The sequence below is a fragment of the Misgurnus anguillicaudatus genome, chromosome 4 (genome assembly GCF_027580225.2).
Source record: "Misgurnus anguillicaudatus chromosome 4, ASM2758022v2, whole genome shotgun sequence".
Classification (NCBI taxonomy): Eukaryota; Metazoa; Chordata; class Actinopteri; order Cypriniformes; family Cobitidae; genus Misgurnus; species Misgurnus anguillicaudatus.
Genome location: NC_073340.2, coordinates 18,641,050 through 18,785,228, shown reverse-complemented (window position 1 = coordinate 18,785,228; position 144,179 = coordinate 18,641,050). Strand labels below are relative to the sequence as shown.

General features: G+C 37.5%; 1 protein-coding gene across 1 annotated transcript; it reads right to left on the bottom strand.

Moving 5' to 3' along the window:
- Positions 1-31,360: 31,360 nt before the first annotated feature.
- Positions 31,361-99,726, bottom strand: LOC141363654 (uncharacterized). The gene is made up of 4 exons (XM_073866504.1): positions 99,384-99,726; positions 35,465-35,691; positions 32,370-35,408; positions 31,361-32,260 (listed from the first exon to the last, which is right to left on the bottom strand). The coding sequence occupies exons 1-4, from the start codon at positions 99,724-99,726 to the stop codon at positions 31,361-31,363; spliced, it is 4,509 nt and encodes a 1,502-aa protein (XP_073722605.1).
- Positions 99,727-144,179: the final 44,453 nt, after the last annotated feature.

The following is a 144,179-nucleotide window of genomic DNA, read 5'->3' as shown; positions in this document are numbered from 1 at the left end:
CTTACCCTGTGATCAGACCTACAGTATGGCTTTTGTATTATTTACACACCTAAAGGCAGTTATACCTATATTCACAGCATCATTAGTAAACAAGATGCAACACGTACAACAGCAGAATATCCCCATTGCCATTATTAAACAAACAGCAGAACAGTACATAAAGTAAATGACTTAATTTTGTATACTATCTAACTAGCTACAGTATATGTGCAGTATCTTTACTTAACAGCATGGCTGTAAAAGGCTGAATGGCAACTAGGGAGAACTTAATCTATAAAGGAATACTTTTATACAGTAATACAGCATTGCAAGATGACTGCAAGAACATTTTTCGCTGAGGTGAAAAGCTGTCTTGTGATATCAGGGTAAAGTTGAGTTTGTGGCAATAATATATATATATATCCACAGAAAGCCTAAAATGTCTACTTTTAAAAAACTAATTATAAACAAAAACAAATATTGCCTGTTTATATAATTTGTATTGAAGTATAGAGAGTACCTTTATTCCTGGCTGACCTCATTATCTGTAATAAGGTCACTCTCACAGGCGGTACCCGCTATTCATTTTGGAAATTAATAGGCGAATAGTTCCAACATTTGACAAAAAAGCATAAAGTTTTATCCGATTTAAAGACATTTTATTGCGTGTTTGGATGATAAACATTACAGTATATACATACGTGATTAAGATCTTCAGTTATTTCTGGACAATAAGGAAGAGTAAAGAAGCGTTCAACTTTACCTCAAAAGGACAATAAAACTCATCCTGCATCAAGACCGACTGAATGATGATATTATTCCTCACAAGTAATGTGAGTCATTTATTCTCATTTATATTTGCTATCATGTAATATGCTTATGCTTGCGCCATTGAGCCTGCATATGCGACCTCTGCAGACTGCAGTCTTCCGATTGAGAAAGCGTTGTTTACCAACGAGGACACATGTACTCGCGTGGTGTGTAGTTCTCTACATGTTGTTCAGTTTAGACAAAGTAATTCCCTGTTACATTTATTATCATCCTTCATGGCAACTTTCAGTAAGGCTGTGCTATAGTAAATTTTAAGTGTGTGCTGTAATATGATTCCATACATTGCGGTATTCACCCTCGCTCTGATTTTACATAATTTAATGTCTCTATGTTCTTGTTCAAGAATTACAGTGGCTGCATTATTTCAATTGTAAAGAAGTGGACAAATATTAAATATTAAGTGGATTTAAATGTTGTTTGCCAAAAGTAAGCGTGTTCTTAATGTATATTAAAAGTAAAATAACAACCGCCTGGCCATTGCAGGCATTTGTTATAATACATAATGTTGGTTTTTATTACACACATTTGAAATGAGCTATATGTAGGTTTTTAACTGTACTAAATAAAAAAAATGCTGTTATTCTCTATTTGAAATGTGCCTGCCATGTCGGAATGTCTGCTTTTGTTCTGTGTGATCCTGCCCACTGCCAATTTACCCAATATTTCGACAGCTTGGTCACCAATTATCACAGTTGCTTAAATGAGACCGCAATGGCCCATAAACCTGACCTCAGGTAGATGCAACATCCGAAATGAGCCGCAGATTGAGTTATAAAAATCCACACAAGCAGGTTTGTAATTTCAAACAAAAACATTCCAAATGTAAAAATGAGCAGATAAACGTATGCTTTTCATGTCTGGCAACTGATGGTGTCTGGCTATCCAAGAGTGTAATCCAAGAGGGTGCCTCCTGGGTAATAAGAAGCCTTTATAGGCCATCAATTAGGACTGATATGAGCAAGGTTTCTCTCTCAACACTGACAGATTTCAGGTTATTATGACTCAACTTGTATACTTAAATGTTCTGATATCTTTGTATGAATTCAATATTTGGTTTGATGGCCGTCTGGTGGAAATGATAAACATTTCTTGTGAACCTAATCTCATGTCTCATCTAATAAATACAAAATATTATTACAGTATCGATGTTTTGGTCATACAGTAAACAATATGTTACAGTATACAGTACATTACAGTATCACAGAAGTGTTCTGCATTAGCTCTATAAATGTTTTAATATACTGTAAACTTTTTAATATTACAAACAGTGCTTAAATCAATTCAACCTTGGCTCTTATTGCTGATCCCCTAATGTCATCATGTACAAAATGTGACGCCACTAACATCAGTTTGAGGTAAAGACTGGCACAGTTTGTTTAATTTGTATTGTATGACAAATGCAGAGTTGAAAGATATACCAAAAATAGCACAATTAAATTTTTTTAAATTATGATAATGTTCTCCCAAGAGCCCTTGCTAAATAAGGTCACCTTATTTGTCCCTTCAATTATGTCTTCTAGTCTAAAATGATAATTAATGGGATAATAGTATATATATGTAATAAATAAAGAAAGCAATTGCAATTGTAGCTTTAATTGTCTCTTGATTTAAGGCTTAGAATAGATGTGGAGTAAATATTACTGTGATCCAAATAAAAATAGCTGTTTTTAATAACACATTAAACAGATCTCGGTTTAATTATTATTATTTTAATAGGGGAATAAAATCAGAACGAGCTGCTGCTAAGATGGTGATGTGCTCAGTGGTCACTTTGCTGTCCAAAAAAACCAAACTTATGTCACTGCATGATGCTTGCATACAGAACGAACTTGATCCTCAGCCTCCTTTCTGCAGTCTTTTCCAAACCTAAAATCCCTCCAGAAGACTGTAAGTGGACAGAGCCTACCATAAACAGGCACAAAACCACTTTCCTGAATTTTCACAATCACTAAACCTCAATGGTGGAATGCCCTTCCCGGCTGTATCAAAACAGCCAAATCCCTTTCTAACTTCAAAAAAGCACGTCTTGTTGTACTAGATGAATCACTTTGTTGCAGTAATCCTCATTTGTAAGTCACTTTGGATAAAAGCATCTGCTAAATGAAAAATGTAAATGTTTACACAATAATTGTGCCTGTTTTATTTGAACCATTTTTGAACATTTAGTTTGAACTGGTAAAGTTTAAAACATGCATAAATGTTTAACAATAAATTAAACACATATCTGATAAAAAGAAAATAAAGGTGGACACTGCATGTCTTGGGTATCATACTTTCCTCAAGATGATGGAATATCATACATCTCCGAAATTATTTTGGCTAGAAGTACGTTGGACTATATCGGGTCTATAGTTAACCTAGTGAAATTCGCTTCAAAGCTATATTACTTTAATTAGCTTTCATAACCTTTTTAAAACTCTAATTATCCCTAATTACTTTTGGATTCAACTCTTTGGGTTTGGGTTTCAGCCATAATGCTGTGTGATGTAAAAAGAACCAGATTAAATATGGTGTTGTTTCATGCCAACAGCTTCCTTGAGAAGGCTGAACAGTAGCTTACAGCGCCAGCAGTTCTGTCCACTTAAACAAACAGAGACAGAGAGAAAACGCCGAACTGGAGAGAAGCCAGGAAACGCTTTGATATCAGAGTCCAGACTGCTCTGCTGGTCTCTTTCCTCCTGAGCTCTCGACTGTCTGTCTAACAAAACATTTCAGTTCCTCACGGTGCCCCAATTGAAAATCCATTATGCAAACCATGCCAACTTGATTCACTCAAAGTAAAGGGTCAGAAAATATCTGATTCCAAGAGGAATCAATGAGAAACCAAGTCTGTCTGGTGCAATTGATATCATTCTCATGAAATTGTAATTCAGACACTCACAAAGGAGAAATGTCTTTGCGACATAAACAGTTGTTGAGCACACGTACAGTGACTGGAAATGAGTGAGGGGTGTTTCTGAGTTATGAAGTTTTGCATTAAAACGTTGCTTTCCATTGCATCACTGCTTCTGCTTCGTGTAATAATGTTGAATTGATTTCCATACGGCATCTATGGTGAATCCTGGATCTTGCCTCAGAATGAACTGGTGTGGTTTCATAAACTATGTCACATAGTCTCTCCAGTAAGATCCAGTAGGAACCATATTCATTGTCAAGAAGTCAATCATACATGCCCAGGAGAGTTCTTATCATAGGTTTACACCTTTTTAAATCTCAGGGCTTTTGAAGTCTCCACCAACATGGAAGTATAAATTTGAAATGACATGAAGTTATAGGTTTCTGGAAAAGTGGAAATATGTAGTCATGCATCACACAACATCATCTGCACAGCATGATTTCATATGCTGTAAACTTTAAGGGTCAAGTGTGGCTATAGTAATATGCTACCTATTTTACCCCTATCCACCTGTTTCTTGACGTAAATGTGGGCGCCGCCATCTTTGAACTTTCCTGTTTATGACTTCGGTGAGCCACTAAAGCTAATGGTTGTCTATTGCGAAGGACACAAGTGTGCCATTTTGACTGGCTGTTCAATGTTTATTATGAAATCCAGGAAGACCGACATAGTTTGTGCAGTTAGGGGTTGCTATAATAGCTTATTCAAACAGTAAATCTATGTTTTCACCATAAACCATGCACAAGAACTGAATGTGTATATGGCGCACATGCAATCATGATCTGTATTTACAAATCCATCCAGTAAAACCTTTCATAGAAACTGCCAGTAAACAATAAATACAATAATTGTTCAAAAACAACTAATATTATGCTGATAAAAATATGCTGATCTAGCTGATTTATATATTCTGCTACTATATATTATTACAAAAATGAGATTACAGTATAGAATATATACAATATATTCTGCTTAGTTAATGTTTGAAGCGATGTAATAATATTTTCATAAAACAAAAACAATACTCAATAGATGGAGTAGTTTAATATGTTTATTATGGTTTGTTCAAATAACTTACAATGTGTTGAATGAGAAAAATACTGTGTTGACTGTGTCGGACCGCGTGACGCTTGACGTGTCGCCATAAACAAGTCCATTAAAAATTGCCGTTTAAAAAACCTCACACCAGAGGGACAGTTGTGACATTTTTAACCAACCCCTGAAAAGTTAAAAACACAAAGTCTTGGTAAATTCTATTCCTAATCATTATTAATAATAATTTAGTAGAATGGTTGCTTACAACCAGTAGAGTAAATGTAACTCAATTTTTATGAGTAATTAGTTATGAGAAATATTAGGTAGGCCTTACCTATTTTTTTCGTCATGGTTGTTTAATTCAGGTACTCTTCAATCAAATATATAGGATAAAATCTACCCAAACAAAGTGAGTGCAAATTGCTAATATGATTATGTTGAGTAGATTCTATAGGTTGTTTTTTTTACAGTGCAGCTGTTCCTCATAAAATTCATCCCAATGCATATTTCCCAGCGATCTAAATTGGATGATAGATGTGTTTGGCTGTGATAACTGCAGATGTCGTTTATTTGAGGAAGTGTGACTGATTTTTCAAGATGAAGGGCGAGTTACATGCAAAACACTTTATTCTTATTCTCAAGTTGAAAAAAGAGAAAACAAGTATAGCCTAAATTCTCACAAAACAGCACTTATCATTCATTTGCCACTTTTGTTTGCAGATTTGGATCACTAACTAACTAGTAATGGTTATCCAATTAGCAGAAAACATAGCTTGATTAAAAAAGCCAGAGGGAATTGCTTGTAACATCTTGCTGTCATGCAAACGAGAAGGATGTTTTGTTTTTAATCTCTTTATACATTTCAGACACAGACAACGGTTTTGATATTCATACCGACACTTCAAAGTGTCTTCTAATTTGTATCTGAACACAATGAACACAAGGCAAGTTGACCACCTTCATATCAGGCAAGTACACTCGCATCTGTTCCTCGCTCATCCATATTTAGCTACACGAGACAATTTTCATCCTGTCATTCTCGTGCCATTATCTAGATATTGCTCTTTTCCTAATGCTTTTTTGACAGGTTGCCATGGTAACAGTGCTGATTACATACTCCTTGATTACCTCACAATGCCGAGTGGTCTTCTGCTCTTAAAATCCTGGCTAAAACCATTTGTTTCCCTGTAACATCAAACAGAGAATAATCTCCAATACACAATGGTAAAACCGGCAATTCTTGATGTTATTTGTGCAATTTATATTTAGTTCTCTTTAAAGAGTAGTTCATGAATAAAAAAGTAAATCAACATCAAGGGTAAATGTACAGTATGTAAATGTGAAAGTGTTTAGTTTACAGATGTTGTGTCTGAAAGAAGGTTTTTGACTACCGCTAGTTAAATTTTAAAGAGATTATGATGTGATAATCTCAACTCCATTGAAAACAGTAAGAATATTTAATGTGATATTTCACATTTCATGTCATAAACACATCATGTGTAATAATTATGATTAGCGTAAATGTTTTTGTTGAGGTTTTAGATCAGTTTGTCTCACCACAGGGCAACAATGTTGAGATTTATATCAATCCAAACCATAAAATTATGATGGATACAACCTCTTACATTTTCTGAAACAAAGCAAACAAAGATCAATTTAAAATGCATTTTTCAAGAAGCAGCTGTACTACTCATGTTTTGCTGGGTTTAATTATCAGTGTGAATTAGATAACCTTGAAGAAGAGAAGATGTAATGTAGGCATGTGAATGAATACTTAGAATTCTAGACTATATGGCGTCTGTAGGAAAGCTCTAATACAGCACAGATTTCATTCATTTATGAAGATTTCTTTTAAGACCATGAACGCACAGATAATTAGCTTTCAAAAAGTAAATCTTCATATTACATTGAAGAGTAACAACCTTCACAATCTTTGCACATACAGTACTGTGACTGAAGCATTGTTCAATACTTGTCATGGAATGTGTCCATAAAATTGCAAATGAAAATGAATCACATTGAACAATATAGCAGATAATATTTTTTTAATTATAACTATAAACAGTTATTTGCAATACACATGTTACTTTCAATAAAGAATTAAACCTTTCAATAAAGCATCTTCTGAATGTATATATTTACTAACCTATCCTCCAACCGATGACTGAAGTATTGGGAACTCGCTTAGAGAGACCTATCTGCTTCAAGAAACTTGCAAAGAGCCAATGAATGTTGCTGGCATGCACTATTTGCATCTTCCGGTGCTGCCCCGACACGCTATAATAGAGGGTATGCAAATGACATCACCGTCGGCGAGAGGGACTGCGGTTACGCCCACTGAGTGGCAAAAGACAGAGCGGCAGCATTTTAGTACAGCGTGACATCGGCGAAAACACAGTGAAAACGCGTCGAAATGGGAAAAAGCTTTTGTGAGATAGACTGTACTAACAGATTAACAAGAATTTTGAGCAATCGTTTTACAGACTGACAAAAAACACTGAAAGGAGGAGTAAATTGATCGTTCATGCCAACGTCCACAGACCACAGATGGGTTGATAAGTTGCTAGGGTCACTATCAAGCAGAGGCTTTACTTTCTACTTAAAAGTATTTTACAAGTATTTGTATTTCATTCGTGTTTTTTTTGGAAAACATACATTCCAAAGCATATTATCATAATTTTTATTCTATTACATTTCATAAATACGCATTTTTGTTTTACATTTAATATTTAAGTACACTAACATACTTTTACTCAAGTAAAAGTACAAAATTTTAATGTAATTAGGTATTAAATAAATTTTAATATGCAATATTAAAGAATACACAGTATGATTATATGCTTTAGAATGTGGTGAAGTAAAATTTTCCCAATGCAAACACCCTAATAAAGCACGGATGCTTGGAAAATGTAACTAATGTTACAAAGTATTGTCCACCTCTGCTATCAAGTCCAACTAAATTTAATTTAAGCTGAAAATAGTCCGTTTTACTGGCATTTTCGCAGCAGCCCCTATGAAAACCAGCCATTTTGTTGCACGTTTTGCCACTCAACCAGGCGAGCTATCGCGTGGTCACGTGGAAAAGTGACATCAATGCATACCCTCTATTGAAAGGCAGGTGCAATGCATTAATCAGCTATTTTCGCTGAGAAAGCCAAGCATTTAGTGCCCGGCCAACTCAACAATGGTACAGCAAACCGTAACAACGGGATGTGACATCTCTGTTCCCTTCCTTCAGGGAACGAGGATTACACACGTAACCAAGACATTCCTTTTTAATCAGTCTCTTTGACATCACGTTGGTGACCCGCATATTGGAAATCCCTTTCAAAGGGCCATGGGTGCTGTCCCTTCCAGTGCCCTGCATAAACCTTCATGGCCAAACAGTGACGTGACTGCCCTAAAAGTACTTTGTACTGCCCCCTTTGCCCCATGAGCATTTACAATGGAACAAATTCAACTGAGTGCTAGAAAGATTTCTCAAAATTTCTGATCGTTTTACATGACAATATCACTCATTTCTGATGTGAATTTGCTTTACCATCACATCCTAAAGGTGTTTTATTGAAGTGAGATCTAGCGACTGTGGAAGACACTAAAATACACTAAACTCATTTTCACATTTTTAAAACCAGCTTGAGATGACGTTCTGTATTGTTTGTGACATTGTCCCGCTGAAAGTAGAAGACAAAGTAGAAAGTAGAATACACTCTGTTTTTTTAAATGTGTCATTTTAAGAAATTATGTGTGATTTTGTGTTGAATTAAATAAAAGGTAACACAAGACACATCTTTGTGTTATTATTGGAACAATAAATTTTGTGTTCCTTTCATCACAATTTGTGTTATCCCTTTTATTAAAAACAGATTGTGTTGTTTCAACACAACTGTTTTTAGAGTGACCATAAAGGGACACCATCTAGCAAAAGTTGAGATATGTCAGATCAGATACCGTTCAAGTTTTGGTGAAAAGGTTATTGCGTGTTTTTGTTTTCTGCACAAACTCTAGAGACTAAAGGCATGAAAGATCCAATAGATCAACAGTTTCTATGACAGTCTCTTTATACCGTCCGTCTGGCACCTACAATCATTCAGCTGTTCAAATCACTTGGCTCACATTTCCTCTTCATTCTGATGTTTGGTTCAAACATCAGCTGAACCTCTTGACCCTGTTTTAAAGTGTCTGCCACATGATTGGCCACTTATACATTTGCACTAACAAGTAAAACAGTAGCAATACGTAAAGATCGGAATTTCTTTCATTTTTAGATCAGCTTTACAGTTGCAATGTTATATGTGCATGCTCAGCTAACAGTGTAAAAAGTGTATTCATTTAAAAAAAAATGGATTTTGTCATTTTCTTTAGACAGGTAACCTTTATGTTTGTAGTACACATGGTATTACGTTGAACTGAGGAACTTAACAATTAGTTTATTACAGCTTACACACAGTAGAAATACATCATTTAGTAAGCCAAGACAGGATGTAAAGACTGATGATTTTAAAACATTGCATTGTTTGTTTGTTATCTGAGTGCATCAGCATGTCCACTTCTGACATACATTAAAGTTTTATATTGTTACAGGTAAATTATGTTATATTGCTCAGGAGGAGCATTTCACTCGTAGAAACTTTAATCTTTATTGAAAGTGCGTCATATTTGTAGTCGAAATGTAACTTTAGAATTTGGTGCCTATTTGACCGAGAAAAGGTGTGTTTGTAGTCTCACCACCTCAACAAAGATATTAGACTTCCTGCTTTCAATGATGCTAATTGATTTTTACATCATTGAAAGAAGGAAGTCCAACACTGAAATCTGTATTTCTCCTGTCTGAGCGGAAACTGAGGAAATGATGCACGACCATTAAAAAACATGACTGGGGTTCTAACTATACAAAGCTTAATGCAAATTGGTGAAGTGTCCCTTTAATGCAATGCACATGGATTTGGCAAAATTTGTAAACTAATTAATCAAATGAATCCTGAATACTGTGCAAACACAATTATATTTAAATTACATTGTATTTGAAATGCCACTAAATATTCCAATAACACATAAACCAAACAGCCATCTATTCTGATAAATGTTCACATTTTCTTAAGGATATTTATTTAGAAGTTTGCCATTTCCAATTGTTTCTTCGTAATGAATCATAACAGAGATGAGATTTTATTCTCTTGGAAGAACCTTTTAAAATGCTTATATTAATTTGCTTGGGTGTTTATTAGTCGAGCTACAGAGAAAAAAAATAAAAATGTTAGGTCGGGTGTGACGATCACTCAGCCGAATCATTCCAGTTTGTACATGGGGTACTAATATTATCAATTGCATGTGATGAAAACAATTTGATTGTTTGGGTCTCTCCAAAAAGTAATTTACAGGGGGCACACATGCTCGGTTGTTGTTTTTACTAAACAATAAAATAAAATATGATTGCATCAGAAGGTCTTGTTTTAATTTCTATGTACAAATGGATATGAACATTTAAAGGGATAGTCCCCCCCAAAATAAGAAAATATCCTTCCTTATTCATTTACTCCCCTGTCGTGTTATTTCAAAATCAGGTGACTTTTTTTGTTTTGTGGAGAAAACTGGGTAACACTTTACTTTAAGGGGTGTTCATAAGACTGACATGGTAACACCTTCATAATCATGACAAGACCTGTATCATAAACATGAAGGAGGTTTTTATGCACATTTATGACTGCTGTCATTAAGTCTCATTTGTTTAATTATGTGAATTTTAATGCAAAGATGACATTGTTTGAAATGTTTTTGTTATGACAACTTGACATAAACAAATACATCATAAAATCTGTCATAAACATGACATAGCAAAATAATTATAAAACATAAGAAACTATTTAGCATTTTGGGTTAAGATTACATTAAACTGTCATTTAAATACTATATCAAATAATTTGAAATACCTTAAGAAAATGCAATAGAAATGTCAAAAGATTATACTTAACTTTAAGTATGTGCACAATACGTAAAAAACTGACAACTAACAAAACTTGTTCTTCCTCACACAGAAGGTTCAGAAATTTTCTGACGTAGAAGAAAAAAAACGAACAAAACATTTAATCAATTTAATTTAATGCAATTAACTGTTTTTTTCAGCGATGTAGACCCAACGCTGCATGGCTTATTACTGTACTTTTTTCATTTAATTGTAGGTGAATCGGACTCCAAATGCAATAAAATATAATATTTCTTAAACTCATGGAGGAAACTTAAAAACATTATGAACTGAAGAATATTCATGACGCTGTAATAAAACTATTTGAAAGAGTATCAACACTTAATGACATTTTAATGACAAATTTTATTTGTACCATTGTAGTTGAGGTCAAGAAAAATATTAATGATGATGTTATAAAACTATATGACAGAGAATTAATACTTAATAATATTTTAATGACAAATTCAATTTTTATCACTGATAAAAATGGTCATTTTGTCTTGCTAATGTCAAGTTGTCATAACAAATACATCTCAAACAATTAAGCATTAAAAATGACATAATTGAACAAATGACACTTAATGACAGTTGTCATAAACGTGCATAAAATCTCCTTCTTGTTCATGGCACATGTCATATCATGATTATGAAGGTGTCATGTCAGTCTTATGAACATCCCTTCAAGTAGAGTGTTACTGAAAAATGTTAGCAACTAACAAACATATTCGCCATTTACTTTTATTTATTTGATGAAAGAGAAACTGTATCTTTCAAAATTTCTATTTTTTTATTTTTGAATGAACCCCATTAAATTCAGTCTCAGATGCGGTTTAGTTTAAGTAACTATACATAGTTTAAGCTTTGTCAGATTACAGAAACAAAGTATGTTTCATTTAAATTGTCTTTTTTTATGCATTTTAGTTCAACATCAACAGTGTTTAACATGCTACTAACATCAAAGTTTCTTTGTCCTTTTGTGTTCAATAGAATCGCATTACCAGCATCCGTCCATAACAGCTTTTAAAACACATTCACAAATCCCCATAAAGCTTACCATGATTGCTTCATAAAATATGAGGTGACAGAAGTAAACGCTTATACATATGTATGAGGTCATTTTGGTCGGTCCATTACATGTAGGGTGTCTGTAACAGCATGGTGGGCTGAATCTTAACAGAATCAAAGACAGAGATGGTGTGAAATTATGGCATTTTATTCATATGACAATCCACTGTGCGTGTCATGTACATAAAGGTGGTGCACCGCATTGTAGCCCAGAGATGCATTACTCGTGTTCTTTCAGTATTTATCAACAAAAACATTTTAGGTGCACTCAGATACCAGGACAAAAGTGGATGGATGCCAAATACTCCACAAACCCTAAAGGTTTACAGAAAGAGAGTCCTAAATGATAACATGAGTGGACAACTACAGAACACAATAATAAAACAACTAAAATGCATTGTGCTGCTAGTTCTTTTTTTACAGGCAGGCCTTAATAAAATACATTTTAAAATCCAAAACCAAATCCAAAATTGCAACCCTATAAATTATTTTTTATACATCATCTACAAGCAATTCAGGCAACGTATGCATAGTTAAAGGCTATTACTAGTCAAGAAATCTTTAGCACATCCTGCAGAGTACAGTGCCTGCCTCATGAGCATAATAACATGCATGCAACCCCCCAAACAACACGACATTCACCAGACATACAACAGGCTGTGTTTTCAACATTCAGACATTCTTCATGAAGTAATTAAACTATGTAATGGATGATGACAGTTCTCACTGAGTATTTTTCCAGCACTGATAGCACTAATGATGATTTATGATGTTAAACCTTTAATGAACATAAAATGATTTATTATTACAAGAAAGCTGCAAGCTTGTACTTACAAATTGCGAGACTCATATTTCAATTCATAATATAGCATATTAGTTTTTGTTTCAAAATATGTTTGCTTATATACCATTAAGTTTCCACTTTCCAAGCACACAGTTATGTTAATAAATTATTTATAAATATCATCTAGCTTTTTATCTTTCTTATCAAGTTTCTTATAGGGAAATTAATGTACGCATTATCTAAAACTATGCCTATGCATTGTAAATAATTTGTTTTTCAGAAAAAAAACATAAACATACATTTTTTATTTATTTAAAAATTATTTTCATAGTATGCAATATGCATGTGTATTGATACTGTTTCAATTAATGTGAGATTATGCTGTTTTAAAGTTCATGAAAATTCTGTCATCATTTACTCACCCTCATAATGTTACAAACCTGTATGCATTCCTTTGTTTTGCTTAACACAAAGGAAGATATTTTGAGCAATGTTTGTAGCCAATTAGTTTTGGAGCACCATTTACTTTTTCTACTATGGACGTCAATGGTGCTCCTGCTTCCTGCTTGATTACAAATATCTTCCTTTGTGTTCAGCAGCACAAAAAAAATGTATTCAGAATTGGAACTTGAGGTTGTGTAAATGACAGAATTTGTATTTTGGGGTGAAATATCCCTTTAATGTCAAAATACTGCAAAAGCATAAATGCATTTCTCGACTGAGAGACATTTTTGTCAAACATGATAAAACAACAGAGACCTGCACATGATAAAACAAAAAACCTGCATGCTTCCTCTACTCTCCAACAACAAAAAGTCATGAAAATGACATTCTTAGAAATATGACTTCAGGTGATATTCCAACAACAAGTGAAAACAATAAAACCTTGCTTGAGATTTCTTGTCTCAGATCCCAGTAGAGCATAGTATGTTTTTCGATACTGAATACAGTGTCTCTAAGACAGTATTGTCAAATAAAACATAATTTAATACAAACAGCATAAGAAACACTAAAAAGAAATGTAAACATGTTTATTTAGTAAATGAGAGCAGGGGTGAAAGTACCATTTTCAGAAAAGCTTAATTTGAAAAGCTAATGTTTTAGACAGAGATATATTTTTGCTGTGGTCAATAACTCACACGTGTGGTCTATCAATACCAGTTGTAATTTTGACAACATGATCTCACAAAGTTCCGTGGGATAGTCACGGAATTTTGTGCTAATTTTTCCGTGGCATTCTCACGGATCTCCGCATTTTTCTGTGGCCCTGCTACAGACTGTCTTTTTCCGTGGAATTCTCACGGATTGGTTACTCAACTGCTTTTTCCTATTTTCAAACCATTTTCACTTCGGTTTAGGGTTAGATTTGGTGTTTGCGTTAGTATGTCACTTTAAGTATTGGTTTATACTATTTTTTCTGATTTATTCTTTTATATTTTCTAAACTTTAAACAATTGTCGCCTGGCGTTAGGGTTAGAGTTGGGTTTGGGTAGGGATGTCATTTCATTTAAATCTAACCCTAAACCGAAGCGAAAATGGTAAGAAAATAGGACAAAACAGTTGAGTCCGTAGCAGGGCCACGGAAAAATGCGGAGATCCGTGAGAATGCCACAGAAAAATTAGCACAAAATTCCGTGACTATGCCACGGAAATTCGTGAGATCAGGTTGAATTTTGAACAAAATAATGTAAAATGATTTAGTATAATTTTACTTTGAACAGGAAGTGCATTGTTACTTTTGACTCCGTCAGTTGGAACGACAGTAACACACAGGTGGGTCAAAAGTAACACAACAGAACAAGATAGATTTTTGTGTTACACTTAAATATAAAATATACATGACATGTTACTTAATATGTAACTGCAAACATATTTTGTAATTTATCTTTGTAAAAAAAATTACATTTAAAATTTCAGTTTAATTAAATGTTTCAAAAGTACGGCCCCCTCAGGGGACATAATAATAAAAATTAAATAAAATTTAGTTTTGCGTACGCACGTGAAACTATCGCCTTTAGTTTCACGTGCGCACATGAATCTATTGCGTGCGCACATGAATCTTTTGCGTGCGCACGTGAAACTTTAGCTTTCATGTGTGCACGTGAAAAAGCAACCTGACTGTAAGAAATTAAATTGTTGAAAATACAAATTTTCAACAGTTTGAACACTATAAAATTAAATTAAATCAAATTAGAATAATATACATTTTCAAAAACACAACAGTATTAGCAGCGGGACAAAAGTAACAAGTGTCCCGACAGGATCTCCTCACATTTAAACACGATTTACTTTTATTTTGAAAACCTCTGAGAAGTCAAACTTCAGGATGTGTTAGAGCACTAAATAACCTGTAGATTGATCAGTATTTTAACACATTAAACCAGAAACACAACGCGTCATAAGAAAAAAATGACCGCTTCAGGAGTTTACTTATCATGGTTGAAAACACCTTTCTGGATCTCCACACAGAAAACGGTGAGTAAATAAAGCAATATTTGTCAGCTCTGTCAAGGGTTTGCGTGCTAAAGATGCTGTCATAGTCTGGGATGTAAATGTTATCAGGGCTCGGAGAAAATCGTTTTGTTACTTTCGCCCTGCGTTGCTTTCGCCCCGGTTCTCCCCTACTTTAAACATAACCAACAATTATTTAGATCCACCCTGATAACATAATTAAATATGTTGCGGATTGCCCTAAGACTTAATACTTTAATAGTCTTAGGGCAATCCCCAAACACAATGCACATATCCACAGAGAGGACCTTTAAAAATGCAAAACACATATACTGTGTGAAGCCAGAAATAGCTTATGAGTTTATATGGCATTCTTTTAAATTCCTTTTCTGTTTTTATGGACTTGTTACAAGAGCCCTTGAGGTAAAACTCTGCAGAGAGAGAGAGAGAGAGTGAGAAAGAGAGAGAGATATGGAGTTTTGATTAAAACATTTCACCCCACCTATATTGTGGAGAGAATTACAGCATAACGCATTTTGTATTCGGATTGCAAAATGTAACAAACATATCTCATGTATGCCCCCACCAGCATTGTCGATGTGGAAGGACCTGACAGTCCCAAAGCAGAGGTGAAGTAAAAAAAATCTGGCTGTGATGGAAACGTCCTCTTTCTTCAAAGGAACCTGCTGTGTATCTGTCAGAATGGGCGGAGCAGAACTGGCAGCCGTCTCTGTTCTCAGCCTGAGCAGATGTTACACAGGAGTGTCAAGAGATTTACACTAAAGTGAATGTTTTTTATTAGATTTTTGCTTTATTCTTTTCTTGCAATTTTGCTTGTTTATTCTTTATCGGTTAGTTAAAATGAAGATCAATGCACTGCCACTGGATGAACATGGTCTGGATTGTCTATGTAAGAATACATCCAATGAACTTTAAGTTAACATGAAAGATTTGATAGAGAGACAAGGATAGAGAAAAGTTTGTTTTAATGTTTTTAGTGATATTTATCTGATTTCAATAAGTCAATGTTATCTCAAAAACTACAAGGCTTAAATTGATCACCTCTGCCATACACCTATAATATGACTGAGAGATCTTGGGGTTTCAGTCAAACACTATAAACATTCACTCTTATCACCCCTAGAGCAATACAATCATGCACAACTTAAATGTCAATCTACGAGGGTAACTGTCCAAGGGTACAGTCCATCAAGTAGGGTAATTCCTATTATGCACAATGACATTCAGTCATACTAAATGCTCCATGGTGAACTTACAACAAATGTCAAACTAATGCTGGCTACTCACATTGAGGCAATCCATTATATCCTCAGTTATAATGATAGGATAGAATGTGGCATGAGGTCGACCGAGGCACAATTCTTATATACAGATTAAACAGTGCCATGGCTACGACAGTAGGGGAGTTAATGGTTGAATATGTTAATCGGATGTGTAAGGTAATTTCCTTGTCAGAGAAGTGCAATAATGGCTAAAGGGTGTGGATGTTTTTCCACCCACTGTGCTAGGCAGCGGTCTGAGAAATACACATAAATGTTACAGTGAAAACCCATTTATGAGAGTTTCTTACAAAGATAAGCTAAGTGCATGGAGTAGGGTTGCCAACCGTTCCGTATAATACGGAATCGTCCCGTATTTGACACATAAAATTCTTGTTCCGTATTGAACTGATACGGAACGCAGTTTGTTCCGTATTTTATGAAAATTAATTCAGTGCGAATATATGACAGACACATAGCTTCTAATATGTCAGCCATGAACGAAGACCGCGTCATTTGTATAAGAAAACCCTGACGGTGCGGTCATTTCTCCCTCAGTTTGTCTATGATCAGCGCAGCGTTTTTAACATCTTGCAGCCCCATCAGGGAATGCCCTTTTAATTGGTCGTTTCAGTCATTGTGATGTCACGTATCATAGCAACGATGACGACAAGTGTCAACAGCGGGAAATGTAAAAATGACTGCATCCGAGCAGCCGGCGAAAAAGAAACGATCACAAAAATATAAAATTGAATGGGAAAATGATTACCTGTGGCTGGAATGCGTGAGGGGCAATGAATACAAGGCCAATTGTACCATATGCCGTCGCGTTTTTTCTGTTTGTCACGGCGGAGTGTGTGATATAAAGCAGCACGCATGAGGAGATAATCACAAGAGGAGTGAGAGGCTGCGGGCACAGGATGGAGCAATGTCAAGGTTCATTGTCCGTCAGTCGTCTCCAGAGGCTCATATGGTATGTAATTATGTGGATTTTTAAAACTCAAATATAGTTGATAAGAAAGTGATAGGCTAAACCTGTACTATCTCTCCAGTGCTTTCCCTCTTTCCTGTGTCCCGCTCCCCCTCGTCTCATAATGTGTCAATCATTTCTGATGGGTTTCTTATTAAATAATTATGGATTTAGATAGCTCAAGGTTTAAAAAGTGGTGGGGTCTTTGAAGAGGGCGTATTATAAACTTAACAAAAAAATGGTTCATTGTTGGCAAAATGATCATGATAGTCTTGATATTTCACATCTATGTGGTTCAGTCTTGTATACTTATTAGGCATACGTTGCTATTCATTAAATATTTAGGCCTAAGAAGTTGTATGAAATATATGTATCTAAATTTATTAATTAGTTTCCACTATTTTCACCAGAAGTCTTCATTTAAGGTTTTTTTTTCCAAACCCAACCCCCCCCCCCCCCCCGGCGTTCCTTATTTCCATTTCAGAAAGTTGGCAACCCTAGCATGGAGAGTTATGACTGATCATTTTACAACATTTGGGGAGTTGAGCCATAGATTGCTAATCTACAATATTTATAAGACCACTTACAAAAAGACACAGATGTTGCTATACCATTTCAATAATAATTGCTCTATTAAAGGATTAGTCAATAAAAAAAAAAAAATCCAGATAATTTACTCACCACCATGTCATTTAAAATGTTGATGTCTTTGTTTGTTCAGTCAAGAAGAAATTATGTTTTTTGAGGAAAACATTCCAGGATTTTTCTCATTTTAATGGACTTTAATGGACCCCAACACTTAACAGTTTTAATGCAGTTTAAAATTGCAGTTTCAAAGGACTCTAAACGATCTCAAACGAGGGAAAAGGGTCTTATCTATCAAAATGATTTTTGGCAAGAAAAATAAAAAATATGCACTTTTAAACCACAACTTCTTGTCTTCCTCCGGCTGTGTGACGAGGCAGCGCGACCTCACGTAATTGCGTAATGCCATGGAAAGGTCCGTGTTACATATATGAAACGCACATTTGCGGACCATTTTAAACAATAAACTGACACAAATACATTAATTAGTATCATTTCACATACAACAACGTCGGAACGGTCCTCTTTCTCCACACTTGTAAACACTGGGGCGTAGTTTTGATACGTAATCCGTAACCTCTTGACATGATGACGTATTACGTGAGGTCGCGCTGGCGGGTCACAGGCCTGGAAGAAAAAGAGAAGTTGTGGATTAAAACTGCATATCTTTTATTTTTCTTGCCAAAAATGACAATTGTTTCGCTAGATAAGACCCTTATGCCTCATTTGAGATCGTTTAGAGTCCTTTGAAACTGCAATTTTAAACTGCATTAAAACTGTTAAGTGTTGGGGTCCATTAAAGTCCATTAAAATGAGAAAAATCCTGAAATGTTTTGCTCAAAAAACATAATTTCTTCTCGACTGAACAAAGAAAGACATCATGGTGACATGGAATGACATGGTGGTGAGTAAATTATCTGGATTTTTTAAAGAAAATTGACTAATCCTTTAAGTACATTCATGAAGTAACTTTTTCACAGTTGATTACCCACTGACTTCCATAGTAGGAATAACAAATATAATGGAGTCAATGGGTACCGTCAAGTGTGTGCTTACCATTGTTTATCAAAATATCTTTTTTTTGTGTTCTACAAACTAAAGAAACTCTTTCAGGTTTAAAACAACATGAAGGTGAGTAAATGATGACAAAGTTTTCATTTTTGGGTGAACTATACCTTTAACACCATTCCAGCATCTATGGATATATTTAAAGGGAGAACCAGTTAATCTAATAAATGTCTTTGGACATTGGGAAGAACTCGGAGTACCCATAGTAAACATTCACTGACACATGCAAACTCCACACCTGCTGAAAAACCTCATGACCTGAAAAACCTCCTGACCCAGCCCGGGCTCAACCCGGGGACTTTCTTGCTGCAAGGCAATTATGCTACTCACAGAGCCGAAATTCTCATATAATTTGCTCCCTAAGATAAATCTTATTTTCATCACCTTTGTAAGTCGCTTTGGATAAAAGCATCAAAAAGCCACAAAACCCATACTAAACATGTTTTCATAAGGCTTAAAGAACTCAATCTTAGAATTTTTTCTTTAAAAAAAAGTAAAAATCATCCTGCCTACTCATTCACATAAAACAAAATATTGATTTAGAATTTCTAAAACGCTATTGGTTTAAAAAGGCCATATGCAAAGAGACGTGAATGGTCTTGAATAATCTGTGATTGACATCTTGATTGATAAACGCTTCAGACAGGAATGTGAGAGGGAACTACAAGCAAGAAATGTACCTGTTTTGTTTGTGGTTAATTTTAAAATCTGGCTAAAATATAATCCAAACAAATAAGGGGCTATCACCCTTCCACCCATGTATTTTTTGTTTGTTAAATAAATTTAAGTAAAGTAACATTAACCCTATCACAAGTGAACAAGCCTATTTCATGCACCCGCGCGCCAATTTGAGCTTTAAAGGAGTAAAATGGGAACAACACAGAACTGGCACTTGTCTGCTCAGGTCAGTCATGCGTTGTCACAAATGACCATTTCACATGCTTTTAGACATTGTAAATTTAAACATTTAAGCACAAGAAGCCACAAAACAGATTTACTCGCATGCTGTTTGAAAATGTTTGAACACTTAATCAAAACATGGTCAGGTCAAATTGTCTAAATAATATGTGGTCAGTTTTACTGACCACTGTAAAATTTGTTGGGTATAATATGTCACAGTTTACTTTATTTTGCTTTACTATATACATATACACTCACCTAAAGGATTATTAGGAACACCATACTAATACTGTGTTTGACCCCCTTTGCCTTCAGAACTGCTTTAATTCTACGTGGCATTGACTCAACAAGGTGCTGAAAGCATTCTTTAAAAATGTTGGCCTATATTGATAGGATAGCATCTTGCAGTTGATGGAGATTTGTGGGATGCACATCCAGGGCACGAATCTCCCGTTCCACCACATCACAAAGATGCTCTATTGGGTTGAGATCTGGTGACTGTGGGGGCCATCTTAGTACAGTGAACTCATTGTCATGTTCAAGAAACCAATTTGAATAGATTCGAGCTTTGTGACGCGCTGCGTTATCCTGCTGGAAGTAGCCATCAGAAGATGGCTACATGGTGGCCATAAAAGGATGGACATGGTCAGAAACAATGCTCAGGTAGGGCGTGGCATTTAAACGAGGCACAATTGGCACTAAAGGGCCTAAAGTGTGCCTAGAAAACATCCCCCTCACCATTACACCATTGCATTAATGAGAAATTGAACATGTGTTCCTAATGATCCTTTAGGTGAGTGTATACATGTTCCTGTCCTATTTACTTTTAAGGTGCCAGCTACGAATATACAAGTTTTTAGGTGTCCCGTTTGCAATCGCATCATTTATAAGAATAGCACAAAGCACATCAAGTGTGTTTGCGAAGGCGTGTGGCCATCGCATTGTACTGTTTGAAAGAAGCACAAAGAAATGTCTGCAGCTGTGCTTGTAATGATCAGTGAGGCTTGCAGTGAGGAGATAGATGCAAGTAAATAAGGCTTTAGATGTCCGGATTGCTGCACTCAGAATCAGTGACACACGGCACTGAATGCAGAAACTGAATGAGGCATTGACTGTCCCTTTGCTGCAGGACGTGTGCTATGCATATGGATCGTCTGAGCTTTTTTACCGGTCAATGGTGCGGTGGTGTGGCGATCTCAGCTAATTTCAGGTACTATAATGAAGTAACAAGAGAAAAACGGTACCTCTCCTTCTTCTTATTCGATTTCACTACATCTTTTAAAAGTAGACATTCCAAGCATTATGTATCTTTTGTTTATCTGACAAGTATTCCCACTAATTCATTTTGTTTGTTTTTTAAACTTTACAAAAAGCTCTACATTTTGCTTTTATTGGGAGTGGATACAAAAAATTGGTACTTTAACATTTTGAATGATGTTTAAATCATAGCTGTATGCTTAAAATTAACATAGTATTTTGAGTCTCTTTTGCACTGATAAAAAAGCGTGTCATTACCGCCCGTCATAACATCGAACCCTGGGTGTCAAAAAAAAAAAGAAATAAACATGAATTTTTATACTTTGGTGACATATTAGAATTTGTGATTACTGCAATTATCTGAAAATAATTTTCCTTAAAAATTTGAAGCCAGAACATTGTATATAGATCCTACACTCTAAAAAGTTCATTTTAACCTAGCATTGGTTTAAAAGGGGATTATCCCAGGACTCTGGGTTGTAATTTAACCTACTGAGTTCAACAACCTACTGGGTTGTTTTAACCAATTTTTGGGTCAAATATAAACATTTTCTGGGTTAATTCAATCTAATGTCTGGGCTCTTACCTTTTTGACCCTTTAGACGTTAAAAATAGCTCAGCATTTTTAGTGTGTAAATAAAACTGGGTGACATCAACATACTGTAGAGCATAGGATGCAGAACATCATTTCATAACTAGACCATTTGACTCTAAAACAAATGAGACTTATCAAGTGCTTTTCAGTTTATTGGTGGAGCATAATGTTCTTTCAATGACATCTGGCCAAGACCAGCTCATGAAAAGCATTTGCACTGCTGTACTGAATTATTTATGACAGTGCATTCACTCATTCCTCCCATGACAGTGATCATGTCCATCAGAAAAGAGCTGTAATGTCATATGGGGGCTCTGCTGTGTCTTCAGAGATCCAGAGAGTGGACATAATATTATAATGTTATGGAAAAATATGGATTTTTTTCACGGCAGCATATAGTGAGTAATTAGTTGATTTAATTTTACATCCAGTGTACATTACATCCAAGTGCTTCAGTCTTAGATACAAAAATCTAAACAGCTGAGTTGATTCCTGCAATTGCTCATCAAATCAGTGCCACAAAAAGATTTATTTAGTATTTTAAACTTATGGTATTAAAAGTCATTATTAAACATAATTTTCTGCCTCATATTGTATAATACTCAACAGTCGTGTACAAAGAAATAACACTTTTACATCACTCCTTATTTATTTACATAAACTTGCAGAGTACAGCAGTGATGATAAGTATTATTTAATTAGCAATGGGTCATTAGGTAAATTAGTATCTGTACCATGTTATTTAACTTCACCGACACTTTACATGTCACATTTAACACTAACAAACAAGCTTCTAGTGCCAATGTTGGTAATAGTTCTTGTCTCTGTTCCATTAGCATTGCAAATCTGCCACCAGAGTTCCCGCATGGCCACTGTTGTGGCTTCTAATGGTAAAGTATCGAATCACTGTAGCTCTTGGGATGTACGCACTTACCATCATAAGCTTTATTTCCAGAAACTGTTTACTTTGGGTTCCAGCTCAGGGGAGCTTACTGTCAGGGGAGAGCGGTTATCTGTGATAGGAGGGCTACATGGGAGATCTGTGTTTGGCCTTCACTTACTGCAAACTGTCATTGCAATGCTGTCATTCAGTGCAATGTTGCGGTTTTATAATTTACTAAGGCGGTTACAGTACAATTTGTCATAATAACTAATTAAATTAAATACCCTTTTACTGTTTGTACACAATGATGACGTGGCAACGTATGTGCGTGCATTTTGGCAATGGAAGTATGGCAAGAATCAACAATGAAGCTACAGACAGAGTAAGTTCTTTTAAAAAGTTGACTTTATCAACTTTTTCAACACAGCTACTAGATCTGTGTACTATAGTGGAGTGGATAGAAGACGTTAGCAGATGGCCAAATATAAAGTGGCCAGATACATATATACATATACATATACATATACATATACATATATATATATATATATATATATATATATATATATATATATATATATATATATATATATATATATATATATATATATATATATATAACCAAAGGCAACAACCAGACATTTTGATGCTGGGAAACCTTTTTTGATAAGTTAACACTGTAATAGGGTCTATAGGTGTGCAATAGTGGAAAATAAAAGATATCTTGTTTTTTTACTGGTAGAGACAAACATACAATATTTTGCATCCATCCTTGTGTTTGTACACTGTAAAAAAGGCCATTCAAAAAAGTCAAAAGTCTACCTACTTTTTAAAAGTTTTAACTTGTGATAAGTTGACATAACTTAAAGTAACAAAAAATATATGTTGATTTGATATTATTTTTTACAGTGTACAACAACACTTAAAACATCTTAATACAATATTGATTGTTAATATTATAAATGGAAACAAAAAAGATCTTTATTGTTTAAAACTGAAGAATTTAAGTAAACTTTACAAAACACTGCTTTGCATATGGTTAATATTTTAGATTATAATTTTGGTTAAATGTATTGCTCTTTTCTTTGCCAAAGTTTTAAAACAAATTTGACTGGCTACAGGGCCAGCCCAAGCCTTTATTGGGCCCTAGGCAGAATTTGATTTGGGGGCTCCTGTGTAAAAATTATTAATGTCAATGCTTGATCATTTATACACCATACTCTAATGCTGCGTTCACACCAGCCACGGTAGAGGCGTTAAGCATGAATGATTTCAATGTTAGGTCAATGTGAAGACGCGTTGATGCGTGTCGGGAGGTCTCGTGGTGCGAATGAGGCAGTTAGCACTGCGGAGTAGACGCGATTCCACCTCATTCGCGTGTCTAGTTCATGCAAATTCCGCGAATTGAGTTTTGCCGCGGCAAACGCAAGAGTTAAAAAATTTGGACTGTGACGGAAAACCGTGCCGCGTTAACCAATCAGGAGCTTGCTTTTGTAGTGACGTAATTACAGGAAGCAAGCAGAGTCGCAGAAGCCCCTCCCATGACGCGAATTTCCACGTGAATGCCTCGATGACTAGAATTTCACGCGTGAATGAAGCGAGGAAATTCAAAATGTTCAATCAAGAGGCAAACTAGAAGTGGTAGACGCAAATTTGATGCCTCAAATGCGGCTGGTGTGAACCTACGGTTAATCTAACCATTTAATTAGTTGTAGCTGCAATTGAGATTAAAGAATGTCTTTTAAAAAAATAAACAAGCACAAAAAACTTGCATTACAAGTGTATTGTAATTGTCATAACATGTGATAACATAATTTCATTACTTTCAATTTTGGATGAACTGTCCCTTTACATTTTGAGCACAGACCACACAGACTACACAGTTTAATGTTTTAGTAAAAGTCTGATGATGATTTAATGATTTGTTTTTTATGTTTGGCCAGTGTATACTTAATAACAATTCAATTTATTCACATACAAACATTTATTCCTAATCCTATCCCTAATAAAATGTGGAAAAGGCCTCCGTTACTGTTTATTGTGAATTACAGAATCAACAATGACATATCTTCCATCTGAAACAGCGTATACTGTAGTTTAAGGGCCAATCCCATTTCTCTGTCTTACCCCTTCCCCTTACCCCTACCCCTTAAGTTTTGCACGTTCACGTGAGAGTAAGGGCTATCCCAATTCTCGTTTTGATCAAGGGGTAGGGCTAAGGGCAAGTGGTAGATACCCCTTAAAACCAAGAATTTCCGCGAGCTTACTTGAAACCAAGGGGTACCCAGAATACACTGCGCAACCGGCAAAAATGGCGGCCAGAGTGTCCAGAGAGTCCCATAAATGTAAGTATTTTCGGCTTAATAATTAATTTAAAAATTACTAACGTCTTGTTTTGTGCTCTACACAGTCCTGTTCATATATATTTGAATTATGTTCTTAATTTAAATGTTTTAAAATTTCGCTAGTTTGCTACCCTAACATTACGTTGCTGATTTGCACAACATTCCCGTATTTGCTGATTTGCACAACATTCCCATATTTCTCTAACTAGCCATGAATGGACTGCATGCTTGTCTACAGTTTTAACTAAATTCCATTAACGTTAGCAGCGAATTTCGTTTGATATCAGTGCATAACACTACTTGCTTTGGAGACATCGGTACGTGCTTTACGTATACCGTCCTGTATCACACAGGGACGCCAGAAGAAACTCGGCGGCTGATTCAGTTTCGCTTACACTTGCACTCGGCATCTTGGAAGTTTGTGATCAACATTTGTCGCGTCTGGTGATGTTGCAGCCAGCAAACGACGATGTATGATGACGTAACCGTAACCAAGCGGTGTCTCATTTCATAGGGCTATGTTTTCACCCCTAGAGCTTAACACTTGGTTTTGAGGGACAAGGGCTAGGGGTAAGACGAAGTGGTAGGGGAAGGGGTAAGACCAATGGGATTGGCCCTAAATCATTGGATTATACTGTTGGTTCTTTAACATTTCTATCACTAAACATTTGTCAAATATTGAATGTTTAGACACCTGGTCTTGCACTTTCTTTCAACTTGAAGCATCTTGCTGAAGACGTAAACAGTAACTCAACCATTTCTTTAATTTGATTGGTCACAAATCAGCTCTGTAAACAGTAACTCCCACCTTCTTTTGTTTGATGTCCCGCCTCACTTATTTTGACCTTGGTGTTTTGCAGCATCAAAATATAATTAGGTTTTTAACAGAGTTAACTGCGTAAAACTGTTAAATGCGTGAGAGTTGGCAGCCCTCCATTGTAAAAAATATGCAGCATTTTTGTCAAATCAACACATATGTTATGCTACTTTAACTTGAAAAATAAGTTTTTATATATGTCAACTATTCATATGTCAAAACTTAAAATAGTAGGTTGGCTTAAAGCCCAATCATTCTGACATCCAAGTTTTAGATTGCATCTTTGAAGCCAAGTCCACTTAAAATTATTCTTCCAGACTAAATTGTATTCATCAGGAAAACATTGCATCTCTTAGTTACTTTGCTTCACCTGTCGCTGTCCTCTGTGCATGTGAGTCCTGCTTTAAACACAGAGATGACAGATACAGCGTGATTTTCTAAAGTATAAAAAATGAATATGACATTCAAGTTGTACACACACAGCAATCAAATGTGCTAGTACTTCACGCTCTGAATGCACATGCACACTTGACTGCAGAACACAGTCAATTGGCACTGAATGCTGTTTATTGAGAAGTGAGTGACATACTCAATGTTATGTTTTTGCATATTGATAAAAGAACAAAGATATTATTGCACACCCCTAATTCCATGGGATTCTATGTTTAAGGAAAACTGCTCAGACAGTACTGAACACTTACTATGAATACTAAACACATCACGTTTGTAATTAAAACTAATTATTTAAATTAATTGCAAGGACCTGCAGGCAGTTTAAACAGGTCATGCCATGGGGTAGAAACGTTAAACATTACTCAAACTGCATAACCTAGGGAAAAGGACTTTTTCTGACATATCACACATTTAAAATATAGATGCTATAAAGAGAACTTTAAAGAACCTTTAGTCTGTCTGGGTTCTTGAAAGAATCATCTTTTATTTATATTTATATATTTATGCATAATTACACATACCACACGCACACATAAATTGTGTAAACACTAACATTTTTTGGACTGCCCTAATATATGCTCCTAAATATACTTGAACAGCACATAAAGGATGCATTATTATATTTGGGAATTTAAAGATTCACTGGATAACAAAAGCAATGTTGACTGCTGGAAGTGAAAGTTAGCTGTGCAGGCTAAAATTTGCATGAAAAAGCTACTCTAATGACAAATTACCTAACTATTCACATAACTATGTTGAACATTAATCCTGAATATTGTTGGATTTAAATAACATGCTGATTGTGTTGGAAAAATGGAAGATCATAACCAACAAATCAATGTAAAAAGAGAACCGCTGGAGAATATGAAAAATTGACATGAGACATGGCAATGTCTAACACATAATTTTATGCTCTAAAGCTCAATGCTTATTCAAAACAAATATTTTTTCTTGACGCCTGCAAATGTAGTTTTGATTCATGCTGTGGATTTCCAGGCAAAAGCAGGAGTGCACACACCTGCACAGATACATACACATTAAAGTTATGGGTTGGATTTTTTGCCAGGTCAGCAAACCCTTCACCTTTAGAGCTTGGTGATAAATGACCACCCATCCAACCAAAATGAAAACTTTCATGAAAGAAATAAAGAGAAAGATACAACCTATGTGGCACATGGTGAATATTTTACATAAACATACAGGATATATTTTATTTATAATATAATTCATTTATTAAATATGTTTACACTGAAAAAAATTATTCATTCATTTTATTATTTTTTTTTTAAGGTAAGTGGTTGCAATCAATTTATTTAAGCTACATTTAAACAAACGTTTTTATTTTATTTTACTTTACTAATATTTTTTGTTTAAATGTATCTTAAATAAATTGATTGCAACCACTACCTTAAAAAAATTAGTAAATTGAATGAATCATTTTTTTCAGTGTATGGAAGTGTACCACATTTTCACCTTACAAAAATATACTGTAAGTAAAAAAAAGATGACCTTTAATCCAATCAATTTCTTCAATCCCAAAGGCAGATTTCTGATAGCATACAAAATAAGAGCACAATTGTCATGCCAGCTGTCAACCTACTTAGTTACAGTAACTTAGAGTTGTGCCTGTATGTATGTATATGTGTGTATTGTGCGTGCGTGCGTGCGTGCGTGCGTGCGTGTGTGTGTGTGTGTGTATAATATTGCCTGGAGGCATTGCAAGCATGGCACTACTTTCTAAAGGGGCTTTGGTCAAATATGGACAATTTCTGGTTTATCCAACCAACATATTTTACCCATATTTTACCCAACTATGGTTTAAAACATAACATACAGCATAAAGCATACAGGTTAAAGAAAGCCTGAGTTAAACCTCATTACAATTTATCCTGCACAATATATCATCACACCACAGTTTATCACTGCAGACATATGAAGTTTCGGGAGCAGATCTCCTAGACTGTGGCCCCAGGATTCCCCATACTTTGTCTCTACAACATGCCAACCCCTGACAAATGGCCTCCAGACGAAGACAGGCCAAGGAAAGCTGTGCACAGTGGGGATTTAACAAATAGGTCCACATGGACAATGCAAATAGTAATGCTGAATGCCAACAGGAGAATCAAATTATGGAAGTAAATTGCTTCTGTTTTTATCCCCTTTCTTAATTACTTTTAATTTGTGCATTTGATTTGTTCATTAATCATCCTGTTTTTGGAGGCGCTTTGAAGGAAGCCATTAGCAGACGATGATGATGTGCGATCCCCTCGAGAAGGCCCGTCAAAAGTCTCAGCTCAGCGCACATATTAAAGCTCACTATTTCTGATGGTATGTCCTGTTGGAGACAGTGGATGATGGAAAACATCTTGAAGTCATTTGCTGCTAAAAGGTGCCACCACTGCGTTTTAAGTACTGCCTTAAAAATGAGAGATGACAGCGAGTCGAGATGTTATAAGCACTGAGCAGGTGTTCTTCTTTTTCTATTAATGTCATTGTCTAATAAAATATTTTATAGCTCATGTACATCTGTCATTTTCAAGATGCTGTGAACTTCAATTTTTTTTGTTTGTAAGGGTCAGAATATTATATCTTAATATTATACCTGAAGTTAAACATTATGTGCACGCTTGGCTGGAGTACATGAAACGGCACATTGAAAACCATAACCTGCCAAACATTTATTTAATGAGGCCATAATGTGGTTGCTCCAATGCCGGACCTATGAAATAGGACCATTATTAGAGACCCTCCTTACAAGTGATGAATACATTGTGCAGTTGGCTTTTTTACAATCACTTCAGTGGTTACAGAATTCAGATTCAGTTGTATACAGTTTTTCACATATTGTGTATCCTGAGGTGCCGGTGTATTGAAAAATTAGCATGGCAATGGGAAAGTGCTCTTAATGCAGTGCATTTTTTAAGGCTAATGGTGCCCTTGCAGGTTTCAAACAATTCCATTATCATTATTTCTCATTATGACAGTTGTCATAGGGCTGTCATTATATATGATTACTAATAGTAAATGTAGTATTGTTGGGTGAAAGTACTCTATTGCAAAGCTCATATTGATTCTCATACCGAGACTTTTAGGCAACTTAGGGACTGTCAATTTTAAGCTAGATTTTTTGAAGGGAACACTTTATAAGCTTTTTATGCACAAGTGGAGTTTTGGTTCCTTGCCATTCTTGCTGGGAGACTGCTGACTCTAGCTTATCTTGTAAATTCTGTTAATATAGCTTTCCTTGCAATGGTCTAACCACAATCTTAAATCTGTCACTGTTTCAGTTTTGTACTATAGGTGTGTGGTGCTGCGGTGTGCTTAATGACGCTAATACAATTTCAATATGCCTTAATGATGCTTTAATCATGTTGTTACAATTTCACTGCAAATTCCTTATGTAATGTCAAACTCCAGCTCTTAAATCATTTTTTTCTTTGAGGCCATTGCTGTGTAAGATGGAAAGGCATGTCCAGTAAATTATTTATCATGTTAATTGACTACATCCTTGATAGTCAGTGAAAAAAGTGTATGAAGAGTTAGGTTCCAAAGCAAGATAAAAATCTTGTTTTTTGATTGTGCATTCCAATTAGTACTGTATCAATCAAACTGCAGTTGGTTTATTTTGATGTAAGCATTTATATTAAAAAAAAAAACAGCTACTGTAAGTAGCACAATAAAAACATGATAACCTTATAATAAACATTAGACATAAAGTTATCTCGTTTTAGAACCAAATTCTTCATATACTTTATATACAAAAACTATATAAGAAATATATAATTTCATTAGATTGTAATCTATTTATATGGACATAATACTATATATATTATACTCTATTTTCTGTTACAAACGTTCAAATACTGTAGCATCTTTAGGTTAAAATACGATTTAAAATTCAAATCCATAATTTGATTTTCAAAGATTTATTATAAAAACATTATCCACAAAATGCAATAAATCCATGACAATTTTTTTAAATGCTTTAAATCTATTGAATCAATATATAAATGTGAATTCATCTTGCCATGTTAAATTAATTTAGTTGACTAGTGGTATACACTGATTAAAAAAATAAACATTAATGGCATTAATAAAAAAATTTACTTTGTCATATTAAGAACACTGCTGGATCAAGAATTAAGAATCATTGCTGGAGTCGTCCTTGGGACGTCATCGCTGAACTTTTTTGACAGCGTTCAGCCAAATGTTTTGGTCCTGGGCGATTTTCATTGACTAAAATATTGGAAAGTTTTTATAAGATCCCCTGGTGTCAATGTGTTAGTGTGATAAAGCGAACACCACCAGTTCGCTTTGAGACGTGGGTATGTCTCAAAATACCACAATAACGATGGCTCAAACCGTAAGAGTACTTTCGTACAAGGTGAAGTTTATTTACAGTGTATGAGAAGATAACCAAATGTGATATATTTATATTTACAAGTGCAGACAAAAAAAAAACAAAGTACCAAATAAATAAACAAAAAGGCAAAATAATGATGAAAACGTATACACAAGCAAATATCAACAATATATCAGACAACTTCCTCCACTACCACTCACTTTGGTCGACTTGGTAAACAAGTACCTTCTGTGAGTCTGGCCTCTCTCTTTATAGGCCAGACTCCTCCCCTAAATCAGGAGCTTAACTCTCAGGTAAGTATAAATTAATTAAAACCCTCCTTCACCTTTAAGAATTTAAATACACTTATTAAACCAAACACATAAATAACATTATCTTTTAAAAGATAAATACACATATTAACACATAAATCAAACGCAATAAACACTTAACATTAACATACCCAAAATAACAATACCCCTTTAACAAAAATAAATGGACTCGCCAACCTTCGGATGTACTGCGCCGGCGCGGCGCACTTTGATGACGTCATAAGCGCGCGCCGCTCGATCACTCGGGTTTGCCGGCACAGCGTGTCAATCCGAAGACAGCTAACCAAAACAAACAAACAAACAAAACAGCGGGTGTGCAAAGACAATGTGTGTGTATGAAGGGTCCGGGTTATGGATGCTAACAGAGGGGAAGAGTGGTATGTAAACATGTCCATGTGCCATCAGAGTGTGCGTGCACTCACAGCTTCGACAGCCGGGGAAAACGGGATGGATTATGAAAGGTAAGTGATGTGTGTATGTGTGTGTGTGTGTGTGTGGTTGCCAGTAATGATTACCCAGCGGGGAGGCTAGGTCTCCTCCGTCACATTATCCCCCCCCTCTCTAAGCCGCGCACTGGCCGGGAACCGAGACAGGTAGTCGGCGACCACGTTCTGCTTTCCAGGACGATGCCACACCTTGAAATTATAGGGCTGTAGGCTGAGGTACCATCTTGTGACCCTGGAGTTTCGGTCCTTCATGGAGTGGATCCATGATAATGCCCTGTGGTCTGTCTCCAAGTCAAACTCCCGTCCCAAGAGGTAATATCGGAGACTTTCTTGGGCCCACTTGATGGCGAGGCATTCCTTCTCCACTGCAGAGTAACGTGTGTCTCGTGGCAGCAGTTTCCGGCTGAGGTAGGTGACAGGCCTTTCTTCTCCTGTTGCTCCCTGTAACAGAACTGCTCCCAGGCCTGTCGCCGAGGCATCCACCTGTACGAGGAACCGCTGGGTAAAGTCTGGACTTTGCAGCACAGGATCAGCACATATCCTCTTCTTCAACTTGACGAAGGCATTTTCGCAGTCCTCCGTCCAAGGTATTGGATTCTTGATCCCTTTTGCAAGCAGGTTTGTGAGTGGCACTGCTAGAGTGGCGAAGTCTGATACAAATCTTCGGTACCAGCCGATCAGTCCCAAGAAAGACCTCACCTCCTTTTTTGTCGTTGGTCTGGGGCTCCTCCGAATGGCTTCCACCTTGTCCACCTGAGGACGCAACTGTCCATTTCCCAGGTGGTATCCCAGGTACCTCGCCTCCTGCCTTGCCCACTCACACTTGTCCACATTTAGGGTCAATCCTGCATTCTGGATCTTCTGTAAGGTGCTCTTTAAGTGTTGCAGATGCTCACCCCAGGAGTTGCTGTAGATGACCACATCATCCAAATAAGCAGCAGACCAACCTTCACAGCCTTGTAGCACTCGGTCCATCAGCCTCTGAAAGGTCGCTGGCGCCCCATGCAGGCCAAATGGTAAAACCGTGAATTGGTGGCCCAAGTGGTGTCCTGAATGCGGTGTATGGTCGTGATGCTGGGTCTAGGGGTACCTGCCAGTATCCCTTGCAGAGATCCAAGGTTGTAATGTATTTCGCCTTCCCGATCCTCTCTAGCAGATCATCAATCCGAGGCATCGGGTAAGCATCAAATTGAGACTGTGCATTCAGCCTCCTAAAGTCTATACAGATTCTCAGTGTTCCATCCTTCTTCGGGACGATGACCACTGGACTGCACCATTCACTGGTCGAGGGCTCAATCACACCAAGCTCCATCATCAGCTCCACCTCCTTCTTCAGTGGGTCCACAAGCCGTTCAGGTACCCGGTAAGGCCGTTGTCTTGATGGTGTCGGGTTACTCAGATGGATGTAATGTTGAGCCAACTCAGTCCGCCCAGGCCTCTGGCGGAAGAGAGGAGGGAACTGATCTAGGAGGTACTGCAGGTCTTTACGCTGGAGGTCCTCTAGGTGACTCAGATCCACCACAGACGCTCCTCTCTTGGCTATCGACTCTGCAGGCTCTTCCTCCTCACAGTCCACCTCTTGTACCATCAATGATGTTTCTGGTGCTTCCTTACCCGCTGGCTCTCTCCACTCTTTTAGCAGGTTAACGTGATATGTCTGCTTGGTCTTCCCCTTGTCTGGATGGTGTATCTCATAGGTCACCGGTCCCATTCTTCGGATCACACTGTATGGTCCTTGCCACTTGGTCAACAACTTATTGGCCGATGTCGGCAACAGGAGTAGTACCTTCTGTCCAGGTAGGAACTCTCGTTTTCGTGCATATTTGTCATACCATAATTTCTGCTTCTTCTGTGCCTCTTGTAGGTTCTCCTTCGCCTCCTCTCGGTAGTGCTCAAGCCGATCTCTCATCTCCAGTACGTACTGGACTATCCCCTTCTCCTCAGCTCCACTTGTAGTGCCTTCCCATCCTTTCCTCAGAAGATCTAATGGTCCTTGCACCTGCCAGCCATATAGGAGTTCAAAGGGCGAGAATCCTGTTGATGCTTGGGGAACCTCTCTGTAAGCGAACAGAACAAACGGTAGCCACTTGTCCCAATCTTTACCTGTGTCGTTAACAAACTTCCTCAGCATGTTCTTCAGAGTCTGGTTGAATCTTTCGACCAGTCCGTCGGTTTGTGGATGATATGGGGTTGTTCTGATTGCTTTGATGCCTAGCTGACGATTCAGTTGACCCATCAGCTTCGATGTGAAGTTCGTCCCTTGGTCTGTGAGAATCTCCTCAGGAATACCAACCCTAGAAAACAACTGTACCAGAGCCTGGATGACCTTCGGTGTGGTAATAGACCGAAGAGGGAATGCTTCTGGGTACCTTGTAGCGTAATCGCTGACCACCAAGATGTACTGATTTCCACTGCTGCTCTTCTCCAGGGGGCCTACGATGTCCATCGCTATTCGCCTGAAAGGAGCAGAGATCACAGGGAGAGGTTGCAGGGGTGCTCGACCCCGCTGGGATACAATACTGGTCTTCTGACAGATGGCACATGTATTGCAGTATGTCTGTACATCAGTGTATAATGTGGGCCAGTGAAAACGTGAACAGATGCGTGCATGTGTTTTCTGTTGGCCGAGGTGACCGGACCAGGGGACTGTGTGTGCAAGATGTAATACCATAGGGCGACAACATGTGGGGACAATCAAATGTGTTACATCATTTGTTTGTAAATATAACACATCATTCAACACCACATATTTCTCATTGCACACAGTATCATTTTTCCCACATTCAACCTTTTCAAACAATGGTTTTAATGTTACATCACCCCTTTGCAAAGCAACAATATTCTCTGGGATCTCCCAGCCATCAACACTGAGACCTTCCACTGAAGATTCAGCGACTGGTGTACCCAGGTACTTTTCAAACCGCCGTTGTTGGTGTGACTTTCTGGGGCCCTTGGTTCCACCCTGCAGCAGACTATCATCAAAGTCTGGCAGTGGTTGGAGACCTGCCTTAGCTTGGGCTCTGGTTAACACAGGACATGACAGGTTAACAATGGCATCCTCATAAACATTTACATTCTTGGTTGGTAACAGATCATATATGACAGGTATATCTCTACCAAGAATCATGTCAGCAGGTAAATTCTCAACTATTGCAACAGTCAATAGAAACATTTGATCATAAATACCCACAGTAACTTCAGCTTGAGGATACTGCTTAATATCCCCATGAACACATTGCACAGATGTTGTCATCAGATAATCAACATTATGAACATAACATGGTTTAATTAGGGATATAGAACTCCCAGTGTCCACAAGTGCCTGTAAGGTTTGTCCATTAATAGTCACATCACAACAATTTCTCAGGTTCCCAACAGAGTCTCGTACATTGTCCCCTTCCCTTGGAACGTAACAATAACCAGTCAATTTTGCCTTTCGTGCAGGGCACACAGATGCTTTGTGACCCGACTGCTGGCAATAGAAACAAATCAACCCCTTCCCCAATGATGGGTGTTGTCCCTGGGTGCTCGTATGCTCCACACCACTTCTCTGAGCCACAGCATCAGTATTACTTTGTGTGAAAGTGCGTACAGTACCTTTGGGGGTTTGAGTGCGAGGACCACCACGGTGAGCATTCAGGTACCTTTGTGCCAGCTTCGCCGCCTCCAGTCCTGATCTCGGCTCGTGCTCCTTCACCCACATGCATGCCTCATAGGGCAGAACCCTGAGCAGCTGCTCAAGGATGACGATCTCGCCGATCTCCTCCTTTGTGTGATCCTCCGGCCGCATCCAACGATTGAAGAGGTTCTTCAGCCGGTTATATGACTCTGTGGGCGACTCACCAGCAGGAACTGTAGCCGCCCGGAACCGTTGACGATATGTCTCAGCCGAGACATCAAACTTAGCCAGAAGTGCCTCCCTCAGCTCAGAGTACTGCTCCGCCTGGTCCTCGTCCATGGCCAGATACGCCTCCAACGCCTGCCCTGTCAGCAGCGGTACCAGACGACAACTCCACTCCTCCTGAGGCCACCTCCAGGTCTTAGCAAGACGCTCGAACCGCCGAAGATAACTCTCGATGTCCTCCCCTTGTTGAAAGACAGGTATCTTCGGCTCTGCCCGTTGTAACGGCTGATTGGGAGCAGGGAATCTCGGAAAGCCTACGTCATGATCTGCATCATAATGACCCGTAACTCTCCGTGCTGCTGGGGTTGGTAGATCCATCCGCAGACTTCCCATGTCCATCGATGACTGAGCAGGAAGTGCTTTGGTGATGTACCGGAACGTTCAGTAGGCGATCCCTCGTCCTCCACTGACTCCGCAGCGTTCCAGGTCACATCCTCCTCCACTGCCTTCACCTTAGACCGTACCCGGCCTTTATGCTTACGGGGAGCCATCCCACCGCTGCCACCAACTGTGATAAAGCGAACACCACCAGTTCGCTTTGAGACGTGGGTATGTCTCAAAATACCACAATAACGATGGCTCAAACCGTAAGAGTACTTTCGTACAAGGTGAAGTTTATTTACAGTGTATGAGAAGATAACCAAATGTGATATATTTATATTTACAAGTGCAGACAAAAAAAACCAAAGTACCAAATAAATAAACAAAAAGGCAAAATAATGATGAAAACGTATACACAAGCAAATATCAACAATATATCAGACAACTTCCTCCACTACCACTCACTTTGGTCGACTTGGTAAACAAGTACCTTCTGTGAGTCTGGCCTCTCTCTTTATAGGCCAGACTCCTCCCCTAAATCTTAACTCTCAGGTAAGTATAAATTAATTAAAACCCTCCTTCACCTTTAAGAATTTAAATACACTTATTAAACCAAACACATAAATAACATTATCTTTTAAAAGATAAATACACATATTAATACATAAATCAAACGCAATAAACACTTAACCTTAACATACACAAAATAACAATACCCCTTTAACAAAAATAAATGGACTCGCCAACCTTCGGATGTACTGCGCCGGCGCGGCGCACTTTGATGACGTCATAAGCGCGCGCCGCTCGATCACTCGGGTTTGCCGGCACAGCGTGTCAATCCGAAGGCAGCTAACCAAAACAAACAAACAACCAAAACAGCGGGTGTGCAAAGCAATGTGTGTGTATGAAGGGTCCGGGTTATGGATGCTAACAGAGGGGAAGAGTGGTATGTAAACATGTCCATGTGCCATCAGAGTGTGCGTGCACTCACAGCTTCGACAGCCGGGGAAAACGGGATGGATTATGAAAGGTAAGTGAATGCGATGTGTGTATGTGTGTATGTGTGTGTGTGTGTGGTTGCCAGTAATGATTACCCAGCGGGGAGGCTAGGTCTCCTCCGTCACAGTTAGCATGACAGAAGCTTGATGCTGTCGTGTGAGAACAAGCAACAGCTGGCATTTTTCTTTTGCCTGAATACCTCTCTCGTAAATTATTCTTAATCTGATGCTACGTTTCTTTTCCCGCCACAGTAAACCACCACAGGTTTATTACAATTTTTCTCAGTCGCTTTGAAACATTACTCAGATTGAAATTCTCAAAACTACCTGTTCAGTTCTTACATCATTGTGTCACTTGTACATATCAAAAAAGCAGTTTTTCATTTCTTTGAAGAAGATGCAAATGCTTTGGTGTATCCATGCAAATGATTATGTACAATTCTCTGCTTTTTTCTACATTATCAATTGCTTATGTCATGTTGATCAAAATATATTAGAATTTAGGCATGTTGAAATGATGGCTAACTATAGACCCAATATAGTCCGGCTATGAGTAACCCACTTTTACCCTAAATAACCTTGAATTTGGTTACATGCCATTTTTGCCAAAATAACTTGAAGATGTATGATATTCCAACATGTAACCAAAGTTACAGGTGTTTAATGTGTTTGCTTTCATTTCTTTTACATGTTCTAAAAGTATACGCATTGTCAATTCTTGTGCTATGGTTAGACGTTTATTAGACTTTCGCTGGCAGCCCAAATTTAGCCTTGTTTTAGCCAAAAATGCTTGCTGGGTCAGGAGGTATAGGAAGACTTCAATGTAATTCCTACAGCAATGCACGTACAGTTTCCCTAAAGATATGTTCACATTTTTGTTTCCTTTGTGCTATGCAGTGCTGTATTTTCCTCTCTGTATAGCAATGACATAGTCTGTCAACAAATTACAGTACAAACAGTAAAAGCGTAAATGTAAATTTTGTCCAGTGTCTTGCAAACAAACTCCCACATAACTTACAGGTGTAACCTACAATTTACAATAATTGTCATCACAACCTCCAGAGTAAAGTGTTATATAGACAACATGACTAAACAATTTGACTGTCTTATCCGTACAACAATGACACAAGGACTTGTCATTCTGATGCCACTCACATGTTCATTGACACAGATATTTACATTTGAGACATGAACTAAGGATTAAAGAGTAACTAAACCCTTATCCAACTTTTTTTAGTTACTGATGTAAGAATGATGGTTTAGTGCTGTTCATTGATTTTAGTAAGTTTTTTTGACATTTGGATATAAAGTGTTTCAATACTGCAATATATGGTGTAAAAACGTCTTAGTGCTGCCCTCTTCAGGTTGAACGGTGGCTACTGCAGTTGAATTTTCCTATTGGATGTTGGGTCCAAAAAAATGACTCGTGACGTAAGCAGGTTTAAGCTTACCACGCCCTTGTTACGATCTCACCACACACTTGTTACGAGCTTAGTTCGTCCCCTCTATCTCTGTTGGGATCTGCCCACTTTTCTTGCATTTTTCAAATATTGCCAGTGGGTGGAGTCAGGCTCTGACCAGGGGTTTAGTTACGCTTTAAGGAGTAAGAGAGTGGCTTTTGCAGGTTATACATGGTGTTTTGCTATTTGTACAAATTGTTTTGAGAAATGCACTTATTGTTTTGCAAATGTCGAGGATGATTCGAGAAATGTAACAAAGCGACTGAGAAAAACTGTAATGCCATCAAAAGTATTATTTTGTTTTTGTTTGTTTGTTGATCACGAAGTACAAAGAAGATGAGGAAAATTAGGTTTCTGTGTGTATTCAAAGCGCTGCTATTGTTGTTTACAATGCGTGGAATGGTGCCCTATGATTGGTTAATTGGATTTATTGCATTCTGCAGAGAAGTAGGACAAATCAAATTTTTGTTGCATGCCTACTGATTTGCTTAACAATAGCATTTATTAAACTTGCAGTAAGTTCACAACTTATAAAAATACTTTTTTAACCATATTTTTTAAGACATAACAACCTATTTGTATTTATAACAACTAATTTCTATTCAAGATAAATAATAGTAAGTTGAAATGACTTTTAAATCTGAGTTGATTGAACAAAAAAATAAGGCAGCAAACAATTTACATTGCACTTTTAGCTATTCAAAAACATTCAACTGTATGTTGAAATTAAAAGTCCCCATGTGGTGAAAATCAAGTTTTATTGTTGTTCATGTATGTCTCTGTGGTGTTTTAAATATGCTTTAAGACAAACTATGTGCACATTCATCAGTCAACACCACTGCTGAGTATTTTCTCCATAAAATTTAAGTTTTCCAAAGACAGTCTTAAAGGAATAGTCTACTCATTTTCAATATTAAAATATGTTATTACCTTAACTAAGAATTGTTGATACATACCTTTATCATCTGTGTGCGTGCACGGATTTAAAAGAGGAACTATATTTTATGGCGTAATAGCACTTTTGGGAGTACTTCGACTCGCCTGAAAAGTCCGCTCCCCTTCTCACTCTCATAATGGGAGAGGGAGTGTGTTACTGCGCCGAGTCGAAGTACTCCCAAAAGTGCTATTACGCCATAAAATATAGTTCCGCTTAGAAAAGCGCTACGTTTGCTCGTACTTGCACGCACACAGATGATAGAGGGATGTATCAACAATTCTTAGTTAAGGTAATAACATATTTTAATATTGAAAATGAGTAGACTATTCCTTTAAATCCATGGTTTGAAATTGTCTTGGTTTCCTACGTCACAAACATAAAACCAATCACATCATCACAGTTGAAGACAGGGATCAGTAAGTTCCAGCCATAGATATTATGTATGGATGCTGCATATACATAGTGTTCATGCTCTAACCTGTTAACATAAGTGCTAAAAAAAGTTTGTGCTGCAAACGCACAGTTCATGTATGCATTGTGAAACTTAGCAGCTATGTGTCCAAAACTGCCAAATGTATCTATTTATATATCTATGGTCAGAGGTGGTACGAATGAGTGGAGGTGGGGACTAAATCTCATATTTATTTTATGGTCTGAGCTGTGCAGTTGAGTAAAGGCGTGGTCTAATTTGCATCTCCATTGATCCGCATATAGTAAATATGTCAAGAATGTAGATCAGTGTTACTCATTGCGCGGCTCGCGAGCCTCCTGAGGCTCGGCAAGCTTTAAATAATACAGTGATATGATCATGCAGGCAGGCGCTTTTTCTGTCTTTTCTGCTCCGGACGCTAGCTTTGTTAGAAAACCATACCCATTATATCAAGACGCACATTGATAAGCATGTTCAACTGCATGCAGCACTCGCACAGGTATTGTCATATGACATCAAAGAACGAGATCACACTGGAATTAAAGTAATTTTAAGTATTAAAAATTACTGTCAAAAGAAAAAGTTTTACTATTATGATACTATTGAGTTTTTAGGTGATAACATTATCGAGTACAGGGGGACTTTAAGTCACCTGACATTTCCTTCCATAAATCCTTATTTTGCTTTACCATAATACAATACCTTCTTTACATAAAAAATAAATGTATGCTGAAGCTTCCAGAAACAATAAACTTTTGGGCCATTTCCTGTTGTGCAGAGTTGCAGTTTTTGTGAATGCAGTGTCGACCTTGTTTGTGAAAGTGCAATGAAGAATATTATGCAGTGCATGAGTTAGGGACCTGTATGAATACAGTACTGTATACATTATCTGCCGTGGGATAAAGATGAAGATACATCTTAATGCCCTTCTGAGAAAGTAACTTATCATGCAGAGAAACACAGGATCATGCAGGGTCCTCTTTAAGCTTGGCCAAATGTAATTCAGAGTTATCTTTCATGTGTTACTGTTTTGACTTTACACTGGGTTTCATTATTAATCCTGTGTATTTGGATTTCATTAGTCCAAAGTGTGCGTTTGTAAACCTGGTTTAACATTTGTATTTGCATATTATGAGTTCAATTAAACAGACTGGAAATAGCGTTTCTATTTATATATTTATAAGATCAGTAAAAAATATGACGATAGGTAGAGATGGACCAACAACATGTTTTAATAACATTTTGTCCATCTGTGGAAATCATGTCACGTAAGATCAGGCTTGCTGTTTTAAGTCACCTTAGATTAATAACAAATAATCTAACCCCTATAGACTCACAATAACATGATTAAAAGTCTGGTTAAAAAAACTTGTATTCATGAGTTGTCTGGTTACTTATAAAGACCTGAATAATATGAGTACTCAGATAAACACAAAGCAAAAGAGAAACCAGATTTTAAACCAATTTAACAAGGCAATTTTATATTCACTCTGTACACATTTAGATCAATAGTGTTTGTTTTGATAAATTAATAATCCTTAACGGAAAATGGACAGAGAAAATAGCAAATAATTTCTGTGTCCAAAAAGGAATAAATTTAAATTATTTTCATTCAATGTCTAAATTTTTTCTTCCACTAACCTACATGCATGATAACAACAAAGTACTACAGACTCAATATAAAGTGCTCTTGCACATTAACACAAATGAATACAGATAGATTTACATGACTGATTTAAATGACTACAATTGAGTGCCACAACAAATCCTTAATATCTATTTTATCTCAAAAGTTTAATCGTAATAGCATGGTCGTAGGGGAGATGGAACATTTAAATGACATCGGAGCAACCTTTGGATATAACATCATTAAATACACTATATGGATCAGGGGTCTCCAACCTTTTTGTGAGCAAGGGCTACCACCACAATGGATAAAACAGGGGCTGCATGGCTGCTTTTTTGAGATAGTCAAAACATTTTTTTTTTTTTGTTGTTGATTTATTTTATTTTACTTGTGGATATGTTTTATCACTGAAGTGTAAAAAATTATTTGCTGCCTTAAATCTTTGTTGTTGAATTAACTCAGATTTACAAGTCATTTCAACATACTATTATTTATCTTGACTAGAGATAGACAGCAAATATTTTTTACAGTGTATTTAAAAAATGTATATAAAAAATATGTAATAAATAAATAAATAAATATTAAAATTGAAGCTATTAATAGAATGTGCTTTGGTGGGCAACTCATAGACTCCATGCGGGCAATATGTTACCATATTAACATATTACCAATTAACATGTTACCATGTAACATATTACCATCATCCTTGTTTAAACTACAGTATTTTCCAGACTATACGTCGCTCCGGAGTATAAGGGACATCAGTCAAAATTGCGTTTTGAAGAGGAAAAAACATATATAAGTTGCACTGGACTATACTATGCGTTTATTTAGAAAATTATTTTACAAAATCCAAGCCGAAGAACAGACATTTAATCTGGAAAGGCAAGTTATTTAAACAATAGCACAGGACAGCAGGCTGAATAGGTGTCCGTACATGTTAGAGTAACATGAACAGTTATTTACATGATACACAATAGCATACATTCCTGGGAGGCTGAATGAACTCTTGCGGTTGTAGACGGTAATGGTTTATCTTGGTTCATATCAAATAATTTTGACGTACTGTATAAGTCGCACCTGAACTTAAGTTCCAGTACCCACCAAACTTTGAAAAAAATTCTAAAATTTGGATCAGATCTCCATTCATGGCAACATGATAGAACAGGTTGAGAAATTATACCTGACTCACCCTGGACAACAAGCTCACTTTTGACCATCACATAACAGACTTCCATAAACACTCACAACAACGTCTGCATGTTCTATGAAAACTCAGCTCCCTTTACATTGCCCCTCATCTTCTGTTTCTACTATACACAAGCATTATTCAGCCCATTTTGTTATACTGCTCCACTAGTTATTATACCATGCTGTCAGTCACCAACAAAAACAAACTGAATAAAATCACACACATAGCTTCAAAAATAATACACTCCCCTACACCCAACATCTCAGAACTCAATGACAGAGCAAAAGCCCGCCTTGCCCATACTACTGTATAACAACAGACCCAGAACACCCCCTCAACGTCTACTTTACTCTCCTGCCTTCCAGGCGCAGGTATAGGACCCTGACATGGAGAAGGGCTCGTTTCAAAAAGAGCTTTGTACCATCTGTGATTTCAATCCTCAACAGGTTACATAGCTGAACATTCACCATTTTGTGTTTTGTTGTTGTTATTGTTTTTGTGTACATATTTTGCTAGTTGCGTGTACTGTATGACAGTCTGTAAAAAAATCCTGTTACGGGACAATAAACTATCTATCTATCTAGATATATGCATTAACTTGAACTTACTATATTGTTTTAGTTACCATAGCACAATTAAATCAATTAACTCAAATTTCCCATCCAGTAATAGCAATATTGCTTTAACACAATTTATTATAGTCCAAACTTAAATTAGTCAAGTTCACATAGGCTGATTAAAAAATGTGATACACATAAAAACCAAAAAACGATATTGGAATAAATTAAATGAGCAAATTATTAAGTTTTCACACTTTATTTACTTTATAATATACTTTGTAATATTTAAATAAAGTATTCTGAGTTTAAAACTTTTCTCTTGCTGTAAGTTTTATGTACAGCAGTGTCCATACTAAATCTTAATGTTGGTTTAAATGCTTTAAAATCTTTGTTACCCTTGTCATACACGATTATGACTGCAGTATATGCCATACTCATACTTATCTTTGCTTAGTGACAACAACAAAATCATCCTATAAATATAATTAAAGGAGCTAAATGGGGCACAAATTAAACTGCAAGGACCAGTGAAATAAAGATAAAGTCTTCAGAAATGTTTCAGGTCATTAAATGAGTTTCTAAACTTCGAAATTAATGAGACTAGTGGAATGAAACAAAGCTTCGTTCAAGCCACAGGTAATTATTTGTTAATATCTATATCCCTGCTCATCCTCAAATGTAAACATGTAATTACAGATTAGTGATAGCTCTGGCATGCTCGCATTTAGCGTAGACTTTTCCAATGTCATTACACAACGATTTCATTGAATCAGAGCCAGAGTTAATATAACAGAAGGTGCTAAAACCAGTGATGTGTGAATTTTGTTGTGACTACAAAAATCCAAAACAAATCCAAATTCTGTTATAGTTTAACATCTCTAAAGCAGCCATTCATTGCAACTATATTTTTTATATACACTTGCACTGTCAGAAAAAAATATCAAAATATTTAAACCAGCTGGAGTACCCTGTAAAAAGGTCCTAATATGTACCATTAGATGCAGATATGTATACATTTGTTACCAGTCAACCCAGTATCACAAAATTACGTACCTATATTTGTGAGCCTTTTCCGTGACACTGACACGTTTTTCCGCCTGTCACGTCTGTCACGTATTTGTTACTCAACTGTTTTGTCCTATTTTCTTACCATTGTCACTTCGGTTTAGGGTTAGATTTACATGAAATGACATCCTTACCCAAACCCAACTATAATGTCAGGTGACAATGGTTTAAAAATCATAGAATATAAAAAAATCATGAAAAAAAGGTCAAAACAGTTGAGTAACAAATACGTCACAGTGACACGTAAACAGAAATATGTGACATGTTCACGCAAAAGGTCAGTGTCAGTGTCACAGAAAAGAACATGACTATTGGTTCATAATTTCGTGATACAGGGTTGCACCCGTATATGTACTTCTGAGGTACTAATATGAACTTTAAGGGCCAAAGCAGTGTTGTTTTCGTCAACGATGACAATAACGAAATGATTTAGTTGACGCACCTTTTTTTATGATGATAACGCAACGATGACTAGCTAAAATGGCTCTAAGATGAAGAAAACATAACGAGACGCTTTCGAGTTTTCGTTGACGAGACGGAACGAAAATTATTATAAGTCTGACGTTTACAATGCATGTAATTTCTGCCTATTTTGCATGAAATCTGTCTGTTGTAGCTAACAAGTATTCCTATCCTTGTTTTGGGTAAGCCCACCACCCGGCTGCCGCCATGCCGCAGCTATGGCGAGTTCGAAGGACTGTGGCGTGACGCCAATAAACAGAAACGGTGAGATGATTTATAGACATACTTTCAGTATAATCCATCAGAAAGAAAAATGGAATGCATGTTGGGAGACGACGGTAAATGTGGCCACAAAGCTGCTTTTTTTAAAGGTAACTAACAAGTCACGCTGTTAACATATCATATACATTCAATTTTACTCGACAATCAGCTTGTGACACATTTCTACATGTATCTACTTGTCAAACCTAAGCCCATTTCCAATACTTTTTAACCTAAATTAATTTGTTAAAGACTACTTTTTTTACTAAAATTGACTTAAACTTGACTAAAACCTTTTTGTGTTTTCGTCGACTAAAACGTGACTAAGTGACTAAAATGTGACTAAAACTAAAAAGCATTTTCGTCCAAAAGACTAAGAATAAAACTAAAAGAGCTGCCACAAACAAACCCTGGTCCAAAGCTTTACTTTTTGAAAGGGTACCACCCCAGTGCCAGCTGGGCTACATATTTTCACTATATTTTTCTAACAGTGTTGTTTTTATGACCCATCTTCTTGAAGTCCTAGACATTTTAATTTAATGTAATGTAATGATAATAAGAATAACTGTCAGCAAGTTATTTATTTTCAACAACAAACTTCTCATTTGTTTGGTAAAAGTTATAATTTTTTTTAGAACTTTACCTTTTCTTTCAAGTTTCATTTCTGTACCTTCACGGGTATTTAACACATTAAAATATTGTATCTTTTAGGGGCACCATATTTTACCCTAAGGACCTATTGTTTACCTTTAATGCCCAATTTTGTATCATTTAAATGTTAGAAGAACAAAGCATTTAAGTGTACTTTTAAAGGTACACAATACATAATTATCAGCTGACGTCACTCACTTGTCTTCCGCAATTTTGAGTACCTGAAGTGGTCGCAAAAGAACTAGAAGCTTTGCCTTCAATATGTTGTGAGCATCAAAATCGCTATTTTTACAACACTAAGAAGGCTCGACACAACAATCATACTTTGCTCGAAGTATCACCTGTGTCTCTACACCTGAACTCGAGCATTGGGAACATTGTTTGTGTACACAGAGTTTACTAAAAAGAAGGTTTTGAACAGCTGACTTTGGTTGATTTGGCTTCCGCTCGCCGCCATCTTGCCAGTCAAGATGTAGCGATCTCCGAATGCAACGTACGGAGGTAGGATAGTAAAGATGGATAGCTCCTAAAGCATAGTTCCATATAAATGCATGGATAATTCATTGTTTGTCGCAAGTGAAAAACAATATTGACCTTCTAGTTGAAAAAGGAGCCTCATATGAGGTTCATTCATTCGCATTCTGATTATTTACGCCTGGCAAAGATGACGAGCGGAGCCAAAGTCAGTTGTACAAAACCTTTCTTTTTAGTAAACTCTGTGTACACAAATAATGTTCTCAATGCTCGCGTTCATGTGTAGAGATCCAGGTGATACTTCGAGCAATGTTTCATGTTGTGTCGCGCCTTCTTATGTTGTAAAATAGTGGTAGTTCGGTAGCAGCGGACAGCGGCTGGAAGAACGCATCAGGGATCGAGTAGGCATCACAACCAAGATATATATTTTTAAGTAGCTTTTCTTTTCATGACAGTCGAGGTGCGACATTGTCTTTCGTAGCCCTTTACTGTATCCGTAAGAATCATAGACAGTAAAAGATAAGAAATCCGTAAATTGTAGCAAGCTAGCCAATGCTTGTCACTTGTCAGTAGCCTACTGGTACTCGGTAGGGCCTTAAGATGGCGGCATGACGTAAAAGGTCACATGACTGATTTTCATCTATAGGTCCTTAGGGTACACTAAAGTACCCAAAAAGATGCAACACTGTATTATGTTTTGTATACATGTAAAGACTCAAAACTCAACCTTAGTTGCATGTATTATCCAACCCAAATAGCATTTATGTATTTTTGTCATTTTGACAAATATTTGCCCATATGCACTGTATACTTTAGCCAGCTTACTTCATTGGCCAACCACGGTTAAGACCCTAGCTGGCCACCGCTTTCTATTTCATTCACTGTTCTGATGAGTAAATAGGCAATTACTCCTTATCTTGCCTTCTCAGGGACCTGAGATTGAATACATGGATTCTATTCAACATTGTTTCCCGCCACAGCAACGCTGCCCCTTTGCTTTGACTCATTGCCACAGAACAAAGTAAGAGTCAGGATAACATCTTTGTAACCTAATTTATCCACATTCTGGGAATGGGGAGCATTTTGTTATTTAGACAGTTAACATTTGTAAGGTTTACGAAGCACACAACAGCCTGTGGCGTGCAACCGTAACATATCACGCTACTTCGAAGACAGGACATTGACCCAGAGGTGTCTAAAGACACTCGCTGTTATTTTTCCACAATGCCCATTAAGATACGGAACGTTTGGTGGATTGCCGGATGGCCGATGCTGAGCACGCAGTTTCCTCTCTGCCCTTTATTACAAAATACCCAAGCACTCAGCCTGGACGTCAGAATAATCGCTCTTCATTTCTTTCGAGACCTTGAGCTGCCTTGACACACACACAACATACAATACAAAACAGAGACCGACCAGGTTGAGCGTATTGGAGTATGCACTGTATTGGCAGTCGAAGATAAATCACACACTAAGCATTTAAACTAGGTGTAATTCATGATCAGCCATCCAATGTGTTTAACATGAACTATTTCCAGCAGGTAAGAGAGCTAGCTGATATTTTACAGCTAACAATTCAGGCCCAATAGCATACAGAGAGGATGAGGTCAATAAAGGTTAAAGGATGGAAAATAGCCACACAAATGCATTGCGCACAAGATCACGTCCTTCATGATTCACTCTCAATGTGGCCTCACAGCCTTGAGGATATGATTTGAAAACATTGGTTCAAGTGAAAGATCTGAAATAATGTCGGAAATGTTTATACACATACTGTAATAAATCTACCCAGTCTCATATAGATGCGTATAAATAGCACAAAGTGTAAATACTCGTGCAATACATACGCCAAATTCCAATTTGGCGTCCATATGATACGCCAGTACTTCCCGTTCAATTAAAACGGCGCATATTTTTGGTTGTTTTATGTATTGGTTTCTCAATTTTTTCATTTTTTTAACCATTGTCGCTTGGGTTTGGGGTTAGCTTTTGAGGTTTGCTTTAGGATGTTACATTATTTTAATATAAAGGTTTCTCCTAGTTTTTGTCTATTTTTAAGCCATGGTCGCTAGGAGTTGAGATTAGAATTGGGGTTTGTTTTAGGATGTCTTTTTATGTCATAGATATATACACTAGATGTCGCCTTGGGGCTCTGAGCATGCGTCAAAACCGCCGCCATCTTAGAACAGGGGTCTTGTCATAGGAAGTATCTAGGTAAAGCTGCTATCTCCGCCTGTACTTCGAATTCATGAACGATGCCGGACTTTTGTGCTGCGCATGGATGAAAGGGCTACTAGCACTATGCATTACAGTTAGAAAAAGTAAATTTTCATAAAATCAAAACTTTTATTTTTTCCTGTACTAAATGCTAAATACATGTCTGACTGTTGAAACGAACCAAAAGAAAACCAAGAAAATCGCGTTCATGATGATTTATGGTGATTTTATTTCTGTTACACCATTGCCTACAATGACGCTAATGCGGGATTCCCCTGTTTCTAGATGGCGGCTCTGTTTGACGCATTCGGTCCAATGAACTGCAGTAGCCAAGGCGACATCTAGTGTACATATATGTGTTTTTATGTAACAAAAAGTTACATAATACGACAAAACCAATACATAAAACGACAAAAAAAGATGCGCTGTATTAAGTGAACAGGAAGGAATGATGTATCACATGCACGCCAAATTGGAATTTGGCATATGTATTGCACGAGTTTTCACACTTCATGCTATTTACACGCATCTCCATGAGACTGGGTTCAATAAATCTTATCAGTTGAGCTCATGAATATTAATTAGTTGATGCAACATAAGGTACGCCTAACTGATTTGCCGAAAGCAGCAGAGCTAAACAAACAAAACTCTTTAACTATGAACCGGGAGAAGTTTGTCTTCAATTTTACTGAACATGAGTGTCTATCAAATGTAGATGTGTACATCTTGCTAACAATGTCTTGGTTTTAGAGACATGACATTCAAAACCAAATCTCAAGATGAATTTTTCTGCCTCGACTTCATTTATCTGATTAATTTCCTTTCAGTAATGTTTTCCCATTCCGCTTTCAAGTACACAAATTACATTTCAAAATGAAATATAAACAAATGCAAATGCATCAGAACAACAAATCCACATCAACACTGTCAACACTATTTTTGCTTTATCTAACGGTACTACACTGCAAACTTGTTTCTTTACAAATGTGCCCTCACAATAGTGCCAGAAAACATTTTTACATTCACCAGACACTTGATGGTACCATTAATCCATTTGTATGCCCCCTTGTATCCCATGATCTTGATGATGCTAGTGGCCGAGCTGAGCTACAGAAACAAAACGTGAACTACCGACTTAAACAAGACTTGAACTGCAAAAGACCTTGACTCTGCTGTCCTGAGGGCACAGTTGCCTTTGGAAACCTGTAGGGCAAGCAACCCCTGGGGTAGAAGAACAAAGAAATCCCCCCGGGCTCCCATCGGCTGATGGATGACAGAATCATTACAGTTCAATTAAGCTTTACTTGATTCTTCCACCAGCACAACCACAGCTATCATTACACAGTCAATTGCACAGATGATGGCAGTAATATGAAATAAGTGCCAATGAAGAAGATGAGTCCAGGGTGTGCTGTTCTCCTGGAAGTGTCTCCTCCAAAAACCATTTCTTTAATTCTCTTTTTAATCCATCTGATCTCGCTGGCGTTCACAAACAGTTGTGTCTCATGCCTGTGTTTAATGCTCCGAGGAGCACATGCCATAATAAAGATATTTGATACTTTTCCGCTGAACTGTAAGTGAGTGCTGGTGAGATGCATTCTTTGTGGATGTACTTTCTCATTTCTTTGTGAATTATTTCACTAACATTATAGCTTATTATTTGTTACTAATTGAATAATGCAATAAGTAATACTCCAATTTCAAACTCTCTTTGAATCTTGTTCAGAAATTAAGTACATGGAGGTAGTGAAAATTATTTTCTAATAGAATGATGTATTAGACAATAATATAATATAATAACATAATAATAATAGGTGAAGTAGTGCAATCTGTAAGATTGTAATTGGAACATAATAATGAAAGCAGTATTAATATGAAATTACTACGTTAAGCTATGTCAGCAGTCTCTCTGCAAACATTCAAGGGGTAAAAAATTCCTTTGGAGAGACAAAACACCCTGTGAGAGAGCAAGGCTTAGATGAAAGGGACAGTTCTCATCTCACACATTGTTTTTGACAGTACCTATAACTCACACTGCTATTACAGTACATTAAACATTATATATACTGTATATGAAGAGATCTGATGCAAAAGCCGCTAAACATCACCTCCGTCAAAATGAGATAATACAGTAATATTGGCCAAATGTTCTCAGCACGTATTATGTGTTAATCAAATACCTTCGTTGTAAATGTGCTTAAAGGGACACTTTACATATTTGCATTAAGCTTTGTATCGTTAGAACCCCAGTCATGTTTTTGAATGGTTGTGCATCATTTCCTCAGTTGCCGCTGAGACAGGAGAAAAACAGATTTCAGTGTTGGACTTTCTTCTTTCAATGATGTAAAAATCATCATTTTACATCATTGAAAGCAGGAAGTCCAATATCTTTGTTGAGGGGGTGAGACTACAAACACCGCTTTTCTCGGTCAAATAGGCACCAAATTCTAAATGTTTGTTACATTTCGACTACAAATATGACACAGTTTTAATAAAGATTAATGTTTCTACGGGTGAAATGCTCCTTTAATCCCTGCCTCGTGCCCTTAGAAAATGCTTTGTTATAAGAATCCACTTAACGCCACGTCGACTTTGTGCACTTGTCCTTTAAAAGCACACCAAATAAATTAGACGAATGACGACAGGCAAAATGAGCGTGGATCACATTTAAACAGTACTTGGAAAACCAAGAAACCAATTTGAAATGATTCGAGCTTTGTGACATGGTGCATTATCCTGCTGGAAGTAGTCATCAGAGGATGGGTACATGGTGGTCATAAAGGGATGGACATGGTCAGAAACAATACTCAGGTAGACCGTGGCATTTAAACAATGCCCAATTGGCACTAAGGGGCCTAAAGTCTGCCAAGAAAACATCCCCCACACCATTACACCACCAACAACCTGCATAGTGGTAACAAGGCATGATGGATCCATGTTCTCATTCTGTTTACGCCAAATTCTGACTCTACCATCTGAATGTCTCAACAGAAATCAAGACTCATCTGACCAGGCAACATTTTTCCAGTCTTAAACTGTCCAATTTTGGTTAGGCTGTGCAAATTGTAGCCTCTTTTTCCTATTTGTAGTGGAGATGAGTGGTACCCCGTGGGGTCTTCTGCTGTTGTAGCCCATCCACCTCAAGGTTGTGTGTGTTATGGCTTCACAAATGCTTTGTTGCATACCTCGGAAAGTTGCTCTTCTATCAGCTTGAATCAGTCGGCCCATTCTCCTCTGACCTCTAGCATCAACAAGGCATTTTCACCCACAGGACTGCAACATACTGGATGTTTTTCCCTTTTCACGCCATTGTTTGTAAACCCTAGAAATGGTTGTGCGTGAAAATCCCAGTAACTGATCAGATTGTAAAATACTCAAAACGCCTGGCACCAACAACCATGCCATGCTCAAAATTGCTTAAATCACCTTTCTTTCCCATTCTCACATTCAGTTTGGAGTTCAAGAGATTGTCTTGACCAGGACCACACTACTAAATGCATTGAAGCAACTGCCATGTGCTCACACATCTAAAATATCAGAAAATAAATACCACAATAGAGATAATGACCATTTATTTTCCATTGCATCACAATAAGGTACCAAAAAGGGCTGGGTGATACTGACAAAATGTATAAATATGAATATATGATACATATCTCACTTTATTTGACAAAAGGGAAAAAATAATGCAAGTCAAATATGTCACAATCACCTTTATTAAAATTATGAAAATAATGTATGATAAAAAAAATTCAGTGACAGGGTTGAAAAGCTTATGTCTGTCCTCAGTGTACATTTCTGGCAGAGATTCTGTTGCAAAGAAGAAGGGTCATATCATACCATACCAATATGGATGGTATTGTCTCATTTCATATCCTGCTTGAAAAAATACTGATATATTACCAAAACTCACACAGGCCTACTAAATAATAAGATTACTTTCAAATGTAGCATGCAGTCTATAGCTAGACATTGAAAATAAAGCTCCCTTATCTAATACTGTACTGTATGTTTAGTTTATGATAATGTTTCAGGCAATATACTGTACACACAGTGTTGTCAACTGACTCTGCAAAGGCTTTTCATCAATATTAAAACAAAGGTGATGCCAACAAAGATTAAAACTGCTTCAAGGTATAAATTCAGCCTTGTTTAATAATGCAGAGAATGAATAATTAAAATGGACCAAACATGGCAAAAAACAGGGCGAATGTGCAAAAACAATAGCGTTTTTCTGAGTAAACAAACAGATCGTATTTACCCTCAAGGCTTTTTTAAAAGCACTTTGTTGTCGTTGTTATTCTTTAATATTCTTTAAATATGTTTTCATTACATTAAGTCAAAAAGGTGAACACTCTCATTTTAAACAAGTGCTTTATCCACTGTCCCTGGACTAACATAGAAACTAAACTCATATTTTTCTGCTCTCAAGTTATCGGGAAAAAATGTCCTAAAAATAAATTGGGCAAACATTTCGTCTTTCAGCATTTGATAAAGTTGTAACCAATTTGCACACCGCTTGTGTGCGAGTTTTATGATGCACATCTATAATAACCTGCTTGCCAAAGAACGAATTGGTTACCATGGCAATTGGCATCTTCTTGAGCTGCAAAGCTTTGGTTAGTATATATTTAAAGCATTTACCATAAATAATCATTACATATCTGTCGGGGTTGGAAAATAATAAACATATTTATAATTCAGGGAGAAAAATTATGCTTAATTCATTCATAATGTATCGCTCAGGGACCTACTATACCAGTCGTCTATATTTGTTCTATTGTAAGGACAGACCCTAATGACGCATTAGACATTAGAAACATGAGAGATTACTATTCTAAGTGTAGTGTTATTCATGAAGCTAAGGCAGTTTGATAAACATGTATTGAGAAAAAAATTCTTTAGATCAGCATCTCAGCTGGGTGCCTGACTGACCACAAAGCTCTTTATAAGACTCAAGAGCTTTGTCTTTATCTGTACTACACCACTTTGCACTACTGATAATGTTTTCCACAGGGTAAGCTCAAGGACGGCTGTTCTGTTGTATAAGATCACATGAAGCTCATCTTGATATAAAATTACAGGAAATTTACTACTCTGTACATATACAGTCTTGGATAAGATCAATCAAAAACATTATCTATGTAAGTAGCGCTACTACTGTACCACCACAAAACATATTTTTCCTTTACATTAAGTGTAACAGAAATACCTACAGTAGGGTGTGTGTCAATACGCTTACAGATGTGGCCTTTAAAAATGCGCGTCTCTGAGAGCAGAATGCCGCGAGGACTTCCGAAATTCTGCGAGATCCCGCAGAAGGGGGGTTCGGTGGGGGATGCAGGAAATACAAAAACCTGTAGATGGCAGTCGTGTTTCATGTAGGCCATACTGACGACAATTTGTGTGCTTAACTTCATGCTGAGCGTATACTCTATGATATTGAAGTAACATGACACGGATTTTCTGTGTTTAGGAGATACTCTTTGATGCCATACAAATGCAGGCTTTTTTGGCAAACCTTTCGTTGGCGAAGTTTTCTTTGCCAGTTACATAAACAGTGACATATTCTTCATAAAATTTCGACTCAAACGCGCATCATTTGTCTTATTTTTTTCCGTGTACTTACAGTACAGTAGAAGAGACGTGATGTATGATAACTGAGTCTTATAACAAAATAACTCGCGAAGACCTTTGAAGAGACCGAGCGCATTTACGCAATATCATTAACTAATTTATCTAATTTTACATTTAGTTCATTTTTGCATCTGAACGTTTAATAGCTTTAACATGGTTGTGTTGCGCTTTTCTGCATTACTGAACAGTAGGAATATAAGTAGAAATATAAGAAAATATAAGTTAAGCGTGTTGTGTGTATTTCCTAATTATAAGCCTTTGGGAAATTGCACCAAATCTAAACGTGCATAAAAACATGAACATGTCATTTAAATAAGCGAAAAATCTTTTTTATGAGCTCAAAATTTTGAATATAATGTGCTATTGCAAAAAATTGAATAAGAAGTGTGCACATCCAAAAATATTATGAGACAGGTGCTCGATCACAAAAACACTAAATCACGAAAAAACAAAGAACGGCACACTGCTACTATAGCTCTCAATATTTATTATTTAAAAGACAACGTTTTGGTCGAAACGTTGTCTTTTAAATAATAAATATTGAGAGCTATAGTAGCAGTGTGCCGTTCTTTGTTTTTTCGTGATTGCAAAAAATTGCCCATCTCTAAAGGAGAATATTCATCTTTAAAGTTGAAGAAACCAAAAAGTATGTACTGATAAGCATTCGTCAAACATAAATAAATAAATATATATATATTAGGGATGTGCCCGAAGCCGAATACGTTATTCGCAAGGGCACGGATAATGGCTTTAAAACGAATAACGAATTCATCCGAATAGCAGAAAAAATATTCGGCCAGACATAATCAAGTGTTTACAGCTAAATTATAAAGCCCTTAAAGCACGCATAATATGTGTGTTAAGTGAATGAGTGTAATCTATAAAATTACATGAATGAATGACATTTTCTGCGCGTCCCTTATTTAGAAACTCGAGATGTTTTGGAATTAGTTTTAAAACGCTCCTAATATCAAGCTTCTTTTAATCCAACTGTAAAAAATTACCATTTTAGTTTTTTTGTTTTATTTAATTACACAAGACCAGAAAACCTTGATAAAATGCTGCACTCTGATAATAAAATATTCGTTAATAACTCCGTGTCTCCGTGACTTCGGTCACAGATGATCTTTAAATTACTTCAAGTTAAAGCCAGCTTCATTGTCAATCTAGGTGAATATAAAATAAACAAGTAAATAGATAAAAATATGAAAATGTAACATTTTAAAAGCAAAATGTATACTGAAGATTATTATGTCATGAATTGCAATTAACATAAAAAAGTTAGTAAATAACAGCTGAAACATTTGAATTACAACTTTCTAATTACCTTGTTTAAAATAATTTTGCTTGTTTTGAACTAAAACTGACTTTAAATAATAGAGAATACTGTTATTTAAAATTATAAACGAATATCTGATTATTTATTAATTTAGATGAAGATTAATGAGAGAGTTTTTTTTAAACAATTCGTTCTGTTCGCGCAAACGCTGTAGGCTATGGACATATTTAATAATGAGCTTAACAAGTTTTTTGTAATGCTTAATATGCTTTCGTAAATTCTTGCCAAAACAGATTTTTTTACTATCTGTCTGCAGGTACTTGCGTGTCTGTGCGTTGCGTTTCGGATCTGTCAGTCAGCGCGAGTCTTGTTGATCTTAATAACTTTTTAACATAAATCAGTCCCGAACTTTATCTCTCTTAATAACTTTTTAAACATCAAGCAAGTTCCGGATTTTATTTTCAAATTCCTGCATGTTTTTAAACCGAAACCAAGATGTCAGACATGACATGCATCTTAGTAAACCCGTTGGTCTGTGACATCACACTACCGTGAGATCTATTCAAAAGCATGCTGTAGGCCTGCTGTCTCGCGGTGCTAAGATGTCACATGCCGTCCGATCGGTCTGCGTGGCGCCGCAAGATCGTCAAACGAGCGCTGAGCATTGAGTCAAATAAGACAGGCGTCAGAAAATTACCGAGGTCCGGACGGCCATGCCCTTTGTTTTGCCTCAAAATGCAGACAAATAATGTTTTTAGTAAGGCATGTTTGTTAAAACTAATTTTATATTCTATTTAAACTAAGGCTAAGTCCTGGTTTACGCTTATAAAAAACCGTCCTACAGCTCCTGAGGGGGTGCTCTCTCACTATTCACATGTAAATAAAATGGTTAGACACCGGTTTTTCTGGTTCTCATTGCAGGACTGTGCGGGGGGAGGGCATTCCGTGGTCATGTGGAGACACTTAACAAACACATTTGAAATACACCAAGTTCCAGATTACAAGCAACACCAAAACACATCACGTTTGGGAGCAGTGCATGTAGGCCCTACTTATTTGAGTATAATGGTAGAGTATTGTGTTGGACACTATTTCAAATTGTCCTTTTCTCCACACAAATAAAACACTGATGTGCATGTCCATAGATCTTAGAGTCATTGCTATCATTTTCACTTTGTGTTGGGTTAATTCCCTGACCGGACCTCGATCATTTTCTTACGCTCGTCTTATAATTTGACTCAACGCTCAGCGCTCGTGTGGCTTCTTCCTGCACCGCGCAGACCGATCGGCATGTGACGTTTTAGCAGAGGTGGGACAAAGTCATTGTTATGCAAGTCACAAGTTTGCTCTAATCAGACCTCTTGGTGATGTCAAAGTACCGCGAGAGCGATTCAAAGCGGATTTCTCCACGTGATAACTGGAATCGCTCTCGCGGTACTTTGCTGTCACTCGGCTGTGGGTTTTTGTAGCGCCACACCAGTCTGCTCCCCAGTCACTTTCGCGCCGCTATAGTAATTTCATATGCCGATTGGATCGCGCAGTTCGGCAGAAAGTCAAACACACCAAATATATAGCATAATATGTATATGCATTTCAACCCGCTAAAGTAGCAAGTGTAGCATGCTAATGGAGCGGCGCGGCCGTGTGAATTTTTTGTGAAATGGGTCAGTTGCTGCTGATTCTTGCCATAGCTCCGTTGCCCAAATGCGCACGCATACGGTGCCATGTCATCATTGTGTACAAACAGTTAAATGGTCTATTAAGTTTTAAGATGAAGTCAAAATGAAACCGAGATGACCAATAAAATCAAACCAGTCAGACAGAGGTGCAACACAGGTCAGATGCGCAGTTAGTGGCAGTGCAAGAAAGATGTAGCCTAAGTAATCAAACGCTGACTATTATATACAGCAGTTTAATGACGAGAAATGTGAAACCGCAGTGACTGTCAAGGTGACAGGACAAGAAACATTACTGCAGTTGAGCACATATGGGTGTCCAGATTTAATGCGCTGCTCTTACTCCCTTCAGTAATTCACTTTCCGTTATTCAGCGTGTTTATTAACAAAATTCAACGCCACCCTTTAATTCTTGAAGATATGTTTTTTTACTGTATAATGATTAGATTCACTGTGTTGTGCTGCTAAGCTTGAACTTGAAAACGATGCCTCACGTGCGCGGTACAACGCTTCATCCACCCGTAGTGCGCGTGCACGGAGTTTAAATGTTCATATTTTTGCTTGAACATTTTATTGCATTTAGTCCTAAGGCCTACCTGTTAAAGTCATTAAAGTTAATTAAATAACAAAAGAAGAGAAAGTGTGCAGCAGTGTGCCCAGGATGGTAAAATAATTATTACAATGTATTCCTAATGACCAACAAAAGTTTTCTGCATACTAATATGGTTTGAAATCTATAGGTATTTGATACTTTGGTTTTCTGATTTATTAAAATTCATATATGTAGAGCAGGGAAATAAGAAGTTTTTTTCCTGGGGTGCATGCCCTAGAAAATACTTATATGGACCTCGGTATTTATAAAATCATGCAACGCGGCGTGTTTGTCTTTATACACATGTTATGAAATTTATTATTTTAAACACACATTTCACAAAGTATATATTGTAAGTGTAAATATTCATAAACTCAACCCTTCCGAGGCGTTTTTCTAAAAAATAATGTTTAAACTTTATTGGTGGTGGTTGAGAATAATTCCTCTTTCCATATGTAACGCATTTTAGCGCAATGTAAATGTATCATATTGTTATTCTTAATATATAAGAATACTAATATATTTTTTTACAACATTTATAACATATATATATAGATGCTTAGTACAATAGCTTTGCTTCATAGAAGTTTCTGTAATAAATCATTAAATCAATCACATAACGTGTTGACAGTGGCAAATAAAATTCTTGTTAATTTAAACAAGGCAGAAAGGTGTATAAAACCGCTTTAATTAACAATATCTGAACTGTGCTCTTTTGCACACTTCTAATTTTCTCATGTCATAATTTATAATTATTCATTAGATTTAATATAAATACGTTTTGAAAAGTGTTGAATGCGAACGTGTAAGATATCTGAAAGGCGACGCAGCGTGTTTGTCTCTACAGCCACATGTTATAAAATTATTACACACACATTTCACAAAGTACATATTGTAAGTGTAAATATTCATAAACTCAATATTTCTGAGGTGTTTTTCGTCCGCAAAAGGCACAGTTTCTCTGTTCGCTATTTTATTAGATGTAGCCTACGTCTTAATAATAACATAAAAATATCTGTTATGAGAAGAATTCCTCTTTCCATATGTAAAGCATTTTAGCGGAGTATAAATGTATCATATTGTCATTCTTAAAATATAAGAATACTACTATATTTTTTACAACGTTTTAAACTTTAAAACATGTCTTTTTTTATACCACATTAATCTCTTTAAAATATTGATACTTTTTTGAAAAACTGACAATTATAAATATTATGAACAAACAATGAAACGGTGTCAAAATTCGACAACACAAATAATTAAGATATTCATTGTAAATAGCAACCCTATATCACGAGTCGCGTTTATTAGGCTCACACTAAATTATCTGTTGCACTTACTATAAATGCGCATTGCACGTACAGTCATCTTAATATTTGTATGCGCTGTTATGCTGGCAAGAAGGGGTTGACATATCACTTCAAAAACAGCAATTCAATGTAAAATATTCAGCAATGCCCTTATTAACTTCTGGAAACAACGGCAATGACAATGTTTTTATGCGCCACCTGGTGGATATTCTTTGAAGCGAAACACATTAAGGGAAAGGGAAAAGTAGCCCCCCCCGAAAGCACTTGCAGAATGCTGCAGGACTCTGCGAGACGAATTGGCGAATGCCGCGGGAGAAAACGCGCGTTTTTAAAGGCCACATCTGTAGACAAGAAGTGCCTGCTTACTATATGACTTACCAAAAATGCTATTGTATCTTACATTTCTCAAGTCATAAGAAAGTATAATTTTCTGAAATGTAAATATTATTTACATTTTTTATTTATTCACACAATAATCTTCATTTGTGTATGTTCTGCAATTTAGTACTGTGAGATGCTATTATTTGTATTACATATTTATTTATATTATTTAATTGTGCCTTGCTTTAATTAATCAAATTTTACATTGCACAGGCTCATTGAAATTACAAACCTCTGCCTACATTTCGGCATAACGTAAAATATGTTTCTCCTGGTACACACTTAAAAAATGCTGGTTTATGTTCAACGCGCATTGGGTCAAAAAGGGACGAGCCAAGCCGGGTTGTTATATACCCCTGCTGGGTTGTTTCAACCCAAAATGCTTGGCTGTTTTAACCTATTGTTAGGTCAAATATATAGATTTTCTAGGGTTAATTTCAACCTAAACGCTTGGCTCGTCCCTTTTTGACCCAACACTGGGTTGAAAAAAACAGCATTTTTGTGTATTGCTGCATCTTTCTGTTGAAGTGTCCACTCGAGGCACTAGTTTTGTCTCTGTTTTGATACGGGTTAATTTAAAGGTGCAGTGTGTAATTTTTAGAAGGATCACTTGACAGAAATGCAAAATAATATAGAAAACTATATGATCAGGGGTGTATAAAGACCTTTTATAATGAACCATTATGTTTTTATTACCTTAGAATGAGATGTTTTTATCTACATACTCCAAGGGTCCCCTTAAATGGAAGTCGCCATTTTGTGCCGCCATGTTTCTACAGAAGCCCTTAACAGACAAACTTTTTTACTAAGTTGTCTCCGATGATGACATTTTTTCTGGTGGTGGCTACCGTAGCTTCTCTATGCGTTTTAAAAGCAAGGGGTGAGCAGTGGACTAAGCCGTTGGTTGCAATTCGCAACCTCACCACTAGATGCTGCTAAAATTTACACACTGCACCTTTAAGGTTACAAAGCAGACAATACTGAAAACAGCATATATTTTTTTGTTTATTCTGATTGTGGTGGATAAACATTAGATTTCATTACTTTCATGTTAGATTGTATTCGGCGGAGGTAGGCTATGTCAAGAACTTGTTGTTTACGGGAACATAGTGGCAACCAGTGGCGGCGTGGCAATCGGAATATCTGTATGTTTTAGGTGGTGTGTTTTATTCAAATTAAACCGCAAGGGCTTTGAAGTCGCTTACGCATGGCGCATGTTTATGCGCATATGACTATAAATAAGTACCAAACGGCACAAATCTACCTGACTTAGATGAGCTGGTTTTAATTTGTGTATGTCTCTGCATTGTAACTTTTAAAAATACAGTGTCAAAATGGGCAAAAACTAAAAGCCTCTAGTGGACATTCTATCGAAAGATGCAGCGATATGTACTTGCGGTATTTTAGGTTATGTAAAAATGTAGGCAGAGTTGCGAGTGAGCCTGGTTTGCCATCACGTGTAAAAAAAATTAAATAGAAGACAAGCGCAAAATTATATAATGGCGCTGTACTTTTTTGCTATACAGCTATAATAACGATGCACATAGCATTCTATATAATGATGATGTTGATAATTCCCAGCTCTATTTTAATCTGAAACCTCATAATTGTACAGCTGGTAATTGACTCATCAGTGTCCCCGTGTTTAGTGGATCCCGACTAATGTCTGAATGTGTTAACAATACACTGATTCAAGTCACAGGAGCATAATGAGATGTAACACTGAACGCCCTCCAGGGCCTGGAATGAGCTAGAAAGTGCTCTACATGGTAAACGTTCATTGATGCTTAAGCATCCTGAAGAGATAACAGTCTGTTGTCCAAATAAACATCTCATTACCTCCGCTGGTAATCTGAAAGGTTTCATTACTGATGATCTAATCTGCAGATGTACATTGATGTAACATGCTGAGTAAGCACTTTCGTCACTACATCCATCAACAGATGTGATTTATTAGGCTATAACCATGTGGTTGTACTGCAGTCTGGGCTTTTTTATATCAAGAGTCATGAAATGTTTGACAGGTTGCTTCAAAGCTCATGCCCAAAGCTTGCTAACAGGAAGCCTGAGGCTACATTGGCGCAAAAAAAGATAATCTTCAATGGAGAAGTGCACTTATGTTGAATTTCTGAACTTTTGATTTGTTTTGGTATAGGAATTTGCAATAAGGCTATGTTACGTATACAACAATCAGTATACAGTGACAGGGTCAACATCTTAGTGCATCAGCCGAGTGTTGAAGAAGTTTGTAATACTGTACTTCAGTTCAGACATTTTATTTGGTCTAAATCAATGAAATGTGTTAGTGATGAATCAGTACGAAAAAGCAAAAAAACCTAAAGCCATGTTTGTTTATTTTGCTCATCTGCAAACAGACAACGGTCTGCTATTTTAACCTGAACATAAATGTGTCAACCATTTTCTGTGAAATTCTCTCTAATGTCATCGCTGTTAAAAGCTCAAACAATCTCTTTCTCCAGTGAACCACACTTTACAAAAAAAAAAAGTTTTAAAGCGGTGTCTCTTTGATCTGATGTTACATCCTCTTATAACAGGAATAGAAATCAAGCGACAATAATCTTGTTTTGCAAGACTCTTTGGTCCGGAATTACACAGTCATTTTTGACAAGTAACCTTCAGGATGTTTTCAGGCCAAATCCAGGCTGATATAACAGCTGTGAAATAAACAATTCGCTCTTGCACAAATACGATTTTTAAAATGAACCTTAACCAAAGATACTGAATATAACAAGATTAAGCACTGCTGCTACTTTGTATGGTGAAGAATGCAATGCTCAATATTGCTGCTCTGGCGACTGAAGTCCCGCCTTCCAGTTAACCAATCATCAATTAAAAAAGACTGACAATTCTTTGGGAGAGGGGCTTTATACAAAGCTGCTTGAGGCATTTGCCAATCTGAGAGCATGTGCAGTTGCTAAAACAACCATGACCAAATTGCTACATTTTAAGCTAAATTTGAGCTTAACTGTTTCCCCACCATTGACAAGTTAACTCATCAATTAAGAGAAAATTCTTCCCTGCCAATGACGAGTTTTTTCGGCAATCCGTAGAACGCTCTTCCGCAACTTATAAAACCCGGAAGTATTGCCCTAAGGCAAACAGCTGTATGTCCGTGTATGTTCTGAGGATCGCTTTGAATCTGATCTCTGTCAAAAGTCCTTCACAAAAATGGAGGTGCTGGTGCTGGCTGGCAACTTTTTTTTAAAACGCTGGCAGGGAAAGAGTTAGGGGGGGTCTAAAGCTCCAGGGTTGGAGCAGAGATGTGCATGTGTGTTTGTTTAATGCTGGATTTCGTTGAAATGGGGTGGTCCCAACCATGAGTCACAGGTGGTAGGTAAAACTGCATTCTAATGTCTGTTTTGTGTTGGCAATCGGGACGTGCATATATTGTAAATGACACGAACATGCGAGTTATCCAGAGATAGTGGGATAATGTTTTGTGTGTGTTGCTTGCTCGTGACTCCCTCCACCCGCGGTACCCCTTGAGGGGTCGGGTTTATTCAGAAATAATCGGTAGAGCTGATCTGTCTTTTATAAATCTGATAAAACTAAAGACTCTTTGGATATATAAAGGATGTAATACGACTCTATAGTTACTGAAGATTTAGATGAGATAAGCAGAAACAGTGTGTGTTATGTGAGCTTTAAGAAACAAAAGCTAGAGTACAGTTAATGTCAGGTTTAAATATGTTGTATAAATGATTTTAGCGTGTGATTTTAGAGATATCTGTCTTTCCCCTATCAAGTAGGCCTAGAAAAGACTTTAGTCTTGCATAACTGAAATAACTGCCCCAGAGGAGTTGCAAACATGGCTGTCTAGTGGCACGATTTCCCAATATTTCCTTTGCCTCAATGCAACAAGACACTCAGGACCCTATTTTAACGATCTGAAACGCAAGTGCGAAGCGCAAAGCGCATGTGACTTTGTGGGCGGATCTTGGGCACTGTTGCTATTTTCCCGGCGGAAGAAATAACTCTTACGCCAGGCGCAAATCAATAAGGGGTTGGTCTGAAGTAGGTTCATTATGTATAGGTATGGTTTGGGTGTAATGTCAAATAAACCAATCAGAACGCTATCCAACATTCCCTTTAAACGCAAGGGCGCAAGTTCCATGGCGGGTTGCTATTATTATGACGGATTTACCAGGCGCACGCCAGGAGCGGTTCACAGCTGAGGAGACCCACGTTCTTGTAAGAGCAGTCAAAGACAGAGAAGTTGTTTTGTATGGGGATTGAAAAAACCCGCCCAAATCAGCGTATGTTAAACAGGCGTGAGAGGAAATAGCCACAATTGTCTCATCAGCTGGCATCCCCATCGTTGCGCCAAGCGCTACAATGATATCAGGAGACGGGGGAATCCCAAGCTTGCCAGCATAAATCGGGCATGCCGTGTAACGGAAGGTGGATCTGCCTCTACACATGACCTGACACCAGCAGAGGACATCGCTGCATCCACCCTCACCGCTGAAAGGGTTTGGGGGCTTTGAAATCGGACCCAAGAAACGCAAGCAAGGTCCAACCCCAAAGTACACTTACAAATCAAGTTCATATACATTAAGGTTTCTTATGAAAAATTTGTAATTATTATTTACATAAAATAAACGTAATACAGCCACACAACAAACTTATGAAAATATTTTAATTGTTATTTGCATGAGAATTTTTTAACGCAGCCACACAATAAATAAAAACTATCACCACAATGCTCACCACTATGATTTCCCTTATCTCATGTATTAATATTTTTTATTGTAACAAGTTATGATTTGCAAAAATAACTGTTGCATCTGTGTAGATTAGATAAGCAAAGTGTGTGTGCGTTGTGCACACTATACATTATGGTCAAGCATGCGCCCTTAAAATAGCATAATGAACCACGCGCAACGCACCACTGATTTTAGACTATTTTTTCTGGTCAGAGGCGCAATTGTTTTTTGAAACAGCAAAATAGCATCAGGGATGGTTTGCACCAGAACACGCCTCTTTTTTTGCACTGAACCGCCCAGGGAGCCCAAGTTCATTCCCTAGTTTGCCGACGTGCATCTGTGGAGGGAAAAACCCTGCTGTGCGCCGGTGCAAAATACAAATGATACATGCGTCACTGACAAAGTCAATTGCGCTGGGTGCAAGATAGGGCCCTCAGTTTTTTAAGGACATCCTGAGCAAACAAATGTAATGCTTTTTTATTAATCATCCCGTCATATTGGAATTTTTTTTTTCAAGAATTTGCCTTACAAAGACAGTAGGCAGTAGTTGCAAAGTCCCTAAATCCCTTTTGATTTTTTTCCAACAGAGACACAAAAACACACAACTGATGCCAAACATTATATTAATTACAGCTCATTTCAAAAACTTTTGCACAAATTCTCTTGAGTAAAAAGAGTTAACCAAGTAAACATAAACAAATCCAACCGTAGCTTGGTGTGCCAAAAAACAAATTTATGCAACATTTGAACACGTTTTAATTACACATAAATACTGTATGTTACAATTTTGGCAACTTGGAAACATCACATTCCAGGTGATAAAGAAGATTGATAATTTGTATTTTCTTTTCGTGAACAACAACTCGGATTCAGATTGTGAAGGAAACTCTGATATTTGGGCGTATGATTCAATGATCAGCTCACTCAGAGTACGAGTCTCTCATCTCAGACTGTGGGAGTACTGTGAGTTGATTGGTCCCTTTGAGATTTCCCATTGACATGAAGTGGTGCTAAGAAGCTTCTCTATTCCTTTGCTATAAACCTGCTAATATAGCTAAAGTATGGGGACTTGCCTCAAGCAAGATGGTGAGATGGTGAGAGAGTGGGGAGGGGCTTAAGCTTTTGGCTTATTCAGACTTTCTCTACTGTATATTCCCACCAGTTTTGTTTTGTTCTGCACTAAAATAAGGGCAGAAATATAGCCTGAATTAGTTTATTTAAATGTATTGTTCATCTTTTAAGGGTATCCTAAATCAGCACAGTCGCACAGACAAATCTACAGGATTTAGGATCTTTAAAACACTTCTCCTCAAAACTAAACTCACCAGCATCTGATTTATGAAATATGACATTTCTGAAAAACTGAATGTGCTGTAAAAACAGAATATAACTGGATATTCAACAGGAAATAATGCTGCTGTCAGTTGTTTTTTCTGTCATGATTTGACTGGTTTATGACGGGGTTTAGCTATGTCAAGCTATTTTATTGGTTGACCTCGGTTATATCAGTGAAAAACTCATCATGGGCGGAAAGTCATTAAATCACAATAAAAGATCCTGAAAACAGACTTTCTATTTGAACACAGAATATTAAACTAATGAATCATGCAGAAGGGATATTTATTTATAAGACCAGGGAAATTTATTATGAAAGCAAACGGGGTCAAATTTAATGTCACTTTATTGGTTAGTATGTTAAAAAACGTCAATCTTCTATCCCAGCTTAATACGCAGAAACAATAAACCATTCATGGGCTGATTCTTATTGTTGGATCTTGGGACAAAATGTTTAATGCTTTCCGATTTGTATGTCGCTTTCAATAAAAGCATCTGCTAAATGATTAAATATAAATGCAAATAATTCTTCTAACTACATTTTTTATTTTTTAACTCATTCCCCGCCAGCTTTTTAAAAAAAAAGCTGCACGCCAATACTTTTTTGATTTTCACAAAAGTTTCACAAAATGCCTTCCAGAAAAAAATTATTTAAAAAAATATATAAACATACAAATATATCAAATAAAAGAACAGACCCTCTGCTGTCAAACAAACAAACAAACAAAACGAGAAAAAACTTTTATCCTATCTTTATCTTTTTTCTCTGTTTATAAACTCTTAAATATGGGTATTTTTTTCAAAAATAAATGTTTAACTCATTCCCCGCCAGACTTTTTGTTTAAAGTTTCCTCCCAAAAATTTTTTGTGGTTTTTACAAAAGTTTCACAAAATGCCTTCCAGAAAAAAAATTATTCTAAAAATATAAACATACAAATATATCAAATGAAAAACAGACCCTCTGCTGTCAAACAAACAAACAAAACGGGGGAAACTTTTTTCATCCTATCTCTATTTTTTCTCTGTTTATAAACTCTTATATGGTATAGATTTCTTCAAAAATACAACATTTGAGCAAAAAGTTGAAGTAATTGCATTTTTGTGAAGGAATTGTGTTGGAGATCAGATTCAGTGTTAAATTAACAAATAATGCTTCCGTTTTTTATAAATTGGGTAAGATATCCGCCATCTAGTGGATAATCGCGGTATTACAGATTACCATAAAAACTTAACAGGAACACTTTTTTTTCAGGCAAACTCGTAACTTTTCCTTATTGAAATTTCATTTAAGGATGCAATTGGCATAGAAATTATACATGAACCTGTCTGTAAAATCCAGGCTAAAGTCTCATAATCCAATTATATACTGTAGATTAGGAGCATCACATTTTTATTTTAGTAATTGTTTTAACTTTACATTCAATCTTTGACTTGGCCTGTCAATATTAAAGATATCAAGGTAGCCTGGGTTTTCTTTTCGATGCGAAGTTACTTTTCGATGCAGCCTTAGATAGTGTTCTAAGTAGTTTTGAACGCAAGTTTATTTAAAAAAAATAGCAACTTTTGGCGTTAAACAATTTCATATCCAAGAAGGATGTTTGGATATGGCAAGACATGATAGCCACTTAAGAGTTTTATAGGACCAACCTGCTAGGCATCATCATAGACGAAGTACAATTACCTTACAAATGGTAAGTGGTATTCATTAATATCATATTGTCATTATGCCTATACTGTGGTTGTCACAGTGCCACTAAATTGTATTGCTTTTTAATATCAATATACAGCTACTGGTTTAGTTGCATAGCTTTCAGCTGTGTGCACACGTACGGATAAAAGTTGTTTACGTTTGAATTTATGTCGCTCTTCATACGTCATCTGGTATAACTGAAACGATTGGCTATGAGCTACATACAGACCCATTTGATAAACATTTGTAGTGCCCAATAAATGGCTCTGGGCATTCATAAACCTCGCCTCAAATATGAGAAAATGAGCATATGGTTCCCAGACCACCTCTCATTCTCTATGAGACTGGTCTGGTGTTAGCCAAGCTAATATCAAGGTGATATTTTCACAGAATCATCTTTATATCATGTAGGGTGATTTTATTTAGAAAATCACAAAGAAAGACTTAAGATTGATTTTTACGGACTGTGTCACATGGTAAAGTACTTTCTCCTTTAGATTTCCTTTACATTTCATATGTATAATTTGTCTAATTTAATTACAGGCATTATTATGTATTATCTGTAGGTGTAGATGGTAGACCCCATATTGATAGTGGGTCCAAATTAAGCTCTGACAAGAGATTTGAAATGTTAAGCTATAGAGAACATGCAAAGTGTTTGATAGTTTTTTTTTACTTTCCTCCTCGGTGCCTCACTTATAGTTGCACTGAAGTGTAATGAACCAAACACTTAGCAGCCAAATCACCGCCAGCAAAGCTCAAGCTAAATCCACTCTACCAGTCTCAGTGTGGGATTGCCTGGCAAATTATCATGCCAGCCGTTAGTTATCCACTGATGGCTGTCAGTACAGTGATGGATGTGTTTTATTTACTTCTGAGGGATGAAGAAAAATAGCATCAGGGTTGATTTCGGGGTTGTGATTGAATGCTCCAGCAACTGTAACCTTGTCATTTGCTTATGGCATGAATGTCTATATTCCCTCCTCTCAATAAATTCGTGAAGGCCTAAATGCTCCATCTGGACCGTGATGACTTGTTTGATGTAAAATTCAACTTAATGGTGAAAATAAAAAATGTGACATTATTATCAGGTTTTGGTTAATGGGGGGGGTTAACGTTTGCATTTACGGTTTTATTAACGATATAATGAAGCAATATTACATGAGCAGAAATGACTGGAGTAACATGGTGACCGGACGAGCTGGAGAGAGAAAGAGAGAGTGAGAAAAAGAGAAGGGAGGGGATTACCTAAATGGGTATAAAATCGATAATTTTGTCATCGTATTGTGGCAAAATTTTACATTAAAGCTGTTCTGGTCCAAAATTAGCACTATTGGTATGCCTTTCATCCAATCACATTCAAGGACAGGCACCTGCTGTTGTATAAATGAATAAAAGCAAACATATCTGCATTTTTACCCATTTGATTTGTGCACATTGGCCTGCAGAAGGATATACAGAGTCAGTTTATTAGGAATGATGGGAAGCAAATCTCCATTATGGAACTAAATATAACAAATGATGTTTGAATGAGGCTACTGGGCTGATCATAGCCAGATTGTCAATGTGCATTTAGAGGAAGTTCAGTCCCCTGCTGAAACTAATTCAGATGTTATTGAGAAGAATGCTTCGTACAGAAAGGGGCCGGCTACGTTCGGCTGCGATTTATTTGCTTCTCGTTGTACGTTGAGATGGTTGAAACAATGCGTCACTTCTAGGGTTGTGCCAATAGACGATAGTATCGTGTATCAATGATCGTCAGACATATCGCCAAGCTTTCATGACGATAGTTGGCGATGGTTATTATTATTATTATCAGCATAGCTTCACATTAACATGCGCGTTGGGTGCTTTTCCTTGCATGAGAGGGTTTGTGGGCTTCACTTTGCACGAGAGAGCTTGTAACCCACGCGGATTCCTTCTCGCGTGTCTTGGACTCTTGCTCGGACCTGAATGCACACGGCATGGACTCCTACTAGCACCTGAACTTGTAATGCGTATTCAGACTCTTTCTCGCACATGAGCTCGTAATACTCGTGGCTCTGACATTTCCTTGTACTACAGAGGTTGGCACACAGGGGTTTAAAACCAACGAGTGTTTTGTTCCCGCTCCCTGGCGCACAGAAAATTTTAGAGCGCCTGGGCGCCAGCGTGACCTAACGTAAATGCGTAGTCACGTAGGGAGGTCACGTGTTACACATTTGTGGACCATTGTAAGCAATAAACTGACACAAAGACATTAATTAGTATCAGTTGACATACAACAACGTCGGAATGGTTCTCTTTCAACACATTTGTAAACACTGGGGCGGAGTTTCGCATTCGTCTTCTCTGATCTCTTGACGTCATGACGTATTGCGTGGGGTCACGCTGGCGCATCACGACCGGATCTAGACGAGAAGTTGTGCTTTAAAAGTGTATATTTGTTATTTTTCTTTTCAAAAATGGCAATCGTTTCGCTAGATAAGACCCTTATGCCTCATTTGGGATTTTTTATAGTCCTTTGAAACTCTGTTGAAAGAAACTGTTACGTGTTGAGTTAAGTGTTAATTGTTGGTGTCTATTAAAGTCCATTAAAATGAGAAAAATCCTGCAATGTTTTCCTCAAAAAACATAATTTCTTCTCGACTAAAACGAAGAAAGACATCAACATTTTGGATGAAAATTATCTGGTAAATTATCTGGATTTTTCTTTTAAGAAAATGGAATATTCCTTTAACATGAACATTACACAACAGCACATTTATTGATTTTTTCCAGCTACAGACTGTAGTTTAAACCTTGATTAACTCTTTAAAATCCCAAAACGAAGGCTTTCTTACCTCATAACTTCTCATTTCACTGTGGAAAGCAGCTTTAGATACGTAGCTGGACTCAGGGAATGACTTTAAGCTGAGGCTGGTTTCTGACCAGGCTGAGGCATTCTTCAATGTCACTGTGAAACAAACCAGATTGTTGTGAAAGTGGATTACATTGCAGCTCCAGAAATGATATATTTTCTTTTGTAATAGCCTTTCCGAATCCGGCAGGTTACGTCGGCAGGTAGGGCTGATCGTTTTGGACGTAACTTCCCACAGAGCCGAAAGTGGATTTTTACAGAACGTTCTCACTCTTAGTCATAGCTGAGCAAAAAGGGTTGTTTTCGAGCATGAACTCTGAAACTTTGCCTTAAAATTCTTTACAATTCTAGAATGATACTAGAAAACAAGGCAGTGGTTATTAATTTTTTTTCAGGACATACTGAACTTAACCTGGAATAATACATGATGGTTGCAAAAAAAATGTGGATTATGTCGAGTAACAAAAATCACCGTAATGCATGCTTTCAACTGTGGCTACTAAACAACAAAATGTTTTTGAGTTCTTCATCCACCAGGTTTCTTTGTAAAAGATGTTTGATGCACCACTCATTTATTGAAGAGCAACAGCATAGGGACACTGTGCTCACGCTCCGGTCACCATCTCATGTTGTGCATACACCAGTGAGAGAATCGGACAGGAAAGAAGTTGTTGTTCAAGAATGAGTGATCTAAAGCTTAGGTGAAGCCAGATGGCAGAAGACCATGAGTTATTCAAACAAAAACCCCTGGTCACATTGCTTAAGGCACAGGTGCTCTTAGCAGAAGGGCCAGCTAGGTTACCTGAGGCGCTGTTTATTATTCAGTACCAGTGAGTCTGGCCTGGCCTACGCAATTCATCTTTCCACCCTGTCGACAGAGGGAAAACTTATATTGAGTCCCTGGTAACTTGATAAATAGCAGATGATCAGTTTCAATGTCATGCCTACCCTCTCTGCCTCCCAACAATGTATAATGCGCTCTCTGTCTCTTTCTCTCTCTAATATTCAGCAGTCAGTCTGTCCCATCTTCATCCTTCCAAACCTTTTCTGATTGGCTGACTTAACAACTCCCTCAGGGCTGTCATGACCACATAATCAGGTCTGGCAATATTTCTTCAGCTTTACAAGGGAAGGGGATTTGTATGGGAAATGTCAACTGTGTTTTAGCGTCTCCTTGCTTTCTCCGGTGATCTACTGCTGCGGTCATCATATCAAAACAGAAGCAAAACATGCTTAAAGAGAAGGATATGCATTTTCACTGGGATATATTTGTTAATGATACATTTTTGTATTTTTTGAGCAAAAAGAGGTCTGCATTCATTGTGTCAAAAATGTATGGCTTGACAATGACCAACCTCCCAATTCCACTGACTGGCAGCCTTCCACTGACGTCTGAAGTCCTGGGCAAGACATGACCCACAGTCACAGCAATTGAAATCTGTCCATACAGGTATATAGAAAACTGAAAAGTGCTATAACTTTTTAATCGAAGTATAAGTGACGAATTATGCATAAATAAGAATAAATGGCATATTTAAAGGTGCAATGTGTAAAATTTAGGAAGATCTATTGACAGAAATTGAATATAAGATACATAACTATGGTGTCAGGGGTGTGTAAAGACCTTACATAATAAACAGATACGTTTTTATTACCTTAAAATTTGTGTTTTTATCTACATACACCCTTAAAGGACAACACCACCGTTTTTCAAAATTTTACTATGTTCTTATCTCAAATTGGACGAACTGATACATACCTAAAGATACCCCAACCCAGGGCCGGCGTCAGGGGGGGGGGCATTTGCAGACCGTGCCCCCCCCAAACAGGTTGTTGTGCCCCCGCTACAACGTTTTTTATTAATTTAATATATATCAGGAATAATTAAAATAAATTAAACATTGAATGTTTCATGATTTTTAATGTAATCAAATGAGGAAAATATAGTGGATATATGTTTCTTTTAATTAAAATAGACCAGTTTCTCTGATTGGTTGTATTGCGGTGTCTCATGCGTCTTTACGTCTTTAGCATATTTGTGACTTGATACTAGCAACGTGTTTTTTCTCTGCATTTTATGGATCGTGTAAAATATGGATATTAGAACATTTAGAATGAACCAGCACCGCCTGTTCCATCTGACTTCATGCAAACACTGACTTGCTCAAACTCAAACACTGACTTACGGTAAAGCAGCTTTTAGGATGCGCTGTGTGCTGCGCTATGAAACCCATTCATTTCAATGGCTTGCGCCGCGCGAGGGCGGTTTGTTCTTGTGTCGAGCAAAGCGTGAGCGCAGCATCTTGCGCTCACGCCGCGGTCGAAGTTCAAAATAGTTTTGCACATAGTTTGTGATCTTTTGCACTTTATACGGGAAATGAGCTGACAGTCTGTACCAGTTGTATGAGTGTGTGCTTGCACTGTATTTGTGGTTTTAATGCCTTGTTTTTGCAAGTTATTGTTGCTATTGCATGCCCCCCGTTGGAAGCCACGTCCCCCCTGTTAGTTATGGTCTGGCGCCGGCTCTGCCCCAACCTACCCTTAAAGGTACAGTGTGTTAACTTTTGTGACATCTAGTGGTGACGTTGCACATTGCAACCAACAGCTCAGTCCACTGCTCACCCCTCGCTTTTGAAACGCATAGAGAAGCTACGTTAGCCGCCACCGGAAAAACATGTCATCGTCGGAGACAACTTAGTAAAAAAAGTTTGTCCGTTAAGGGTTTCTGTAAAAAACATGGCGGCACAAAATGGCGACTTCCATGTAAGGAGACCTTCGGTGTATGTAGATAAAAACTTCTCATTCTAAGGTAATAAAAACATAACGGTTCATTATGAAAGGTCTTTAAACACCCCTGATCATATAGTTTTGTATAATATTTGCATTTATGTCAAGAGATCCTTCTAAAAATTACACAATGCACCTTTAACTCAAACCCAACCTAATTTTTAAACCCTCAAATGAGTGTGAAATAATAGTTTGAGGAGTATTTCTTAAAACCCCCTAACCCAATCCTAAATCTAAATCTAACATACACACTAATCCTAATCCTGCAATCTGATTGGTTAATAAAAATGTTGATCCGGGACCAACAATGGTGTTGATCCAGGATCACATCTTACTTGAGGAAATCACGTTTACCCTTTTTTCCATGCATGCACTGGATCTTACAGCGCGTCAGGAATGTGTTAGCATTTAGCCTAGCCCCATTCATTCCTTAGGATCCAAACAGGGTGGAATTTAGAAGCCACCAAACACTTTCACGTTTTCCCTATTTAAGGATTGTTACATGAGTAGTTAGACGAGTAAGTATGGAGGCACAAAATAAACGTGGCGATTTTTTAAGCAGATAAAAAACTAAAAACTATATTATATGGCGAAAGAGCACTTAGTTTGCAGCACGTGCCCAGTAATATTGACAGATGTTAGAGCAAGAGGGGGAGTAGTCAGGAGTGATGATGTTACTGCGCCCGAGGTCGAAGTGCTGCAAACTAAATTGCTCTTCCGCCATACAATATAGTTCTCATTTTTATCTGTTTTATTTTGTGCCACCACACTTACTCATGTAACTACTCATGTAACAGTCTTTAAATAGGGAAAACATGGAAGTGTTTGGTGGCTTCTAAATTCATCCCTGTTTGGATCCTATGGAATGAATGGGGCTAGGCTAAATGCTAACACATTCACAACGCGCTGTACAAAGATTAAGTGCACGCATTGTAAAAAGATAGGTATGTATTAATTTGTCTAAGTTGAGGTAAGAACACAGTAAAAATTTTGAAAAACTGTGGTGTTTTCCTTTAACGGACAAACTGCTCTATAGAGCGTGTTAACTTTAATAATGGTCATATTATTAAAACAAACTAATACAGTGACTTCAACATTTATTTGTTAGGACTACACCACTGCAAAAAACTAATCTGAAAACCCAATGATGATAGATAATTCAACATTTACACGCGATCAGACTGGAAGTAGCATTCAGTAGCTCTTTGCTATCAACACTAACATATTGCACATCAGTGCTCAGTGTGAGCTTAAGATAAGGAGCTAAATCCTCAGCAAAAACATGCATTCGTAACCAGCTTCAGTAAAGCCACGTCAGCAAAGCTGTTTTTCCACTGGGTCATTCATTACATGGGTTCTGCTAAGAAAAAAATGTGGTTGCAAATGATTTCCAGCAAAGGTTTGCTATGATTGTGACCCCCCCCCCCAAAAAAAAAAAAAAAAATTGGACGATTTTGCAACTAATATTTAAGGGAATGATTGGTATTAGGTGTCATGTATTGTGGCAATACAGATTGCTTCTGATGTTTTCAGACAATTCAAGATGTGAAATGACTGTAGAAAATTGAAGCTGAGAACATGTGAGATGCAATGAGAAGACTGCCACAGCATTTCTTTGTTTCGCAGAAACATACAGTACATGCGTGAGGGTTTGGCTGGACTTTTTATCTGTGACTGCAGGCAGAATATTTGGTATGTGAAACACACAGCAGACAATGTTGCATCTGCTCAGCTTTCCCCTCGCATCGCTTCACAATGCCAGTTTCATATGCAAGAAACTATGGAAGGCAAAGATATACCTCAACAAACTACAGCTCAATTAATGTCGTATTCAAACAAACACCTTGTAAAACACACACACAAAAACTAAACAACTACGCACCTTTTTTCTGAAAATACACTGTGCGGTAAAGGAGCTTGTGTAGGAAGAGAAGAACCAGATTCTGTGAAGGTCCACAGGGAATGAAAAGATAAAGCAATAGAAGGTGATATGATGCCAGCAGCTGACTGCTTTTAAGATACAGTAAAGCATATATTGGTGTAGCAAACAAATAAACCTTTGCTTCATTCCACATGTTAGCAGCCAAAAACATGCACAGAAAAAACCTCAATGACCTCATGAAAAGTACTGTATTTTAAACATATAAAGGTAAAATCCAATCATGCTTTGTACAATTAATTAATTACAAGTCAAATAGAGTATCTCTAAATAAACCTCCTTTGCTCTTTTCACATTTTATTATGTTAGAGAGGGGAGCAGTTGTGCATTTAAGTAATTATCACAGTTTTACTGCACCTGATGCTGGCATTTTTGCCTGTTGTGCTTGGCACAAATGCTCAAGCTCAATTAAATTGAATGGAAACCATTTAAAACTGACATTTTTGGTCATTATGCAAATGTTCAATTGGGCCAAGTTCAGGACTTTCACCAGGCCATATTATGACAATGGGTCTCATTCATTAAGCATGCGAACGCACAAATTTGTGCGTGAGATGTGTGTACGGATGTGTTCATGAACAAATCGTGATTCAACAAGAACTTTCGTATCAACATTTCTTCTAAATGTACGCAAAAATTCAAGAAAACCTAAAACTACTCGTATACAATAATCACATACACTATAATCAAATACTAGGCTATAATTATAATGTGTATAATAATGTTGATATATAAAATGTATTATAATATTTTCTGTATTATTTATTATTATACATGATCTATATTATTTGTATATACAATATATTATACATTATTATAGCCTACTTATTTTTTCTACACATAGAAAGAAGATGCATGTAATGACAAATCTTCACGCTTTCCTTCCTCACATTTTAAATCTCTATACAAGCGTCTGCTTAATGCTTAATACGTTATGTAAATGTAATGAGAAGTCCAAACGTCAATCACTTGATCTCCTGTCTGTTTTATTTTAGATACAGATGATCTGTCATATTAATTAAATGTCATATTTGTTAACGCATCCAATACTTCTTTAACGTTACTCCAGTCGGTGGACAACACTGACATCCTCCAGCGACAGCAAAACCTCCCAAATAAAAAAATACAATGACAAATGCATTCTGTGGTCCAGCACTGCGCTGCAGAAAGCCTTTATCTGGTTTGGGCGTGTTTTATGCAAATTACCAACCATGTGCACGTGGCCGCTCATGAAGAACACTCCAAATTAACTAACGTAAGAACAAGTATAAGAACAAACTCATGTGCGTACGCACGAAAAACGATAAAAATACGCAATTATTAGTGAATGAGACCCATTGTTATTTAAGTCAATTAAGTGTGACTTCTGGACAGTGACATATGTGCCCCTGTATAGAGCATTGAGGTAGCATGGTTCAAACACAGAATACTGATAAAAATGTATACCTTGTAATGCATTGTACTAGTCGCTTTGGATAAAAGCATCTGTCAAATGCATAAATGTAAATGTATATATAATTTGCTGTCCTGTTTGGAAGATAAATCATCTTTATAAATGGCTCTTATGAGAGTCGCGACTAATCGTTTGCAGAATAAAAGTTTTTGTTTACATAACATAGGCTATGTGTGTGTACCATGTATGATAATTATGTATATATAAATACACAAACATACATGTATAATTTTAAGAAAAATTTATTTGTATAATAAATATTTATATATAATTTAAATTATATATAAATATAAACATGTATATACACATGCAAATGTTCTTAAAACAGAGTACACCCACATTTATTTTGTAAACAAAAACTTTTATTCCGCAAATGATTAGTCACGACCCAAGTTAAAATATTAATTACAATATTTAAATTTTATATTTTAAATATAAAAAATCAAAACTAAAGGCATCATTACGGTTCCACACAGGCAGAACCCATTTACCTCTCAGCACCTTTATAAGTCTTAAATATACTATTCATGTACTCTATAGGTGTAATGTGAAGAACATTCAGTACTCAGTAAAATCTTAGTTTTTGTAAAAACTTTAAAAACTAACTATCAATGGTTCTTTCAATAACCACATCATAAGGCTTTGAGGCACTCACATGTAAAGTTCTCTAAAGTGTGGGAACCCTGCAGTAATCTTTTTTTTTTCTCAACAAAACCCTAATTTTGGTCTCATCATATTAATAAACTGTTAAATCGTCTAATCTCTAATCTTTGATATAATTTTCTCTGAATAGAGTCTTTCTTCTTACCATACTTTCAAACAAGCCAGATGTAAAAGCGTGTGAACTATTGTAGTGTTGTCTTATCCACAGCTTCTCCCATCTCCATTATGGAGAACTGTAATGTTTTTACTGCTGCCTCGGGGCTCTTGGTGGCCACTGATTCTCCTTACTTGGACACTTATACTTGATGGATGAACACATTTCCAATTTTTTCAATTTTAATATTCGGTGTCTTTAGAAAGTTTTCTTTTGCCCTTTTGCTGACTGGTATTTTTCAAAGAACCTGTTAAGATTTGAGTGGAATGGCCATAGTCCAGTTTTCTGGGAAATGCACAAAGCAGGTACAGTACATACTGGGTGATGCTGTGTTTATTCTGAAAACCTATATGTACCCATAACATCTACTGAAATCATGTGGAGTACATAAGAAGCAAATTAAAGAAATACTTGATGCTGATAGGGGGGTTAAGCCACTGTACTTTAAAGGGGCCATGGCATGAAAATCTGACTTTTTCCAAGTTTAAGTGTTATGATTGGGTCCCTAGTGCTTCTATCAACCTAGAAAATGTGAAAAAGATCAACCCAGTAACTTAGTTTTGGTAAACCATTTTCTACAAGCACATGAAAAAATAGGTTGTTGAAATTTGGCTCTCCTTATGATGTCATAAGGAGCTCTTATTATAATAATACCACCCCTTAATCTGCACTATCCAACCACAGCACTGCCATTTAGTGCAGAGAAAAGCACTATTGAGTTTTAATTGCAACAAACCACCATCATTGTGATCAGTGTTTGAATTTCATCAGCTCATTTGCATTTTAAAGGACACCCAAAACGGCACATTTTTGCACACACCTACAAAGTGGCAATTTTAACATGTTATAATAAATTAATTATTTATTTATGGTATTTTGAGCTAAAACTTCACATATGTGCTCTGGGGACACCAAAGATGACATCTTTGACATCTTAAAAAAGTCTTGTGACATGGCCCCTTTAACATGACCTCAGACCATTTACAGCATTGTTACAGAGTATGGCCCATATAACTGTGCTGGACAAACCTGCCTAGATGTATTTAACGGCTTTTTAAATCTGAGATTACTTTTGAAAAAGTTTTTATTACGCATTTATTTGTAAGAATTTGATATATGATATATATGATATTTGTAATATGTGACTTTCACAATCAAATTATGAGATTATGAAAATAAAGTTGATTTCACATTGATTCACAAAAACTTATTTAGTCAATATAAAGATCTTAAGGTATCAGGAATGTCAATTAGGAATATCAGATTTTATGTAAATCACAAAAATGACTTTAGCTAGATTTTCACAGACTGGTCACATTGAATTCTTACTATTTTGTTATGTCTTCATTTGACTTTAACGACATGAAGCATTCAAGTTGGCATGAACGTTTGGCAAAATTTGACAAACAGCTTCAACAGAAGCAAAGAAATGTGAGAAATGTATTTGTTTGTAGAAATATGGCCATTTAATGATTTGTAAACTAGTGCTGAATCTTTCCTATTTGATTAATTTCCGTTTTTTACAATCCCAAATCTTTCTGTTTACTTCCATCTGTTTCAAAAGTAGATTTGGAAATCCAGATCTCTAAAGTGGCCCAGACTTTCAACACCCCACTGTTTGTCTGTGTGTTGTAACCCGAGGCTTAGTCTGTGGCAAATCTCAACCGGACAAAGGACTGAGCCCAGAGACAGATTACATGACTGGCATGCCATCTATTCACTTTGAGCCATATCCATCATGCCTTGGGCTTCCACACAGCCTCTCCCTGTCAATACTAAAAGCGTGCTGTATCGCGCCAGCACAGCGGCTACGTCTCCACCCGCAAGCTCGAAGATCAGTTTGATGCCAAGTCAAGGGCCGTGCTGAAAACTGGTGAGAAGGCTTAGTAAGTCATTTAACTCACCCTGTGCGGTGTGTCTTGCGAAATAAAGCGCGCTCGACCAAGATAAAGACGAATAAAGGAGTGAGGAAATAGGACACGATTCACAGCATTCTGCCTATTGTGCTCCACTAGAAGAAGTCTAATAGCACAAACTACAAGTGTTGGGTGGAAGGGAACTGGAGGTAGGATAAAAAAAATTATTTCAGGCTATGACAAGCATGCTGAAGCTAGGAGAGGCTGATGGAGACTTCCAGTGAGGGTTCACATCCAGTATAAAGCGTCCAGTTTTCAACACAATGAATTTTGCCAACTCTTTGTACAAACACTAGGATCACTGTACATATGAGATGGCTATTGATCTTCTTATCGAAGGGATAATAAATGGCTACCTATACATTATCCCTTACATAACAACTTGTTATTGGAAAAATAAGCCCAGATAATGTGATCAAGAGGGTCTTGTGATGCAAGTGGTCAGCCCTTCACACTAAAGGGGCTTATTTTGCGATAAAAACTGGCTGCCTGTACATTAACCTGCTTGTTACACTCCTATTTACCTCATAAATAAGGTAAAGACAATTAAATATTGATTTGAAATATTTGATTTGCTCAATTTGATAGAATGCCGACCTTTTAAGATAAGACAAGACGTTCAAATGTCACAAACCAGTCCAGTCTCACGAAATGTCGTTGACGTTATTTCTTGACTCATTTTTCGTGATATTATCATGAATTTCTGCGTTTTTTTCGTGATTGTATAACGAATTCCTGTTTTTGTGTGATTATCACGTATTGGTTACTTAACTGTTTTGTCCAATTTTCTTACCATTGTCGCTTCGGTTTAGGGTTAGATTTACATAAAATGACATCCCTACCCAAACCCAACTCTAACCCTAACGCCAGGCAACATATAAAAAAAGTAAATCAGAAAAAATTGTATAAACCAATATATAAAGTGACATACAAATGCAAGCACCAAATCTAACCTTAAACTGAAGCGACAATCGGTTTAAAAATAGGAAAAAGCAGTTGAGTAACCAATACGTGATAATCACACGAAAACAGGAATTCGTTATACGATCACAAAAAAACTCGGAAATTTGTGATAATATCACAAAAAAAGAATAAAAAAATTGCGTGACTATATCATGAAACCTTGTGAGACTGGGTAGCACAAACACACTATTTGGTTCAGTCATTAGGGTTTCGAGCACGAAGTGCTGAAAACCTATTGTATTTGTCTGTTTTATTAGGGTTTCGAGCACGAAGTGCTGAAAACCTATTGTATTTGTCTGTTTTATTAGGGTTTCGAGCACGAAGTGCTGAAAACCTATTGTATTTGTCTGTTTTATTATTAGGGTTTCGAGCACGAAGTGCTGAAAACCTATTGTATTTGTCTGTTTTTAGGGTTTCGAGCACGAAGTGCTGAAAACCTATTGTATTTGTCTGTTTTATTATTATTATTATTATTTATTATTTTTCCGCCATAAAACGCGTCGCCCAGCACAAACCGTAAGTCGTAGAAACTTGCCACTTGGTCAACTGGTTGTATATCAGCTCGCTACTCAGATACAGTGAATCAGCCAAATCGGCCCATAGGTGGCGCTATAGCAATGCCCGACGCGTTTGGGCTCATAACTCCTAAACCGGACATCATACACTCAAGTGTTTGGTATCATTGTAATCTCTGGCTCCAAACTTAAAAAATGTATATCTCCGATTTCATTTCCGGTATGCAAATTTTTTCGCTAAATTGCATAATATGCATTTCAAGCCAAAATGAACTAGTCCTAGGTTTTTCGCCCGATCGGAATCGTTCCAACGCAGGAGAAATCTGTGGAGTGAGTAGGTAAATAATTATCGAACAGAATTTGAAATTCCGCTTCAGGGTCACTAAGGGGCGCCAAAACTCCATATAGGAAGTAGCCTATCGTCACTGAAATGGCTATAACTCGTGAACGGTTTGAGATATCTTAACGAGGTTTGGTACACATATGTACCAGCTCAGTCCGGAGTCACAGTAAAAAAGATGCGGATTTTGGGAACTAGGTGGCGCTATAACAGGCTTGAGCTCGGGAATGGCTATTAATACACAACCGTTAGCCCGATACACTTAATATTTGGTATGGTGCGTCTTTGTGCAATGTACCATGAGGGTCTAGAAGGACATTGGCGTATCTTCAAAAACATGGCCGTCGTCGGCCAATGAAGGTTGAGGACTGATTTGACAGGGTTAACGGAGGTCGATCGGAACGAAACGCATTGTGCTTCTTCGTGTACTGCTCCTGAAGGCCTGTAAGAATTATGGTGTCATTTGGCCACTAGGGGGCGTAATACCGTATTTCGGTGCCTGTATCACGTGACGTTTGACGTACACAAACAAACATGACATCATATGATAGATCGGCTCATGACGAAAAACTTTGCCTCTGGAAGCGTTGCTGTCAATCAAACGGTTCGTGAGTTATTGGGGATAACGTTCAAACCTACTTTTGCGAACTAGTCCTTGGTTTTTCGCCCGATCTGAACCTAACCAAGGCTGATAGATTCCGTGGAGTGTGACTATAAATAATTATCAAAAAAAATTGAAATTTACATTCAATCACGCAAGGAGTGGCCAAAAACCGAACTGGGCGGAGCTTAAAACATTAAAACGGCCATAACTCGAGAGTCGTTTGAGATATCATCACGGGGCTTGAATCATATTTGTAGGCCATCGGTCTAAGGCCGTGATATAAAAAGCTCGCCGATCGGACACTAGATGGCGCTATAACGGGGAAAATGGCACTAAATACTGTGATTATGCAATGGTTACAACTTTCACGCCTATAATTTTATCTGTGGGTAAGAGATTTTCATGGGAGTTGTTTTTTTTATCATCCTGAATTGTTTCCAAGTCCTACGATACCAAACATACCAGGTTTTGCCTTATGGTTAGTCCTGCACTGCAAAAACTGTGCTTACAAAACATGCGTGAATAACTCAGCGAGGGTTATTCCGATCGACTCGAAAACACCATAGGAAGAAATTAACTTTACCTTCTGAACAAAAAACTCTATTGGCGTTATGTTAAAATTTCCGTCAGAAATGGCCGAAAATTGCAAAAAACGAAAAATTACATTCATTTTTTGTGTTTTCTACACATAAATGCTTATAACTCTGCAACGAAATGACATTTTTTCACCAAATTTGATACGCTGATGTCTGAGCAGAGTCTGAGGCAATACAAAAAAAATGGTATGCCTGCACCACTAGTTGGCCTCATAATTGAACAAAACCTTTGACATTGAGTAAGCCCAATGGTCATACAACTGTTGACTGGTGACAACTGTACTAAACTAAAGTGAATAGCCGTGATTCTAGCTACAAGTAACACAGTCATGACCTGAGGTTGCATGCACGAGTCTGTCATAGCGCCACCTAGTGGTTATTTGTTTTTTTCACTTAAAAATACTGCAAAATTACATCTAAAATCATGAGTCATCATGGATTATGTCTTTCATGGCTTTGAGTATAATCATTGGTGGATTGCAATTCACTCCCTAGCAACCGATGAGAATACCCTAGCAACCATTTACAAGAGCTGTATCTCTGTATCAGAACATCGTAGAGACATGGGGTTCGGCTCTTTTGACTCATTAACACTATTTTAACATTTTGTGACCCAAGTTTTGCCACTGCAAGCACCACTTTCACTGAATGATAACACCTTTTTTGCTGACAACTTAGAACACGTGTGTCTGGTAGCTGCGAATGACTTCACATTAAGGACGTGACATGTTTGTCCTATAGGTGCATGTGTGTTTAAGCATACATAGTCTGTACCGTTTCTGACCACCTCTTTTGTTTTTGTGGATGCTGGATCAGCCTGGTCGACGATGTCTGACGTATTTGACGTGCTTTAATGCTCGAAACCCGGTAAATGCTGCTTGCAGCTTTAATATTATTATTATTTTTCCACGGTAAAACGCGTTGCCCAGCCCAAACCGTAAGTCGTAGAAACTTGCCACTTGGTCAACTGGTTGTATATTAGCAGGCTACTCAGATACAGTGAATCAGCCAAATCGGCCCATAGGTGGCGCTATAGCAATGCCCGACGCGTTGGTGCTCATAACTCCTAAACCGGACATCAGACAGTCAAGTGTTTGGTATCATTGTAATCCCTGGTTCCAAACTTAAAAAATGTATATCTCCGATTTTATTTTCGTCATAAATTTTTTTCTGTATTTTCGATTTTGTCGAAAAAAATAAAAACGAACTAGTCCTAGGTTTTTCGCTCGATCAGAATCGTTCCAGTGCTAAAATGTTCCTTGGAGTTCGAATATCAATAATTATTAAAAAAAAGTTGAACTTTCGACTCACGGTCGATATGCCAAGCCCAAACGTCTGAAGTGTGCGCAGCCAATTGGACTTTTTTTTGGCTATAACTGGGGACAGAAATGAAGTATCAACACGACACTTGGTATTTGTGATGACAGTCATGGCCTGAGGTTGCGTGCCTCGTTTCGTCACAGCGCCACCTAGTGGTCAGACGAATCATGTAAATGCTTATAACTTAGGCTGAGTTTGACGTATTTTCATGGGACTTTTTTACTAAGAGTTTTGAGTTGTTGCCGAGTCCAACGATACCAAACATGCCAGGTTTCGCCTTACGGTTAGCCCTGCACAGCAAAATAGCGTTTAAAAAACATGCGCAAATAACTCAGCGAGGGTTATTCCGATCGACTCGAAATAACCATAGGAAGAAATTAACTTGAACTTCTGAACAAAAAGTTCTATTGGTGTTATGTTAAAATTTCCATCAGAAATGGCCGAAAATTGCAAAAAACGAAAAATTACATTCATTTTTTGTGTTTTTTAGATATAAATGCTTATAACTCTGGAACGAAATGACATTTTTTCACCAAATTTGATACGCTGATATCTGAGCAGAGTCTGAGGCAATACAAAAAAAAATGGTATGCCTGCACCACTAGTTGGCCTCATAATTGAACAAAACCTTTGACATTGAGTAAGCCCAATGGTCATTCAACTGTTTCTTTACTAAACTAAAGTGAATAGCCGTGATTCTAGCTACAAGTAACACAGTCATGACTTGAGGTTGCATGCACGAGTCTGTCATAGCGCCAGCTAGTGGTTATTTGTTTTTTTCACTTAAAAATACTGCAAAATTACATCTAAAATCATGAGTCATCATGGATTATGTCTTTCATGGCTTTGAGTATAATCATTGGTGGATTGCAATTCACTCCCTAGCAACCGATGAGAATACCCTAGCAACCATTTAACAAGAGCTGTATCTCTGTATCAGAACATTGTAGAGACATGGGGTTCGGCTCTTTTGACTCATTAACACTATTTTAACATTTTGTGACCCAAGTTTTGCCACTGCAAGCATCACAAACATTTCCTTCAGTGTTCTGTTTGTCAATGTTCCGTGAGAAGAGAGGGAGACATTTCACTGAATGATAACACCTTTTTTGCTGACAACTTTGAACACGTGTGTCTGGTAGCTGCGAATGACTTCACATTAAGGACATGACATGTTTGTCTTATAGGCGCACGTGTGTTTAAGCATACAAAGTCTGTGTGAACCGTTTCTGACCACCTCTTTTGTTTTTGTGGATGCTGGATCAGCCTGGTCGGCGATGTCTGACGTCTTTGACGTGCTTTAATGCTCGAAACCCGGTAAATGCTGCTTGCAGCTTTAATTATTATTATTTTTCCGCCTTAAAACGCGTCGCCCAGCCCAAACCGTAAGTCGTAGAAACTTGCCACTTGGTCAACTGGTTGTATATTAGCAGGCTACTCAGATACAGTGAATCAGCCAAATCGGCCCATAGGTGGCGCTATAGCAATGCCCGACGCGTTGGGCCTCATAACTCCTGAACCGGAAATCAGACACTCAAGTGTTTGGTATCATTGTAATCCCTGGCTCCAAACTTAAAAAATGTATATCTCCGATTTCATTTCCGTCATTAAAAATTTTCCGCTATTTCCGATTTTGTCGAAAAAAATAAAAACGAACTAGTCCTAGGTTTTTCGCTCGATCGGAATCGTTCCAGTGCTAAAATGTTCCTTGGACTTTGAATATCAATAATTATTAAAAAAAAGTTGAACTTTCGACTCACGGTCGACATGCCACGCCCAAACGTCTGAAGTGTGCGCAGCCAATTAAACTTTTTTGGCTATAACTGGGGACAGAAATGAAGTATCAACACGACACTTGGTATTTGTGATGAGAGTCATGGCCTGAGGTTGCGTGCCTCGTTTCGTCACCGCGCCACCTAGTGGTCAGACGAATCATTTAAATGCTTATAACTTAGGCTAAGTTTGACGTATTTTCATGGGACTTTTTTACTAAGAGTTTTGAATTGTTGCTGAGTCCAACGATACCAAACATGCCAGGTTTCGCCTTACGGTTAGCCCTGCGCAGCAAAATAGCGCTTAAAAAACATGCGCGAATAACTCCGCGAGGGTTATTCTGATCGACTCGAAACAACCATAGGAAGAAATTAACTTTACCTTCTGAACAAAAAGTTCTATTGGTGTTATGTTAAAATTTCCATCAAAAATGGCAGAAAATTGCAAAAAACGAAAAATTACATTCATTTTTTGTGTTTTTTAGATATAAATGCTTATAACTCTGCAAGGAAATGACATTTTTTCACCAAATTTGATACGCTGATGTCTGAGCAGAGTCTGAGGCAATACAAAAAAAATGGTATGCCTGCACCACTAGTTGGCCTGATAATTTAACAAAACCTTTAACATTGAGTAAGCCCAATGGTCATACAACTGTTGACTGGTGACAACTGTACTAAACTAAAGTGAATAGCCGTGATTCTAGCTACAAGTAACACAGTCATGACCTGAGGTTGCATGCACGAGTCTGTCATAGCGCCACCTAGTGGTTATTTGTTTTTTTCACTTAAAAATACTGCAAAATTACATCTAAAATCATGAGTCATCATGGATTATGTCTTTCATGGCTTTGAGTATAATCATTGGTGGATTGCAATTCACTCCCTAGCAACCGATGAGAATACCCTAGCAACCATTTACAAGAGCTGTATCTCTGTATCAGAACATCGTAGAGACATGGGGTTTGGCTCTTTTGACTCATTAACACTATTTTAACATTTTGTGACCCAAGTTTTGCCACTGCAAGCACCACTTTCACTGAATGATAACACCTTTTTTGCTGACAACTTAGAACACGTGTGTCTGGTAGCTGCGAATGACTTCACATTAAGGACGTGACATGTTTGTCCTATAGGTGCACGTGTGTTTAAGCATACATAGTCTGTATGAACCGTTTCTGACCACCTCTTTTGTTTTTGTGGATGCTGGATCAGCCTGGTCGGCGATGTCTGACGTCTTTGACGTGCTTTAATGCTCGAAACCCGGTAAATGCTGCTTGCAGCTTTAATTATTAGGGTTTCAAGCACGAAGTGCTGAAAACCTATTGTATTTGTCTGTTTTATTAGGGGTTCAAGCCCGTAGGGCTGAAACCCTATTGTATTTGTACTGATTTTTATTTTTATTATTTTTCTTCTGCCGTAAAACGAATCGTGCAGACCAAACCGTAAGGCCTAGAGACTTGAGACTTGGCCAAATGATAGGTCTCACTCGTGCGCGAACTTGACAGAGTATGAACCCAATCGGCCTATGGGGGGCGCTACAGCGATGGCAAACATGTTTATGCTCATAACTCCCACAATTCTTGTCCAAATGTCAAGTGTCTTATATTACTGGATTCCTTGCATCAAGACGAACAAAATGTATATCTCCGATTTCATTTCCGTCATGAAAAATTTTCCGCTATTTTCGATTTTGTCTAAAAAAATAAAAACGAACTAGTCCTAGGTTTTTCGCCCGATCGGAATCATTCCAGTGCTAAAATGTTCCTTGGAGTTTGAATATCAATAATTATTAAAAAAAAGTTGAACTTTCGACTCACGGTCAACATACCACGCCCAAACGTCTGTAGTGTGCGCAGCCATTTGGACTTTATTGGCTATAACTGGGGACAGGAATGAAGTATCAACACGACACTTGGTACTTGTGATGAGAGTCACAGCCTGAGGTTTCATGCATCGTTTCGTCACAGCGCCACCAAGTGGTCAGACGCATCTAATAATGCTTATAACTAAGGCTGAGTTTAACGTATTTTCATGGGACTTTTTTCCTTAGAGTTTTGAATTGTTGCCGAGTCCAACGATACCAAACATGCCAGTTTTCCCCTAACGGTTAGCCCTGCACAGCAAAATAGCGCTTAAAAAACACGCGCGAATAACTCCGCGAGGGTTATTCCGATCGACTCGAAACAACCATAGGAAGAAATTAACTTTACCTTCTGAACAAAAAACTCTATTGGCGTTATGTTAAAATTTCCATCAGAAATGGCCGAAAATTGCAAAAAACGAAAAATTACCTCCAAATTTGGTGTTTTTTACACATAAATGGTTATAACTCTGCAACGAAATGACATTTTTTCACCAAATTTGATACGCTGATGTCTGAGCAGAGTCTGAGGCATTACAAAAAAAATTATATGCCTGCACCACTAGTTGGCCTCATAATTGAACAAAATCTTTGACATTGAGTGAGCCCAATGGTCATACAACTGTTTCTTCACTATACTAAAGTGAATAGCCGTGATACTAGCTACAAGTAACACAGTCATGACCTGAGGTTGCATGCACGAGTTTGTCATAGCGCCACCTAGTGGTTATTTGTTATTTTCACTTAAAAATACTGCAACCTTACATCTAAGATCATGAGTAATCATGGATTATGCCTTTCATGGCTTTGAGTATAATCATTGGTGGATTGCATTTCACTTCCTAGCAACCAATGAGAATACCCTAGCAATCATTTAGCAAGAGCTGTATCTCTGTATCAGAACATCGTAGAGACATGGGGTTCGGCTCTTTTGACTCATTAACAGTATTTTAACGTTTTGTGACCCGAGTTTTGCCACTCCAAGGACCACAAACATTTCCTTCAGTGTTCTGTTTGTCAATGTTCCGTGAGAAGAAAGGGAGACATTTCACTGAATGATAGCAACTTTTTTCCTGATAACTTTGAACACGTGTGTCTGGTAGCTTATTTTTCATCATTTATTTTGTACAATGCAGCAAATATACACATGTATGCCCTTAAAGGTCTTAAGTTCCCAAATTGCTTGAACCCCGGTAAACGCTGCTTGCAGCTTTAATTAGGGTTTCGAGCACGAAGTGCTGAAAACCTATTGTATTTGTCTGTTTTATTATTATTATTTTTCCACGGTAAAACGCGTTGCCCAGCCCAAACCGTAAGTCGTAGAAACTTGCCACTTGGTCAACTGGTTGTATATTAGCAGGCTACTCAGATACAGTGAATCAGCCAAATCGGCCCATAGGTGGCGCTATAGCAATGCCCGACGCGTTGGTGCTCATAACTCCTAAACCGGACATCAGACAGTCAAGTGTTTGGTATCATTGTAATCCCTGGTTCCAAACTTAAAAAATGTATATCTCCAATTTTATTTCCGTCATAAAATTTTTTCTGTATTTTCGATTTTGTCGAAAAAAATAAAAACGAACTAGTCCTAGGTTTTTCGCTCGATCAGAATCGTTCTAGTGCTAAAATGTTCCTTGGAGTTCGAATATCAATAATTATTAAAAAAAAGTTGAACTTTCGACTCACGGTCGATATGCCAAGCCCAAACGTCTGAAGTGTGCGCAGCCAATTGGACTTTTTTGGCTATAACTGGGGACAGAAATGAAGTATCAACACGACACTTGGTATTTGTGATGACAGTCATGGCCTGAGGTTGCGTGCCTTGTTTCGTCACAGCGCCACCTAGTGGTCAGACGAATCATGTAAATGCTTATAACTTAGGCTGAGTTTGACGTATTTTCATGGGACTTTTTTACTAAGAGTTTTGAGTTGTTGCCGAGTCCAACGATACCAAACATGCCAGGTTTCGCCTTACGGTTAGCCCTGCACAGCAAAATAGCGTTTAAAAAACATGCGCAAATAACTCCGCGAGGGTTATTCCGATCGACTCGAAATAACCATAGGAAGAAATTAACTTGACCTTCTGAACAAAAAGTTCTATTGGTGTTATGTTAAAATTTCCATCAGAAATGGCCGAAAATTGCAAAAAACGAAAAATTACATTCATTTTTTGTGTTTTTTAGATATAAATGCTTATAACTCTGCAACGAAATGACATTTTTTCACCAAATTTGATACGCTGATGTCTGAGCAGAGTCTGAGGCAATACAAAAAAAATGGTATGCCTGCACCACTAGTTGGCCTCATAATTGAACAAAACCTTTGACTTTGAGTAAGCCCAATGGTCATACAACTGTTTCTTTACTAAACTAAAGTGAATAGCCGTGATTCTAGCTACAAGTAACACAGTCATGACTTGAGGTTGCATGCACGAGTCTGTCATAGCACCAGCTAGTGGTTATTTGTTTTTTTCACTTAAAAATACTGCAAAATTACATCTAAAATCATGAGTCATCATGGATTATGTCTTTCATGGCTTTGAGTATAATCATTGGTGGATTGCAATTCACTCCCTAACAACCGATGAGAATACCCTAGCAACCATTTAACAAGAGCTGTATCTCTGTATCAGAACATTGTAGAGACATGGGGTTCGGCTCTTTTGACTCATTAACACTATTTTAACATTTTGTGACCCAAGTTTTGCCACTGCAAGCATCACAAACATTTCCTTCAGTGTTCTGTTTGTTCCGTGAGAAGAGAGAGAGACATTTCACTGAATGATAACACCTTTTTTGCTGACAACTTTGAACACGTGTGTCTGGTAGCTGCGAATGACTTCACATTAAGGACGTGACATGTTTGTCTTATAGGCGCACGTGTGTTTAAGCATACATAGTCTGTGTGAACCGTTTCTGACCACCTCTTTTGTTTTTGTGGATGCTGGATCAGCCTGGTCGGCGATGTCTGACGTCTTTGACGTGCTTTAATGCTCGAAACCCGGTAAATGCTGCTTGCAGCTTTAATTATTATTATTTTTCCACGGTAAAACGCGTTGCCCAGCCCAAACCGTAAGTCGTAGAAACTTGCCACTTGGTCAACTGGTTGTATATTAGCAGGCTACTCAGATACAGTGAATCAGCCAAATCGGCCCATAGGTGGCGCTATAGCAATGCCAGACGCGTTGGTGCTCATAACTCCTAAACCGGACATCAGACAGTCAAGTGTTTGGTATCATTGTAATCCCTGGTTCCAAACTTAAAAAATGTATATCTCCGATTTTATTTCCGTCATAAAATTTTTTCTGTATTTTCGATTTTGTCGAAAAAAATAAAAACGAACTAGTCCTAGGTTTTTCGCTCAATCAGAATCGTTCCAGTGCTAAAATGTTCCTTGGAGTTCGAATATCAATAATTATTAAAAAAAGTTGAACTTTCGACTCACGGTCGATATGCCAAGCCCAAACGTCTGAAGTGTGCGCAGCCAATTGGACTTTTTTGGCTATAACTGGGGACAGAAATGAAGTATCAACACGACACTTGGTATTTGTGATGACAGTCATGGATTGAGGTTGCGTGCCTCGTTTCGTCACAGCGCCACCTAGTGGCCAGACAAATCATGTAAATGCTTATAACTTAGGCTGAGTTTGACGTATTTTCATGGGACTTTTTTACTAAGAGTTTTGAATTATTGCCAAGTCCAACGATACCAAACATGCCAGGTTTCGCCTTACGGTTAGCCCTGCACAGCAAAATAGTGCTTAAAAAACATGCGTGAATAACTCCGCGAGGGTTATTCCGATTGACTCGAAATAACCATAGGAAGAAATTAACTTGAACTTCTGAACAAAAAGTTCTATTGGTGTTATGTTAAAATTTCCATCAGAAATGGCCGAAAATTGCAAAAAACGAAAAATTACATTCATTTTTTGTGTTTTTTGGATATAAATGCTTATAACTCTGCAACGAAATGACATTTTTTCACCAAATTTGATACGCTGATGTCTGAGCAGAGTCTGAGGCAATACAAAAAAAATGGTATGCCTGCACCACTAGTTGGCCTCATAATTGAACAAAACCTTTGACATTGAGTAAGCCCAATGGTCATACAACTGTTTCTTTACTAAACTAAAGTGAATAGCCGTGATTCTAGCTACAAGTAACACAGTCATGACCTGAGGTTGCATGCACGAGTCTGTCATAGCGCCACCTAGTGGTTATTTGTTTTTTTCACTTAAAAATACTGCAACCTTACATCTAAAATCATGAGTCATCATGGATAATGTCTTTCATGGCTTTGAGTATAATCATTGGTGGATTGCAATTCAGTCACTAGCAACCAATGAGAATACCCTAGCAACCATTTAACAAGAGCTGTATCTCTGTATCAGAACATTATAGAGACATGGGGTTCGGCTCTTTTGACTCATTAACACTATTTTAACATTTTGTGACCCAAGTTTTACCACTGCAAGCACCACAAACATTTCCTTCAGTGTTCTGTTTGTCAATGTTCCGTGAGAAGAGAGGGAGACATTTCACTGAATGATAACACCTTTTTTGCTGACAACTTTGAACACGTGTGTCTGGTAGCTGCGAATGACTTCACATTAAGGACGTGACATGTTTGTCCTATAGGTGCACGCGTGTTTAAGCATACATTCTGTTCTGTTCTTTTTATTTAACCAGGTTAAAACTCATTGAGATTAAAATCTCTTTTACAAGAGTGACCTGGCCAAGAAGGCAGCAACAAATAGTTAAAATATACAATTATACAATATACAACAAAACATAAAACGCACTCATAAATCACAACAACAATTTACCAAGGGATAAAACATGTAATTTGTTAAAAGCAGCTTAAACTCATTTAGCGACGGCAACGTGGTGAGCTTTAAAGTATCCTGTAGATAATTCCAAGAGGAGGCGGCATTATATGTAAAACCTTTTTTCCCTATCTCTGTTCGAACCCTAGGAACTTTAAAATGCATGAAATCGTTTGAGCGAAGTTGGTAGCGTCCGTTGGGGTTTGAAAAGTTAAGAGACAAGTAATGTGGATTAAGACTGCAAATCGACTTATAAATAAAACAATACCAATTAAAACTTCTTCGAGTATACAAGGATGGTAACTCTGCCTTCTCATATAAAATACAGTGATGCGTTTGATAACTACACACAATAATAAAACGCAAGGCACTATGGAAAACTGTATCAAGTTTTTTTAAATATTGTGTTGGGGCATTCATATAAAGTATATCTGCATAATCCAATAAAGGTAAAAATGTTGCAGATACCAAATATTTTCTAGCATTAAATGAAAATAAAGTTCTGTTTCTGTAATAAAAGCCAAGTTTTAACTTAAGTTTGGAAATTAATTTATCAATATGTACTTTAAAGCTTAGCTGACTGTCCAATACAATGCCCAAGTATTTATAACTCGTAACACATTCAATTTTAGCTCCTTGCAGTGATAGAATTTCAGGAAAAATTTTTGGCTCAGCTTTAGAGGTCGAAAACATCATTAATTTGGTCTTATCTATATTTAAAACCAGCTTAAGTTCACACAGGCGATACTGAACGGTGTTAAATGCTGACTGTAGACATTTAAGAGCTTGCGAAGCTGATGAAGCAAAGCAATAAATAACAGTATCATCTGCATAGAGATGATACTTGATGTTTGGAATGTTATCACAAATATTATTTATGTATAACGAAAATAAAATAGGTCCCAAAACTGATCCCTGAGGGACGCCCTTTAAAACCGATAGGACAGATGACATACAGTCTTTCAAGACCATAGACTGGGATCTACCTGATAGATAGTTAGAAAACCAATTTATGGCAGAATCAGAAAGTCCGACAGTGGCAAGTCATAGTCTGTATGAACCGTTTCTGACCACCTCTTTTGTTTTTGTGGATGCTAGATCAGCCTGGTCGACGATGTCTGACGTCTTTGACGTGCTTTAATGCTCGAAACCCGGTAAATGCTGCTTGCAGCTTTAATTATTATTATTTTTCCGCCTTAAAACGCGTCGCCCAGCCCAAACCGTAAGTCGTAGAAACTTGCCACTTGGTCAACTGGTTGTATATTAGCAGGCTACTCAGATACAGTGAATCAGCCAAATCGGCCCATAGGTGGCGCTATAGCAATGCCCGACACGTTGGGCCTCATAACTCCTAAACCGGACATCAGACACTCAAGTGTTTGGTATCATTGTAATCCCTGGCTCCAAACTTAAAAAATGTATATCTCCGATTTCATTTCCGTCATTAAAAATTTTCCGCTATTTCCGATTTTGTCGAAAAAAATAAAAACGAACTAGTCCTAGGTTTTTCGCTCGATCGGAATCGTTCCAGTGCTAAAATGTTCCTTGGAGTTCGAATATCAATAATTATTAAAAAAAAGTTGAACTTTCGACTCACGGTCGACATGCCACGCCCAAACGTCTCAAGTGTGCGCAGCCAATTGGACTTTTTTGGCTATAACTGGGGACAGAAATGAAGTATCAACACGACACTTGGTATTTGTGATGAGAGTCATGGCCTGAGGTTGCGTGCCTCGTTTCGTCACCGCGCCACCTAGTGGTCAGACGAATCATTTAAATGCTTATAACTTAGGCTAAGTTTGATGTATTTTCATGGGACTTTTTTACTAAGAGTTTTGAATTGTTGCCGAGTCCAACGATACCAAACATGCCAGGTTTCGCCTTACGGTTAGCCCTGCGCAGCAAAATAGCGCTTAAAAAACATGCGCGAATAACTCCGCGAGGGTTATTCTGATCGACTCGAAACAACCATAGGAAGAAATTAACTTTACCTTCTGAACAAAAAGTTCTATTGGTGTTATGTTAAAATTTCCATCAGAAATGGCCGAAAATTGCAAAAAACGAAAAATTACATTCATTTTTTGTGTTTTTTAGATATAAATGCTTATAACTCTGCAACGAAATGACATTTTTTCACCAAATTTGATACGCTGATGTCTGAGCAGAGTCTGAGGCAATACGAAAAAAATGGTATGCCTGCACCACTAGTTGGCCTCATAATTGAACAAAACTTTTGACATTGAGTAAGCCCAATGGTCATACAACTGTTGACTGGTGACAACTGTACTAAACTAAAGTGAATAGCAGTGATACTAGCTACAAGTAACACAGTCATGACCTGAGGTTGCATGCACGAGTCTGTCATAGCGCCACCTAGTGGTTATTTGTTTTTTTCACTTAAAAATACTGCAAAATTACATCTAAAATCATGAGTCATCATGGATTATGTCTTTCATGGCTTTGAGTATAATCATTGGTGGATTGCAATTCACTCCCTAGCAACCGATGAAAATACCCTAGCAACCATTTACAAGAGCTGTATCTCTGTATCAGAACATCGTAGAGACATGGGGTTTGGCTCTTTTGACTCATTAACACTATTTTAACATTTTGTGACCCAAGTTTTGCCACTGCAAGCACCACTTTCACTGAATGATAACACCTTTTTTGCTGACAACTTAGAACACGTGTGTCTGGTAGCTGCGAATGACTTCACATTAAGGACCTGACATGTTTGTCCTATAGGTGCACGTGTGTTTAAGCATACATAGTCTGTATGAACCGTTTCTGACCACCTCTTTTGTTTTTGTGGATGCTGGATCAGCCTGGTCGGCGATGTCTGACGTCTTTGACGTGCTTTAATGCTCGAAACCCGGTAAATGCTGCTTGCAGCTTTAATTAGGGTTTCGAGCACGAAGTGCTGAAAACCTATTGTATTTGTCTGTTTTATTATTATTATTATTTATTATTTTTCCACGCTAAAACGCGTTGCCCAGCCCAAACCGTAAGTCGTAGAAACTTGCCACTTGGTCATCTGGTTGTATATTAGCAGGCTACTCAGATACAGTGAATCAGCCAAATCGGCCAATAGGTGGCGCTATAGCAATGCCCGACGCGTTTGGGCTCATAACTCCTAAACCGGACATCATACACTCAAGTGTTTGGTATCATTGTAATCCCTGGCTCCAAACTTAAAAAATGTATATCTCCGATTTCATTTCCGGTATGCAAATTTTTTCGTTAATTTGCATAATATGCATTTCTAGCCAAAATGAACTAGTCCTAGGTTTTTCGCCCGATCGGAATCGTTCCAATGCAGGAGAAATCTGTGGAGTGGGTAGGTAAATAATTATCAAACAGAATTTGAAATTTCGCTTCAGGGTCACTAGGGGGCGCCAAAACTCCATACAGGAAGTAGCCTATCGTCACTTAAATGGCTATAACTCGTGAACGGTTTGAGATATCTTAACGAGGTTTGGTACACATATGTACCAGCTCACTCCGGGATCACAGTAAAAAAGATGCGGATTTTGGGCACTAGGTGGCGCTGTAACAGGCTTGAGATCGGGAATGGCTATTACTACACAACCGTTAGCCCGATACACTTAATATTTTGTATTGTATGTCTTTGTGCAATGTACCATGAGGGTCTAGAAGGACATTGGCGTATCTTCAAAAACATGGCCGTCGTCGGCCAATGAAGGTTCAGGACTGATTTGACAGGGTTAACAAAGGTCGATCGGAACGAAACGCACTGTGCTTCTTCGTGTACTGCTCCTGAAGGCCTGTAAGAATTTTGGTGTCATTTGGCCACTAGGGGGCGTAATACCGTATTTCGGTGCCTGTATCACGTGACGTTTGACGTACACAAACAAACATGACATCATATGATAGATCGGCTCATGACGAAAAACTTTGCCTCTGGAAGCGTTGCTGTCAATCAAACGGTTTGTGAGTTATTGGCGATAACGTTCAAACCTACTTTTGCGAACTAGTCCTTGGTTTTTCGCCCGATCTGAACCTAACCAAGGCTGATTGATTCTGTGGAGTGTGACTATAAATAATTATCAAAAAAAAATTGAAATTTACATTCAATCACGCAAGGAGTGGCCAAAAACCAAACTGGGCGGAGCTTAAAACATTAAAACGGCCATAACTCGAGAGTCGTTTGAGATATCATCACGGGGCTTGAATCATATTTGTAGGTCATCGGTCTAAGGCCGTGATATAAAAAGCTCGCCGATCGGACACTAGATGGCGCTATAACGGGGAAAATGGCACTAAATACTGTGATTATGCAATGGTTACAACTTTCACGCCTATAATTTTATCTGTGGTCAAGAGATTTTCATGGGAGTTTTTTTTTTATCATCCTGAATTGTTTCCAAGTCCTACGATACCAAACATACCAGGTTTTGCCTTACGGTTAGTTCTGCACTGCAAAAACTGTGCTTACAAAACATGCGTGAATAACTCCGCGAGGGTTATTCCGATCGACTCGAAAACACCATAGGAAGAAATTAACTTTACCTTCTGAACAAAAAACTCTATTGGCGTTATGTTAAAATTTCCATCAGAAATGGCCGAAAATTGCAAAAAACGAAAAATTACATTCATTTTTTGTGTTTTCTACACATAAATGGTTATAACTCCGCTATGAAATGACATTTTTCTACCAGATTTGATACGCTGATGTCTGAGCAGAGTCTGAGGCAATACAAAAAAAATTGTTTGCCTACACCAGTAGTTGGCCTCATAATTGAACAAAACCTTTGACATTGAGTAAGCCTAATGGTCATACAATTGTTTCTTCACTAAACTAAAGTGAATAGCCGTGATACTAGCTACATGTAACACAGTCATGACCCGAGGTTACATGCACGAGTTTGACATAGCGCCACCTAGTGGTTATTTGTTATTTTCACTTAAAAATACTGCAACCTTACATCTAAAATCATGAGTCATCATAGATTGTGCCTTTCATGGCTTTGAGTATAATCATTGGTGGATTGCAGTTCACTCCCTAGCAACCAATGAGAATACCCTAGCAACCATTTAGCAGGGCTGTATCTCAGTATTTGTATTTATTTATTTTAATAGGGACCATGCATATTCATGAACAATGTTGTAAAGACAGACAACATGTAAATATGCCAGAATTAGTAAAGAAATACTACTTTTCATCTGTAGTCCCTAGGCCGGTAACAAACACTAACCAGAACATAACCAACAACATACCACATTAATTCACTATGACAACTACAAGGAGTAAGAATATCCATGAAAAATACAAGACACATTTAAATAGACAGAATAAAAATACAACAACAAAGAAGACATTTTAGTATCAGTAAAACAAGTGCAGTATATCAATATAACAGTTAATAATGTGTACACCTCTGGTTCTCCAAGAGCCACAATTTCAATTGTGTTTTAAAATTGTTAAAAGTTGGACACTCTCTTATCGGTAGAGGCAGACTATTCCACAATTTGCCACCTATTATTGACAACACATTTTGACCAAGGGTAGTACGTCTAAATGGTATCACACAGTCCCTTTTAACAGAGGCCCGTGTGCTACCTCCACTTGCAAGCCTTTTGTAAAAGGCATGCAGTGGAGGCGGCGCAAGATTATTTAGCACCTTATAGACCAGACAGATGTACTTAAAACGTTTAAAATTCTCAAAACTTAGAAAATTATGTCTCTCTAAAATATTACAGTGGTGAAATAACATTGTCTTCTTATCAAAGATTTTTATGGCTTTCTTATAAAGAGATTCAATAGTTTTTAGATTAGATATACTAGTTAAAGACCAGTTTATAAAACAATACTCAATATGTGAAAAAATCATAGTATATAGGAACAACTTGGCAGCTTTGATGTTAAGAAATGGCCTAATTTGTTTAAAATTCTGCAGACTAAATTTAACTTTATTTGCTACATTTTTTACATGTCGTCTGAATGTCAAGTTGGAGTCATATGTAACACCTAAATACTTGAATTCATTAACAAGATTAAGCTCCTGTCCTCTAAAAAACACATTAGAATTTGACACCTTTGTGCTTTGTTTGGTAAATGCCATACAGACTGTTTTTTTAGTATTTAAATAGAGACATGATTTAGTGAGCCAGTCATCAATGTGCGCCATTGCTGATGTAAGAGTAGAGGCTATCTGTAAGTAGTTTTTATCATGAGTAAAAATCACAGCATCGTCTGCATACATTTGGACATCAACATTTTTGCATGCCTCAGGCAGGTCATTTATGTAAAGTGTGAATAAAATCGGACCAAGTATGGAGCCTTGGGGGACCCCAACTGGACAAGCACTAAATGGAGACTTTGTGTCATTTATACAAACACATTGCTTTCTACAGGTCAAGTATGATTTTATCCACTGTAGAGCTTGCTCTGAGAAATTAAAATATGTCAATTTAGACAAGAGTATTTCGTGGTTTACTGTATCAAAAGCTCGCTTTAGGTCAAGGAAGACAGCACCAACATAAGAACTCCTATCTAAATAGCCTTTAACCTTTTCTAAAAACAAACAGTTAGCTGTTTCCGTTGAATGATGAGCCCTAAAACCAAATTGCATGGGGTGGAATGAATTATTAATTTTATTGAGATGTTGGATCATTAGTGTAGCCACCCATTTTTCAAGGATTTTAGAAACAACAGGTAGAATACTGATTGGCCGATAGTTGTTCATATCAGATCTATCTCCTGATTTAAAAATAGGTGTGACCAGGGCCATCTTCCAAGCTGAAGGCACTATGGATTGACTTAAAGATTGATTAATCAAGTGTGTAATAGGCTGTAAAAGGACCTCTTTGTGCATTTTTAAAAAATTTGTATCAAGACCATGGGTATCCATCGACTTTGAATTATTTAAGCTATTGATAATGCTTGATACCTCTAACTCTGTTATTTGTTGTAAATGAAAAATTGGCTGGGCACAATCAATGGAGCGAATAGAGTAGCTAGGTGGATTAAAAAACTTAGTTATTTCATAGACAGAGTCTAAGAAAAATTTGTTTAGTTCAGCTGCTATGATATTTGAATCTATAACTAATTCAGTGTTAATTTTCAACTCTAAAACTTTATTGTTATAATTCTGTTTTCTGCCAAGCAGCTTGTTGATGGTTTGCCATATCTTCTTTCCATTTCCTCTAGCCTCTTTAATAGTATCAATGAAAAAATTGGCTTTAGCTTGTCTCAGTGTTTTTATTACTTTATTTCTTAATGAGGTGAACTTTTGTCTGTCTGTTGTAAGTCCTGATTTTAATGATTTTTTCAATAATAAATCTCTTTCCTTCATAAGTTTCCTACATTCTGAATTAAACCATGGCAATGTGTCCCTACGTTTCTTATGGCTCCGTTTTCTTAAATAAGGCCTCATAACTGTATTAATTTTTGTCGTAAATTGGTCACAGTTACTCTCTAAATCTCCTTTAGAGAGAACCCCGCTCCATTCAATCTCGCCTAATGCTACTCCAAGATTTTCCTGTTGACCAGTAGGAACTGATTCATGATTGCATATTGATTTGGCAGATGAAAGAAAACGAAGTTTTTTTAGTTTTCTGGAAAAAAAAATGATATTATGATCTGAAAGTCCTGTCACTAAGTTAAGGGTCTTAGTAATACGCTCTGGTCTATTTGTGAATAGTAAATCTATTCTACTTTCAGATCGATTAGTTAATCTTGTGGGTTGTTCAATTAACTGTGTAAGATTAAAATAGTCCATGATGTTTTTTAGCTTTTTTCTACCACTCTTATCACTCCAGTTAACATTAAAATCCCCCATCAATATAATCTCCTTGTTAAAATCCAAATTATTTAGGAGATTTTTTAGCTGATCATAGAATACAAGCTTCGCTGAGGGTTTTCGATAAAAACAAATTAAACTAAAATTCATTTCAGCTGAAAGTGAGATGTTAACACCAACACATTCAATATCTGTTTCACCAGGCCATTCAATTTGTTTGCAATTTATAGTATTTTTCACATATAATAAAACCCCCCCTCCCTTTCCATGATTACGATCTTTCCTAAAAACATTATATCCTGGCATAACAATAAGTGCCTCCGGAGATGATTGAGTTAACCAGGTCTCTGATAGTCCAAGAAAATCAACATTAGAATCTATAAGCAAATTTTCCAATTGTTCGCGTTTGTTTGCCATACTCCTAATATTTAAATGTCCACCGAACAACCCTTTAACTTTACATCGAGGATCCCACACAGTCCGAGCCTGATTAAGCGTTTGGAAGAACTTTGAGGTACGATGTTTTTTCATCACGGGATTCCTGGATCTAGATGAAGGCATAGTCAATGTTTGAGCGACACAGCTCGAAGTGATTCGGGACTCACCAGTGGGGATGCCAACACTCCACTCCTGAGACGAGATCTCCTGCACGTTGCTGCTGCTGAAGCCCGTCAAACTGGACTCAGTCCTCAGATGTAAACGCTGCAGACCAGTGGCAAACGCCACCTCTGAAGACTCCATCACAGCCTGCAGCCCTTTGCCGGCCGCCATCAGCGGCGGCATCCGAGCGGATCCCGGCGAGCAGCCGCCGACAAAAGCCCCCAATCGAGCGATCGGCAGAAAAAAACACAGCGGCACACGGGTTGACTGAAACGCCATTGATCGAGCTGCAATCCAGGACTGCTCTTGTAGCACCAGGGGAGTATAGGGCAGTGATAGTCCAGGCATTGTATTGGCCACAAGCAGGTTGTTAAGGAGAGTTGTAAAGGCACATTGAATGATGCTAATTTGTGTTATCGCTGTCTGTTGGGGTCCGGGATTACGCTCAACATCACCAGCAAGAAGTAGCAATAAAGTGAGTTGAATCAGCCCATGGCGTGGATTAGATAGCATTTCGCGCGATGGTGAGGACACCTTTAGCTTTGAGTAACCAGTGATGTTAAATTTGGAGTATAGCAAATGCTGGCTACTGCTAGCACAGATGTTTTCTTTATCAAAGCAATGCTGCACTGACAGCAACAACAGCGCCACTGTATATAAAACTATAATCCAGTAATGTAGTGAAAATTTTGACTTAGATGGTTTAAATGGTTTAGGAAGACAGTGCAAACAGCACGCCAAGCTACATGCGTGCACGTCCAGGTCCGCCATCACAACATCAGAACATCTTAGAGACATGGGGTTCGGCTATGACGACAACTATGAACAAGTGTGTCTGGTAGCTTACTTTTCATCATTTATTTTGTACAATGCAGCAAATCTACTCAGGCATGCCCTTAAAGGTCATAAGATCCCAAATTGCTTGAACCCAGGCGAATGACTTCACATTAAGCACGTGACATGTTTGTCCTATAGGTGCACGTGTGTTTAAGCATACATAGTCTGTATGAACTGTTTCTGACCATCTCTTTCGTTTTTGTGGATGCTGGATCAGCCTGGTCGACGACGTCTGACATCTTTGATGTGCTGTCCACTGTAAGTCTTTGCGGTCTGCTGCGCTGCTGTTTGTGTCGTATATGCACGTCCGCAGTCTGTTTGAACCATTGATGACCATACCACGACTCAATGGCCTTTTAGTTAAACTAAACACAGACATTTCTGAATTGTATGTTTCCGTATAAATCTGAATAACTTATTCTCGTTAACAAATTATCCTTATAACTTCACATTAAGGACATTACATGTTTGTCTTATAGGTGCACATGTGTGTAAGCATAAATAGTCTGTATGATCCGTTTTTGACCATCTCTTTCGTTTTTCTGGAGCGAGGTGGTCTATCATTCATTGTGTCTGTATTCGGGTGCAACTCCTCAGCCTAGTAAGCGACATCTGACGTTTTTGACGTGCTTTAATGCTCGAAACCCGGCAATTGCTGCTTGCAGCTATATTTATTATTATTTTTCCGCCTTAAAACGCATCGCCCAGCCCAAACCGTAAGTCGTAGAAACTTGCCACTTGGTCAACTGGTTGTATATTAGCAGGTTACTCAGATACAGTGAATCAGCCAAATCGCCCCATAGGTGGCGCTATAGCAATGCCCGACGCGTTTGGGCTCATAACTCCTAAACCGGACATCATACACTCAAGTGTTTGGTATCATTGTAATCCCTGGCTCCAAACTTAAAAAATGTACATCTCCGATTTCATTTCCGGTATGCAAATTTTTTCGCTAATTTGCATAATATGCATTTCAAGCCAAAATGAACTAGTCCTAGGTTTTTCGCCCGATCGGAATCGTTCCAATGCAGGAGAAATCTGTGGAGTGAGTAGGTAAATAATTATCGAACAGAATTTGAAATTCCGCCTCAGGGTCACAAGGGGGCACCAAAATTCCATACAGGAAGTAGCCTATCGTCACTGAAATGGCTATAACTCGTGAACGGTTTGAGATATCTTAACGAGGTTTGGTACACATATGTACCAGCTCACTCCGGGATCACAGTAAAAAAGATGCGGATTTTGGCCACTAGGTGGCGCTGTAACAGGCTTGAGATCGGGAATGGCTATTACTACACAACCGTTAGCCCGATACACTTAATATTTTGTATTGTATGTCTTTGTGCAATGTACCATGAGGGTCTAGAAGGACATTGGCGTATCTTCAAAAACATGGCCGTCGTCGGCCAATGAAGGTTGAGGACTGATTTGACAGGGTTAACAAAGGTCGATCGGAACGAAACGCACTGTGCTTCTTCGTGTACTGCTCCTGAAGGCCTGTAAGAATTTTGGTGTCATTTGGCCACTAGGGGGCGTAATACCGTATTTCGGTGCCTGTATCACGTGACGTTTGACGTACACAAACAAACATGACATCATATGATAGATCGGCTCATGACGAAAAACTTTGCCTCTGGAAGCGTTGCTGTCAATCAAACGGTTTGTGAGTTATTGGCGATAACGTTCAAACATACTTTTGCGAACTAGTCCTTGGTTTTTCGCCCGATCTGAACCTAACCAAGGCTGATTGATTCTGTGGAGTGTGACTATAAATAATTATCAAAAAAAATTTGAAATTTACATTCAATCACGCAAGGAGTGGCCAAAAACCAAACTGGGCGGAGCTTAAAACATTAAAACGGCCATAACTCGAGAGTCGTTTGAGATATCATCACGGGGCTTGAATCATATTTGTAGGCCATCGGTCTAAGGCCGTGATATAAAAAGCTCGCCGATCGGACACTAGATGGCGCTATAACGGGGAAATTGGCACTAAATACTGTGATTATGCAATGGTTACAACTTTCACGCCTATAATTTTATCTGTGGTCAAGAGATTTTCATGGGAGTTGTTTTTTTTATCATCCTGAATTGTTTCCAAGTCCTACGATAACAAACATACCAGGTTTTGCCTTACGGTTAGTTCTGCACTGCAAAAACTGTGCTTACAAAACATGCGTGAATAACTCCGCGAGGGTTATTCCGATCGACTCGAAAACACCATAGGAAGAAATTAACTTTACCTTCTGAACAAAAAACTCTATTGGCGTTATGTTAAAATTTCCATCAGAAATGGCCGAAAATTGCAAAAAACGAAAAATTACATTCATTTTTTGTGTTTTCTACACATAAATGGTTATAACTTCGCTATGAAATGACATTTTTCTACCAGATTTGATATGCTGATGTCTGAGCAGAGTCTGAGGCAATACAAAGAAAATTGTTTGCTTACACCAGTAGTTGGCCTCATAATTGAACAAAACCTTTGACATTGAGTAGGACTAATGGTCATACAATTGTTTCTTCACTAAACTAAAGTGAATAGCCATGATACTAGCTACATGTAACACAGTCATGACCCGAGGTTACATGCACGAGTTTGACATAGCGCCACCTAGTGGTTATTTGTTATTTGTTATTTTCACTTAAAAATACTGCAACCTTACATCTAAAATCATGAGTCATCATAGATTGTGCCTTTCATGGCTTTGAGTATAATCATTGGTGGATTGCAGTTCACTCCCTAGCAACCAATGAGAATACCCTAGCAACCATTTAGCAAGAGCTGTATCTCAGTATCAGAACATCTTAGAGACATGGGGTTCGGCTATGACGACAACTATGAACAAGTGTGTCTGGTAGCTTACTTTTCATCATTTATTTTGTATAATGCAGCAAATCTACTCAGGCATGCCCTTAAAGGTCATAAGATCCCAAATCACTTGAACCCAAGCGAATGACTTCACATTAAGCACGTGACATGTTTGTCCTATAGGTGCACGTGTGTTTAAGCATACATAGTCTGTATGAACTGTTTCATGATCTTCTTTCGTTTTTGTGGATGCTGGATCAGCCTGGTCGACGACGTCTGACATCTTTGATGTGCTGTCCACTGTAAGTCTTTGCGGTCTGCTGCGCTGCTGTTTGTGTCGTATATGCACGTTCGCAGTCTGTTTGAACCATTGATGACCATACCACGACTCAATGGCCTTTTAGTTAAACTAAACACAGCCATTTCTGAATTGTATGTTTCCTTATAAATCTGAATAACTTATTCTCGTTAACAAATTATCCTTATAACTTCACATTAAGCACATTACATGTTTGTCTTATAGGTGCACATGTGTGTAAGCATAAATAGTCTGTATGATCCGTTTTTGACCATCTCTTTCGTTTTTCTGGAGCGAGGTGGTCTATCATTCATTGTGTCTGTATTCGGGTGCAACTCCTCAGCCTGGTAATCGACGTCTGACGTTTTTGACGTGCTTTAATGCTCGAAACCCGGCAATTGCTGCTTGCAGCTATATTTTGTAATTATAATGTCATATATGTAATACATTTATATTAAATTTTTGTATAATATTAAACTGTACTGTGTGTTATTAGTTTTGAGTGGTTGTTATCTTGGAATAACAAACCTGCAAATGTCGCTACTTGCAAGAATCAGAATCAAGCCTTGAAATAAAATAAATAATATAATTAATTATTATTGTTATTATTATTATTATTATTATTAAGAAAAAGAAGAAGAATACATTTATAAAAAGTGTTTTTTTTTTTATTTATAAAGTGTCACAATCAAAGCACAGAAATGTAATATAGCAAGAAATTCAGTATCCATTGTATTTCCGTATTCAGACGTGTTGCAAGTACAGGGTTGTGAGTACACAGCAATGATGTGTATCTAATAGGCTTTGTATGTCTAAGAATGAAGTCAAACTCATGGTGATATGACATTGTCTTGCTCATTAGCCATGTGTGTGATGGGTGACAGGATTTTTCTGTCAACCTGTTTCTTGTTTTCTGTCCCCTTAGCGACACCACATATCACCAACATAATGCAATCTGCTCTCTTTTTTCTCAAAGCCCATTCTCACCATATATGATACAGTACAGTATAGCATTGCACCCAGTTCACTCTTAAAAATAAAGGTGCCATCAAGGAATTTCCTAGCTATGCAATTGAAAAGAGCTAGACAAAGACACCCTAACAAAGAGCTTTTATTTTGAAGAGCACTGGGTTTGTATTTGATATCTCAATGTTACAATGTTTACCTGTTAATCAACTTTTGAAAGAATAAATACATTTCACCAGCCAAAAGTTTAACAAAATACATATGTATGAAAATGACAAAGAAAAATGCATTAGGAAGGGATTGAACCTAACATGAACCAAAATACGTAACACCACATTGTGTTTATTATAGCGAATATTGTTGTTTTAAAAATAAAAATGGTCCGTAGTGTAATAGTGTCACTGTCTTCACCGTTACTGTATGATATGAATTTAGCATTCCTTTATCAATCTTTAAAATCATTTACATAAAATGATGCATGCAACCTATATCAAAATATCAGCAGAAGACACTGAAACCATTTGAAAACATGAATCAAAGCACAGATTTCTCACTGAAGTGATTACAAAGTACTACTGAAGCAATATTTTGTTCATCAGATGATAGTTTGTATTATTTTGTCATTGTTGCTCTGGTTTGAAAAATAGACCAGCAGAACACCACTTTCAATAACCTCAAAATAATTGAAGTCAATATACTGTAACTCTCTGAGCTTCTTCGTGTGTATAAACAACAGATTACATAGCAGCAGAGACACAAGTTGGTAAAAGGGTTGCAGGCGGTCCGTGCAGAGAATTTAGATGAAACTTGTTTGTCAGGCTGATCTTACGAGAATTTTTACAAATTTTAAAGGAGTAGTCCACTTTAAAGATGGGGTCCATTGACTTTTCATAGTAGGAAAAATAAATATATGGTAAGTCAATGGGCCCCATCTTTAAAGTGGAATACTTCTTTAAGTGTTGGCTAATTCGTATAACTTTGTACAAGGTAAATCATACAAAAATGTATGATTATAATAATAAACAATAATGAAACCCCACCCCTAACCCAAATGTCACTGGACCAGTGGCGGCTGGTGATTTCTTTTTTTGAAGCGCACGATGCGAAGTTCGTCACAACATGTATGTAGCTTGTCATGTAGCGACATTTCAAAATATGTGTTCTGTGCTTTGAGAGATCTTGTGTGCATCACGTGTCATGCCAAAATAAGTGCCTGCAGCCTTGTACTTGAAAAGAGAGGCTCGCGTTTGCCAGATACTTGCATAATCTCATGCGTAATCAGAGTTTACTATTAAGGGAGTGTCTTGCGTGTATTTAGGGAACGTGGGCGTCTCTATTATCATAAACGGTTTTGACGCATGTGCAGCAGGCACTTATTTTGACAAAACACGTGATGCGCACAGGATCTCTCCACACGCAGGACAAATATTTTGGAAAAAGGAACCACACACGTGACAATCCGAACACTTATTTTGAAATAGCACATCCTCGGAAGAGCAGTCACGAGCCGCCACTGCACTGGACGAAACCAAATCGTACAAAAACATACTAATGGTGTCGCACGAATGAATATGAATTAGCCACCTCATATAAATATGTACAAATTTCCATGAGATTGTGTTGGGTTTGCAGTTGCCATGCATAAAGTACGCTTGAAATAAGTCTTTTTTTATTCTTTAATCATTGATTGCCAGCACATCACACAACCTAAGAGAAGGACTAGAATCAGTTTTCAGTGTTACTCTGTGTGACCTAACACACAAAGCTTTTTATTACACTCTTTATTTCGACTTATGGATTCAGTGAAACAACGCAGTTAAAGGTGCTATAGAATAAAAAATCTGTATTAACCAAGGATGAATAAAAAGAGCTCTGTACATGGTAATGACATATCGTGAGCATCAAGCGCGTTTGTTTTCTCATTTTTTGTAAACCTCGTGCACGCATAAGACAGCTGGAAAATAGGCCAATCTCAACATAACACCGACTGTGACGTCACCCCCAACATTAAATTACACAAAAAACAGAGTTAGCACTACATGATAATTAATGCTATATGCTAACGTTTAGGCTGCAGTTCTACTATTGACTTACAGTTAAATTTTGCAGGTCCATACTGAAAAAACACAAACTTACCACTCCTCTAACAATCTCCTCTAACAATCTCCAAACAATTAGTTGTTCCTCAAAATATGTATTTTCATCTGATACAGGCTTAAACATATAGGGGCGGTTTCCCAGACAGGGTTTAGATTAGTCCAGGACTAGGCCTTAGATATATTAGGACATTTAAGTCGTTTTTATAAACACACCTTATAATGGTGTGCATCTTGAGACCAAACAATGACACTGATATATTTTAAGATATGGTACAAGGTATTTTTAAATGAAGGCAGCTCAAACATGAATTTTAGTCTGGGACTAGCATAAGCCCTGTCCCTGCCCCATAAAGCCTGTTTACTATTGTGAGCTACTGGAATGAGCCGCAGAGCAGAGCAAAATAGACCATTTCATTTAAAGGACAAATCCTAGGGTTGTAAATAGACATTTCTGGATAATTTTTGCACTCAATAAAGTTACATGCTGTCTATGTAAATATTAAAGAACAATTTAACATTTTATTTCAATGCATTCTTTGGCACCTTTAAAGTAGTTAAATTAACTTTAAGTTTTAGGACACTTTAAGATACAAAACCCAGCAAAATCATTTTAACATTCGACAATGTTGAAGAAGTTATTTATTTAGTTCTGAGCAACAATCGCAGCTTGTGAACAACATATTTTTTTTAATGTTAGTAGGAGTTTGCCCCAAGCTAATTCAGAAAGAGGAGCATAAATAACTACTTTAAAATGAATAATAAATAGACTTCCAAATAACAGAAATAAAATGTGTTACTGTATACTGATGATCTAATGGCACACAACAGTGTTTTCAATGCATCTAAACAATGTGATTTATATCTGTTAGTTCAATATTATCAAAGTCTATTCACATAAATAATAATCATCTAGGCCTATAACCTAATAAAAATGCAGTGTTTAAGTTTTTTATCTCAAAAATCAAAAGTTGTCAAGAGCAACATAAAAACACACTGCAGCATATCGTACATAAGTTATATTCATCAAAAACATTTTCGAATACCATTCATGCCAGTCTGCTGCACAAGGCAAAATATATTTATTTAGATTTGAGCATTTTCTGTCTGAGTGTAGTCAAATCACATTTTCTATTCATATTATATTTAAATATTCATGTTTTAAAAAGTTAAAAAGCTGATATGTGAAAAAATGCAAGTTTAAGCTTAAATCTCGTGTGTGTCTGTCGGTATCTGCACAGCAAGCAATAGCCGTCATTTCATGGTCTAGGTTAAGACCCGAGACCCAAAAAGTTTTTGCCTAAATAGCTTGTGAGATTTTGGGCCCTATTTTAACAATCTGAAACACAAGTGCGAAGCGCAAAGCGCAAGTGACTTTGTGGGCGGATCTTGGGCGCTGTTGCTATTTTCCCGGCGGGAGAAATAACTCTTGCGCCAGGCGCAAATCAATAAGGGGTTGGTCTGAAGTAGGTTCATTATTCATAGGTGTGGTTTGGGTGAATGTCAAATAAACCAATCAGAACGCTATCCAACATTCCCTTTAAACGCACGGGCACAAGTTTCATGGCGGGTTGCTATTATAATGACGGATTTACCAGGCGGACGCCAGGAGCGGTTCACAGCCGAGGAGCCCCACGTTCTTGTAAGAGCAGTCAAAGACAGATAAGTTGTTTTATATGGGGATAGGAGAAACCCGCTCAAATCAGCGTAGGTTAAACAGGCATGAGAGGAAATAGCCAAAATTGTCTCATCAGCTGGCATCCCCATCGTTGCGCCAAGCGCTACAATGATGTCAGGAGACGGGGAATCCCAAGCTTGCCAGCATAAATCGGGCACGCCGTGTAACGGGAGGTGGATCTGTCTCTACACATGACCTGACGCCAGCAGAGGACATCACTGCATCCACCCTCACCGCTGAAAGGGTTTGTGGGCTTTGAAATCGGAAACGCAAGCAAGGTCCAACCCCAAAGTACACTTACAAATCAAGTTCATATACATTAAGGTTTCTTATGAAAACATTTTCATTATTATTTACATAAAATAAACGTAATACAGCCACACAACAAACTTATGAAAATATTTTAATCGTTATTTGCATGAGAATTTTTTAACGCAGACACACAATACATAAAAACTATCACCACAATGCTCACCACAATGGTTTCCCTTATCTCATGTGTTAATATTTTTTATTGCAACAATTAATGATTTGCAAAAATAACTGTTGCATCTGTGTAGATTAGATAAGCAATGCGCGTTGTGCACGCTATACATTATGGTCAAGCATGCGCCCTTAAAATAGCATAATGAACTACGCGCAACGCGCCACTGACTTTAGACTAGTTTTTTCTGGTTAGTAGCGCAATTGTTTTTTGAAACTGCAAAATAGCATCAGGGATGGTTTGCGCAGGAACACGCCTCCTTTTTTGCGCTGAACCGCCCAGGGAGCGCAAGTTCATTCCCTAGTTTGCCGACGTGCGTCTGTGGAGGGAAAAACCCGCTGTGCACCGGTGCAAAATACGAAGTTATACATGCGTCACTGACAAAGTCAATTGCGCTGGGTGCAAGCTAGGGCCCTATATGTCATCATGGAAGCAAAGTTTTTTGGTTTTATTATTATTTATTTATTTTATTTCATTTATTTCAGGGTTAGAATTTTCACTGACAGCCCAAAATTGCCTTGTTTTAGCTTAGACGTCTGGGCTGCAGCTTTTAGACGTCTTTAAAACGCAAAATTGCTTGCTGGGTGTGAATGTGCTATTAGCGCTGTTTGTGAATACTGGGACTGAAAAAAATCTAAATGTACTTTAGTTAGTAACATTAAATACAATAATGTTTGCAATCATTTACAGTCACCTTCACAACTAAAGTGGTGTGTCATTTGTGTAAAATCATTTTAGGCATGCAAAGAATTTGACCATACCCGTCACAGAAAATCTGTAAAATCTATTGTTATAGGCTAAGACTAAATAGTCTACTATTGTATAATTTACACCAGACATATTTGAATTGGATGAGGAAAAAATCTATCTCAAAATAGTCAAGTTGTCCATCAGACACACAATAGTCACATAACGGTGATGCATGCATCTTAAAGTCATTAAATGGGTTCGCTTATTTAAGCACAAATAACACTTAACTGTTGCATTTACTTTCGCTTGTCTGTATGCTTTATTTTCTTAAATTCCCTTAAATAAAGTTAAATGAGAATCAGGATTTGGTGCTCGTTTAAGCATTAGGATGAGAGACCCATTAAAAACATAAATCATGAATTCTCCTTCAATTCAACAACACACCGGGCCATGCCTTTCTGTCCTCAGAATTTGGTTAGACGTCTTTTATCAAATACAGACAAACAAGTCAGCCATTTCTCCACACGTCATCACATTTCTCTGGATTAATTTTGGTGTCACACTGTGTAACAGATAACCGAGTCCAGAATGTGATGTGCTTTCTCTCTTTCTGTGATGATGGGGTTTTTCTCTCCAGTCCTACTCAAAACCTGTCACAGCCACAAAGAGCTGGGTAGCACCGCTGCACTGCTGGATAATAGACAACTTTTCATGTCAAAATGGCCATCTTGGATTTTTTAAGTCTGTGCCATAAATCCTTCCTCTTATGTTTCTCAAGACTTTATATATTTAATTCACAAGATAGCAAAGCACATTCTTATTTTAAACACAAAATGACAACTAGTCTTCTGTCCCTTCAACATATCTGAATCGTTATTAAATAAGTGTATTTGATAAGTGGTGCACCAGACAGACTTATTTATTAGAGGTTCTTAGTCAGTCTATAATTTAGGGTTCAAAGTCTTCTACTGAAGCAGTGGTGAAGCAGCTCTTGATGTACAGAAATTACATGCTGCTCTTTACTAACAGTAACCATGTTACTCTTTTTCACTAAGAATAATCACATGTTGCTCTTCTTCACTAAGAGAAACAAATATTGCTCTTCCTCTTTAAGAGTATGTTGCTCTTAAGAGAAATCATATATTGCTCTTCAATTACAGAAATCACACGTTGGTCTTCCCTAACATAAAATCATATGTTGCTTTTCACCACAGCCATTAAATTGCTCATTGTGACAAATATTTATTAGATTTTCAAAGATTTGCTCTGTACAAATCTTTTCAATTATTGAATGGATCATCTGCCTCATATGCCAAATGAATCTAAGACAAATAAATTATTGTCACAACCAAAATATGAATAAAGGTAAACACTGGAGTACTCTGTAAAACAAGAACTGATTTTGGTGGCAATCCATACAATATGAAAAACAAATTAGTATTATGAAAAAATGCATTGTGAGTCGTTCACACAGTGCAATAAACAATTTCTGTTGTGTGAGGTTTAGATAGAAAAAGCAATACAGGCACATCTTGAGAGTTAGACAACACTGTTTAATGATTAGGTTCATATAGAAATATTATGAAAATATTTGGAAAACAGACATCTTTAATTTGAATCAAACAATTTTAAACATAATTTAAAGTGTATATTATGTATATTTGTTATTATTTTTATTTTAAGATATTATACAATTGTTCTTGTTAACCACAAAATCGTAGCACTGCAAGATTAAGTTACCGTTATTCTCTTCATCTATAATAAGAAGCAGTCTTTTAAGATACATCTGACGCAATGGAAGTATAAGCTCACGACTTCTGGAGTAATTTGTCTTTGTTAACAGCTTTCCATAAAGTATAATATGACATGGTGCAATACAAAACCTTTTCAGATATTAAGTGCAAAAGAAAAGCACATCTAAAAGCTAAAATGGTTGAAATTTAAGGCAGTTCTTTAGATCAATTCAGGTGTTGCTATCATAGCTGAAACTGTCTGAACATTAGGAGATGATCAATACGGCACATTTGTGGGACAGTGTCAAAGGGAAACGGCTCAGCCATGGGGGAGCAATGGAGGTTTTAAATGTATAGTTATACAGGAATGAGCACTCTTTGATTTGAAAATGTATGAAGAACCATCCAATGCAGAGGTATTAAGTTTTCAGTCAATAAGAAATCAATGGCTGTATGGCATGCATTAGGAACTACAAATAACCTTTAAAATCACCTTATAATTTTGAAGAATGTTTTCAAGTGTTTACCTCAGCTTTCCTAAATAGCCGAAGTACACTTAATTGATTTAACTGTTACATTTCTATCAGTTTTAAAGCAAATATGTTGTAAAATATGAGGTAAATTGAAAGCTGGATGAAAGATCCATTCAGACCTGGGAGGCAGGTTTTTTCATATCTTTAAACAAAAATTACCTACATTGTTAAGTGAGAACTGGTGAAGGAATAGTTCACGGATGAAAATAGTTCCAAACCCTGAATGTTTGTGAAAGGCATTTTTACAAACTCTGTAATTGCATTAAACAACTTATATAATAGGCCAGTTTACTGCTTCTCTTTAGCTTTTTTAAACAGGTTTATCATTATATACCACAATATGATGAGCAAATAAGAAGAGGCTGGTCTCATTTCTTGCATTAGCACATTTATTGCACACTGAGTGAATTTACACACATCATGATTATCTTGGAGGCCGTTTACACCTGGTATTAAAATGTGTTTTCGTCAATCGGATCACAAGTGGACGAGAGAAACATATTCCGTTTACACCTGGTATTTAAATCTGTATCTTTTGTCCACTTCCGTCCGGATTACTTTAAGGGGATGGTCTGTGGAGACTGTGGGCGAGTCCCTCTGCTTTCGTTTTAACGCAAGCAAAATAGATGACGGGTTGAAATTGATACGAACTAATATTAGGTCAGAGTACGCTGCTTGTGTTGTAAGTAAACATGATGCACAGTGTTTTGTATGTGTACCTGTATATGTAAGAGCTTCCTCTGATATTTCAGCGCAATTGTTAAAATAAACTTGCGCAACTTTCACAAGCTCGCAAAATGAAACATAAGGGGGCTGTACTCCAAACCGGCTGTTCGCTGTAGGCTTTGAAAGGCGAATTCTGTTAAAGAAAATATATCGCCTGGCTGTGAGCTTTGAGTTTTATCATTTTAAAGGTATTATGGTAACACTTTACAATAAGGTTCATTAGTTAATATTAGTTAATGTATTAACTAACATGAACAAACCATGAGCAATACATTTGTTACAGTATTAATTAATCTTTGTTAACGTTAGTTAATATAAATAAAGCTTTATTTGCTTGTTCATGTTAGTTCACAGTGCAACATTAACAAAATTAAACTGCGTCCCGCCGCCATCTTGCCAGTCATGAGCAATCGATCTCAGAATGCGACATAAGGAGGAAGGAGAGTAAAGATGGATAGCTCCTAAAGCATAGTTCCATATAAATGCACGGATAATTTGTTGTTTTGTCTCAAGTGAAAAACAATATTGACCCTGTAGTTGAAAAAGTAGCGTCCTATGGAGTCCATTCAATCGCATTCTGAAATCGATTGCTCATGACTGGCAATATGGCGGCGGGACGCAGTTTAACAGCACGGTAAGTTGTTCCAAACTTTTCGCTTTTACTAAAATCTGTGTACACAAACAATGTTCTCAATGCTCGCGTTCATGTGTAGAGACCCACGTGATACTTCGAGTAAAGTATCACGTTGTGTCGAGCCTTCTTAGTGTTGTAAAAATAGAGATTTTGTGCACTCATGCGACATGCCCTATTCACTCCCGTTCAAAGGCCAGTTTACCAGAAAACGAACATCTTAAATATCTTAAATGTTGCTCTTCAGTCATAAATATGCTTTTAAATGAAAGTTTGACTCGTTAACAACGAAAAAACACCCTAAATTCCGTTTTAGGGCGGAATTTCCCTTTAAAGCACTGAGAGGGGGCACTGCATTTAATGCTTCAGCATGGTAGAAGGGTTTCTCTTTGCTTATTCTTCTGGACTGAGACATCCAGAGGGGTATGAGCAATAATGAGTTAAAGCAGTTCACTGACCTTGAGTCAGTGAGATGGTCATAGAGTGGATTCCCAGTAGGCATTGTGGTAAAATCCAAACCTGCACCCTGCACTATAACCGATGTAACACTGCTGCACAGGTTCGAAACCGCAGGAGTGCCAAGCTCACGCTTCGGCTCACTACCCGTGCATCAGAAATAAGTCAATCAATGCATTTTAAATCATTTATGAATACAGGAATCTAATGGAAAGCAAATTAAGCCTACTTAATGGATTGCATATTACATTTCTTGTTTGATAGCTAAAAGGGTTGTGCTGGCAAAGCTAGAAAGAATGCAATTAACACGGTTACAAGCTTTTCTCAAAACATGTCTGTTCGAAAAGCTGACAGTTTGGGAAAAACAATGGCTACATTTTAAAATCTGATATATTGCTATTAATTCATTTGTCATGTGCACATATTTATTCAAGAAGACTTAAATAAAGTCATTTAAAGGCAGGATAGGCAGGAATAATCTAAAAAAAACTTTTTTACAAATTTGTTTAAACTGTCTTTATATACCAATACATAATTAAAATGTAAGTACTCTGAAAAAGAGAGTATAAAACTCGAGTGTCTGTAGACCTCTCACGGCTGTTTTAAACACAGCTAATTATTTCCATGCGGGACGAAACAAATGATTGGCTTGCGCGACTATCACTCTCTCGTGCGACCATGGCACCACCCCTGTTGCTATGGGATCTGCCCACACATGCGCACACCCGATTGATTTGAACGTGCACGAGGCACTCTAGGAAGAGCAAAACTACGGCAGAGAAAGAGCATTCAGAACTCACAGTACCTGCATATCCAGTCAGCAAAGGCAAACGAGGCAAAAAAAGGAATAAACAAAGAAATCAAACGAGAGTAAATATCACGTGGCTTTTCCTCGAGTCAACGATGCGGTAGCAGTATTGTCTCCTCATCAGGACTACACTTTCATCACGGAAACTCTTACATGCAAAACACCGTATGTTATGAATCTTCCACAAAATTCACCTTCATCACAGTGTAACTGATGGTAATAAAAAAACTTGTATCAATGCAATCTGTTTTTAGCTTTGTCTTATAAATATAACTAGCTTGTTTGTTACCGAATCAAACTAAATATATTTTATACTTTACCAGTATCGATATGCAAGCTTAATAGTGAGTACTAAAAACCATCCTATTTGTTTATATTCATAGTGATAAAGTTAGGTGTATTATTACATGTAATTCTGACATGATGTTACTACATGCACCGCGCTCCTTCCTCTCCGCTCATCTGAGGTAAATGCTTCTCCCAGCAGAGCCCTCATGTGTTTTGGGGGCGTGGCTTTAGAAGAAAACCATAAGGGAGGGGGTGGAGTGAATGGAAAAATGAGTGGTGTTTAAAACAGTCGTGAGAGGTCTACAGACACTCGATTTTTATACTCTCTTTTTCAGAGTAATTACATTTTACTTATGTATCGGTATATAAAGACAGTTTAAACAAATTTGTAAAAAAGTTTTTTAGATAATTCCTGCCTTTCCTGCCTTTAACAGTTCTGTGTGAGAAACAGACAGAAACCACATTTTTATTCACAGACACGGTTCAAAAATTATTTAAAAAATAGGAAAAACAATGAGACAACAATACACGGAAAAAGAAGTCATGCCACAGACACGAAAAAACCTATTTATAGAAATTCGTGCTGAGTGACACAAAAAAGTTATTCTAGTGATTCTAGACGAAATCCAGACTTAGAAAGTCAGATAAGATTTTTTAAAAGCACATATTAGATTAAGGTCTGAACTTATCTATAACCATTATTTTTAGAGGATTTAAAACATATTCCCTTTAGAATTATTTCATTTTTTTAGATTATCATTATAAAAAATTATCATTACCGCAACATGATATTACATTAAATATATTTACAAGCTCATGTTTCGGTAATGAGAACTAAAAAGTTGTATAAGTACTATGACAAACAAAATTTCAACTTTCATCTGGAGAGAAAAAAATAAGAACTGCTTACCTGGCTCACCATCTTGTGTGTCACAGTCAATTATGTCCCTTCCAAAAATTGTATAGATTTTTTTTTTTGAAAATGTTAGTTTCTTGAGGGCTTAAACAATGATTGAAAATTGTTGCGAAGGATGAGAAATTTGTTTCTCACATGTTTCTTTACTGTAAATGTTTATAGTGTAACATGCACTGAAGCTCTTTATTATTTAGATTTTCTAATTATACATTTTCCATGTCAAAGAACCCAAATCCAGTCATGGGCACATTGCGGTAATGACATTTTTCCCCTTTAATATGGAAAAAACAACAAAATTGGTTTGTATGATAGCATTTGAAATCATGTGCAAAATAGTACGTGAAGAGATGTTTGTAACTGTATGCTTCTTATTTTGATACTCTTAAATTGCATTTACTTTTTTATCAAAATGTTTAGTGACACCTCATGGGTCTAATTTCGCGAGAATCACCCATTCGTGCTCAATGTCAAGGGAAAAAATGAATCCCGTGTCTTGAACACAAATAAATTAATCAAATATTTTGTGACTATATAACAAGACTTGCCATGAGATAGGGTAACACACACACAGGGAAAGTCACAGGAGTCCGGGTTATGGCAAATCTGTGATGTAGGGAATCCAGGAGTGAAGGAAAGAATCGACAATAAGGAAGAGGATGAGGAAGGAGATCGCTGGAGATTGAGTATGTCTAGGGGGCCTGGAAGGAAACGTCTGCACAGAAACATGGGTTAGTTTACGAGACCAGACAACGAGGTGAGTAAATGAGACTACGTTTACACGTGAGCGGCTATTTATATAAACTGACATTTCAACCTCTACGGTTTCAAAAATAACTTCTTGCACATGTCAGTTTTCAGAAAAGTGTTCATTGACATGTACCCATATGCCTTCAGGGGAATGTCAAACCTCTAGGTGGCGGTGTAACGAGAAGCTCAAGCCCAAGTAAGCCGATCAGAATCACTTCCTGTTCCTTTTCTGAACAAGGTCGCACTTTTGGCATAGGTGCGAGGTCTGGCGCATACTGGGACGTTGGCTGCCTAAACATCCGTTTGTCTCAGTTTACATGCAATGTGTAACCAAATGTTTCCAAATCTCCACTCTGGCTGGAGTTTTTAGAAAGAATCGGATTCAGAGGCGAATTCTCCATTTGCGTGTAAACGAAGGGGGCAAACGAAGGGAAATGTCTCAGTTTTTTCAAAATAAACATGTATAAACAGGGCCTGAGTGAGGCTCTAGTGTGTGGTGGTTGGTGAATGGGGAACAGGTGTGATTGTGAACACTGGTTAGTGAGGGAAGGACCTGGTGTCTCCATTACAATACGTAGTTTGAGTCAAAGATATTATGTATGGATGCCACACAGACTCAGTGTTGAAACAATTGCAGAACGGCTGCTTCAGTTCTGCTTCTGTGCTGCTCACACATTCAGGGTGAGTGCTGTAACCTATTAACATCAGCTCTAAAAGATTTGTGCTGCAAACACACAGTTCACGTATGCATTGTGTGAAACCGGACTTAGCAGTTATGTGTCTGAAACTCCCAAATGTAGAATCTATTTACATAAACATCTATGGTCCTAGGTGGTGCGTATGAGTGGAGCTGGGGACAATTCTGCATATTCATATCTATGGTCCGAGCTGTGCGATTGAGTAGAGGCGTGGACTAATTTGCATATTCATCGACCTGTGTATACTTAATGAGGCAAGGGTGTACAGTTACATTTAGACTGTTTTAAAGCATGAAAACATTACTATAACAGGAAAAACTTTTATATGTGTTAATATGATGTTCAAAGATGAGTTTTAACTAATAAAATGACTAACTAAAGGGGGACTTTAAAAACATCTTTGATGTGGTAACCACACAAGCTTAGATAAAGCTATCAAAATATGTTTTTCTTTTTTTATTGCCGAGTATTGTTTGCTGTAAATGCGTTAGGGGAAGAACGGGAAAGCGATGCATGAGTATATGGAATTCTGTTCTAATGAAAAACTATTACAAAGTTTCCAAATACAAACCAGATTATTTTATAGTGAGTGCTGCTCTTAGTAATATTGTATCTTTTTACCTTGCACTAAAGCAATAACTTGCTCTATTACCCTGACATGAACCTGTGCACACAGATAAGATTGAACCCAGCAGGGCTGACGGCATTCTCTGTGGATGCCACAATAGATGACCTAAAGCAAACAGAATCCAGTAACCATCACCTGTATTGATCCTGTATGGTAAGACTCAACCCCTCTAAAAAAACTCATCTGGTACCCCTCATTCCGCTAGCAGAATACTGATCAGGTCCTACATGCTGGTATACTTTAACATTAAAACACTGAAAGGAACCAAAATTGCAACATCAAGGTTGGTTTCCTCTGTAGGAAATAGTAGATTTATGTAGAAAACATGTTTCTGAATACACTGCACTACATTCTAGACAATTAAGATCCCTAAATGGTTCTTTTTGGGCTGTATTGTTCCATAAGGAACATTTAAAGGATTAGTAAATTTTCTTAAAAAAAAAAAATCCAGATAATTTACTCACCACCATTGTCACGGCTAGTCCGTGACATGTTTTGTGTGTTGCACTTATCCGTTTCACCTGGACTCTCACTGACTCATTACGCCAACACACCACACCTGTCATATGTTTAATTGTCTTTGTATTTATATGCGTTTGTTCTGTCAACCTGTGCCGGATTATTGTCATTGCTACCCTGTCTGTTCCCTGTATTGGATGTTCCTGTGTTCATTGTATTCACCGTGTTATCCCTCGTGTTTTATCATTAAGTGTTATTTATTTTCGAACTTTGCATTTGCGTCCTGTCTCTCCTACCGTGTCATGACAACCATGCCATCCAAAATGTTGATTGTCTTTCTTTGTTCAGTCGAGAAGAAATTATGTTTTTTTTTTTGAGAAAAACATTCCACAATTTTTCTCATTTTAATGGACTTTAATGGACCCCAATACTTAACAGTGGTAATGCAGTTTAAAATTGCAGTCACAAAGGACTCTAAACGATCTCAAACGAGGCATAAGGGTCTTATCTAGCGAAACGATTGTCAGTTTTGGCAAGAAAAATAAAAATATGAATTTTAAACCACAACTTCTCGTCTTCCTCCGTTCCTGTGAGTCAAGAGGTCACGGATGACGTAGGGAAACCATTCGCCCCAGTGTTTACAAGTGTGGAGAAAGAGGACCGTTTTGACGTTGTTGTATGTCAAATGATACTAATTAATGTCTTTGTTTGAGTTTATTGTTTAAAATGGTCCGTAAATGTGCGTTTTTTATATATGTAACACGCAACTTTTCGATGTCATTACGCAATTATGTGAGGTTGTGCTGCCGCGTCACAGGACCGGAGATAGACGAGAAGTTGTGGTTTAAAAGTGCATATTTTTATTTTTCTTGTCAAAAATTACACTCGTTTCGCTATATAAGAAACTTATGCCTCGTTTGGGATCGTTTAGAGTCCTGCAATTTTAAACTGCATTAAAACTGTAACTGTGTTTGGGTCCATTAAAGTCCATTAAAATGAGAAAAATCCTGGAATGTTTTCCTCAGAAAACATAATTTCTTCTCGACTGAACAAAAAAAGACATCAACTATTTGGATGACATGGTGGTGAGTAAATTATCTGGGTTTTTTTAAGAAAAATGACTAATCCTTTAACTTCCACAGAACCCTACTCTTGTACAAAATGCCGTACAGACTAAATAAAAAATGGTTCTCTTAAGAAACTTTAACTGGACCTGCTGTGAAGAACCCATTTATTTTTAAGAGTGCACAGTCCAATCACAAAACCCACACAACACCGGGCCACATTATCAGCAATGACATTACAAATATCTCTTAGTGACGCACTTCTTTGCTTTAATAAAATCAAAACAAGAGTGTGGAATGAGAGGAACCTTGAAATATTTAGTTTAAAAGCTGTTACATCTTCATGTTCATTTTCTCAGTGTGCTGAGGACATCTACTGGTGCTAAAATCTTTGCATGATTGTTTTCAGTTTGTTTTACTGTGGACCAAAAGATCCTGCTCATGCACCGGAGCTCTCAGCCAACAGCGCACTAGCAATACAAATCCTCTGCAATGACTAAGGATGATTTGTGGCCTCCGTCTGCCCATCTTGCCGTGTTCCACTGTCTAACTTGCAAAATGGTGGTATATTTCTTGTAGCTCTTTTTTTTCCAAATGCATCAGTGATTTGTTACCCCGCACCTTAAGGAGAATGTGTAAAATATAATACAGACTTATGGACGCCGTGTCCCTCTTTCCTGACGTGGCAAAACATTTTCCTCTCCTCTATTCATCACAGCTTCTCAATGGCAGCAGCTTTGAAATGCCCTTCATTAAATTGATATTTCTTGCAAGGCAAAGTGAAGCATTCATTGTCTCCACCTACACACGTTGACCAGTATAACCGGCATGAATGTCTTGCATAATTTTTATTCCCTCTTTTGGAGAATCACTCAAGCTGAACGCACACTCTGAGCATGTCTGAAACACACATAATAGGCTTTGTTGTAAAACATCAGGGATGCAAACATGGCCCAGTTTCTGTCAGGAAGAGGAATGAAATGAGTTTACTTCTCTCGCACCATGGAGGTATTCTGCTGAGCTCTGACAGAGAAGGCTGTTGGCAAAACGACTTTTAATAGGACACTATGTGTCAAATTACAAGCTGTCCCGTGCATATCTCAGCGTGGCACTTAACTGGATCCTAAAATGCGTGTTTACTTCTATAACATTGGGAAATGAGGTTTGGCTTTTGTGGAGACAGCCCATTTCCAAGAATTGTAATTACAAACACCCACTGTCACACATTATGCTAAAGCATTGATGAGGTGGATCAATGATGCACATATGCTTGCTATCAAACTAAAGATGGTGGACACAGGCTGTGAACTGAAAAAAATCAGCTCCGAATGGTCATGAAGCTGCGTGCTAATAGTATAATGACAAGATAAGAATTTTCTTCGACATGGATTCAATTTTCTGTTCCATTTGTGAGCAATCTGTTTTAATATGGTACTTAATTGGCAGTTAATGACGCTGTAGGATAATTAAAAACAAGACAGTGTCACTTTTTGGCAGTATCGCAACAATAAAAAAATAAATAAATAGAAAAACCTTGCCCATTGGTATCATAGTCATTACTGGCTAGTAAATTAATTATGAGCGTACTAATTAACAGTCTGGATAACCAAGTGAATGGACAGCTGCCAGAAGTAAGGAGTTTAAGGCTTTGTACTATGCGATATTTCTACCCTTATTTTGAGGGCTGTCTTAGCTTGAATATCTGTGGCAATATCCCACACAGTCATAGTTATGCCTTATGTTTTATATCATATGGTCTTTTGGATGAAAATCTCCCTCCCCGCAATACCACCAACTGACTAGCATGTAGGCTGATGACTGTGATATAACTAAAGCAGCATAGGTGCTCACCCATATTTTAAGTTTTAAAGAAGCAGTGAATCAAAGAATCAATTTTTGCTTGATGGTTTTTTATATGAGAGGTGATCGTACTTAAAGGAAAACACCACTTTTTTCAATATTTTATTATGTTCTTACCTCAACTTAGACAAATGATACATACCTATCTTTTTTCAATGCGTGCACTTCATCTTTGCACGGCGCGTTGTGAATATGTTAGCATTTAGCCTAGCCCCATTCATTCCTTAGAATCCAAACAAGGATGAATTTAGAAGCCACCAAACACTTCCATGTTCTCCCTATTTAAAGGTCACATTCTTTCTGATCCCATTTTTCAAACCCTAGTTAGTGTGTAATGTTGCTATAATAATAATACCTGTAAAATGATAAAGCTCAAAGTTCACTGCTAGGCGATATATTTTCTTTAACAGAATTCCCCGTTCAAAGCCTACAGCGAACGGCGGGTTTGGACTACAGCCCCCTACTTCCTTTTGTAATGACGTCAGTAAAACAGTTTTTTGACTAAACTCCGCCCACAGGAATACATCAGTTGCCAGCTAAGCTAATGGCTAGCTAAGCTGCTATCGAATCACAACACACTAAACAAGCTACGCAATCAGTATTCGATACGTATTTCTGAAGGAGGGACTTCATAGAACAAGGAAGACATCAGCCCATTTTTAGGACAGTAAAAACAGCATTATACAGATAAGTAAACTGTGTAAAAAAAACTGCGTTTTTTACACGTGAAACATGAACACATATAAAGACAGAAAGAATGGGACCTTTAAAGACTGTTACATGAACAGTTATACGTGTAAGTATGGTGGTAAAATCGCAGGCGATTTTTTTGCACTGCCCTACCATAGACTGTAAAAAAGATGGACGTAGTGTCCGTGACGTCACCTAGAGGTTTCTGAATATCGTTTTTGAAGCTTAAAGTAGGCAGTGTCTCCCGTCGCCATCTTGGCCGCGTGTCACACTTGCAGATATCCGAAAATGGGTAAAAAGGCGAGACATGGGTGAAGCTTATTTAAAAGGATGAGTTGTCATAAAGGGCAAACTTAGCTATACATACCAAAAACTATTTTTGTACCAGGCTGTAAACATACTGTAAATTTGGCCATTTTAACATGGAGGTCTATGGGAATTGACTCTCTTTTGGAGCCAGCCTCTAGCGGCCAGTCAATGAATTGCAGTTTATATCACTTCCGTGTTGGCTTCATCAGAGAGATTGGAAGGTTGCCCCTCGGTTTACACCAATGATTTTAAACTTCAGACAAGCCCCCCCCCCCCATGAGAAGGTAAACGCTTATCAATTATGCCCAGCCAGACTTTGTCTATGAAGCGTAGCAAATTACCAGAGAATAGTATTACCAGGCTAATAAATCGCCATGCATAACACACATGTAGCATTATTATAATGATTACGTCGTAGTGTTTAAAACACCTAATGTCAGTTTCTTTTAGCCACTTAAAACAGAACAGATGTGAGGTGACTCATTTTTATCGACTGTTGAGAGCTGAATGTTTAAACAGAAATTTCACAGAAAAGCTTTTGCACTCTGTGCATACTGACAGGTGACTGCAATTCATTTAAACTAGAAAACAAAAAGCATGCTGGGAGATACATAACAAAGCAACTTTCTGATAAAACTGACAATTTCTAAGTAAAAAATAGGAAGTTAGGTAATAATTTTCTCAATAAAGTGTTTGAATCAAGCACATGCAGTATATAGATTTTTCAATCGAATTTCTAACCAATTGATCAGTTCATATATACACCTTTTTTAGCCTTTAGATTTTCACTACATCCTGGGTACGTGAAGATAGACTAACTTTTAGAGAGAGAATATAAAAAAATTTAACCCAACTGCTGGGTTATTATTACTACCCATGGTAAATTCAGTGAGTGTACTTCCATAATCACATTGGTGATTAAACTGAATAAAAGAAGATGAAACATTTCTTTATTTCCACAACTGTGCACACCAACTACTAACCGATTATAGTGCCACAATATCTGAGAGAGAAACTAAATTGAAGTAATATCGACCATCTAGAAGAAACTGATAAAGTGACAATTAACCCACAAGTGAACTTGCAAAGAAAAGCAACTCATCCATATGTACAGATATCGCCCTGCCGACACAATAACATTACCTGGAGTGCCAACTATCTTCTGGATCATCGTCAGAACAGAATGATGGATTTTGCTGAGGATCCCAGAAAGATAGAGATCTCCACCTCTCATACAGAATGATCTGATAGCAAAAAGCATGACATCATTTCTATTCAGACTGTGTTCTTCTGTTGGATTGTTAATGAAGACTTCTGGGACAGAGGGATAGAAGAAAGAGAACATCTTGAAATCTCCCCCCCAAAAATGAGAGCCTCTAACTTAATTGGTATAGATTTTAAAGTGGGTTGGTGTGGGAAGGAAGCTGCCCGCTTTTCAAGGCCGTTTGAATTTGCGTCTGTGCTGTCGAGACCGTGAAATATTAATTGGTTGTGGGTGCGAGGGAGAAAATGGCAGCACGGGAGGCGGGTCCAGGCGTGAGGGGAAAAAAACTCACACGCCTGGAAAAACACATCATGTAGCAGTGCAGACGTGATCATGGGTTGCTCGGGTTCATCAGGACAGTAATCCACCCTGCGATTCAGTTCAGACAAACTACAGAGAGGTGTTATTTTCTAGCGGATGCTATATATCTACTTGCTGAATGGTTTGCTCACCTGAGCTTTTTCAATACTACTATTGTATGTTGGGCTCCTGGGTTCATTTAAACAGAAAAAGGAGGTCCAGGGGATCTAGGGTGTAAGTGTATGGTGGCCACTGCAAATAACACAAATATATTGCTGTATTAATGAAGAAGGGGGCTGCCAATGCCACATATAAAATGTAAGAGCTTCACTGATATAGCTGTCTAAGCTAGTGGTCCTTTATAAAGAAAGGTAAAACGTTTATATGGGAAAGCCAGACAGAAAACCAAGTAAATAAATGTATACACAGCCGCTGTCTCTAAAAACATATCAGAAGCTTTCATATATATACTGCAGAATACATACATGCAATACAATACTTATACATAAACCAAGACTACAATAACAATTTACCTTGCCAACATCCCTTCTGCATACATGTGTTTTCAGTACAAATCCACATTTTTATTTCTCCTGTCAATGCACATCAAATACTTCTTTCCATTAGTCTAAATGCTAGTCTGTCTGTCATGGTTCAAAAGATAAAAGTAATGGTTTATGCGGGGCATCGAATGCAATGAATTCATTATTGGAGACACAAAGTAAATGAAAACTCAAGCAAGACAACACAAGATATTTGTGTTATTCGCTCATTATGGTAATAAACTGATTGGAAAAACGAGCTAAGGTTTTTTTTTTACTTGAAACTTGAAAATATTTGAATACTGAGAACTAAACAAATGCAGAGCAGGAAGATATAAACAAATAAATAAAATGAGTTAATTTGTAATTAGAAGGCATGACAATCAATTCTGGTATTATGTATAAGTTGTTGACATGTTCAAAACAGTGTTATGTTAGGTAACAAGACAGTGATTAAAATAATGTTGGTGATGACTTACACACCCAACTCAACCCAAAACACTCTTTGTTCAATATCTAAACCAAAACACAAAAAGATCATCTTCTGACAGTAAGAGAAAAAGACAAAAGCACAGGTTGCTCGGCCATGTATAAATTAAGAGTTTCGTTGCAAAAGAAATGTCATTTTTTTGGTTGTGCATTCCAATTAATATCAATTCAACTGCATTTGGTTTGTTTTGATTTAAACCTTCATAACTTAAAAATACAGCTAAGTAGCACCATAAAACAAAGTAATAACATAATAATAAACATGCTTTGACAAAAATGTAAAAAAAATGGATTTATCTCGTTTTGCAACAAAGCTACAATTAACCCCGTGTTAGTTTGTGCCCTGCTCACCCCTATAGTTTATTTGACTCATGCGTGTACAAAGATGTGCGAAGCATGCGCATTGCGACAAAATGCAGTGCATCTCCTGGGCTACATACTACAATGTAAAATGTACGCAGGGTTTCAAAAATCCTGCTGTGCACGTACATACACACATCTGATTACAAAAATTGAGGCACATGCAGTGTACGCAGACCCTTGCGTACACATAAAAAAATGGACCATACTCCCTGACTTTCCTGTTGTGGATATCACTGTAGTTTCATCTGTTACACATTATGTAAAAGAAATAGTGCTGCCTCACGATTAGTCGCGACTAATCGTTTGCAGAATAAAAGTTTTTGTTTACATAATATATGTGTGTGTACTGTGTATAATAATTATGTTTGTAAAATACACACACAAACATAATTTTAAGAATAAATATATTGATATAATAAATATTTATATTTATATATAAATGTGTGTGTGCGTGCGTGCGTGCGTGCATGCACGTGTGTGTGTGTGTGTGTGTGTGTGTGTGTGTGTGTGTGTGTGTGTGTGTGTGTGTGTGTGTGTGTGTGTGTGTGTGTGTGTGTGTGTGTGTGTGTGTGTGTGTGTGTGTGTGTGTGTGTGTGTGTGTGTGTGTGTGTATTTATACATAATTATTATACACAGTAAACCCACATATATTACGTAAACAAAAACTTTTATTCTGCAAATGATTAGTCGTGACTAATCGTGAGGCAGCACCAAAAACTAAACATCCTAAAACTACCTAAACAACACTTCAGACGGAGAATGTGCACTAAAAAGGCAACTTTTTTAAAGAGGCCATGGCATGAAAATCTGACTTTTTTCAAAACTTAGTTTTGGTAAACCATTCAAGCACATGAAAAAATAGACTGTTGAAATTTGGCTCTCCTTATGATGTCATGAGGAGCTCTTATTATAATAATACCACCCCTTAATCTGCACTATCCAACCACATCACTGCCATTTACAGTAGTGCAGAGAAAAGCACAATTGAGTTTTAATTGCAACAAACCAGCATCATTGTGATCAGTGTTTGAATTTCATCAGCTTATTTGCATTTTAAAAACACACCCAAAACGGCACATTTTTGCTCACACCTACAAAGTGGCAATTTTAACATGTTATAATAAATTATCTATATGGTATTTTGAGCTAAAACTTCACATATGTGCTCTGAGGACAGTAAAGATTGATTTGACATCTTAAAAAAGTATTGTGCCATGGCCCCTTTAGTTATTAAGTCATGTAATTGATCTGATGTTTAAATTTAATATATTAATGTAAAAAATGTTTACATAATATATATTTTACATTTTTTATATTAAATCTAAACATCAAATAAATTATTTTTAAAAGAATATTGTAATTTAAAGGCTTTATTTTTACCTGACATACATGTTGTATGTTGCTTATAATAAAATGTGTTGTGCCTAGTTGAAAAGTTATTGTTTGTATGCATAGACATAAAAAAACACATTTAAGCCAAAATCTCATACCGGTACATGCCTACACCACGAGTCCTGCACGGGTCCATTTTTGGAGAACCGCTCCTGCCCATACCCGCAAAGTTCAGCACCAGATATGAACCGTCACCCGTGATATCAAAATTAAATTGTGCACTTTCGAAGTGGTGGTGACATGATGGGTCAAATGTCATATGTTGCGCATGTAATGGTAATTTAGACATACATATATTGCACAAATTTTCATTCACGCTACTACCCGCCCACACAAAGTTAATTATTCGCCTGCGTCCCCGCCCTTGAATTTTAGGAATGTCACAATCCACCCAGTTTAGATCCGACCTGACCCATTGCAGGACTCCAGACCTTGCCATGTTGTCCATAATAACAGTAGTAACCGCTCTGTTACACAACCACAAACTTTCTCTTTACTGCAAAAGGTTATTTTCCTCTGTATATGTTACATTGCCTGAGGTGTGTGGATCAAACGGAAATGCTCTTAAATAAATCACTACATCTTCAATGACATGCTGTCTGTTGTCATGTATGTCTGTGCGTTAAGCATTTTAAACAAAGTCTGCTTGTGTTGAATTTTAAGTAGCCAAAGGAGGAGGAGGTGTAAATCTTTATCTCTAACAGTCTGAGGCCTATTAGATTTTTACCCTGCGGACACTGGCCTCCTGTGTCTGGCATAATAAATGCATATTGATTTTCATGTTCTATGATATACAGATATCTACTTTATTAGATGTAATTGTCATTCTTCAGTGCAGACTTTAACTAAATCACCACAGGCTTTATGAATTGTCGCTCTAATCATAGTATTTTATAGTCTTTCTGTATTTATTAGAATGGTCACACATTTATAAATCACTTGTATCTTCTTGTATTAAAAGCATTGGCCTGTTAACAGAACACTGATATGTTAAATTTTAGAAAATTGATGGCAGTGTTTTGACAATTCAAGGATATTTTGGCCTACAGGCTGTCATTTTAACTGCCTCTCATTCTGTCTCCAAATGCATCCTTCAAAGGTTGAAAAGTAGCAAACAAGTCCAGACAGCATTTGATAAAGTAAGTCTTAAAGGAAATAAAAAGTTAAGTAAAAGGAAACTGTTAGCAGGCTGCTCACGAAAAAGACTTTAAAAAGAGTAAGTTAAACATTGCGTTTGATGCACACACTCGCTTTCTGCAGAAATTGATCAACTAAGACAAGCGAATTGTTCCCGAGGAAACTCTGCAGCTGACATTCTCTCAGAGTGATTTCCAAGCATTATCAGCATAGTTGGGCATTACTGATGTCACCCGCAACATTACATTGACAGCCATATACAGGACTTTTGCTCATTTGACATCCTTCAGAATGACAGTTATGGTACTGTACAGCTCCGGGTTCTTCCCAAAGCTCACTGCCGTAATGAGCTTCCATATGGTTTTGAATTAATTGAATGTAGTGTGGCTGACAGCCCAGGTCTGGAGGGTAATTCTACAGCAGGGACACTGGTTACGCCCGAATTGAGGCCTGGCAGATTGGAGTCCACAGAGAATTTGACCCTCAACCCTCAATCCAAAAGTATGTCATAATTTGGACATTACCGACGTATGGGGGCGTTTTTCTCCTTTAGGTTTTTTCGGTTTTGAGTGCTTTGTACTTTGTCAGGGATGTAATTTAACTTCGCAATAGCAGTTTGGGGGGGGGGGTGAAAGATGGTGTATACCAGCCTGATCTCATGAAAATTTGTATATTTTACATGTTGGCTAATGCGTACGAAGTTAATCATGCAAAAATGTTCGATTATTATAAAAAAAAATCAATAACGAAACACCAAACCCTTACAACCCTAACCCTTACATTACAAGGGGCAAATCGTACAAAAACACATATTTTGAATTCACACCCCTCGGATGAGAAGTCATCAGCTGCCACTGAGGTAACTCAGGGTTTCCCACAGCATTTAGCAGTTCGGGCGGCCCCCCTAAGCTGGGAAACCCTACCGCCTTAACTAGATTGTCCAAAAAACAAATCGCTGCACAAAAGCCTGTCAAGTGCATCTCGGAGAATAGCGCGGACGCGCTTCACACTGTGAGCGTCCACGTTTAATGCGTTGTCCCTAAACTAACACAGAATGTGTTGTTTTTAACACATCTGTTTTTATAGTGTAGTTCTTGCAAATTTAAAGTAAGTTAGCTGGTGATTTTGTTGTTTGAGCACCCTGCTAGCTAGGTTGCACGTGCCTGTTGATTTGATATAATTGTTGAGCGCTCTTGCTCACGTTATTTATGTGCATTATTTACATGCTACAGTAGTTACACTACTTTAAGATAATGTAATTAATAGTGTGAAATAATCAGTTTTTACAATCTTCGCGCTATCTATCATCGTTCGCCAGACGTTCTACAACATCTGCGTAAGTTTGTGTTTATTAACCCTTTAGTTTCACTTCATTACGCAGCTATTCCAATTAGAGGTATCTGTTAAAACATTTAATTCACTAATAATCTAGTATGTGCTCGTTTTCTGTCATAGTTTCTTCAAAATTAAGTTTTATTTGAGTGTTTTTAATAAAAAAAATTCATTTTCATCATGACGTGTACACCCCACCCCTTTGATTGCCACGCCCCCAGACCCCTGTAACCTATGTGTTTTGTTGTCATTGTAGACTGGACTTGTATTGGTATATTTCAATTTAGTTTGATCAGCCTGTTTCTCACTTTATGAAGTGTGCCCCTGGATGGTGAGGTTTGTATGGAGGTTGGGATTGTATGCCTTCAATGCTATCAGGCTCCACCGACTCCATCTTTAACCTGCTGGGTTGTTTTAAGCCAGAATGCAAGGTTGTTTCAACACATGGTTGAGTCAGATATGGACATTTTCTAGAAGTTTGGGTTTACTTTATTTTACACAGCTAGCCAAGTGTATATTAAAAATAATAAAACACTGCAAGTTTATGCTACAACCCAAATTCATAATTGCTGTTTTGATAAAAAAATGAATTGATTATCTTCTGACCCCCTGGTCTTACAAAATATACCAATGAAACCGTAAAACACAGATTAATGTAGTGTATAAAATACTCCTTTCTTTGTATTAGAGCAAGGATAAAGCTGGTCTGTTTGGATTATTTCTCTTAAATGTGAAGGTGTATTCTTTGTCCCCAGGCTGACGCCAGAGTTAAAAGCAAACAGGGAGTCAGACAAGCAGACAAGCTGGAAGCAAGTGCTGCATTTTAAACAGCCTGGCAGCATCTCACCTGCTGATCTTCAAAGAGTTTGATGATGAATGAGTCCTACCAAAAATATTCAGGGTGAAAGAGTAGCACAGCGATCTTTACCAAAGTGCTTTGAGAAGGACATGATATTTACCATTTGACTTTGAAGTACGTAGTAGCGAATGTTTTGTAATTTTCTGGCACACATTAACATAGAATGCTTATTTTGACATTTTGTAAAGAACTCTTCAAAATTTTGATTTACCATAAGCTTGTGCAATTTTTATACTTTATGTTGACAGTAAAGGGGCAGTCATGGCCTAATGGTTACAGAGTCGGGCATGTAATGCGAGAGTTGCTGATTCGAGTCTCACGGCCGGCGGGCTGAGGTGCCCTTGAGCAAGGCCCCTGTCTCCCAATGCAACTGGGCCCTGCAGGGATTCCTGCCCACTGCTCCGGGTGTGTGTGTGTGTGTGTGTGTGTGTGTGTGTGTGTGTGTGTGTGTGTGTGTGTGTGTGTGTGTGTGTGTGTGTGTGTGTGTGTGTGTTCACTACTCACTGGATGGGTTAAATGCAGAGGTCACATTTCAAGGTTACCAGACATTGATCGTTACGTTACTTCACTTAACTCTTTGAGTAAGTTTGCTGTACTGATTTCTTTTCACAGCATAAGAGAATATTACATTTACATTTAAGAAAATGTAACCTACAGTGCATTGCAAAGTACACAGTATGTGTGTCACTGTTTTGGAATCCATTCATATTCTTTTAGCATAGCTTAGCATAATTCATTGAATCTGATTAGACCATTAGCATCACAATAAAAATAACCATAGAGTTTTTCTTATTTTTCCTATTTTAAACTTGACTCTTCTGTAGTTACATCGTGTACTAAGACCGACAGAAAATTAAAAGTTGTGATTTTCTAGGCAGATATGGCTAGGAACTATACTCTCATTCTGGTGTAATAATCAATGGCTGAATCCCAAACCGCCTACTTCCATACTATATAGTATGTAAAAAGCGCTACTTTGCGTACTATATAGTATGGAAGTAGGCGATTTGGGATTCAGCCAATGACTTTGCTGACGTAACATGGCTGCAGCAGACGCAATGATATTGCGCAGCGCCTGAAAGTAGTCCTCTTGGTATCTTTCAATAGCAGGGGACTATTTTCGGGGCACTGCATAATATCATTGCGCCTCATGCAGCCATGATACTCCTGCAAAAGTGGAGTATCCACTAACATGGTCATTATTACAATGATCTACTTTTACATTAAATGTATTCCAAAAGCAGATGTATTAAGTAGGTTTAAAGGAACTTTATCTCCCTTTGATAAAAGAGCTGAACCTAGGGTGAACCCATAGACTGTAAAAAAAGATGGACGACGCCTGTTCGCTCTCTTCCATTGGTGTAAAAAGTGAAGCCGCCAGTGTCCTGATATGGCGCTGACATCTTGGGTCTTGAGTCTGCGCAGTAGCGATTTCGAGACCAGTCATGCGCAGTAGTGAGCAGGAAGTGAAGCCGCGAAATCAAAACCCCGCCCTCGCTCTCGTAGAATGCGCATATCCTACCCAGTCTCCTGAGGTTGCGTATAAATAGCACGAAGTGTAAAACTCGTGCAATACATATTGCATATATGATACACAAGTCCTTCCCATTCACTTAAACGGGGCATCTTTTTTTGTCGTTTTATTTATTGGTTTCTCAATTTTTGTCTGTTTTTTAAACCATTTTCGCTTGGGTTTAGGGTTAGATTTCAGATTTGCTTAATAAGGTTATTTAATATACAGGTTTCTCTATGTTTTTGTCCATATTTAAGCCATGGTCGCTTGGAGTTGGGGTTAGAGTTGGGGTTTGGGTTAGGATGTCATTTTTAAATAACAAAAATTTGTTCTAACCCTAAACCCAAGCGAAAATGGTAAAAAAAAAAGCAAAAAAATTGAGAAACCAATAAATAAAACGACAAAAAAGATGCCCCGTTTAAGTGAATGGGAAGGACTTGCGTATCATATGCACGCCAAAGTGGAATTTGGCGTATGTATTGCACAAGTTTTACACTTCGTGCTATTTATACGCATTTTCAGGAGACTGGGCTGGCATATCACACGATATCACAGCTGTCAATCATGACGTGACACCACTGATTTTATATCATTAAATAACTAACTAAACACAAACCTATTTTAAAAACAAACATTTGAATGTACATCAGCGTGATAAAAACTACAGTGAATGACAGAAACCAGCTTCGGAAAAAAGATAATTGAAGTGTAATTTGTTTTGTCTCAAGTCCCATTGAATAACATGGGAAGGCGGGGTTTATGACCTATACTGGGACCAGTCACTGGGGGGCGATCGAGACGTTTTAACTTCACTTTTCAGGGCTTGTGCGGCACGCTTGGGTGAACCATGCAGTCCTTTTTCGAAAAAGACAGCTTTTCTCATAAAACAAGATGTGAAATAAACAAAATTTAAGCTATCAGCCATTTTTATTGGGATTGAATCATTTTTTAAATGAAAATTTAAACCATATGAATCAGTGGCGAACCGTGGGTACTTCAGCTGGGCCTTCAAAATATGCAATGAAGTGCAAATGCCTCTCCATCCATAATACTAGGCTATTCGTATTTTCGTTAATCATACAGTGAACGTGTAAAAATTCTGAGCACGCAAAGTTAAATTACAGAATGGGCATTGTCTGCCTTTAAATGCAGTTTTAAAGTTTAAAATTACTTTAATCTAACTGATAAACACAAATACAGATTCTGCTGCTCTGTAATGACAGGGGCTTTGTAAATTTGCATTTAACAAGCTTAAATTATGTTCTTTAATTTATATTTTATTTTTGGAAATATATATTTAGCTGTCGGATACCTTGTTAATCTTTTTCATAAAGGGAAATATAGCACCCTGCGTTCTCAGTGCACTTCCTTGTGGCTTATAACTGTTGTTATAAGATATCCAGGGCTCGCAAAATCGCTAATCCGAGCCCCCAGGTCCCGGGGCTATTGCGAATTCTTGTCAGGCTACCAAAATGTATATATACCCCATCGGGTATAGCGAGGTAAAAAATATTTTTCGCGTTCTCTCAGATTTAGTTAGGAAATTATATTGTATGTAATTCGGCGTTGTCTGTCAGTCATTCATTACTATCCTCACGTAACAAGTGAAACTGTCAGGAAGTAAAAGTATAATTAAACCCATTATTTTTCTCGTGTTCGCGTCATATGCACAGGCTCCTCTGCACGCGCTTCTCCCAGCTGTGCTCTTCACGAGTACGCGCTTAAGTAATTTTGTTTTTACCTCAGCCCTATCAAGCTAGCCACAACGTCAATCACGTTTTCCGCCATTTACCTCAACCACTCTCACCGCAGAGATTCGGGCCATTAGACTGTATTAATATTAACGGTCTATGATCTTCGTCTTTGGTGTTTTACGGCAGCTCGCATCCAGTTTGTTGCATGATTAGGACTTCATGAAGGCTTACAATGTTTTGTTTTTTGCCCGCCCACTTGAAATCAAAACGTGATTGGTCGATTTGCCTGTCACTCTCCACACCAAAACACATAGCTTGGCCTTCCCTGGGATTCATGAAGTCCTAACCAATGAATGAGCCAGCTAACCGGGCCTTAATAGAGACGGACGATTCTGATTGGATTAGATGTTTTCATGACATGAACCTGACAGTAAGCTTAACGTTAGAACATAGATGAGAGAAAATATATTACATGTATTGTAGTGAATTGAATTAAATAGAAATTAAAAAATGTAAAAACATATTTTTATTGAATATTATTTATTTGTATTATTATAATAAAAAATCTTTTTATACATTTTTTTAGGCCTTCTCTGAAGGCGTAGAAGGCCCTGAAGGTTCCCCACTGATATGAATGTATTAAGCCGTTAAAAATGATTAATACTTTTGAAAGCCATAATATTACAATAATAAAACATTCTGTAGAAAACTAAGTACCCCAAGTCTCTGTTTCTATAGAAATAAAAACCAATGTTACAGCTTCTGGTTTTACAAACAACTGATACACAGACAGCAGTTAATTTTTGGAGCCTGAGGTATAATGTTTTCGAGAGCAGTATGGATCCAGATTGCTTATTGAAGGGCCACATTGTGATATTACATTTTGGGCCAAATAGCTCCGGAGAAATTTCGACTAATGCAGCACACGCGCAGACCCACAAACTTCCGAAAGAAGAAAAGCAACATCAGCTCAGTCTAGCATGTCGTTTATATTTTAACAGCCAGCGTATATGACATCAGCAGACTGCAGAGAAGCGCTTGACTAGACGCTGTATTGTGAGTCACTTTGAGAGGCTGTTAGCTGTTGCTCGCTATATTGACTTTTGAGATCTATTCTCCCTCTGAAAGCAACGCAATCTCGCGCACAAATGTAATATTGATAAAGGCTGTGGCCTTTCTCTCTTCCTGCCAAACCTGAGAACGCTATCCAAAATTTGTGAATGAAAGTTTGTGCCAAGAGTAAGAGAATGAATTATGTTTATGGATGGGGAGAAGTTTTGTAGGAAACATAAACAGAGTAGGTTTGTGTGTGCGTGTGGGCTGGATGTTTTGATGTCATTATGTGCTTCATGTGACTTTATGTGGCTTTAAAGATGGCAGTCATTCACGACTGGAGTGAGAGTAGGAGTATTCATTGTACGTTATCATTTCTATGCAAATATTAATAGTGATGGATCAACAAAACATTCATGGGTTAAGCTGTAAGATTTGCATACAGATCATCAGTCTTAGGGACTTAAAAATCCTATTATAGCTGTTGTTGCATTGTGTTAGAATTAAAATATGTACAGCTTTTATACCATCAATAGGCCTACTTGTACTTTCAGAGCATTATACTACCTTATTTACTCAACTTCATGTCTTTTGAAACCCAGATGTCTGTCTTTGTTCTTCAGAACCCAAATGCAAATTTAATAAATAAATTAATTTAATAAATCAATACATTTTGTGTATGAACAGCTCATTCCCAAGTGGTTTGGAAACATTAATTCTAAAACATTGGTACACCTAGAAACCGTTGACCGGCCCATGTCTACACCATAAAAAAGTTATCTTTTACAATACAAAGTATTTTTCACTTAAGCCCTTTTCACACAGAGATTACGTAAATACACGGAAAATGCGTCCGGGTTTTGTCCGTTATCGTTTAATTTTTTGTTCATTTACACTGCCAATGATATACTGGAATCTGTGCGTGCATTCACACACATACCGCAAAGATGTGACGTCCTGCACTTTTTCCACAGCGTCTGAAGTTTTCTCTCTCAAGACACCACGTGTGTGAATCTTTGTTTATGACAAGATCATAAGGAGCGTGGATGATCTCAGCATCAGCATGGGTAGTGAAAAGCTCCTTGATCTCGGCTTTATTCCAGTTTGCCGAAATTTCTCGTTTTAAACATAGGCCTATACAACTAGGTGTTACCAATTGAAGTATTTTTTTAGGTTGATCCAACTTTTACAGTGTATAGTCTCAGTCTCAAATTTGAATTCAGTTTTGGGTTTTTCTGTAAATGTCTGTATGGGCAATGTTGCCTCCAGGGTTTTTACTCCAGTGTGAAACAATTAGTCATGGATCTCAGATCTCAGCAACAGTGATCTGAAGAAGTGTGTAATATTTTGGAAACTGATTATAAAATCACCCATGGGTATTCAAAATAGATTTAATAAGGTTTATTAAAAATCAAAACCTCATCTGCCTGACACACCATAAGTCTCACCGGCTGCATTCATATGCCAGCATAAAAGCTTTTGAAGTGCTCTCTAAATGAGGATATCAGATTTCTTATAGTAATTTCTAATATAATTCTATATTCAATCTTATTACACGGCTCGTTGGAATGCTTGATTCTGATTGGCCAGTCGCAACATTTGCAGGTTTGTTATTCCCAGATAACACCGATCAAAACTAAATAAATAAAAACAAATAAATAGTAACCCGGATGCTACAAATCATTTTGACAGGTACAGTTTAATATTTTCACAGAAAAATAAAAATTATATATAAATTTGACTAACATATATGACATTATATTTACAAATGATTATACCAAATAGTGTGTTCATGACATTTAAAGGGCACCTATTTCATTGCTTAAAACAACGTTATTTTGTGAATTTGTTATAATACAATGTGTTTGCGTGGTTTATAGTTTAAAAACACATTATTTTCCACATACCGTACATTTTTGTAGCTCCAGATTTCACTCTCTTCCTGAAACACACAGATTTGAAAAACTCTATGTCCCTCATTGGCCAGCTAATCTGTACGTTGTGATTGGCCTGAAAAGATTCGGTTGCTAACAGGAGTTAACTTACAGGTTGTGAGTCCAAGCGGGAGGAATTATGATAATGTCGGTCTTGTCTACATCACCAATCCCAAGAAGTAAACTGTTGCCTAAAATCCGTGTGTTGGTCGTAGTCCAAAAAAAGAGATTTACTTCGCAGACAATAACTCGTGTTATCGTTTCCATTGGGGTATGTACCTTTTGCATATCATCAACATGTACTTATACACACTTACACACCAAAGGAAATGTAAAAACATGAATCAGACAATAGGTGCTCTTTAAATGTCTTGTGTCTTATCTTAAAAGCAAAAGTAAACAGGTTTTCCCCATGGAACGTCTGCATTTTTATAAAATGAAATATGAAAAAATATTTCAAATCAATATTTAATTGTACTTACCACTTATAAGGTAAATAGCCATGCAATAAGCATAAAATTGTCCGGGTAGCCGGTTCTTTTCATGAAATACGCCCCTTTAGTGTGATATTTGTGAATAAGCCTAAAATCGGCTGCCAATACATTATTCCTTACTTATTTAATAAATGAATATACATTTGCAATACTGTTGGCTTTGGGGGATATTCGCTTCATGCATCTACACTATCTTGATTTACAGTGTCAAGAATAAAAATCATTCTATTAGAACTAATTAATATTATTAATTGCCTCTCCATAATCTTTTCACAAAGACTGCTTTATTCTGATGATGCTGTTCATTGCCATGATTTATGTGTTGTCCTTATCATATTACAAAAAAAACTTTAAGTCACTTCAATTAATTTTAATATTCCACATGATTGGGAAGAGCAACTAAATCGAGACCAAGCACTGGAAAGAGAGATATTTCATTCAGTAAATTCTATCTATAATAGGAAAAACATTCTGCCAGCTTCTCCATCTCTGCTTTTTTCAATATAGGGTCAGCTTAAACATGTTTGTGTTTCCCTTTTCCCATGTTTGTGTTGTGTTTCGAGGTCCATGTAATGAGATGGATATCCCATCTAACAGAGTTGACTTCAATTTAGCAGGCTGGGAAACCCACAATAATGCCTCTACATACTACTCGCTTCAATCTTCTGCAGCCATTTTTAACTTATCAGGAGTCATTACCTGCGTGCTGCTGTGAAGGGTCAAGGACAAGCAAGAGAATATTGCTCCTTTAGACTAAAAGGACGACCAGTGAAGCAGAGTTAATGGCAAGGGTGTGAAAACTGGAAAGATTGGTTTTGCCAGATTTTATATATTTGATAAAGATAATTGATATAATGAACAATATGGATATATGAGATGCGAGGATTGGATCACATACTCTGTAAATGAGTTGGCTACTTATTTAAACTTTCTTATTCATAAGAAAAATGTAAATGCAAGTGTTTGTTTCACATACCTGTATAGGAAGGTGCGATTTATCAAATATCATGTTGTAAGAATGCAGGCGTAGTGATAACACGCACTGCCTAACAATAGTTCCCTGCCATTGAAAGTAACCAAGGGAACTATTTTCAGGTAGTGCGTAATATCACTACGCCTGCTGCAGCCATGTTACAGCAGCAAAATCACTGATTATTACGCCAGTTTAAGAGTATAGCCATATCTGCCTAGAAAATCTGAGCTTTTCATTTTCCGTGGGTCTTAGTACACGATTTAACTACAGACGAGTCAAGTTTTAAATAGGAAAAATATCTAAACTCTTTGGTTATTTTTTAGCACGATGCTAATGGTCTAATCAGATTCAATGGATTATGCTAAGCTATGCTAAAAGTGCTAGCGCCAGACCCAGAGATCAGCTGAATGGATTTCAAAATGGTAATAATCAAATGTTTAACTCTTGGGGAGCTGGAAAATGAGCATATTTTCAAAAAAAGTGGAGTGTCCCTTTAAAATTGAAAGTGTAATATGGGGGAAAAAATAGATGCACATGTAGCACAACCCTAATAGACCACTATAATAAAGAAAATGTGTATAACGTTAATGTAGACTCTTATAGTGGCCGTTTCCCAGACATGGATTAGCTTAAACCAGGACTAGGCCTTAATTAAATTAGGAAATTTAAGTCATTTTTAAAAGCATAATTTATAAATAAACACTACTGGTGTGCATCTTGAGACACAACCCTCGCACTGATATATTTTAAGATATGTCAGAGCAAGTTGTTTTCGATCGAGACAACCTTTAAATTAGTCAGGGACTAGGCTTAAGCCCTGTCTGGGAAACCGCCCAATAATGTGCTAAGACACATAACTTCACATTCAAAAGTGAATATTGATTGTGGTCATATTACTGTCTATCAGACTTTGGCTTTAAATCTGAGTTGTCATTTCATTACAAACAAGAAATTTAAAGATTTATTGACCCACTGAAAAGATTTAACCATGAACAATGCAAAATATTGGCCTATCACTAGTTAAAAGACTGTCCTTTTCTTTACTTTTTACACTGTTTTTTACAAGCTGAAATTGTTTACATGCCCTTTCTCAAGTTTTGTTCAATGTGCCGCAGTAGCAGCGAATTCTCCTCCCAATATTCAGAGCGAGAGTTGGGGGGTATGGTAGCAGTAGCCTTCTGAAGGAGACGCCTGAGGGCTTTTCAGAGAAGTCCTCCAAACTTCAAAGTCTCTTTGCTTCCATAAGAAAGGCCATTGGGGAGTTGGCATCAATTTTAAATGATAAAGAGAGAGGTTAGGGAGGGAGTGTGCGAAAGCGCAGCAGAATAAAAACCAAGACTCTTGTCAGGATTAACATTAGCTGTATTTGTACTGAGAGAAGGGGACATGGTATGTGGATTGAAGGTTGTGTAAGTTTCTCTGCTGTTCAAGCTGAGAAAAGCACAGTTGACCCCTCCGATCAGAACGTCAGCATGTTTCAGCAAGATGCATTAAGAATGCATTACCAAAGCACCACTTACTTGCACCGCAATAATAATGTATAAGACTACTCCTGCACACATGACACCGGGCACATCAAAGGAAATGAGTGTAAAATATCTTATTAAATAATTACACAATCACAGTCATTTTTATGGTATTAAATGTAAAAAAACTGACAAGAAACCTCAATGCGTCAGAATTAAGGTTCAAGAAACATGATTCATGACAGTCTGACAGATAAAAAAGTTCTGTAGGAACTGAAGGCGTTTATTGCAGCAGTACCACAACCTCCAGATATCACCATATATGTTGATTTAAGTCAAATGTATAGTTCTGCATTAAGTGTATGACGTAGCCTATGCAGAGACACGTACCCTATGCCATACCCTACTATAGAAAAAATAGAAAAAAGATCTGCACACTGTTTTTAGTTCAAATAATTTGAACAGATTTTGTCAAATTAAACAGATGTTTTGAGTAAAATAGTTAAATTAATAGTCTACTAAGTGATTAATAAAGAAATCAACTTAACCCACCTAAAATAATGTAGGCTAGATAATCCACAACATCACTAATAGACCACATTAACGTCCTATCTAGTCAAACCTTAAATTTTGAAATGATTAATAAATTAGTTTCCAGCCTCTAAACAAAAAAAAATTGGGCAAAAAGCATTAGTATTAAATAAATCATGTGTTGCCATTTTGGGTTTGCTGCTTTGTCATGGTGTGGACCCACATAAAACTTGATTCCATTTAAATACTGCCTATGCAGGGGTAGGCAACGTCGGTCCTGGAGTGCCGATGTCCTGCGGAGTTTAGCTCCAGCTTTAATCAAGCACACCTGAACAACTAATCAAGGTCTAAAAAGTCACCTGAAAACAACAGGTAGGCAAGGTTTTATTAGGGTTGGAGCTAAAATCTGCAGGACATCGGCACTCCAGGACCGACGTTGCCTTCCCCTAGCCTATGGCCAGGGGCGCTGCTAAGGATTTTGGGCCCCATGAAAAGAATCTTGACAGGGCCCCCAACACAGCTGAGACTTTTTCATATTAATTTACATAAAATCATGCGCTTCTATGGTATTTTGACTACCAATGGGGTGAGAAAATTTTTATTTAATTTTGAATTAAGTGTTTTAGAAAAAAGAAATCTTATTTCACTATTTTTTTCTCACCCCATTGACAGATCATTTTGCTCGTTTTAAGGACAATTTCACTTAAATTATATTTTAATTTGTCTTAAGACTCATTTACTTAGGTCATTTAAGGTAATTTAAGAATTTTTAGATTTTCTACTGAAAACAAGACAAAAATACTAAGAGTCATTTTTCTGCAGTGTTGAATGTTTAACTAAAACTGTGTATTGTTATTTTTTCCAGCGTTTTCTTGACCTAACATGAGGAGAAAATGTAGTTCCCTTATCATGCACTTTTAACACTAGAACGGCCACCAGTAGTCATTTTAACCACAACATTTAAACTTATGCATTGCAAAAAATTATTTTCAAGAAAAAAAATTAGTATTTTTTTCTTGTTTTCAGTAAAAATATCTAAAAATTCCCAAACCAAGATGCTTTCTCTTGATGAGCAAAACGACCCAAGAAAATAAGTCCAGTCTCTAGACCAAAAATATTACATTTAAGGGATTTTGTGCACAAAACAAGTCAAAAAATCTGCCAATGGGGTATGCAAAATTTTCTTGAATTTAGTGTTTAAGAAAAATGTTCAAGATTTTTTGCTTAATCCATTGGCAGTTTTTTTGCTTATTTTATGCACAAAATCCCTTAAATGTAATATTTTTGGTCTAAAAACTAGATCTATTTTCTTGGGTCGTTTTGCTCATCATGAAAAAGCATCTTTATTTAAGAAATTTTAGATATTTTTACTGAAAACAAGACAGAAATACTAAGAATTTTTTCTTGAAAATCATTTTTTGCAGTGTGGTAATCAGGGACGTACTGGGACTGAAATTCAGCCCGGGACTTTAATGGCGCTTTTCCATTGCAGCACCCCACGGTTTGGTCCAGCTTGGGTCGGGTCAGCTTACTTTTGGGAGCTTTTCCATTGGGATCACTTCGTAGTACCCGATACTTTTTTTCGTACCACCTCGGTTGGGGTTCCAAGCGACCCGAGCTGATACCAAACGTGACGCGTAAACACTGTAGTTCACTGATTGGTCTGAGAGAATCGTCATCGGCGCCGTCATCCTATTATGTAAAATATTAGCTTTAGCTTGCTGCTAGCTTGCGCTGTCTCGAGCAAACATGTTGTCATCTGTGCTCTGTTTTAAGTTTCCAAACACCCTTTTAGCGATTAAAAACATCCACAGGTTGTGAATCAGGAACACATAAAAGTTTTTTCCAGACTTGCAGTTTGTGGCGGCACATTCGCGACGTGCACGTCAGTATTATTTATGCTTTAATGCAACTTCATTGAGGCTCAGCCTGAGCGCCGTCGACAGACGCCACGGGTGTTTGAACAGAAACTGTTATGTGAGACAGAGTTAGTTATAAACGCGATGTGCAAAGTAAACTTCTATTTGTGGTGGCCAATTTTAATTTTGTGGCGGCACATTCGCGACGTGCACGTCAGTATTATTTATGCTTTAATGCAACTTCATTGAGGCTCAGCGGAGCCGTCGACAGGCGCCACGGGTGTTTGAACAGAAACTGTCATGTGAGACAGAGGTAGTATTAAACGCGATGTGCAAAGTAAACATCTATTTGTGGTGGCCAATTTTAATTTTGTGGCGGACTAATAAATAAATGTATGGGAATGTACAGGACGCTCTCTCTTGTATGATGTCACAGCCGTATGCAGCGCAAATATAACGACACGCCTATAATTCCTCCCACTGCGAAGTGATACTAAACTCAATGGAAAAGCTAACCACGCCAAAGTGAGGTGAGCTGACCCGACCCAAACTAAACTAAACCGTGGGGTACTATGCAATGGAAAAGCGCCATAAGATGGAGAGGCCTTTTACGCGAGTGCCCTTGGCGCACGCGCAGGATTTTTTGCAGTTATTTTAATTCTAGTAGTGTTTTTATGGTATGAACTTGAAGAGAATCAGATTATGCTGAAGACCAAAAAGAAACTTTAGGATAACACCTGCCTCCTCAGGTTGTATAAGCAAGTCACCACTGCACTAAACACAACCAGGTCAGCAAAACCTAATCTCGAACACATAAGTCACAGTATACTGCTAACTACCAGCATGTCATGTGTACAGTCAGTTGGAGTGATAAAATTGTTACAATTACTCACACATACCCACTCAGATAATCAAAAACTACAATACAGTCCTATAAAATAGAGATTGTGTGTGTACGTACTCACTTTCAACTCTCCCAGGCTCCAGTTCCCCTGTGCTGGACCCTGCCTCTGCTTACTGATTGTACAGCTACATATGCATGAGAAGAACATCAGTAATAAATATGACTAAGAATCATTCCTTTTTTTAATTCAATCTGTGCTTTAGTCAGGTTATAATCTAGTAAGTGGAACTATTGCATTTTATCCTATATGTAAATATGTAATACTGTGCTGTATTTTTCTATTTGTGTGTCCTTAATAAAGCTTTGATTGATTGATTGATTGATATGCCTACCCTGCTGAAAAAAAAACAGCATCAAACCAGCATGGGAATTATGCTGGTCTATGCTGGTTTGATGCTGGTTTAGCTGGTGGTCACCAGCATACCAGCACCAAAACACAACATATGCTGGTCTTGCTGGTATGCTGGTTTTTCCAGCAGGGTAATATGATTGCCTCCCTAGCCCTGCACACTGACCCATCACTGTTTTTGTACTGGTTCCATTCTCCTCCTCCTCCTCTTGTTCTGCTTTCCTTCCTCCTCCTCATCAATATGACTGCAAGAGTCATCATCAACCTGTCTCTCTCCATCAGTGACCTTAACAGCTAATATACAGACATACAGGGATTCCAACAGACCATTTTACTGTTTGAACACAACGATGACGTGGAAACGTATGCACGCGCATGTTGGCAATGGAAGTATGGCAAGAATCAGTAGTGAAGCAACACAGACAGAGAAATATATATTTAAAAGTTGACTTTATCAAGTTTTTCAACACAGCTACCAGATCCGTGTACTATAGTGGAGTGAATAGAAGACGTTAGCAGATGGCCAAATATAAAGTGACCATATATACGTATTAGTATATTATTAGTGCAACCAAACGCAATTACCAGACATTTTGATGCTCGGAAACTGTTTTGATAAACTTACTGAGTTGCTAACACGTTAAAACCACTGGGGAACAACACCACTTCTGTTGCCAAAATACGCACGCAGGCTATTTCATCAATTTCATAAGCGGGATAATGTAGAGCGAGGCGGTTCTTATAGCGAATACAACCAAGCTCCGCTTTGGTGGGGTCCTGATAAGCCGGGGTTGTATTCGCTATAACAACCGTCTCGCTCTACATTATCCCTTATATATGCCTATATTTAAATGCAAATATAAATTATTTCAGTGTATAATAGATGCATCACTAGTTGTGCACCTGTCATGTCCATGCTGCTGGTCCTTCCTCATCTGCACCTCCTGCCACAGCGTCCTTTTGACTGCGAAAAAGGTCTGTTAATTTGGCGCATTTAGCTGCCTCTTGTGCAAACATTTTTATGTTTTAGGCCCCACCCATTTCTTTCTCTTCTTTTCGCAATTTTTACCGTCTTGTCTATGTTGCAGTCACATGAATCCAAACCTGACCAAAAGTAAACTCTTTTGATCGGCGCCTTTGAGCCAATCGGATGTGAGGAAAACCGAGGATCAGTCCAAGTTGGGAGGGGCCGCTCTTATCTCCCCTCAAGATTTGAAGAATTGGTTTGGCCCGGCCTGAAACAGACACAGCGTTCCGCTGCAGCTAAGCGCCTGGTCAGGCATTAAAAAAAAAAACTTTTTGACCTCCGGCCGGTTCGGCCTGAAATGGACCGGCCGTTCGGGATTGCTCCCGGAACTCCCGATGGCCAGTCCGCCCCTGGTGGTAATTATCTTTAACACTAGAACGAACAAGGCGTCATTTTGACCGTTTGAAATTTGCATAGTCAATAACTTTGTCCAAATAAATCATGTGCATAAATAAACGTGCTTGTCGAAAAATGCTACCGTAGAGACCAGGGGCCTCATGTATAAAGCATGCGTACGCACAAAACAGGGCTGGAAACGTGCGTACGCCAGTTCCCACGCAAAGGTTGTGATTTATAAAAAAAACAAACTTGATGGGAGAATGGGCTTGCAGGGTGGGATATTAGGATGATTCATGTACACACACTTGCAGGTGATCTGTGATTTATAAAGGGAACATTACTTTGTTTTATAAGTCTTAATAATTTTTGGTGTATGCCATTTTTGGCTTTTGTGCGTACGTAGACTTTTGGTAAGAATCCCACGCACAGTTTTATACATGAGGCCCCTGGGGCCTTGTGTACAAAGCGTGCGCCTTAGCACAGAAAAGTGCCGTAAGCTACGATCATTGTCACGGACGGGCAGTCCACTAACAATTTAGGCCTACTTACAAACCCACCTTTTCTTGTGAAAAATTGGGTA

Excerpts from the sequence above, each read along its gene's own strand:
- LOC141363654 (XM_073866504.1), bottom strand. The coding sequence starts at position 99,726 with ATGCCTGGACTATCACTGCCCTATACTCCCCTGGTGCTACAAGAGCAG. Across the intron at positions 35,692-99,383 it reads GAGTGTTGGCATCCCCACTG|TTGGTGGCAGCGGTGGGATG; the intron begins GTGAGTCCCGAA and ends GCTTTATCACAG. Across the intron at positions 35,409-35,464 it reads AGCAGCACGGAGAGTTACGG|CCGTTACAACGGGCAGAGCC; the intron begins GTCATTATGATG and ends GCTCCCAATCAG.